Source organism: Sparus aurata, chromosome 17, assembly GCF_900880675.1.
Source record: "Sparus aurata chromosome 17, fSpaAur1.1, whole genome shotgun sequence".
Lineage (NCBI taxonomy): Eukaryota > Metazoa > Chordata > Actinopteri > Spariformes > Sparidae > Sparus > Sparus aurata.
In genome coordinates this window covers 24,980,611-25,083,146 of record NC_044203.1, presented here as the reverse complement: position 1 = coordinate 25,083,146, position 102,536 = coordinate 24,980,611, and the positions used below count along the sequence as shown (strand labels likewise).

Here is a 102,536-nt window from a genome sequence, read left to right as displayed (position 1 = left end):
TTGTGCGGATATAGGAGGACGAGAGGGATCACTGCTGTTCCGAGCATGAGAGGTGTTTAAAAAAAAAAAGTACATTTCGGTGAAAATTGCATGAAACAATAAAGAATAATAATACATAAAATGCACGACAGAGCCAAAGGTGTCACAGGGGACAGGTGATCACCACCTCCCTCTCCCTCCTTTCCCTCCTCTCCTCCTCTCCTGCTCCCCCGGATCCTGTCTCCTCCGTCCCGGCCACGCATGCCGGCCTCCCCCACCATGCCTCCCTTTCCTCTCCTCCGACATGTTACACGCTGTCAATTACAGGCCAGCATCAGTCAACGCCGACCGCTTACACACCAGATTATTGTCGATATAGATTTTTAAATAGAAAAATCTATACCCTAAACATCGCAGTCAATACGGGCAAATCAATAGGAATGAGCGAGCTCCCTGCTCTCCCGTCGGGCCCTGGGAGCCCCATCACCCCGCAGGAATGTTTATACCTGCTCACTTAAGTGCTGCGGCTGATTATGAGGCCTGTTTTCGTGGAGATTTGCTCACGAAATAAAATGATTTCTCCACCACCACCACCATTAGTCCTGTCATTTGATCAGTCATCAACAGACAGCCATGTTGTCAAGAAATGTGTGCCGCACACTAAACTGGCATATTCTTAATTATGAAAAATGTGTCATCCTCTGGAGTAGACAACCAGGTTTTATTGTCCTTCTCCCTCCGCTTCACCTATGACAGATGACATCCGCAGGTCCAATGAGGGTAGAGGAGGAGGAGGAGGAGGAGGAGAAGAGGAGTGAGGAAGAAAGGAGAGGAAGGGAGCTGATAGAAGGGAGTAAATGAGAGGGAAGGGAGGTGAGGCAGGAGGAGGAGGAGAGGAGAAAGAAGAAGGAGGGAAGGGAGAAGTGACTAGTTGTCCTTCAAAGACCCCCTTCTCTCCACAGAGGGAGCCATGCGCGCCCCCTTTCCCTCCTCCCTACACTCCTTCCAGACAAAAGCAATTATTTCTTGTAGAATGTAGTGTGGTTGTGCGCGTCTGTGGAAGAGAGGAATGGAGGGAGGGTGTGTGAGATTGAAGGAGGGGAAAATAAGATGGTGTTGGAGGGGTAGGGGAGGATGGGGAGGTGAGGAGGAGGAGGAGGAGGGATGCTAACACCTACAGCATCCACCCCTACGTCCTCCACGCACTCCTCTGACCGAACTCCTCTGTTTTTCCTGCCTCTGACACGGAGGCAGCCGGAGAGAGAACTATCAACCGGGTATTCACACGTGTAAAGAGACACCATCGACACACCTGCGCACGGGTTTCAGATGAATTCACAAACAGCACATGCTAAAACTTTTCGGGAAACAAACTCCAAGGTTTCGCCTGACTGGCTTCTTTTCTTCTTATACAGGCTGACAAGTAAAACACACGCAGCATACAGAAGCTGTGATATCTGAAGATGACATCCGTCTATCTCATCTCTGAGTCTGTCCATCTGTCTGTCAGTCCGTCCATCTAGACTCGACCACCTAAATTCAGCGGACTGCCCCCCCCACCCCAGCGTGCTTCTTGTTTGGTGCCTATAGGGCCCCTGCAGCGACTCGGCCCCTACAGTTTTGCTCCCCGGGGATCCCGGAGAGACCCATGGGCCCTGAGAAGGGAGAGGGAGAGAGAGGGGAGGACAGAGAGAGAGGAGAGAGAGAGCTCCCCTGGGGGGGCCGCTCCAGCCAATAACCCCTGCTGGACGGCTCTCATCAGGGCCCCACACGGTCTTGATTGTCCACCTCCCTCCCCATCAAGCCTCCCAATCCATACAGAGATATATAGCTGGTTCCATTGTTTTCTAGGCTGTATCTTCCCCCTGCTGTATTGAAAAATGCTCTTCCAAAATTGTCTCTCTCTCTCTCCCTCTCCTTGCCTCTTTTTTTTTTTCCCCGACAGAGAAATACTGTAATGGATGTAATATTGGATAGTGGATACTAGCAGGAAAGGCCATTGATTAGGGATGATTATTGTGTATTTGATCATCCCAGCAATTAAGAAATATCTTTATTTCTGCCATCCCTAAATTTGAAGTTCCTCTCTACACAAGAATGTCTGTACAGTTTTTACACTAATAACACAATTAATATGACTTTTACTTAGAGTATAACACGTTGAATTGCTTGCTTGCGCTTTCAACATTATGTCTATGCTGTGCTTTTGTAATTTATCGCTACTTTTACCTAATACCATAAACATTTTGAAAAGTTGCCGGAGTAAAAATGATAGATTTATGAATCTGCTCATCACATGAGGGCAAATGTACTTCTCATCTGTTGTTCTTAATGCACGAAATGAAGTGTAACTGCTAAATTAAAAAGTCAGTCCAATCCTGCAACCTTTCTTTGCTTTTCTATGTACAATTTCCAGAGTGGAAACAATTATTAACAACTTATCCATCGTCATTTATATATATTTTTTTACACTGACAATTGTTATCCAGTAATGATCAGATGCACTTACACACTTATGTGACACTTTAGGTTAAAAGAAATAAGAGAGGTTATGTTAGTCTAATTGTTAAAAATACTTTATTTTGCAGATGGAGGTTTGAGGACTAGTTTTTTTCTCTCTCTCTCAAACAAATTTATTCATAGAAAACAATTTGTTCAATTCTTCAACACAACATGTTTTCCATGTCATGTGCTGTAGGTCAAGATGTGGCATGAAATATTTATCCAATCAGAAAGAGCCAGAAGTATCCTTAGGCTATACATTAGTCATAACACAGGCCATGCATTAGTCATATAGTTTATTGCACTCTTGGTAATTGCCTGTTATTCATTTTTTGAGTGATTGATTTGACTGGTTGAGAACACAGAGTTTGAATATTGAACAAAATTATTTTTTATTGTAAATGATGCAGAAAAAGATCCGGCAGCTTCTAACTGAGAAATGACTCTGCCTCCATGAAACGGCGTTTATCTGGCAGACCGCGTGTGTGTGTGTGTGTTTGCTTGTGCGGTTGTTTCGTGTGCACCTTCCTCTGTGTGCGCGTGTGGTGTGTGTTTGTGTATGTGACCCAGCTCATCCGCGGGTGTTCGCATCCATGTCATGGTTGTAGTTAAATGGTGATGTCATGTTGACAAACGAGCTGGTTGAATTAAATTCTCACTCATCAATAACGGCGTCGGTCGGGAATCAATAACAGCCAACAGTGGCGTTACTGGCTCTGTCAGCGGCCTAACAAGGCCCTATTAGAATGGACAACGCTCTCTCACTGTCGCCCCGTCCTGTCTCAACCCAGCAGCGCGCAGGGCCAACGCACTCTTCTCATATCCTCTCTGCACACACACACACCAATAACACGCAGCAAAATGCAATATTCACATAAAGCCATGCTCTGACATGATGTATAGATTTGTCAAGATAATATGGATATGATGCATGGGCTTTTATGAGGTTTGTTTGTTGGTGTCTTTGCCAGTGTGTGTGTGTGTGCGTGTGTGTGTGTGTGTGTGTTTGTGGGGGTGGCTAAGTATTGTTTGTGAATCTTGGCTAGTGCCAATGGCAAGGTTGTGCAGGCTTTGGATCCCAACCACAGAGTTCAGATCCAACCAAGATTCAATCAATCCGAGAAGACACACATGCAGGAGAAGAAAAAAGTTTTTTTTGTGTGTGTGTGTGTGTGTGTGTGTGTGTGTGTGTGTGTGTGAGAGTGTTCCTGTGCCTGTATTTAGATATCAACGTCAATACACAGCCACACAAAATAAGTCCCAAATGCACACCGAGAGTGATAAAACTTAAATTCAGACTCACAAACTCAGACACACATGTTGAGAGACACACACAGAGACGATGACTGCTCACCACTATCTCCTTCCCTCCACTTTCCCTTCTCTCCCTTTTCCTTTAGCCTACAAGCAGCTGATCCAGCTAAAGCTCTTGTTCTTTCTGTATTCCTTGTCTTTTTTATTAGTTTTTATTAACTTTGCCTCCCTCTCTCTGTCAGCACTCTCAATAATCAATGCTGATATATTGCCAATATCCAGCTCGGTCCCTCGTGCCATCTTTCACCGAGGCTCCGTTATTGGGGGAGATTGGCCCAATAATAATGATATTTATTATAGATATTTATTATCTGGGTTTGTGGCAGTGCTGCGGACGCACCCTGCTGAAGACTTACATTCCGGTAAACTCACCTCGCAGACACATAAACGCACACGCGAGAACACACACACTTGCGCGCTATCTCTCTGGGACTCTTTAATTTACACCGGTAATATCAGGCGATTATTCCCCATACAGATAGTGTAAGGTTATCAGCAGTGTTAGCACACAGTGACCATAACCGTCTACTATGTATTCACTCAACATTATAGAGTCCACTGCACCTGTGCGTGTGTGTGTGTGTGTGTGCGTGCGTGTAAAGCCGAAGGTTCACCTATGGCAGCCTACCGGTGCTGAGCAGTGTTTAGAAGCCGAGGGAGGGTTGATGGGAGGGGTCAAGATTCAAACAGCGCTTGGTCAGGGGAGGGGATGCAGGAGAGAGGGGACTGGACAATCTGGCCTCTCGCCCTCCATCCAGCCCTCCCCGCCCCCCCCTCCTTCTCCTCCACATACACACACATACATACACACACTCTCCAACCCCCCCAGGCCTCATCTACACCCCCCCCATCTCCCTCCATCCCTCCAGTAGCCAGGGCCCCAGACGGTAATCCACCCCAGTGCTCCTCATCCTTTCATGTATTGATTTCCTCTCCTGCGCCACGGTTACATGTCGCACCCACGTCATTGGGTCCCGGCTGCTTCTGCTACCATCCCCTCCCCTCTCCACCTCACCCGTCCACCCCCCCTTACCCCCCCCCAACACACACACACACACACACACACACACACACACACACACACACACACACACACACACACACACCATCTTCAACAACAACAACAACTAAAAGAGGAGGGGTGATGATGATGGTGATGGTGATGGTGATGGTGGTGGTGGTGGTGCGGGGGGGTTCTACACCCAACCCATCGAGGGGAGAGAAAAAGAGTGGGAGGGGGGCTAAAGGGAGGAAAAAGAGGGCAGATAAAGCACTGCAGTATTTCAGCAGAGCAACCAGCATTTTACAGGGATAGAAACAAACAGGAGAAGATGGAGAGAGAAATAGCAGGAGAAAAAAAAAAATCTGCCCCCGGGGGTTGCAGAGGATATTGTGGAAATTATCAGAGTGCGACACGCGCTGGAAGTCCATGGCAAGAGATTTATTTCGAATTTGTCTCTGACAGTGAAATTCATCACTGAGTAGGCCTATATCTGCTCTAATTCTATAGACACGTTTGGACGAGGACGAGGAGCCATCGTAAGATTTTGGTAGCGAAGAAAATTCACTATCACAGCTGCTGATTGACAGAAAATTAAAAAGGGCACTATTTAGTTCTGGAGAAGAAAATAAAACTCAGAATTTTTATTTTTACAGCATTAATGAGGTGACAAAACAAAGTCAGATATATAAATTTTTTCCATAAGTGAATAAACAAGCTGTTTCTCAGAGGAAGATAAGGTCCAAAGAACACTGTTTGTCGTCACAAAGGTGGCAGAGTCCGCCACATATAAACAAAGTAAAACTGTATGAAATTGTGTTTGTTCATCCAGTTTATTTAGTCACGAAACAAAAAGAGTCTGTTAATTTTGTTTGTTTAAGCATAAAAAAAAAATCAGTCAGTAAAGATCTCTATCTTTTGATTAAAATGTATTTCCCCAAAACTTCAGAGTGCACCTTTAAGCAGGTATAATGTTGTTATTGTTAGGAGTCATTTTTCAGAAGAAATGCCAAATTTCTCTAGTTCCAGCTTCTCTGTATTATTATTATTTTTTTTATACTGTTGGTCTGACAAAAAAGAAGATGTCTGACAATTTAATGATTATCGATAAAGAAAATAATTATTTATTGCATCCTTATAGCATCCAGTCTGCCCTCAAGCTAAAAACACCTACCATTAATTAACCTACCAGGTCTTTTTTGAAATCCCACTCTTTCTGAAAAAAACTCCTGACATGAACACTGAAATGAATTTGTGTCCATTTGATCAATATGTGCTCAAAAGTGTATCGTAGTGTGTGTGTGTGTGTGTGTGTGTCATCCCTGAGTGAACGGATGAAGTATGTATGAGACTGCAGGCTGGGACTACGACAGGTCAAGGTTATGTTTTGAGTGTGTATTGGACGAGGTGTGTGTCTGTCTCTGTGAGTGTGTGAAAGGTGTCTGCGCAGCCCAAGGACAGGGTATGAGCGTGAGTGTGTCATGCTGTTGTGTGTGTGTGTGTGAATCTGTCTCTTTATCATGTGTGTATATGTGCATGAGCTGAGAGGGACATGTCCGTGTGTCAGATGTGGCTGTGTGTGTCGAGTGTGTGTGTGTCGAGTGTGTGTGTGTGTGTGTGTGTGTGTGTGTGTGTGTGTGTGTGTGTGTGTGTGTGTGTGTGCTGAGTCTGCAGGTTCCTATTTCTCATCTAAAGAAGCGGTCAGTAAGAGTGACCATCAGGCGGTTGGAGCCTTATTGTCTGCAGGAACCGGCACGTGTGTGTTTGTACATGTGCAATCTCACATGAGTAAAGAATTCCTCGTTTATCCATGCATGTGTGTGTGTCCGTGTGTGTGTGCGAGCGTGTGTTGTAAGGCCATCCCTATCAGCAGAGCAAACACAGGCCCCATCACTACAAGGCAAACAGCAGCTCGGCCCAGCGTATGCATTTAAAACACTTTATCTCTCATTGTCCAACCAACACACTCTCTGCTATGAAATAATATGTTATTTTATATTTTCTGCAGATGCAAACTTCCAGCAGAAAATGTAAACACGAGACAGTATCCTCTGCCAGTATCATCATCATCACTGTCATTGCCGGCTCCACCATCACCATAATAATGCAGCCATTAAAGAGCACTCTTTAAAACATCACATTTAACGTCACTGCAGCGCAGCACTGCATTATCTCAGACGACGACAGTGCGATATTGAAGTTTTTCCTCCCTGCGTTGCGTACAATAGTTGCTTTTCTCTTGCTTGCCATTTCAAAGCACTTATCTTAAGTGGATCTACAAAGAGTAAATTGTAATTGCAACACAGTAATGCTACATATGGTCCATATATTGTGTGTGCTGTGCGAGGCACTCAACTGCACGCTGAGACAGAAAAGCAGCAAATGACTTTAGAAAAGGTTAGTGCAATTTGGTCAAGTACAGAGGCTATAAAAAGAAAATGCTATCAACTGAATGTCTGAATTTGAGCCTCGACACTTAAACTAAGAAAAGGTCAAATGCACACACAGACACACAAATATACAAACCGATCCAAAACACATGTATGTTCTAGTCCACCCACACACACGAGAGGAGGCATCGTTTAGTTCACATGTAGTTTCGCTCACACACACACAAACGTGCGCCCCACGTGCACACACACATACACACAGTCTCGGATACAGCCAATTAGGTCCACCACCTTCAGAGAAACACCAGTGGGCATGTAAGATTCGGAGTCCAGCGGGCCTCTAAAGCCTAACACAGTCATAAGCCAGAAATAACACACACACGTCTCCAGTAGGCTCTGCAGACCATGTGAAATAGCAAGGCAAAGACAAAACACTCCATTCCATCTCTGACATTTCCAATATCTGTCTATCCCTCATAAACCTCTGTTCACCCATAAAGCGACTCATTCTTCACAGATGAACATGTTCCATCTGGGCGGTTACAAAGCCGGCAACTCGCTGCCTGTCCTTCCCGGTGCTTGTTATAATTACAAAATTATTGATTCTCTTTGCATGGCTGGAAAACATCCAGACGTTTTAAAGATAAAAAGGTTTAAATCATTACAATTATGTTATAGATTTGGTGTAATGATTTTAAAATAGTTTATCTGTCCGTGTTGTTTGCCCTTTTGTTTCTTCCCCGCATGTATCAACCTGTGCCGACCTCCCCCTCGCAGCTCATAACTCTGTTTTCCCCTCTTCACCTCCTGCTCCTCCTCTTCTCCTCTCACTCTGTTAATTCACTACGCTGTCACCGGTCAGTGTATTTACCTAACACCAATCTCTCTCCTTTTCCCCTCTTCCTCGCCTCTCAATCCTTTTTCCTCCATCTCTGCCCCTGCGAACGGCGAGACTGTGTGAGTGAGTGTGCAGGAGATTTAGAGCGGGGATCAATAAGAAATTTAAAAATCAATGCACTTAGCGCCAGGAAATCAATGGGCCTAATCGGGATGCCAATCGGCCCAGTCAAAACAATTAAGAGGGAAGAAAAATGTTTAACAACCTCCTCTCTCTTGCTTACATAGACACAGGGGAGAGAGAGGAGATGGAGCGAGGGGAGACGGAGGCCTAAAGAGGAATATCAGAGGCAGACAGAGAGGGATGAGATGGAGTGATATATGGGAAGGAAAGGCTCAGGAGAGAAAGCTCAAAGCTTAGACCCAAGGAAAGCAGGATTGGAGGGAGGGGCGGAGAAAGGCAGGTAGCGAGGGACAGCAATGGAGATAAAGAACAGTAAAAAGGAAGAATATGATGCAGTGGAGTGACAGTCATGAAGGACAACAGAGGAGAAAAAGGAGGAAGTTGACAGATGCTGGTGAGACGGATTTCTCCGCCTCACTTTTTCGCATGAATATTCTGGCGTTGGCTCCAGAAAAGACAAAGAAGAATCAAAGCTGAGGGTCACAAATAAGGTCATGGTTTGTGATCACAAACCCCCCCAAAAAATAATACCCTCCCTTTGGAAGTGGCACTATTTAGTTCATCAAAGGCATCCAAACCAGCTGCTCCCCACGGTCAGACAGAGTACAGTGTAGCACTCATCCTTGCTGGACTGCCAATCAACTGACAGCCGAATCCCAAAACAAGCGACACTTCCAAATCAACGATATCAAAAAAAGGAGACATTTCTCTCCCCCGTACGAGGCGTCCAATCACACCTGATGTTTGTCCGCCCGGGCGCCCAATGACGAGGCCGGGGCTAAGTGCGGGAACGGCAGAACGGGTTGGTTGGTGGGTGGTGGTGGTGAAGGGGGGGCTAATTTGGGGTCAATCAATAGATCTCCCCTCTCTCTATCTTCTGCCTGCTCACCACGCTAAAATCAATGGGAAAGCCAATAGTTCCCCGCCCCAGTGTGGATTAGTGAACACACAACTAATCAGCCAGTCACTGAAACTGACATCTCAGCTATTAACCTATTGATACGTGAGACACGTGTTGATCACACACAGACACACTCGCACACACGTATAGAGGCACATTCCAATACAAACATCTGCCGTCACGACGAGCGAATTCCTTCAGTTCTGGACACACGGACAGACAAAATTCATTGGAAATCTCCCAAAATATATCTCAAGTGAAATTAGAAATATTCCCAAAACAATATGGCCTCCTTTGTGATTCTTTTAAACATGTCTCGCCCCGTGGTGTGACGAAGAGAGGCAGCACTACGGGCAGCGATAAAGTGTTTAACAATTAGACTGACCAACGACTTCGACAATGTCCTCTGATTCGGTCGCAGCCAGGAGCGGCCACTTTGGATCTTTTTCAGCCTCTTTTCTCCACTCCAGCCCGACATCACATCACATCAAATCACGTGCCTCATCTTTTCTCTGGGATCCCTGGCTTTAAGGGTCAAAGGGGGGACTCAAAATGACTCTGTGCGGACGCCGGCTTCACTCTAATTCAGGTTTCAGCCACTGGGCAGCCATCAGCAGCCTCCGTCAGGGAAAGAAGGGAGTATGTGCGAGAGAGGGAGATGGTCTGTGTGTGTGTGTGTTTGCCTGTGACATGGTGGCACTCTGCCGGTTTCGGCCCGATACATAAAAGACATTTTTGAATAACTGGTTGTCAAGATATTGTGGAAATAGACTGCTGAAATTTCGGGGTTTCATGAGTTACCTTCTCATATAATTCACACCGCTGATTTGTAAAAACAGTTCACGGAGAAGCAGCTGATAAGTGATGTGAAATATGCCTGTCAAAAATCACATTAAGGACAATAAATTGCACAACTTAAAAGAAGCCATTGGTGAGTTTTTTTTGTTGCCAAAACACCTTGCTGAGTCTCCTCAGGAAGATAAAATAATATGTACCTGGCTCTTAAGAGGAGCACTACACAAGGATCATTTTTCAAAAATAACAGCCTGACTAGCTTTCATCCCTTACTTTTGAAAGCCCTCTTGTTTTCTGAGATTGCCTCTCCTTCCTCTGTTCCTCCTCCCCCTCCCTGCCTCCCCCTTCCCTTCCCCTCCCCAACCCTCCCCTCTCTGTCATGTTTTAGTTTTCATATGTTGGTTTTGTTCTTCCTCATTTTCCCCTTGTGTAAAAAATGAAAGGCTGAAAATAGGATGAGTGAGGGGGGGGGAAGAAAAGGCAGCAAGCGAAAGCAGCAACTGTACATCGGTGAAATCACTGTCTGCAGTGCTGAGACTGCTCTCTTCTCTGCACTGACAGTTGCGAACTACAATACAGCCCCCAAACCCCATCCATATACATCACACTCGTGCAAACCGAACCTCCATCCATAGACAATGCAAAATGCTCCCTCAGCCCAGCGCCGAATGACTGTATACCAATGTGATATTCTCACAGCATGACAAGAGGAACAGCATTGATCATCCACAGGCAGCTGCATACAAAACATCCTTTAAAATCGCATTCACAACGTACAAGTCATTTGAAAAGCTAAAACCCGACCCTTGCATGTTTTTTGAATTAGTTATCAACCATGCACACCGTAGTGTGACAGGCGAGGCAAAGCGAGGATAACTGTCTGTCTTTTCCCATCTCCCTGGTTTTTTTTTTTTTCCTGCTTCTTGACATCCTCTCAAGCAATCCTTTTACACGTTAAACGCACAAAGAGAATGGAAGTGAGAGGCGTATGAAGTGGAGTGGATTTTGTTTTCTTGTTTTTCTGCCCCCCCCCCCCTTTTCTCTTCTCTTCACAGGCTTTATTACCATGGTGGACCGAGTGCGAGAGGCCGGGCAGAAGACATGACTATGTTTAGGCCTAATCCACACCTCTTCCTCCACACTGTTATGATGGAGATGGTGAGCGAGAAAACTTATTGAGTGAGCGACGTAGAGGAACAGAGCGGGAGAGAGAGAAAGTGTGAAGTGGGTATTGTTGAGATGTCCAGGCAAGTCCGGATGCATTGGTTCCGTATAACATTCCTATTCCACTTCAACTGCCATTCTGGGAGAACGCAATCCTGATTTCTCGCTTGAGACCCAATATCTGCACCATACAAATAGGAGGATATGGAGGGAATGCGATACAGACTTGGAATATGGCTCTTTCTTCTTATCCTTCTCAGCCACATTGATGTTTTTTTGAGCCTTTCATTGCTCAGCCAAAATGAAGTCTTTCAGGGCCGAAGCCATTGACAGATTAGGAAAACATATCCTATTTTGTAGGACATGACAGCGGCTCTCTTGTTATCTGAATAATATGAGCGGTGCTGAGGTTGCATGGAAACACTATTTGTGAAACATTGTGTGGTTAAACTCAGGGGGTGAAATTACAGCCCACTCTCACAACAACAGGGGGAAAAAAAAAAAAAGTCGAACCATGGAAGTGGAAGTAGTTTTTTCACAGAGGTTGAAAAATCAATTTGGATTTTTTTTTCTCATTCATTACATCCTGTCATTTTGTTCTATAATTGATAATGGAAAACAAATCTGTCTATGATTATCCTCCACCATCCACCACCCAAAAAAATTCATATTCCTCAGGAAAAGGCTGAGCTATACATGGCAACACCGCTGAACCCCTCACACAACAGAGAAACTGATGGGCTGGAAATCACTGAGGCCAAATCACAGAAAATTGATCACATCCAACAAAATGGCCGCAGTGACTAAAATTGGTGTGAGCTGGAGCTTGCTCGGGACAGAAAAAAAAGAGAGAGAATCCCCGGCAAGTGGCATTGTGACAACTGCACGGTAACTGTTCCTACATCGCAAAAAAAAACAACAAAAGATTTCGGAACGATATATTCTGACATTAATTGTGACGGTGACAGGAGTGACATTTGAGCGAGCAGCATAATGAAAAGAGATGCTGGGCGGCAACAAAAAAAACAAAAAAAACAGGATGTGTGGATGATAACAAAGAAAACAACAGGGGGAACAAACTGAAAAAAAAGGTTCAAGAGATGAAGGAGAGAAAATAAGGTGTGCTGCAGTCATCTGGAGTGTGTAAAAGGGTTATGCTGAGAGGTGGCATGTTCAGACGCGATAGACAGAAAGGAGAAGAGGGAGGAGGTGGGTAACAGAGAGGTACAGGGAGAACAATTGAAAAAAAAGGGCTAGTAGAGAGGGAAGAAGAGATTTAGGATTAAGGAACGAGTGTGGGGTAAAAGGAGGAGGATTAGGGGTTTGGGTGAGAGGAGGACAAAGTGAGAGGCGGGCGGCATGGAGGGGAGAGAAAACAGGAGAGCAAGAGACACAGAAAGAGGAACTGTACAGGGCTTTTGACGGAGAGAGCAGGGATAAAAAGATGTATTTTTCCTGCTTCCTCTGTTGTCCTCCTTCTCCTCTGGGCAACTTCCCGCTGCTCTCCCCCTCTCTGCTGCCTTCCTCCTCTGTCTGACACAGTGGGAAGATAGGTAGGAAACCTAATCGAGCCAGACACACCGGCTGCTCTCTGCTGACACTCACAGGCGGAGGGAGGGCACTACAAAATCTGCTGACCAGCCCAGCCGAGACCCCCCTCACCTATCGGCCGGAGCGGCCATCAATCCGGCACAATAGCCTGGAGGAGGCTGGGGGAGATGGGATGAGAGGGAAGATGTGGTCCTGCGATGCTCAATGGGTAACGCAGGCCACTAACACTGTCAAGAATTAGGAGTCTGATTCCTGCTGGGCATGTGAGAAAAATGTGTGGGTACTGCAGGTGCCTGGCATCCATCAGCATCAATGTAGAGAACACACTGGCATCTGGAAATGGCAGTTTTACAAAAAGGCTCATAAGATTAATAATCAATCTTACAACATTTAGCAGAACAACAGCACTAAATAGCACTTTGTTTAAAGACTTCTTTAATTTATTCATTTGTTGCTCAAAAGACATTTTGTTCTTGTTATGGACAAATGTCATTATTCTTTAATTATTCATTTTATTCTTCTTTTAATTAATAGCAAGGAAAAAATGCACTTGTTGGATAAAATCTGTACAAATAAATTGATCCCATTTCTGTTTCAGATTTAGGAAAATGTGACTTTTATTTTGAGAGTCTATCAGAATGAGTAACCAACTGCAACTTTTGATTGGTATTTGCCATTATTTCTGACATTTCAAAGTCTAGATCGAATCGTAGAAAATGTCGTTGCTCAATAATTCAAATAAACATGAGCTACAAATTTGCAAAGCTGAAATAATAGAAGACTGGGGCTGCTTTATTTCAGATTTAGAAATAAAACAGTTGTTGTTGCCTTACTGATTCTGTTACACGACTTAACATGAACAGGTATATTAATAAACTCGATATCAGATAACCAGATGTTGTTTATACATCTGCTGCATTTTTTATTATAATAGCTGTGAATTTCTCTCGGTGTAGCTGTTAATTATTTTCTTTTATATATTTTAGCAGTTTAATAGCTATAAAAATGTTGAATCAGCGGAGATCAGAGTGCCGCAGCTTTATGAAGGGGAAGCCAAAACCATCGCTGCTTGTAAACCACTGGTTCCACAAGATGGTTGAGTTGACATTGATTTTATTCATTTTGTTTTTATCTTGTGAAATGACTTCCTTGGACACTTTAATTCAAAGTACCTTAAAAAAGAAAACATTATTAAATCGCTGTGTCCGCCACCCTGCATAAGCACACGTGGTTTTAATGTGAAATCACAAATGGGTAAGGTGTAAAACTATGGGTGTGGCAGGGTGCCAGGGCGCAAACATGTCTGGTGGTCCGAAGCTGTGGCAGTAGGCGCTGACGCTGTGCTCCGTCCTGCAGGTAAAATGGATGAGGGTCACTATTTTCGGGGGAGAGTCTGCCTCCCTGGTCATTGTGTGGGGGGAGGTAGTCATTACATACTGACCGTTACGGTGACAAGCAGTGACACACTGAGGCTTCTCTCAGGGGAATTAGATGGTGGACGGACGGTGGGATGTGCAAAGGTTGTGTGGACATTGTACGCACGCTGCATTGTTCGTTTTTTACTCTCTATACATTAAGTAGCTAGGTGTGTACATGTGTGATTGTGACTTTGTGTTTCCATATGTGTGTGTGTGTGAGTGTCAATGAGTGTGTGTGTGTGTGTGTGTCAAGGCTAGATAGCACATATTTGCTAATCTGGAGGGGGTAGCCAGAGGAAGGGGGTAGGGTCAGAAGCCGAGGTCAGGTGTTAATTCACTGCTTCAAACCAGAGCCGAGCACTGAAACCAGGAGAGACCGCAGCGGAATAGATTGACCAAAACCACAAGGATGCATTCAAGGTCCACTGTGGTAGCCACCTCTGTAGTCTCCCCCTGCCGATTTCCTCTCTGAATTCCCTTTCGCTCTTTCTCTCCTCCTTTCTGCCTTAAATTTCACCTCCTCTAATTCCATCTTTCCCCCCTTTCGCCATCCTCTGTGCTCTCCCCGGCCAGTCCAGCCGCCTCCTCCCCCAGCTGTTAGACCCCCAAAGGTCAGTCAGTCTGCAGGGTCATCAGTCTAGGATGAAGCTGAACTCTGACCCCCAGACCCTTGATGTATTCCAACCACAAACCGGCAGACACACTCACATAATGGACATGTGTGGCCTCACAAGAGGCCCGTTTCATTGTGGTCATTTTTGATCAATTTATCACTTCTCTTTTGTCACTTATTGAAGTCCTGTCTGTGCTGGTGAAGGCTCGGTCTGTGCGGCTGTAGCACCGGTCGAGCGGTCAGGTTAAGAAAGACAACGCCATCGACCGCAGGATCTTTTCGGATGATTAATCAAACCATCATTTATCAGCTAATCGATGCGGCGATGATCGCGGATTGCCAATTGATTATATTCAATAACCACAATTGATACATGAGCATGTGGGGGTGAAAACACGTTCTTCCACACGTGCACACAAATGGAAAAACTCCATCACATGAAGGGTTTTTTCTTCTCCTGGCAATTTCTCTTAATTCTCCCACAGCCTCAATGGCAACATATAACTGACGACGAGCAGCACCATCACAATATGTGTGATTTTTTGGTTCTTGATGTTCTCTCTGCAGCAATGTGTCTTTTTTAAATGTGCGACACGGGCGAATGTTTTGTTTTAACATTACGGTGGGACACATATGAAGCAGGAGGACATTTTTGACCATCAAACACTTAATTTCCCTGCATTCCGGTGATTTTTGTGCACCACTTTTATTGTGGAAATATTCTATTTACGTATAGGAAAAAACAATTCAAGCTGAGTGAATACAATGCAGTAAAGCTTGCAGGTAAGCAGCTCGTCACAATATCACTCCTCTGGTACTTTCATGGTTTTTTCTGGGGGGGGGGGACAAATACTGAACGGGCACTGACTCCATCACACCAGGAATTTTTACGTCTACGCTGGGTCGCATGTGAAATACATGCAATAACTTTAATTGAAATGAAAGCTGATTCAGTTCACAAAAACATATCTAAAATATCTAACAAATCTATATCAATAATATAATATCTTTTTCAAAATAAAATGTTGAGTAAGAAGACAGAGTCCTTCAGGAATTATTAACACTCTATGCAGAACACTTTTTTTTAAAAAGATCTGTCTGTCATTCTGGAGTGAAGTTTTCCCCTTCAGGCAAACCCCCTGTTTCAATATATTCCGTATATACCGGTCACTGCTGGTCCCCTCTTGTCACAAAAAAACGATGCATCGTGCAACTGCAATTTTTCCGCCTTAATTGAGGAACTGGCCAAGCGACCTTTGACCTGCGGGTCATTACCGCATTGTGCACCCGGCCGCGGAGAGCAGCCACACCATTTGGGAGGGGGGAGTCGTGCGCAGAAAATGGATTAATTTTGTATGGCCCGTGGTGCTTGATACCGACTGGAAGTGGCCGCTAACAAAAATGTATAGGGGGGGGAAAAAAAAAAAAAAAAAACCTACATCAAAGCCTACAGGAGCTGTGTGGTTTTACGCGACGCCAAGAAAGTGAGCCAATAACCCGTTTATGAAATGAGCTCTCGGACAGGCTGCGTTAACATAAACCATAAAATTGAATGTATCGGTGGCGCGGTCTGTTTCAAGTTGATAAGGTGCGGGACAGGGTGACAGGGTGCCACTCCCGCAGGAAACAGAGCCAGCTCGTATGGGCTTTTTTTTTTCTTTCTTTTTTTTCATTGTAACCTCTGTCTCAATCCTTTTTGTCTGGAATAGTCTGTAAAACACGAATCACAATTTTCCCTGAACAAGCTGCTTTTAAAATCCACGCAGAATTATGAAAAGACAATTCTAACAAAAGTCATGGCATCACTTGCAGCCTCCTGCTGTTATTCGCGAAGTGTGCGGGGGTCATCGTCGGTTAATATCCTTCCAGTGTGTTTGATTTGGCTCCCTCATTATTATAGAAACTTTATAAAACTACTATCAATCCCACTGCCGGCCTTGCGATGGATTTAGAAGCGAGGCAATTAGAATATTTTACCTTTCACATTTCCTCGAATTTTTTTTTTTTTTTTGAAGAATCGCTTTCCGTATCTAAATATTTGTGAAATGCCTCTGGCTGTATTGTAGCGTGAAGAAAGTCAGAGCAGAAAAGTCCGCACGAGTTTCTGCTGTCGAACTGTGACTCGAACATCTTGTGTTTTACATTCGTACAAAGGCGATATTCTGCAGAAAATCACAGCTTTATAATCTACAATATACAGAAATGATCAGGCCAGGCTTCAAGATGATTTATTCACACTATGACGTAGCTGACAGAAGGGGCTCGATGTTTAAATGTTTGGAAATATTCCCGAACTTTCCTGCAAGGGATTTTTAAATAACTGAAGGAATTAAAAAAAAACAAATTGGCACAACTAAATGCGCCTCAACTGTAGGCTGTATGTTATCAGTCACCTCAATACTGATAGTAATAGCGCAAAAATAAATAAAACATGGGCCTTGCGGGGTGTTATTTAAATAATATGCATACATTCATAAAAATAAATATTTTAGCCCAGCGAGATCAGCTGAATAAGCAGCGCTATTGAAAACGATCGGAAGTCTGAAAAGTGGTCGAGAAGTAAATGATATTCATATGTAAAAACATCCGCGTTGATATTTACATATTCACCGACGAAAAGTCGATGTAGCATCAACACCTGTAGCCCGGCGGAAAGCGAAACAAGTCAAATAAACCGACGTGATCAATAAGCTGGAGTCCAGCGGTGGATTCTTCTGGAAACCATGTTGAGATTTTGGACTTTACAATGCAGAGCAACAGTGTTCAAAGTTCTCATCACCGCTACAGCAGCAGCGACTCACACATACACATTCGACCCGACTTTAATTCTGGAGTGTTATTTAATTCAATTCTCAAACATTTGCAAATAACCAGATAATAGTTTTTTTTTACTATTAAATTACGCAGATAATTCGGAAGAATAAAACACACACACACTCACACACACACACACACACACACACACACACACACACACACACACATAGGCTATACACACACACACACACACTTAGAATATTAAAATTATCTTGAGTATACAAGCATGATAAAGAAAAGGGAGGCTACAGCTCAGAAAGCCAATTATTGACGAGTCTTTGTAATTATATTCATAGACACGAGACGCAAAGAAATCAAACATTTTCATCGGCCACACATTAAGAAAACCGTTTAACACACAAAACAAAACAAAAATCCACTATTATTATTACTATTCTCAGTATTAGTATTATTCTCATTATTATAACTTGAGGCTATTGTGTATTACGAAGCGGTCTGGCCTGAATCAAGTGAAATTGATGACGTATCTTGGTTCGAATATGCCACAATGGCTGTTAGTAAGACGCCCTTTGCTAAAATAAGAGTCGTGCAATGACAACAAATAAAGAATTAAAAAGTCGTCTCTTTCTCTCTCTCGTTCTTCAGAGCTGCAGTCTGAACCAGAACTGCTCTGCTGACCAAAGCGTGCGTCCGGGTCTCATGGGGGTTCGAAGTCAAGTGCGCTCTGTGGTTCACACCTCACATGTTTTCCTGCTATTTAACACGACGGCTTTTGAACTGTTCACACTTGCAGCTCCGTGTGTTTCCATACGAGGACATTACTATATTTTAATCAATTTTAATCACTTTGAAACAGGCCTCACTCCGAATTTACCTCCCAAATTCTGAGGTGCGACCCAGGGACTCTCGGGCCTTGTGACCGTGTGAAAAAACAGCGTTTTTCACACTAACACATCCTGTTCTGAACATGTGTAATGATCTGAAGGTTAAGGTAACAGGGAGGCATCAGTGAGTACAAATATGACCTTGTAGTGTAGTCATTTATGATGGAGAGCAAGGGTCAAGCACTAAATGGACAGAAATATGTTCGGAAGCCCGTGTTTGAACCAAACCAAACCAAACCTCAGCCTTGATAATTCGGGACCAGTGCCCCCCTGTGAGGTGCCCATCAGTGCCAGATTGTGCGCAAATCATCACACTGATAACATAAATGATGTCTCGAAGATGTTTAAGCGTCGTTCTGGTTGTAAAACGGCAGGATGCGATGACTTTTGTCGCGCAGGTGAGATGATGCTGTGTGTTCTATGATCGTCTGGCACTGCGCAGGCAGCAGCCAGCGGCCAGCGGGAGCGCAGCGGCCAGGCGGAGGGAGGACGGAGGAGCCCCGGCTCGGGGAGGCGTCCACCGTCCGCTCTCCTCCTCTCCTCTCCTCTGCCGGTGCGAGCTTTCTGCTCGGCCTTATAAAGCCCACGGATCCCCTCCTTTTAATTGATTTTCTCATAATTAACTCAGTCTGTCCATCGATTTCCCTTCGGCGGCGTATCAGCTCTCACCGTGCTGAGGTTTTATTGTGCTATCTGCGGGCATCGGGACACCGACGAGCAAATATCGACCAAGCTGATTAAAAAGCTCACAGCGCGGGTGAATGTGGCCGTAAACCGCTGTGTTACAGGCTGCATTATGCACAAATTAACACACAGGTTGCCTATTAACGCACCGGCCTGCACGCCCACCTGTGCGTAAAGAAGCTCTCAGATCAGACGTGGCCTTTCACAATTAATCAACAACAAAGAAGAGCACGACTGAACACGGAACAATGCAGCCTTCATAGTATAAATCGCTGTATATCCCTATTTTATCATAATTTCTCCCTTGAAAACCGAGCGCCCACCCTTCCAGATGCGCATGAATTCAAATGTGAGCGGCATTACGCGCACAATCAAAACACTGCGCTCAGCGGCGACGACGACAGCCAGATTCATTCACACACGTCGTTTATACGAGGCAAATAATGTGCAAGAGACACGCAGGCGATGAGGGGAAAAACGGTGCGGGCGCAGAGCTGCATATGCATGACACACGGAGCATATTCCGAATCAAATATTCCCGCGATAATACAACATGCAGAGCAGGCAGGAAGACACAACGCTATTCGTCCACGGAGCAAAGGAGCAAGGGAGGATAGGAGAGAGAGAGAATGAGAGAGAGGGAGGGAGAGAGGGAGCAGGAGAGAGAGAGACAGGGAGAGGGTGAGAGAGTCCGAACACGAGGGTTGCCCCCGTGAATTAATTTCTACCTAATCAATAAAAAAGAGAAAGACCATCCCCGCACAAAAAATCATTAGGACCGATATTTCTCCAGTCCCCCTCTCTCTTTCTCTCTCTCTTCCTCTCCCTCTCTTTCTCTCTCACTCCAGGACGGCTGCCATGAGGGATGCCGGGACTAAAATATTTTTCTTGAATTGACACAGAATAGAAAGACTGTGATTTGAGAGAGGGGAACAAGAGGGGGAGTGTGTGTAGTACAGCTGAGCGGTGGAGAAGGTATAAAAAGACACATGGAGGAAAAGAAGTTAAGTCTGCAGGATGCATATCTGAGACACCCACACCTACAACCAGTCTCGCTTTTTGTGAGTGTATGTGTGTGCGTGTGAGTGTGTTTTGAGGGAAATTTACCAGTGCTTCCATCGGTGAACGTCTCCATCCCCGCCATGCGAGCAGCCTGTCTGGACAAGAGAGGGATGGAGAGCAAAAAGATGGGGATGGGGGAGAGTGTGCGAGGAGGGGTGGGGGGTGGGGGGAGGCGGGAAGAGGTGCATGTGAGAGGGGCCAGTGTGTGGGGCGGTTGATCTGGGTTGGGGGCTCAGCATTAAACTGAAGGGTGGAGGGGTTAGAGGTGAGGAGGGAGTGGGGGGGCAGAATGGCAACACCCTAACCTTTCATGTCCCCCTTCTCTCTCTCTCTCGCTCTCTCTCTCCCTCCCTCCCTCTCTCCGTGTCCCTCGGTGTCCCTCTTCCTCTCTCCATCTCTCACCCCTCGACGCGTGTCTCTCAGCGGTTTCCATGGCGACCCGGTGGCTGTGGTGGTGCTGCTGCTGCTGCTGAGGAGGAGAAAGGGGCGCGTGCATGAGGGGGGGGGGGGGAGGAAGGCGAGGCGGTCGTTTGAAGTGCAAGGAGGCGATCATGACACATCTGTGGTAATTAACGAACATCTGGAGCGTTGGCTATCACCGCACAAACATCATGTAAGGCTCCCCTAAAAGATGCCGCCGTGATGTCTGTAGTGCTCACTGACTCTGTAGGCGCAACACGTTTAAAGGGCCCACTGTGAGCCTGCATAATAATAACACCATTAAGTATGTACGAACACACCATAAAGTTATGCAAGTCTGAATTTTAAACACGTCTGTGCCGCGGCAGGTTTCCCCTCTCACTTCTCCAACTTCATGACATGACAGATGTTCCTGGCATGACACAGTGGATATTCAGCAGGAGCCCTGCTGCTTTGAATATGAGGCCTCCTTCAAATTGTGTTCATTCATCTGTGTGCTGCCACCTACAGGCCACAGACAACACGGTCCTCCCTGCTCAGCATGAGCTGAGAGTCCTGCAGTTCCTCCTGCTCACACAGACGCACACTCACGACCACAGAGACTCCTTCATGAATTTGGTTTGCATGTTGTATTCGGTTTATTAATGCAACCGGTCTTACTTGAACTGGCAACAGACGAGATTTAGTTTTAACATATCATAATGAAGTAAATGCTGATTGCACAATGTAATTGATAGTGAAGAAACCATTAGTGTTTACATTGGTTCCCTAAAAACCTTGCTTTTACTATAGAATTGTTTTCTGAAACTGGGCAGGAAATCTTCAGGGAAAAGGAAGGTCATCAGATGATCCAGTCAGGTTGGCAGCCTGGTGCCAATTCTGTCTGCTTTCACGTTTCTAATACAGACTAAATGATTAAATACACTCAAGTTTTGCCCTGTGTTGTTGTTATCTGCGGCTCTGAGGAAAAGGGACACGATCCAGTTGTCTTCGCAACAGTGGCGGAAACAATAACACCACTTGAAAGTGCTCGGGGGTTGATTGGTCTGTTGCTACTGTCATTTAATTTTGTGCAAGTGGAAAATGATTGATGAGTTTCTTCAATTACTGAAAAATGGATATGCCCACTAACATTTAAATAATGAATTAAAATCTGAATTAAAATGTCATTGTGATTTAATCAAGGTATTATTGCTTATCACTGTCGCCGTAACTTCCGTGTGAGAGCCAGATATTGAGGAAGGAAGTTGGCGTAGGTGACTAACATGAATGAATCAAACATGAATAAAACTTTCAAACATACCTTGTCCATGAACATTTCTGCCTGAGACACATAAATACATTTTCATCATTACTAGTGATTGAGAAACAGTGAAGACAGCATTGCCAGTATTGTCGTACTTAATAATGATAATTCCGATAATTCAATCAACAATGACAAAAATGCCATAATGTACGTTAATATGACCATTTTGTAATGCTTACATTAGTAGTTGGTTTTAGTCTACACGGTCTCATTTTAATTAAATTCCTGACATGATAAGGATTGAAAAATGTGAATCTTAGGCCTCACATGACCTCTTTTCAGCCAATCATGTTCGGTATATGGCCATGAGGATGAACGTGATTTGCGAGCACAGCTGTTGTTTCTGCTCCCGCACTCATTCGAAGCAACTTGGAGGTGGAGCTTTACCTTCTGCTCTGAGGTATACTGCATTCAATTTGAGTTGTTTTGAATACAACAGTTAGCCCAGTTTTTAATTTAAAATACGCGTTTTCATAAAATTGCACATTTGTGCCTGAATTGTATCGCATTTGAATCGCAAATGAATCGCCATGTCATTATGATATATATAGAAATATCTATCTATATATCTCTATCTATATCTATATCTATATCTATATATATCTATATCTATCTATCTATCTATCTATATATGATATATATATATATATATATATATATATATATATATATATATATATATATATATACATATATCATTCATATATATATATATATCTATATATGATATATATAGATATATATATATATATACATATATAGAGAGATAGATATAGATATAGATATAGATAGAGATAGAGATAGATAGATAGAGATATATAGATATAGATATATCTATATAGATAGATAGATAGATAGATAGATATATAGATAGATAGATAGATAGATGGATAGATTTCCCCCAAAATATAATATTTTAAGCCTCTGGTACATTTGTTTAAGATTCTCCATGTGGTGATGATGAGTGAAGACAACGACTCCCATGATCCCATGCTACATGTGCCTTTTGTCTGGTTTTGATTGAGAGATCCCCAAATTACATACTGTGTGTTTAATAACTACAAATCATGAACTCCATCTTACAGCCTCTTATGTTGTCTGGTCTTAAATGTCTTGTCTGAATTCTGCTGCGACTGACCACCAGCTTTACAACCACACACACAGAGCAGAGGTAAACCAAGGAAGAAGGCTTTCGAGAAGATCACCTAATCTAATTTTCTTTCCTCAATAAAAGTGGTAGAATTTCCCCCATCAGAGAGATGTACCATATGCTGCAGGGTATACATATAATAATGGCAGCCCCAGTGGGCCGGCAGAAGGCTGTAGTGTCTATCAGCTTTAGATGACACGTTTCGATAGGAGACTGATTTAAGCCTGAGCTACCACAAGATGACTTGAGTCTCCATCCAATCAAGGAGGTGCGAAGAACACCTGCGGACAGTGGAATAAAGTCTACAGGAGGATGATGGCCGATGTCTTGCCACACAACCCAGCATTACATTAGCTTTTTGCAACACAATACAATTTGCACCACAGAACACAAACCCACCTCTGATATCTCTATGAAGTGTTTTAGGCAATAAACCAAACAGTCGCCTCACCAAATGTTCAGTGTGCTGTGGTGTGAAAAAAAAAAGAAATAAGGGGTGCTTTATATATTTGACCCCAAGTTATTCCCTCCTGCAGGTAATAGAAAGCGATACACATGTTGAAAATGATTGATTCATTAAAAAAACAATACACTTTTATTATTTGCCACACTGGCGGCTCCATCACTGTTTCTCTCTTACCATGGCTTCCCCCGGTTGTTTTGGTCCCCAGTTAACTGCATCACACCATCCTGCCCCAGCTCTGTCACCATAGCAACGGATCTTTGACCCCGTCTGTGGAATCCTTGACCTGGATGTAGATCAGCGAGGCATCAAGGGAGCCCATTGGCTGGAAGCCGAAGCTGCAGAGGAGGGGTGACTGTGGTGGTGGTGGTGGTGATGAGGTGTGGGCTCTGACGGTCAGCAGCAGGCCGGGAGGATGGCAGGATCCTGGGGTCCTCCACGGCTGAAAGGATTAAATCGACCCTTCAGCTCTGGCCTTTTCCACCTTCATCACTGCAGATTTGTACAATGAGGGTGTTCTTTAAAACAATACTTCGACACTTCAACGCTCAGCTGCTTTCTTGCAAAGAGTTAGCATTATCACATCTCCCTGTCTGTAAGTGTTGAGCTAGCCAGTTAGCTTAGCAAAAAGCCTGGAAACAGTGGCTAACAGCTAGCCTGGCTCTCAATAATGAAGGAAGTCATTGTTCCTGGTCAATAAATAGTCTCTTACATAACACAATTCGTCTTTTGTATGGATCAAGAAAAACAAAATATGGGTCAATTTGTTATCTTTAGAGCTAGGCTGACTGTTTCACACAGCTTGGTGGTCGTCAACCACAGACTACCTGGGTTGGTAGACCAGGCCAGCCACCAACCCATAGCATCAGTACTTGACAAATTGGGAAAAACCAAATTGGTCTTTTAATCATCCAGAAGGATTCGGGGATTGGGGGATTCTCTGATAGCCAAACCAACTAATGCAGTAGCCACAGTTTTATCTTGTAAGCTTTACAGAAAATAGAATAGGGTGGGTTGCAGAAATGTCAGTAGATGTAGAGGTGAGTACAGTTGTCACCTGACAGAGACGCCTCAGTGAAGACCTTCAGATATCTGATTCCTCTGGGAGAAAGCGGCCCGACGGAAAGAAGGCATGGTCTTGTTGACGGTGCTCTGCCTGTGTCTTGTCCTTGGATATTTGTGAGCATAATGTTCCTGAGTGCTCCACATATGCGTCCCAATTTCCAAAACAAATCTCTCATAGCGGCAGGGTCATCCAGAAGGGAGTCACTGTTCAGGGGAGGAACACGGCAGAATCCTTTGAGTTGGACCTCTATAGTTTTGCAGACTTCTTAGAGAGAGTGCCTCAGTTTCCCTGTGGGCATCACATCGCTGGTCTTGCTTTAAGGCTGGGTGTGGTGAGAACTGGGCTTTCAAAAAGCTCAGTTTTCCCCAAGGCAGGCCTGGGGCAGTTTAGCTGGCCATCAAACAAGGCATACTCTGAACAGGGTAGAAACGGCCCTATCAGATATATTCCCCTGAGGGATGGTCCCTCTGACTGTTCTCCATGATGGCAAGTTAATAATGAAACTTCATTTGTACACTCAGCAGTGTTTTTTTAAGGGGCGGGTGTGGTCAGAGTGCTTTTAAATGACCTAACATGCTGTGTTTTTAAGGCAGCAAGTGACAAGGGAGTAACAATGCACTAAATATTTAAAACAATGAGTTTAGCTTTGTTGCGAGGCACTGATAGCTGCCATTTGTGATCAAAATTGGATTAAATAAACATACTAAATCAAGGGATTCATTATTAGACCTCGGTCATAAATAATAAATACATTTGTTAAATCCCTGTTGTCCTTGGGTTTTAATATAACACCTTTTTTCTCTTTATATGTCACAGTATGACCTAATCTAAAACCTGTCTTAGAGCGAGTAAAGAGTGCTTGCTTAGATTTCCGAGTGAAATGAGGTGACTTTTAAAGTGCCCTTTAGCCGACATTTACGTTATTTATTCATGTGCTTAAAGGCCTGTGTTGGTCTACATCTGAGGACTTAATTATTTCCAAGGACGGCCAGCGTTAAAGTCACCATCATTAAGAATCAACACATATATAACAAATTCACATTTCTTAATGTAACAGCGGAAGTTACCACATATAAATGAATAACACATTCATTATATATGTTTGACCTCCATTAATAGATTCTTAGATATATTCTATAATAGATGTCATAATCTTTTTACAACAGTGGTCCATGAATAAGAACTATAATGTCATAGAGCTTTTAAAAGCTGGAATAAAAGCCCATGATCTCAAAGGACTGGACTTTTGCTGTAAGGAAGTTGGCAATGTAAGGATATGAAAGTATCTGAAAACAAAGTTAGAATAAAAATCAATATTATAGCATAGAGGCCGCCATGAAACAAACTGGAATATAGGTGTTCTGGTGGAGGTAAAGCTATGAATGCCGGCTCAATGTCAAAAACCAAAGGTCGTTTATGGTAGTTTTTAGACAACCATCTATAGGAAGTTATCTTACAGAGAGAAAATAACATTTTCATAAACATATTACGTATTTATGCAAATAATCTGTGGAGATGTTAAGTGTAAATGATTGATATCAACAAAAGCCATTTTTTTTAGTTAAAAATAAAAGTCGCTGTCATTACATCCACTTATTGCTGGGCCTTAAAGTAAGTGAATGGTACAAGGAAGAAAATGGGTGGGTAAGTTGGATAAGATGTTCGAGGCACACGCCACTCTTGGCTTTCATCATGCTGACAGCTTAGAGCAAGGAGAAATAATTAGGGATCTGATCCACGGTGACCTGCATTGGATGGACCACTTCAGACCATTTGGGGCCAGGGAGAGGGCACACTCCTACTAATACAGGTACAGAGGGTGGAGGACCGGGAAAAATGACAATTCAGAAAACTGAGAAAAACAACAAAAACAAGCAGTGTAACAAAATGTGAGACAAAGAGACTCAAGATAAGACGGTGGGATTTCAGAAGATGAAAAGTGATGCTAGGTCGAAGAGGTTTCAGTTAGATTTGCAAAACGCATATTTTCAGAACTTTCTACAGAAAAAAACTAACAATTTGCTTTAATGCCATATATAAATTCTGCTTTGACAAGTATTTAACGTATACGACAGTCTGTCTATCAGATGATTTTTTCTATTCATATGGACTACTTTGGTAGTGAATCTTTTTGGCAAATTTGAGTAACTTAACTGTAAAACAAACACGTGCATTTCAAGAATTGGCAGCAAAGCAATTTTGGTTATTAATACAACAAAGGTTGTTTAATCAAAAAACAAATAGTCATCAAGCACAAACACCTTTTCGCCCTCAAAACTTTTTTATTCACCAGAAATAATGTCTAACATATAAAGACTTTCACAAAAAGAATTGCCATTACATAAGCAAATTTTGTTTAAACAAAAAAGTTCCCCAGAATTGTTTTTTTTTTCCTCCTATGCATGATACAATCATGCATTAAATTATTCACTCACAAAGACACACAAAAGTACACAAAAACATGTCTATTGTATCTCCTTCTGCCTGGCCCTGCAGTGCCCTGCACTTCAGACAGTAGCAAGTCTGCCTGCTTAAGTCGTGCCTGTATGAAGGGACTTAGAGGAGGGCCCTTATTGATCGTCTTCTATGAGTGAAGTCCAGGCATTAGTTCCAGCAGGGTGAGTAGACAGCTGTCTGTGAGCCACTCTACTGGGCCTACATAGCAGGGCTGAGTGGAGCTGGGATGTGCACTTTTGATTTTGATCTCCCCAACATCACTTCTATTGACCGACGCACTGTCCTGTGCTTTACTTGCTGAGAGAAGCACTTGCCGCGGCCTAGCTGGAAGCCCGGACACAAGCCACCGTTGCATTATCCGGGTTGCTGTTGACAAGCTTGGGATGATGAATCTTCCATGGTCTGCTGAGGCCTGGCCCTAATCACTGCTGTCATCTACTGGCAACTGCCGTATCCACTGACCACGGCAATCACAAGTCGAGTTATCGTTGTACACCGGGCTGAGAATCCAAGTGTTTGTTATCTACGTGTGTATATGTGGACAAGGCTCTCCAAAGTTAGACACAAAGGTCAATCTGAGCTGAGAGCAGCCTACTTTTTCATCTGTGCTCAATTCTCTAATATATTTTTGAAGATCAGAAACTTTTCCATGTCCTTTAAATTAGTTGTAATTCGGATAAACCCCTTGGCACCATCAGTTATCTTCAAGTCAAACATCTGTTTGGCAGTAAAGCACAATTTGTTGTGTATAGTCTGTTTGTATTTAAGGAAATCGAAAGCCATGTTGGAATCTGAATGCCGACCGTCTTTTAATGCATACAATGGAGCAGACTAGTGCATACATACTTAGTTTGACAGTGGCTGATTTATTTAGTCTCAACACTGACCATATTTATTATTACTATTATTTATTGATAATGTTATGAGCTTACCACATGATCTTGTGGCACAAGCTTGCTTGCTCCTTTCCTCACCGAGACTAAGAAGGAAAATCTTGATACATCCTGGTGTCTTACAAAGTAGCACCTGTGCATAAATCCAAAAGGAAAGCACAATGATCCATTATTATTCATCTTTCTTTCACAAATGATGGTAATGTTTCAACTAAAAGCTGACCATTCTGAAAATGTAAGGCCTCTCATGAAAACAAACAACAGATGGTACGTGCTGCCATCTAGTGGCTACTATAAGGATTGCAACTCCAAAAGTAAGCCTTAAAATGCTTTGAACTATGCCTGTGACCACAACTTCCAACAATCTGTCCTGTTCCAAGGTTCAAGGTTAATGTAATATGGTCCAAAGAGTCTTATGAGCCTATATAGCCCAGTGAGTCCCTGTGCGCCCACCATTACTAGATGACAGCAGTCTCCCTCTACTGCCAGAATTTGCTCTAAGCACCATTCGGCCCTCCTCGTAGTCATCCTGGTCCACACTGATCAGCAAGCGGACGCCCTCCGAGCCTGCTGCCATCCTCAGGGAATCAGTGATGAAGACTCCCTTCAGGGCCTCCAGAAGAGCTCCACTCAGGTAGTCACTCCAGAAGGCGTCAAGGTTCTCCAGCTCTGTGAACTTGATGTCACAGACGATGGAACCTAGGTCTCTGGAACGAAGCAGCGTATTGGCTTGGCTGAACAACTCAAACTGTCGCTCCAGGGGCTGCTGCTTGTCCGAGGAGACACCATCACGGAGTGCCGACTCATGTTCCAGGTATTCAGCCCTGACGCGCAGGCGGACATCTGATGATGGAGAGAGGAAGGAGCAGTTGTAGAATGTAGGGGTGACAGTGTGGTGGAGGAGAGTTGAGGGGTGAAAGTGAATAAAGACACAGGGAGGAGAGTGGGGAGGAAAGAGAGAAAAAACAGACAGCAGCAAGGGGTGAGAAAGAAGAGGAAAGGTTACGGAAAGTGTTATAAGAAGTTAACAGCCAAATCCGAGAGGCCCACATGACAGACAGAAAGGGAGGGGTCAAGAAGTTGAGACAAAGGGAAGAGAAACGGGGACAAGACGAAATCATTATAAGACAGCTCATTTAGCCTAACTGCATTAGTGCATTACATTAAGTAGGGATTTTAAAAAGGGGTTCAAGGGCACAAAAGACTTAGAAAAAGAGAAAGTGACCCAGGAGACTACTAACTACACAGGAAATTGTACACTGAAATACTTAAAGAACAAATATAATGGTGCAGCGAGGCAGAGCAGGCTGTTAATTACGTGGTGCACTGGAGCTAAACCAACCGGACTGTGTGCATTTTTGTGCTTAACACTGCTGCAAACCCCTAGAGTTTGTATTGGTGAAGACAAATTTGACATTTTGGAGCATCGGGAGAAATACTCTGAAACGAGCAACTGAACGAGCGTTGTTGTTTTCTTTCCAGGCAATTCAATCATTAAGTGTTCCTGTCAACTAGATGATTCAAAAAGACAGATGACACTGATGCTGGAGAACTTTCAAAGCAACAGCATGGTCTACATAGATCATGGCTACAGAGTTCATGTAGTGACTGCATTCAAATTTTACTTGAAACCTTAAGCCCATATGGTGGTAACAGAAATGAAAGCAGCTTAGCAGTGGCAAACCCTGGAGTGGTATTTTGTTCCATCTCTGTGTTTAAAATCGCCATATTCATTTTGATCAACATGTTTAATGCGGAGTGCAGATGCTGGAGTTCCGCAGTAACAGGATTGGCGGTCATGCAACAGCACAGCGAGAAAGATCAGAGGATACATACTGTACTGAGCAACAGCGCGGCTGAGATCGTCCCCCATGTCATTATTCCAGAGCTTCGAGTTGAAACCAGCGGCTGACGACTTTTGCTGCAACAAAAATTCATCTCCCCCACTCAAAGCTCTTCAGGAGAGGTAAACAGTATTCACTACCAATGATATCCATTTCACTTGAAACATTCCCATCAATGTCTCATTGCAAAGAAACCTTTATTCTGAGTAGTTTTAAAGCCACAATTGCATCTCTATGTATGCAAAACCAAGCCCAACCAAAACCATTTTGCTGTTCTCCATCAAACATTTAAAAGAGGGATACGTAAGGTGAAATCAAGTTACTCATTTTTGGAGGAGTGAGCAGCAATTGATCATAAAATATGTCTTCACATCACTCGGATAACTCAGAGTTATATGTGTAACTCTCATGATAGGAAGACAAAGATCAGAGTTTTAAATGAGGCAAGGGATCATTACAAGAGCACCAAGGACCCGACTTGAACACATATCGAGGTCTGCTCCTGCTTAACTAAACAGAAGCTGTGAGTCACGTTTACCCTCTTTCCATTCATATTTTGTTTGGGGCTACGGGGAATAGTGCCAGACTCGAGAGGGATGTAGTTTGGAAAATGCCAACATTAGAAATGCAAATGTTGAATTAAGGCATTGATTTTGCATGTCTTAACATTTGTAGGAGAGCAATGACCAAACACTGGCTTTTTCATTCATGCTTCATAAGGATGTAATTAGATTACTATAAAAACAGAGGACTGGATCAAAAGGGACACTTAATCAATATGGTTTAAGAAATGTTTAAAATATGCAAGGTGGGAAAGATCCAGTAGAGAGCCCACTTGCAAATGGAGATCATTCAATTTACACTTAAATTTGCTCACACAAGAAAATTAAAGAAAACATTTTATCTTCGTGAAATCATTATGGTACAATAACATGAAACATTTTCAAAGAATAACAAATTTGACTGTGATTTGCAAAATATAAATATTCTTCAACTTTACAATGTTTAATATGATGGAAAGTAGTCTGTAACACCTCTTCTTCAGGTCATTCCATTGACGATACACACAACATACCGGTTAGAAAAAACCCTTGTCATACCAAAGAAAAGGAATGTAAAGTGCTTTGTTTTACAACACTGATTAATAGTGGACTGCTAATCGTTCGTGAATCTATTACATGACCAAAACTGCATCAAAAAGCCAAAGAATAGAAAGAAATGGTTTCTGAGTTGGTAATTCAAAAGTTATCCGAAAGAGAATGGGCCCAATAAAGTTCAACTCAGTATGCTAGCAGGGTGGTCAATATGACTGTTTACCTACAGTTGTAAAATTGTGTCCACCAATAGAGATTTGGCAGTACTTTTTCCAGCTCTACACATTTTTCTCTGCTCTACATTCATAACATTCTTGCGTTATGTAAGAGTAAGTTGGCGGTGGTAATGCACCTCTAATTCCTGTCATTTTTACACTGACAGGTCAAGCTGGAATTTATTTGCATTTTGAATCAAAGCTTGTATTACTGGTTTGAGTGTTTTGTTTTTAACTCACATCTTTCCTCATGAGAACCATTTGTACTAAAGTTAAAAATAAAAGGAGGAAATAATCAAATGTGATGAAGTATGGTACAGACTGATTTTAAACCATTCCTTAAAAGGAGTCATCACCCGGAAATAGCAATTTCTCTTGTTAAAACATGCATATTGGTGTTGGACCTCAGTTGAAACTTGCCTGAAAAGCTGGAGTTTGAAAGTGGCTCAGTTTTTTCGCTTTGGCTCTTTTTCCGAACAGGAATAGCGCACAAGGGTGCGCATTCCTAAAGCACGAGATTTTGACTCTGCTCCTGTGGTGACGTTACCACAGGAGGCTACTTGCATAAGTTCGCATAAGCATCGGCTCACAGCCGTCCTCAGCCAGACTTTCTGAGTGAGCACGCCGAATCTGCCTATTTCTCTGTTATTTTCACACCATACATCGTGACCACCAGCATTAAAACTCAGGTCTTACATGTAAAACACGATTGTGAAAAGTAAGAAGGAAAAAAAAAAGAATTTACCATTCAGAGACATCCTGCTGTAAACGTGTCTCTTCCACCGTCTCTGCCTCTTCACTCTCCCGTTCGGTTTCCGCCTCCTGCTCGTACATAAATGCCTGAATTCCGTGAGGTTCGTCATTTAGTGTGTGCGCCATGACAGGGGGCTGTTTATGTTTTGGAGTGTGTGTGCATGCAGGCTAGCCCCCCATTCCGGCTCTGTCCTTCCTGCGGCCAATCAACGCGCGCCTCATTACATATTAATACAATACACATCTGGACCAGTCAAAACCTTGCGCATAATCTCGCGTGAGAAATTTGCGGTATGAAAAAGTGTCAGAACAAGCTCCATGTTTGATTTTTGATTTTCATTTTGTTTTTCTAATAAGTTTTACGAATTGATCCAAAGCGATCCAAGGGGGACTGGATATGTAAAAAACCAGGTGATGACTCCTTTAATAGAATTTACAAAACAACTGCCTATCAATATATATACTGTTGCTGCGATATAATATTACATATGCCGTGATAGATTTTGGCCTTTTCACTCACCCCTACGAGAAAGTCTGGAGAAAACTCCTGCAGATTACAGACTACAGATTCCACTTTGAGGTCTTTATCTGTTAATCAGTGTTGAAAATATATCCATTGTGATGTTGAAAAACAATAATACATAAATAAAAAAAGTCCAAGGTGGGGGGCTGAAAACATTAAGTTGTACAATATCCTTGCAAGCATATTGGCAAAGCGGCAGTGACAGGACTCTTTAAATGCTTAATTTATCTGATTTATCACAAATAGGTAATGATGCATCTATAATAAAAGAGGGGGCATAATACTGCATATCACCTAGCTTTTGGTACTCCTATCCAATATTCAGTTCGGACGCAGTGAAATATTAAGTTGAAGTGCTGTTAACAGTACGACCTTTTGGATCATTTCACTGTGTGAGGGCTGTGGCTATGATAAACACCTGCCCTTCATGCAATTACTGTATTTATGGATGGCCTCCATTTCAGCTTCCCCATTTCATACTGAGCAGGATGGAGGTAGAGATAGGGTGCACTGAGGAGAAGGCCATTTAAAACCACAGGAACACAATGATAGTCATTTTGTTAGGGTTACAGAGCACTTCACGCTTCATCAGACACAGAGACATCCACTTAGACAGGACATTAGGAAGCACAGCTTTCATTTTCTCACTTTAAACACCAAGCCTGTCTGGCTTCCTCATCTCACCCCACCAAAAAAAAAAAAAAAAGAAAAGGGGAAAAAAAAAGTTTAAGTACCCATTTACGAGGAGTCACTTGGCACGGAGAGCTTCAACTCTTTATCGATCCGTTTTTCTGCTGAATGACTGACCAAGAGAGTGGAGAGTTAGGGGAGTACTGAGAGACAGGCAGACAGAACTCTCCCTCTTTTCCCCATAGACAAAAATCGCTCTCTGTACCATTTTGCGTAGTTTGAGCATTTAGTGTTCGTTCTCTCCCTCTCATTGTGTGTAAGGATACTGTTTTCCTGACACACAGGTTGGTCTGTTTAGAACTGTGAACACAGAGAAAGGAGAGAAAGAGAGAGAGAGACAAGCACAAGTGGGTTGGATATCTGTCGACTGGGTTGTTTCTTCAACATCAAGCAGGCATGGCACAGCACTCACTTCTCTTAGTTGTTTGAGTCAGGGCAAGTTTAATCAGCTCAGAACTGCCTCTACTGTAGCTCTACAATATTTCATGTGGCTCAGTGGGTTACTTGGGATCACTCTTACCTGGGCCCCTTACCCTCACCAACCCATTATTTAAGCTCAAAACATAACATTAGTCAGACAAGTCAGCTAAACCAAGTAAGGGTCATACTAAGCAGCCCATTGACATGGCATAAAACCAATACTGAGCTGAGGCAACAAGCACCTTATGGGCATTTGTAATGGCAGTTATTATCGTCAGAATATAATTGAGACACTTCACTGAAAATGATCAGAGAGACGAATCATGACAAGAAAGATTATTGGAGGTCTTTTTAAATGCTAGGGGCCAGCATTGGACTGAACTGCCCTATCTATCTCTGCTCCCTTTTGACAAATGCACACCCATGGCTCACATAGGGCACAGAGATAAGATACAGCAGGAGCCTCCTTCAGCAGAGCACTGTTTTCCTCAGAACTGCTCAAGTAAAGGTTACACTGGCATTTTTTAACAGCTGCCTGTTGGCGGCCATTTTAGATGTCCTGAAATATAATACACGGCCAGTCCTTATCAAAAAGGATGAGTATCCAAATTGGCAGATGTTCAGAACCACTTGTAATGAAGATAGTGTGAGGTGAAAGGATAGCTCCAAAATGTTTCCCACATGCATGATAACTGGCACTTCCACAAACATGTCCAACATATTTCTATTTTGTCTTTGTTTAATTTGCTGGTCTGAGCTGTTTCGGGTTAATATAATCAGCATTTATTCGGTGTCCTACACTGTGAGCCAAACTTTAACCACAGATAACCTAAAAACAGATAAAACTAATTATTGTCTTCTTGTTTGGTTTACAAAACTAAAATAACATCACATCAGAGTTTTCTGTTGTATATAATGTTCCTAAACATGTTTTGCTGTTGCAACTTTGAGAGCAGTCCAAATTTGTGTTAACTTCCTCTCCAACTTCACCACGATGGTTTGTTTGCACACTCCATCCTCTAATGTGGGCTGACCTCAGGTCACAGCAGCCCTTTTCAAACAGAAACTCCACATTATCTCAGCAGCTAAGGCTCGCCAATTCTCCACATTTGGTTGTTCACACGCACAACCAAGCAGCTACGACATTAACCCGCAACAGTGTGTCAATTCATACAGCCAGTTGGCACTGCAGATCCAAAAGAGGCGTGATGGTACGCATCATGACGCTGAAATCTGTGTTTTTTTTCAAACCTGTTTCCTGCGGTGTCTAACTGTTAATCTAAACATGTACTCACTGACCGTTTATAATCATATGGATGCCATTAATGTGTTTGAGATCCTGACCCACCATACATCCTGGAAAGTGACAAAGTTAATTTTGTTCGATCTAAATTCAATCAATATCAGTAAACAGCGGACGCTGTCTGACTCTCTCACTTGCGAGGGGGGAAGCTGTTTTGTGGGGGAAGGTTCAATGAAGACTCAGTCACGGTGATTTTTTTTTTTTTAAGACTGTCACTACAACAATACAATAGTGGAAGGAGACAGACTTGCTGGGGACAGACGCTGTTATTCGGGCAGAAATGTGACTACGGTTCAGTAGGACAGACAGGATGTAAGTTGCCAAAGACACTACCAGTTACCACAGTACTGTTGTTTGGTCCTGTAACATCGCTTTGCAGGGCATTTCTCTTTTATTTGATGAGTGAAGGATCTGTTGAGCTGTCAGACTGTGGACATCATCAGATCATCTCCGCACCTCTGGTTTTTTCATTCACGCAGATGCTGGCTCACCTCTGCTGTGGCTCTGATATTACCTCCAGAGGCATCAGAGTCGCAGCGAAACTGTGCGGCAAATGAATTGGCACAAGATTCCCACACTCGAAGGGCAGTGCGAATGGGGTTACTAGACACACTGGCATTAGCAACCATGTTGCTCAAATAAAGTGTTGTGAGCAGGGACAGAAAAATTATCGACCTGGACGACTATCAGTACAGATATTTCACCGTTTTCCGATTGTTGGAATCTTATTTTTTTGTCTGATTGACTAGATAATAAATTAAAAAACTTAAAAACTACTTTGGCTCCGATGGAACCACCTCTCACAGTCCGTAGTCACCACTCTGTTGTTTCACTCAATATCCCAGCCACAACACTATCTGATTGGTTACAAAGTCAGATACTAAATATTTAGAAGCTAACTAGAGTAACATGGTAGATATTAGTAACCAAAGTAAATAAGTTATTAAACAAGTGTAGTGGCGTAAAAAGAACAATATTTGTAAATGCAGTGGAATGCAATTATAATGTAGGAAAAAATGGAAATTATCAAGTAAAGTACAAGTAATGTAAAATTGTAGTTTAAGTATGATACTTGAGTATACTGTACATTTAATCTGTGGCTACTTTTAATTTTGGTAGTAAGAATTACATTTTTAATGCAAAGATATCATATAATGGTTCCAAATATGGTTCTATCATATCCATCTCCTCAGTTACTAATAACCATACTGGTCAAACTGTAGTTTCTTTTGTCATATGACTGCACAAGTTCAAAAGTATTTTGATTGGGTTATATCACCTTTGTAACGAAAGTCTTAAAATTATAGCTGAGCTTTCATCAAATTACTTTTGAGTCATGTAATGCCTGCTAGTATTAACAGAAAGGTGTACAAATTTCTACACTGCAGACATGTACATAAAAGGAGCTTGTTGGCCATGTTTGTGAAAATGTGTCACGTTCACCAGGACTGCAGAGAATATCAGGGAATTTAAAATACACTTCCTCTACATACATCCCCATTACGATGGTTTTAGTGAGATCAAATGAACTTTGAGTTGTCCAGAGACTTTTGTTTCTTTTGCATGTTTGCTTAAAACACCAGCTGGGAACTTTTTGAAAATATTTGAGGCGCACTGCTGAGGACTCTGTTCTGTGAAACACTGACACCAAAAACTCTGGGCAGAAATAGATAAATAAGGAATCTTAAACAGAACGTTTCCTCATTCACAATTCACAACACTAAAGAACATTACAGGATCATTTTGAGAGAGCTTCCTGAAGGGTGAAGGGTATAGGGTAGGGGGCAGCTACATTATGATACACAATCATCGAATAAGGAGCAAAGCGGCTGCACCAACCCCTGTTGTAACAAGGGGGGGGAGCCTCTTTTACCTTAGGCATCGGCCCAGACTTGTGAGAGAGTGCATGACTGAGTCGATCACGCACTGTGCAGTATGTATGGACTGAGTGGACAGACAGACTGTTTGTTTTGTTGCTCAGTCTCCCCCTCTGTCTCCATGATCCACTGTGTCTTAGGTTACAATCCTGAGTCAACCTGGTGGAATCAAATGTGGAGTCAAGACAGCAACATGTTCATAGTCACAGGCACATCACTCATCCTGAATAGCTAAGAATGGCTGTCTTCATTGCTACATGATTGTTTTTTTTTTAAATTGTGAAAGAATCATCAGCCTTTGTTGTATTACATATTTTTGACCAACAATGATGGGGTTCAAAAGAAATGTTTGAGAAGGTCTGCATTGATGACTAAGCAAACTTCACATGGAGGGCAACTAATGTTAGTGTTATCTCCATCTTATTGTGCTGAGAGAAACTAGCATAGATTGATTTAAAGGCAGGCAATAGTGGAAACATAGAGCAGGGCCCTGATAATGGATTACATAGCGCAGCTTCCCAGCAGAGTTAGGTTGCTTTAAACAACTGCAAATAATTTCTCAGGAAGAAACGTAAGGGTTTGACAGTTGTTTTGTGACAACTTTGTATCAAGCTTGACAATAAAGCAGAACAAGGGCTAGTGTAGCATCTATCTTCAACCAGAGTAGACAAAAAGGACAGGACACAACCTACCAGTTTGTGCTCTTATCAACAGCTACAGCTTCGCATAGCTCAACGGGTTAGAGAAAAGGTGAAATGAAGGGAAACTAATGTAAAAAAGTGCCAGATGGAGAAATGGCCAGAGCAACAATATCTCCTTGATGTTGCATGTTCAATTAATACGGTTAAGAAGATGCTGAAAGTGTTAACATTTACAGCATAACAACGAAGATACCAAGTGAAACACCTGATTCATAAATTAAAATTCATTAAACTCAAAGGGAAGCGCATGCATTTTTTTTCCCTGTGTGCAAAAGGTTGACTCACTAGTTTTGTTGTAGTTTTATGCAGAAAGTTGTCAATCAAACAGAGCTTTTAAATCGTTTCATGTGTTTGAGATGTATGACAGTGGAAAACTTTCTGGTGTCATGAGAATCAAGATCGAGTTGTCTGACTAAAAAAGAGTTATGCATTGCTAACAAGTAAGTACTTGGACAAAACCTGTATACTATACTTAACAATAAATAACACCATAACTGGTTCAGTTCTTTTGAAGTTCTTAGTAATACCATGATCTTGCCTTCATCAAGGTGAAAGGGAAGATAGCTGAAATCTTCGGTGAATAAAGCATAATGTACTGGAGTGGAGTTCTGCAGTCTTCAAAGTAGTAAATTAAGTGAATAAAGACAGTTTACCCAATCGTTGCTTTGGCATGCAGATTTTCACATTTAGTTGCTTAAAAAAAAAAAAAAAAAACATTTAATGAGCAAGGTTTCTGTGCTTTAAGATTTTTTGAAATGATGGTTTAAAAAACAAGAAAAAATGTTTTTAATTCAGACTTAGTGTGAAAAGTCCTCAACTCCAGCTAAGGTTCAGCTAAGACAACAACTTTAGACTTAAGGAGACAATACAGGAAATGTGGAGATGCTGGAGGTGAAAGAAAGATTTAAAATGAACTTGGAGCTTTTGCCTTTTATGAAAAAGAGGTAAAATGATCTTTAAAAGAAAGTAGCAGGATGAAAATAGGGGTCAAGAGATGAAAAGCTATAAACGAGGTAAGAACAGGGCTGAACTTACTGCAGGAAACATTACGTGGTGGTTGTGGTGGAGACAGTGGCGGGCCCTGCCTGTTTGTTTTCTTGGGCTTACGGCTCCAGCCATTTCCCCTCTTCTTCCTCCTCCTCCTAACAGATGGCCCAGGCATAGGAGGGTAAATACCTGACAAAAGATGGATGGAGCTAGTTTAGTAATTCAGTTGTTGTTTGGGACTGTCGCAGTCCTGTTTTATTTCTGTTTCTCTCTGACCTACTTCTGTTAATAAGTGCGTGTTTGGCTGTTTCTGCTGATGTCTGATCAAAACATAAATGTTTCCCTATGGAAGGTTCAAAACAAGCATATGTAACCACGCACCAGTATTTTAAATGTTTTACTGTAACTGAGTGTATTGTAATTTTGACCTGGGGAAACAACTTTAACAAAACAACATTTACATTCCTAGCATAACAGAAGGATGGAACAAATAATATGGATACCAGCGCCTCTTCACTAACAACTAGGTACTAGCATTAAGTGTAAATATTCTATGTGCCTCAAAGAATGGTAAACACTGACTGTGGACAGGTTTGTGGAGACACTGGCTGTTCTAATGAGGTAAATACGATGCAAGAGTGCACTTACCGGTTCTAACCTGCTGTGTTAAAGATGAAAAGGGCATCTCTGTCTGCCTACAGCTGTATTGCATTCCAGATGTTTGCTCTAACTCTATGTTCTCCATACCATGACACTGTCCACTTCTCTCTGGAGATACTAAAAAGCATAAGAACAGATTAGTACTATTAGGCCATGACTAGCAAGACAGGAATGTATTAATGGCTGACACATTTCAGTAGAAGATTTAAAAGAGAGACAATAGGCAAAGCACTGAACATTATCTCAAAATCTGATAATGACAAACAGGTGATTCATCCTCACCTGTCCTTCTTTTCTTGTGTGACACTAAAGGCAGCAGGTCATGACGAGTGAGGACTCTCAGTAGTTGCAGCAATGGCTCTAGGTTGCCATCACTGAGATATCCTTGCTTCTCTAGCTCCAAAAACAGCTCAGGGCCACTGGTGGGCTTACAAGGGGCAACTAAGGGAGCCTGGGAGCTCTGAGGCTTTAACCGCCTCCAGGTCTTTAACAGCTCAGGACTTGGGGAGACACCCGAGTCACCTGGATTGCCAACATGGGGCTCAACTGTCCAGCCTGTTGGATCAAGCGGGTGTGGTGCAGAACAAGTTTCATTCAGAAGGAATGACAACACCTCAACGTCGCTCTCTGTCAGCTGAGAACCAACTATTTCAAAGACCTCATGGAGGGACAACATTCCATAGTAGTCTAGGCACTCTGTTTCATCCCAGTAAAGTGAGTATCTAGATGGGTACCCTGGGTGATGCACTGCAGCCATGGCTCTGCCTATAGCCCTTCTCCACCTTCCCAACTGTCAAAAGAGTTTAAAGAAAAACAGATATACATTACATTGAACAGACACGTAAAACAGCATGTTTCTACTGTGGTATCTAAGCGCTATGAGGCACCCATCCACCGAGATTACCAAAATGATGCTGTGCTTCACTTCTTGTGTCTTCCTGTCGAGACTGCGTATTTTATCAAAACAGGTTTGACCGAAATTTCATGCCACAGTGTGGACTCGCAACTAAATTTTGGTCTGAATGTTTTATTTTTTTTCAAATATCACATCTCGACAGCTCACATACTAGCAGTCATTAAAAAAGCTACCGCCAAACGTCCGTGCGTTGAAATACACAAAAGCTAATGTAACTGTTATCGCCACCGCACATAAATGTATGAGTTTTAGCAAGCTCAGCAGCCCTACCTTTTATCGGTGTCAGCTCGACGCCTTCTTTAAACAAGCAGTGCCAAGTTTCTGCTGTGAGTGTGTTGTCTTGTCTTGTCTTTGCACCAACCAAACAAACTAGGCGTTTCTTAGATGCCTATTTGAAACCGGTGGAACAAATTATCCCTTACGCACATTACGTAATCACGTGTCTGAGGAGAAAAAAAAACAACAAAACATGACAAGCACATACAAGTCGCCTGTTTTTACGTTAGCTATAAATACCAATATTCATATAAGAAACCAGTGCTTTACGTGGAGTGACACGACATAAACCACATATATCTCGCTCACCTTGATGGGAATCATCGTGCATTAGCGATAACGGATATTTAACACATCATTTGCTAGCTGGGAACGTTGTTAGCTGGTTTTAGCTATGCACGGGGCCTTTATAAACACGAGCCCTAAGTGATAATTATATCAATGACAACGTAAAAAAAACAATTATAAACGTGTTAAATGCATTTTCGGAAGGATATTTACACATTAAACGTACCTTAATCATTCGCTTTCCTGGTTATTAACGTTGGGTGCTTCAGCAACTCCCACAGCTCGTGCACTGACAGCAACACAATAACATAGAGAAACCGACCAATCACAGCCGTCCGAATGCGTGATGACGACACCGCGCACGTTTCTACTGATCTGGAAATGACAACAGCCAGGCAGAATGAAGAGAATTGGGTCGATTGAGAATTTATCTATGTAAATGATCTCTCTATGATATTAATGGTATATTGCTAAGATATTAGCGTTTTCCTTCTTATCAAATACTTCCCCGTTACAAGTAAAGACTTTCTATAACCAATGCTTTTCCTGGTGGCCCTATGCCTTAGCTGTTCAACTGGAGGCAAGAGGGCAAGTATGGCCCTTTCACAACCTCATTCCGGCTTCTGATTTTTGAGTCTCATTTGGTCATCAAATAATGACGCTGTGACGTGTCCCAACTCATCAAAAACTGACGCTTTAGGATTAGGATTGAGACACAAATGGATCTTCAAGCAGAGGGCATACATATGAAAATCAAGCTGACAACCTTCATCTAAAATGAAAAAGGTGCATTGTTTTTTCTGTATACTTTTGTATACATAAATTGTGAAAACTAAGAAAGTGCATACTTTTAACACATTTAAATTACAAGCTTTAGAGGGCAGATAAAGGGAATGTAAAAGTCCGACTCCTTAGCAATTCACTTTTTCAGATCTGGTCCTTCTACAAAATAAGTTTAGTGGGCCTGGCCTAGCCCTCCTCATGAAATGTCAGCTTCAGTTTCAAGAAGCACTTAGAGTAAAACCCCTTTTACTGATACATAGTATTAATATTATGGACTCAAAATGCAGCAACAAACATACAGGTAATACACTTTATGAAAGGAGGAAATATTTCGAAGAGGCAGAGCCTTTTTGGACAGCATCTTTACAGGCACTGACTAACAGAAGTCCTGGTTATTGCAATACATGTATTGTATTAAGATTAAAGAAGTGCACATCAACAGTTTACACAATATATATCCAACCCATCTATATTTCTCCACATTTTTAGACATTGACAACAAATGCAGCTTTTGTAATGATGAACCAGAATCTTCAACACATTATTTTACTTTTGTATACACTTAATCACTTTCTAAGCTCAACTTGAAAATTACATATTGTGTAAAATCAAAATTAAGAAAAAAAAAGAAGAGAACAAGGTCATTCTTTTTTAACCTACTAATAATGTCTATTCTCTTAACCTCAAAGATATTGTTTATCACCATAATAATCAAGATGATAACACTCATGAGTCTGTGGTCAACATCATCAAACTATATGTAAAACTTTTTATTTACAAACAGAAATTCTCGAGATTGCTTCCCAAATTTTCACTTTTTCTTCACTTAACAATAACACAAAATGTGATACATTTGTGAGTAATTTTGAAACCTCTTACTACTACTTACTTTATTTTTCTCATTTAATTTTCATGTTATGTTCAGTACATATATTCATATGTATTCTCCTTGTTGGTTTGCTTATGTCACCTTTTTTTTGCTTACATTTTGTTTTTTATGTGCTATACTGTTTGGTTTACCTCAGTTCTTTGTAAAACGGTCCTCTTTTCAATACAAGGTTAAAATAAAAGAAACAAAACAAAACAACGGCTGAGATGGTCACAACTGTATCAAACCATAACATATTGCTTTTTATATGATGCTATTTACAGAGTTAAAAGTGTTTAATACGAAAACATGCACAACAGATGATGGGCAGTCCCCTGTTCGGCCAGTAGGGGGCGATGATTTCTGCTCAGACAGCAGGAAGTTAAAGAACATCCACATCATATCCGTCAAACATCACAGCAACAAAAGGTCTGAGGCAGTCCCACCGAAGTCCTGCTGTAAGTATATTTGACAAGACGATTATAAATTCACTATTCAAACATGTCTTGTCCCTTTGTAACATTTACCCACCGGCGTGTTCAGTACTGTGATGAGAAAATCTGCTCGAACCTGTATTGGACCTGAGCGTTAGCCGAGAAGCTAGCTGTGGTAGTCTTCTGAAGTTGTCTTCCTGATTAACTTTGTTGTATGTTTAAAAGTAGACATGTGCAGAATCGGTTAAATCTGTCAAAGTTACTGCATTAATGAGTATTTCATGTATGTATGCTGCTGACGGTTTCTTTCCTATCCGGTGTGTTCAGTAAAGTGGCAGTGACCAAGCCCTTTGTTGACAAAAATCTTCCATTACGTAAATACTGCAGTGTGAGCCACGTTAGATGCGTGAATGTGAAGTTGTAGGCTGTTAACTACGTACTCTTACTTATCGATTTATCTTACAATTACTCTCTTGTCAAACTTTGTAATTCAACATGAACTATTTCACTGTTGTTTGAAGCATTTATATCGCATTTAAGTGTTGTTAACTACTGTACACTATTACTTACTGCAGCATTCGTCAATATTATGTGCACTGTGGCACTAGGCACATATATCTTAAACCTCTATTAGTCGTAGCAGTTCAATTTACGAATTTGATTACATAAAAGTTGTCAGATTAAGTTGAATTCGATCGTTTTTACAGTTTTTTGTTATTTTATTAGAATAGTATAGAATAGTATATGCCTTTATTGTCACCATACACATGTAAAATGTGTACAGTGTGTATAGTTAAAATATACGCATATATACAGTAAAAAATACTACTTAAATATTTGATTTTTTACTTTTTACTTATATCGTACTGTTTATTTTAAATATTTTTTTTAATAGTGTCAATAAAGTACTTAGGATTCTGAAGTGCTGTGGCGCTTTTTTGCAAGGCCAAACAGTAATTTATAATAGAATTTTTTTCTTTTTTTTATCAATGCATTATTTATTATTTATTTCAGATAAGTGATTGGCTAGTGAGTCTGTGAAATATAATGATGAATATCTGAAGATAAATAGTCATCACAAGTTTAAGAATCCCAAAGTGACGTCTTCATGTTGCTTCTTTAATAGAAAAGAGTTTTTGAAACAATTACTAAAAGCATGAAATGAAGAAAGAAATTGACTTGACTTATGACGCTCCAGAAAATGTTTCGTCTTCAGTATTAAACAGATACATTAATGAATAAGTTACTTATAATTTAATGAATTATGTGTTGATAAAGAGAGGACCCAGATAGTCAGCTTTAGCGCTTTTGTTTGAAATATAAAGATGGCAGCGGAGCGATGACTAAATGATGCTTTAGAATAATTTATTTTGCTGAGTATAAAACATTTTATACTAGTCAGCTGTAGTTGTGTGGGTACTTTGTTTGTTGTCTGGTCAAATATCTGATACATGCCTACCTAACCCAGTAGACAAGAAATTAATAGCAAGAAAAGAAAAGTTATGAAACAAATTGTATTGATTTTTATGTTTGTGCTATTACTATTCCCGTGTAGCAAACAGTCTGTAGATGCAATCCGGAGCTCCAAAGGGGGAGAACTGCCTTGTAGACATGGACAGCAAGGCTGGAGATCTGTTCAGTGCAGAAGATGCTCATCCAACTGGCACAGGTGGAGGTGGAATCATGGCAAAGTAAGGACAACATTTTTAAGTGTGATGTGCACCAAAGACATCATGCAACAGTAATGATAATGCTGTTATTAAGAGGCCTTTTTATTCTTTGTTGCTCAAATTTTCTACCGTCTATTGTGCAGATGGATGATATTAAGCAGTCCGTCTCCTAACTTAGACATTGGCTCCTACTCTATGTATTCTTAATGTCTTTAATGATTTTATAGGCTCTGGCTCCCCAAAGGCTTCTCAGCCAGTATGGCTAAAGAGTGGATTGACAGGCGCAGGTTGTCCATCCGACCTTGGGCAAGCTTTGTGGACCAGCGCAAGTTTTCCAAACCCCGCAACTTTGGAGAGATGTGCCAGAGGGTTGTGAAAAATGTGGAAACTTACAACAGCAACTATACCTTCATCTTTCTGGGTCTCATCCTCTACTGCATGTAAGGCCAACAAAGACGAAATCTTTTATGTTGTTTTGTCAGTGGGAATTCTTTCTCTTCCCACTGTATTAGTTCCTACTCACACAGTCTATACCCAATTCACATGGGAACTTTCTGGGAGGGTTTGGGCCTCTTGATATTAAAAAAGAGATATGGAACAGTCTGTGTGAGAGTTGATCAAAAAGTAAAGCGTTCAATAATTTAAGCTTTAAACCTGGATGTAAACCAAATCTAAATATGCTGCTGTAATTAACACCAAACGTTGATGTTTCTTCTCCTCAGTATCAGCTCTCCAATGCTACTGATTGCCTTGGCTGTGTTTGTTGGTGCCTTCTACATAATTCACCTCAAGTCTCTGGAATCCAAACTGGTTATCCTCGGTGAGTAAAGCTGTCAGGTATGCCTTGCAGCCCATTAATTGTGTTCTAGCTAAATATAGCGAATTCTTACATCAGTAGGCACACTGAAACCATATTGTTAGTAATATGAACCCTTGTGTCTGCTCAGATAAATCAAGTCACCAGGTTTAGTCCAAATTAGGGTAGAAGGGGTTTACCTGTTTTAAAGTATACATGGAATGATAACTGAAGGTTGTGTACATTTGCTTCTCTTGGTATTGAATTCTGTTCTATTGTGTTATTAAAGACAAAGCCTGCAACTTGCTTCCAGGTAGTTAGAACTGAAGAAGCCTGAAGATGATAATAATTCAATAGTGCCATACTGCGAGACCTTGATCATTTTTGGGATCATTTTTGTTAGGTGAAAATCTTATACAGTTGTAACCCAAGGTCAGATATTTAATGACAACATCACACATTTTGTTTTGGAAAAATTAGCTTATATTTCTGAAATGTAAATCAAAACTGTAGGTTTGTTTAGCAACTTGTGAATATAAATTAAATTTGTTACATGGCACCTCTCTGACTTTTTTTATGTTGTTAAATATGTAATTTTCTTGCCAACCAGGCAAGGAGCTGACCGTCCCTCATCAGATGAGTCTGGCTGGAGCTGTCTCTCTTCCTGTGTTCTGGTTGGCCGGAGCTGGAGCTGCAGTCTTTTGGGTTCTAGGTAAGCTTGTCAAGGCACTGTAATTCTTATTATATACATACAATTTGTATATTAAAGCATATTCTACTGTTGCATTCAACCTTCATCCTCATTGTTTTTCCTTCACATTCCTCTTTTCCATTTTTTTGCGTGTCCCCTCAGGAGCGACACTGTTTGTGATTGGCTCTCACGCTGCGTTCCGTGAGCTGGAGGGATCCGACATAGAGGAGCTCCTCATGGAGCCTGTTTGAAGAGCTGGCTGATCACTCAGCAGGTGCTGTTCACCCATCAGTCATCACTTTGACCTTGTGACAACATCAGCCCAGAGAGGCTGAGAAAAACCTGCTCCAGGATCTTTCCCTTAGCTATTTGGACCTCCTGCATTCCCCGCAATATATACATCCTGTATTACCTCCTCTCAGATCTGTTCCTTAGCTCTTATGTGTACATCCTATATTCCCTGTATCTTACCTAAGCCAGTGTACCAAGAATGCACCTTGTCTTGCCTCTGTCGCTGTTAGAAACTGTATGACCTTTTTAAAACTCATGTATTCACATAATGCGCCACATGCACAAACAAATAATTTGTAAATGAATATACAGAATAAGGACATTGTCATATAGCTTATATGCCTTTTCTTGCATATTTCATACCTTGGATGCCTCTGGTTTGTGTCAAGTAGCCTCTGGTTCCCGGCAGCATCCCCTATACATTGACATGTCTTTCAATTTATTAGTCTGCTGGGAGTATCTGTGCTGTACTCTCTGCTGTAGAAATCTACAGAATTAGCTTCTGTATCTTAACCATCTGACGAGATTACTGATTTCTTATGTATACAAAGTAAATGCACTGTTCGCAATTCTAAATGGCAATAAACTGATTTATTTTCCAAAGGAATAGTGCCATTTAAAGCTTTAAAGATAATGATCATGCACAAATAATTAAAATGTATATCAAGAGAATATAAAAACTTTTGGGGTATTTCAGATATGGGGCAGCACATACATGTGTTGATAAAAGGAAATCTTAAAAGGTCAGTAAATTGTAATGGTGTTTTGTATTTGGGATAATATGGTACCTTGCTTATTGTCTGTATGCATATTTATCAGCTCTGCTTACATCATTCATATTTAAAGGTCATTCTGTAAACCACAAATATTTTTTTGTTGAAATTCATTTTTAATTTGTTTACATTTGAATGGAAGTTGGGTGTTTTTGTATTTATATTACATTTTGGAAGTGCAATAAACCCCTGATGTAAAGGTAACGCTTTTGATGTCTCGCTATTTTATCTATAACATTTTATAATGTAACTGTGTAAAGTATGAAATGCTATATGTGACAAAAATATATTGTTATTTTTGTTAATAATATTGATAAAATTCATGTCAAGTATTAATTATATAGACCACAACCATGCTCTCTCATCAGACCCTCAGTATGGGTAAGACAAAAATCTTTTTGAACAAGGAAATAAATGGACCCCACTCCCAGGACAGACATACGTGCGATAGATATCACATGTGCAACACTAACAAGTCAAAGGTCTTTAAAAGAAGAAATTCAAACTAAGAATGTTCACATTTGAGATATGAAGTAATAACACAAACTGAGAAATATTTATTTTTTCCATAACAGAAACAACAAGCTGTTCTCAGAGGAAAAGAAGCTCCCCAGAACACTGTTTGAAGTTAGAAAGGTGGCAATAAATAAGAAGTATGAAATGTTGTCCTCTAAGGTCAGTTTTTTGTATTCAATCATGAAAAGAAGCGAGTTTGTTTATTCATTTATTTAGGCATGAAAATGTCAGTCAGAGTCGCATATTAAAAGTTCTTGCCCAAAACTACATAGCGCACCTCTGACTTGTTTTCTTTTCCTAAAATAAAAACAAATCAATAAAATAAAAAATTCAGATAGTCTCTTCTATTAAGTCAGAACTACAGTTGACTCTGTGGCAGGAGTTGTTGTGAACCCAGTGGCCCTCCTCAGCACTTCATCTGTATATTTTCTCATTATTCCACTCTGAATACACAGTGGAAGAGGACAGTTGCAACTCTCATGGCTCCTCTTCTCTACCTCTACTACTCTACCACACCAAGCACCGCAGCACTCATCAACCCCCTCTTGTCCCCCTACGATCCCCCTCTTGTCCCCCTTTTTCATGTGACCCCTGTGACCTGTGCTCTGTGACAGCACAGCGAGAGGACCCCATGCTCAGGTTGCCAAGGCGATGACCTTGGAGGGCCCCAGTCAGACACACACATACACACACACACTCACACTTGTCCACAGACACACTCGCTTACACACTGCGGCAAAGGCGAGCGATCGATATTCTATTATACGGAGGGTGGCGAGGGGGTGGGGGGGGAGGGGAAGGGAGGGAGCGAGGAGAGTTGCACTGCAGTGAGCTCACTGCAGAGACACAGGGGAAATTAGAGAAAGGGTGAGAGTGTGAGTGTGTTTGTCAGGGAGAGTGACAGAGAGAGAGAGTGTGTCTGCGTGTGTGTGTGTGAGAGAGAGAGAGACAGTGCATTTGTCATTGGACAGCGGTGCCAGAAAGTTTTTTGCGTTACTCACTCCAAGGAACATGTCCTACATTTACAAAGTGACCCCTCAGAGCACCCGATTCTTACTGTAGTCCTACCACCATAAAGCTGTATGTTGTGTATAATTTATTTGATTTTTGCTTTAACGTTGGTATTAAGGGGTTCATTTAAAATAGATGACCCCTGTGGCACAGAGAGGGAGCACAGTGAGTCTGTTCCCCCTCAGATGAAATATACACTGACTTGCTTTATCTGCAGGAATGTGACCTTTTTGGAGATAACTTTTATAAACCACAAGATTTCCAGTCCTTTACGAACACATCACTCACAGACTATATCTAATGTCTTATAGTCTTGAAAGATGAGCTTTGGGAGATAGCAGGATGTTGCACCCTTTGTTAAGACTCTCCTGCTGACAGTGACAGTGATTCTCACCTTTCAGCTCACCAGTGCTGCTGTCAGACGAGGCTGACACATTCACAGAGCGGTTTGGTGCATTACCCTGGGCTGCTGCCAGCTCTTCCCCCTATGGCTACTTAACATTATGTAGTCTGCAGGTTGAGGTGCATATACATTCACGACACTAGGTGGCATTCCATCCCCATCTTTTCACTTTCTCCTCTCTGCTGTGCTGTATGAGCCACCTATGGCTGATATCAACAAAATAAGCATCACAAAAACTAGTATTTTGTGTTGATGAAATAATGTTTAATCTCATATATGCATACATGGGTTTGAATAATGTGGTACTCTATTAAACAAATAGTAACCTTTAGGTTTTCGATTGATGTGGGAAGCTACCCGATAGACTACAGCTGCAACAACTTATTAATGTATTGATCATTTTCAATTGTTAAAATTAATCATTAAGTCATGAGTCCAGAATCTTAATTTTTTTGTATCATAAATGACAGAGAAAATCAGCAAAAATATACATATTTTTGGAGATATTACTTAAATGATCTTCATCAACTAACAAAATAGTTTCCTTATACATGGAATTTGTTGCAGGTCAATTGTAATAAATGGCGTTGAATTCCTTATATTTTCTCCTGATATGCAACCTTGACAAATGAAGCATATTATGAGGCATTTTCAAGAAAGCACAGTAAAGAAAGACAGACTCCGTTATTCTCTGACATACTAAAGTGAGTAAAAACAGAGACAGTAAGACACACAGACAGGTCTAGGTTGTATTAAATGTTCTAGATGTTTTATTGGTGTTGGTTTCATTTATTTGACACACATGTTCTACTAGTTGTGTATTTTTTTTTTTTCTTGAATTTCAACTCTTGCAGCCATCTGAGACAGACCCAGCCTGAGACCGCTGGCCCTTCACTGGTCTCCAACACATACATACACACAGGCCGGGGCAGGACCGGGCTACACCAGGACCTGGACTGAACCAGAGCCGGGGCCCGATTCGGTAACAGACCCCAGGCATGTGGCCTCAGCATCACCACTCACCACATCACAGCACACTACACCACGTCATACCGGCACACCTGCAGTGACAGGAACCTGAAAGCCTTGGTTGGTGTCTTGTGTCTTTTGGTAAAAACACAACCAAAACCCTGCTCTGCTGTTACAGCTTTAGAGTAGCCTCCTGAAAAACCAGCAAAAAATAACTGAAACCAAACAGAAAACAAAAAGAGAGACACGCAGCTCTTGCTTTTTTTTTTAATCTCCTCTCCAGTATTTGTCGATGTTCTTCTTCGCGAATGTCTCTCTTGAGCTGTTTTTCCAACATGTGTGTGGTTTTTTTTTTTATTGTTTCATTTAAATTCAGTATAGAATTATATAGATTTCCTAGAGCACACAGAAAGATTGAGTTGTATTTACCAACTTGGGGGGGAGGGGGTGTACTGTAATAGTTATTAACAAGGACAATGGTTCACACAGTGCACACAAACAGAGACAAACGGGGCAGGAGGGCGGGGGAGGGGAGGGCTGTGAGAGACAGAAGGGGGGAGAGAGGGGGGACGGGACGCCATGGGGTGTGCTTTCTTAGGCCTAAATGAGGAAAAGCAGCTCTCACATACCCCCCCTCTCGTATTAGAAATAAAAAAGACAAGTAAAATCATTGAAACCCCCCCGTACCCCACATATTAAAAAACAACAACACTGTGGCCGTCGATAAAACGGAAGAGAAGGAAAATGGACGCAGCGAGAAGGACAGGGGAATGACCACTCCGCTGGTCCTCCACAGACAGGAGACGGAGGCAAGAGGTGGCAGTCGAAGTGGTGTGTCGGCGGTGGGATCTCACTGTGTGATCTTTATATCTGTGTGTGTGATTGGAGGACAAGCAAAGGGTTGGCGAGGTGGGGGGCAGGAGAGAGAGGAACGAAGGGATAGAGAAAGATGAGGGGGAGAGACTAGGGGAGTAACGAGGAAGGGGAAGGAGCTGGATGGCCCTTTTTTGCAGAGCATAGACACTCCCTTTGTATCCTTAGCTCATTCAAATCTACATACACAATATGCAGCTGCCGTTTGGTAGATATATTGGTTTATGTACACAGCAGTGAGAGAACACATGCAAAGAGTATCATAGGAGATGGGGGAAAGGGGGGCGGGTCAATGTAGAAAGTTGTAAAGGTGCTTTTGCTGTTTTTAATCTTTGGGGCAGTTGTGATGAAAATTGCTTCAAAGCGGTTTTTGTCTTTAAGGGGGCGGGGCATCTGTAGGTGTGTCTTGCCAGGGATGGAGTGACAGGGGGGAGAAATAAGTGGAAGATGTCGGGGGGTTTGAGCAAAGTCGCTCCATCGATCAATAGTATGTCTCCCTCTCCACCCAGCCTGGAATGCAAATGAGAGAAAGACAAAGAACAAAGGATAAGTTTGCAATTAGTTTAACAGTATTTTATAGGAGTTTCCATTGAATTAGCATCAATTAAAGAACTAGTTCAACATTTAGGCAATATGCTCGTCTGCTTTCGTGCAGAGAGTTAGATGAGATGAATATGAGGCTAGTGTGAGCAGTCAGTTAGCTTTTTTTAGACTGTAATCAGGGGAAAACATGTAGCTAGCTCTAGCTCTGTTCTAAGTAGGGTTGTACGATAAGGTACAAAAAAACATGTTGCCGCCTTCAGTTTGCCGGGCAAACGGTGGAAACTCCGGGAAGTTACCGCACCAGACCAAGATGTAGTATAGCACATTGCCACCCCGGAAACCTCAGCGTTTCTGTTGTCACCCTATTCCCTTAAAATCATTTCGATGTAAAAAACGTATTGAGGGTAAACAAAATACTAACCTCCAGGGTTCCGGCGGAGGAGAAGTTTTCGGACCTCATCATAAACGAAGATGAGAAAACTATATGGGAATGCACAAAACCACCAGGTAGGCCTGTGGGCAAGACAAGAAGAGAACAACAGAGATTAAATATAAGCAGCTGAACAGATAACATGACACGACTCAGTACCAGAATATGTATCCCTGTGATACACATGGTAAAGGCACTCACTTTAGAGGATACATCCTGAGTGCCACATCCATGCCTGGGCAATAGGACAGGAAGGCAGCCAGGGCTGTCTCTTCGAACAGGCCGAAGATCAAGATCTTGTTCCTGGGTTGAGAAATAGACAAATATTAAGGATGAGAAATGAATGATGCAGAAATTATGATACGTGTCAACCTAGTTTAGATTATGCGATTTTAACGAAAGATATTTAAGTGCCAAGAAAGGGTTCTGGAAATGACACATGTCAGAATGCTGGTTGTCTGACTCACCTCATGCCCTGCTGGAACACAGAGTTACGTCTAGTCTTGCAGATGATGACATCAGCCCACTGCACTACTACGATACTGACAAAGAAGGCTGTGTGGCATGTGAACTCCACAATCTTCCTCTGCTCGTATGTCTGTGGGCAGGAGAGGAGAGAAAAGTAAAGTCACAAATCCTGAAAACACACCAACAAGTTCGCCTAAAAACACAAAGGGATTACAAACGTACCCATTGCTGCCCATAGCTGTCTTCCAGATCGTTGACGGAGCGATCATCCCAGTTGAGCCTGATGCCTACTAGTATACTGGGCAGGAAACCATTTTCAGCCAAGATGACAAAGTAAGCGAAGAAGCCTCCAAGAGCCTGGATCATACCTGGGGTAAACACAGTTACAGATTTTTAAGCTCTCTAGTCTCTCTAGAAGCCTCTAGTCTTCCCAAAAACATTGCAGATAGGCCCATAAATAATCTGGCTGTTGTTGTAAGTGAGCAACAGAGGAGCTGGAGTTTGATTTGAACACAAAACGTGAAACCGAGATCAAACTTCAATCCAGACCATAGACAACTTGCGGCCTGGATCAGCGGGTAAAACTCTTTATTCCACCTACCGATTTGTCCGTAGGCGATGCTGATAAGCCTCTCATTCACCAGCTTGTCTCTGAATGGGTTCCTGGGCTGACGCTTCATGATGTCGCTCTCAGCTGCTTCATAAGCCAGGGAGATAGCTGGCACCTGAGGGAAGGAAGAGGCAGAAATGTGGTCTTTTAGCAGGAGCTGTATTCAGTGATGCCGGTGTGCATGACAAAGTGAGTGTCTGATGAGCTCTCACCATGTCAGTTCCCAGGTCAATACAGAGGATGGTGATGGTTCCCAGTGGCAGGGGGATGTTGACAATGATGAACAACAGGAAGGGAGTGATCTCTGGGATGTTGCTGGTCAGGGTATAGGCGATGGACTTCTTCAGGTTGTCAAAGATCAAGCGGCCTGAAGGGTGAAAAATAAATAGGTTGAATCTGGTACTCAAGCCTGACACTGATAAAGGAGCCTCAACTGTTTTTTTTCCTGAGATCAGATCTTGCGTGTGAAAAGAGATTTCTTTGTTGATCTCAGTTTATATGAAGTCTTATCATTCATTCTCTCACCTTCTTCCACTCCTGTGACAATGGAGGCAAAGTTGTCATCCAACAAGATCATGTCGGCGGCCTGCTTGGACACATCTGAGCCTGAGATTCCCATGGCAACACCGATGTCGGCCTTTTTCAGGGCAGGAGAGTCATTCACACCATCACCTGTCACAGCCACAATGGCGCCCTGGGAGAAAAAAAAGGAGGAATGAGGTTACATTATGAATACATACAAGAAGTGAAGCTTGCATTTATAAATCACACATGTAGGTATGTTGATTTTAAAAGAGACTAATCACCACGATTTATGCCAAAAACAGAGATGAATTCCCTTTATTTTCAATTAAACTGGCACATTTAAATGGCAATAAAATGTGACGAGTTGAAAAGAATACATTAATTCAGATTTTATCAAATTAAACTAAATCCTTTTATTTCAAACGCAATCTCACCATGGAAGTGTATCATGCGTCAGTCTTGGAATCCTCATTCAAAAGATTACTAGCGCCATCTGCTGTTGTATAATGGTACTTCTAGTCTCTTGTATGTAACAGCATTTTATTACAAATAATCTCCTAATGCACCCACCAGTCTCTGGCAGCCTTCTACAATGATGAGCTTCTGCTGTGGGGAGGTCCTGGCAAACACGATCTCTGTGTGATTCCTCAGGATGTCGTCCATCTGATCCTGAGACAGATCTTTCAGGTCTGTGCCGTGGATCACACAGGCCTTGGCATCCCTGGACACAGACATTAAACCGTTGATGTGGGTCTCATAATTTACCCTCATTTGTACAACGGCGTGCTTTCTGTTGCGTGCTTGTCTTTACCTGGGGTTCACCTGGCTGACAGGGATGTTGAGACGAGCTGCAATGTCCTCCACTGTCTCGTTGCCCTCTGAGATGATGCCCACACCCTTGGCGATGGCCTTGGCTGTGATTGGGTGATCTCCAGTGACCATGATGACCTGACAAGGAGAGCAACAAAAATGTTGTGTCGTCACGCAATCTCGGTGGTGCGAATGGTAAGGAACGAAGAGTTTATATCGGGCGTGTAGAAAAAGCTTACCTTGATGCCAGCAGATCGGCATTTGCCAACAGCATCAGGCACGGCGGCACGGGGAGGATCGATCATGGACATGAGGCCAACAAAGCAAAGGTTGTCTGTCTGGAAGTTGACATCATCTGTGTCGAAAGCAAAGCCTTTGGGGTACTGGTCCTCTGGCAGCATCACGTGGCAGAAACCTGCGGGGGAAAGAAATGTGTGAATTAGTGTTTGATTTTTGATGTCTGACAATGTATGAGCTTCAACCAAGATCCTCCTTTAACCCTGACATAACTCCTAATACTCAGTCTCAAGAAAAGGAAGTGTCAGTAGAGCTTTGTTCTAACATTTTAGGTCAATGTTGAAGCTGAAAATGTTTAAAACATTTTATTAAGAAGAGAAAAATGATTGATTTTCATGACTTATTAAGTTGAATTATTAAACAGTCCTCAAACAATTGAGGACGACACGATTTCATACTGTTTTGATGCCTTGTATATTTGCAGGACCACATTTCTATCTACAACCTGTTTTTGGAGGACATTCTTCACCTCCAAGGACGACCTGTTTAGATATTATATATTAATATTATACATATTATCATTTGTATTTATACCATATCAATGTTGGACATTTAACTTGTATGGTTTTGCTGTCCAAGCCGAACCATGTAAATCCACATCTGAATTTTTACATTCTTTCATACTAAAAGATGTTTCTCTTTGGGTTAAGGGAAATGTTCTACCCCTTATGTTACAGAGACCATTTGAAAACCCATTAAACCATAAGAAAAAGCATCGTCACTGAGCTGAAAGCGGAGCTGTCTCTTAACCAATGAAAAGCTGATGGCAAATAACGAATAACTTCCTCTTTCCATCCTTACCCAGCACTCTCTCTCCCAGTCCTCCCAGCTCCATGTAGGCATTCTGGAAAGCTTCCTTCATCTCCTCATCCATAGGCTGCTCCTTGCCCTGCAGCAGGATGGTGGAGCAACGGTCCAGGATCCTCTCAGGGGCTCCCTTCATCACCAGCAGGTAACGGTTGTCATTGGGATCCTCCGTCTCGTGCACTGAGAGCTAGAGAAGGAGAACAGAAATGAACATTACTTTGATATAGCGAATATATGTTTATTCATGTGGGTGGACCAGGGTGAGACTGACATATGTTATTGGTATCCTACAGTGAACATTTCAGACTGTTGCGATGTTTTGGGTGGACACACACCTGTAATGGAGCCTGTCACTTGCCTGGTATTTGTTGGTAGAGTTGAAGGGGATCTCAGCTACTTTCTTGTTCCTGTCCCTCATCGCCCTGACAGAGCCACAGGACAGCTCGATACACTTCAGCAGGGCAGACTCTGAGGCATCTCCGGCCACGTCACGCTTCAGGATGGGCAATGAGTCCTGTCCTGCTTTGAACTGGGCGCGGTTGCACAGACCAGCGACGCGAGCCAGACCGATCCAAGTCACTGAGCTCTTGTCAAAAGAGGCACCTTTAGAGGGAACACAAGGGTGGGTGTTATTAACCTTGATGATTCCTAGTTATCAGATTTCAATATGACTGCGGTAACATCTTTCAACAGCACTAACCAGACTGGTCCTCAGTGGTGTCGGCCTCGTGGATCTGGTTGTCGAACCACATGTGGGCCACAGTCATCCTGTTTTGGGTCAGGGTGCCGGTCTTGTCAGAGCAGATGGTGGAGGTGGAGCCCAGGGTTTCCACAGCTTCCAAGTTCTTCACCAGGCAGTTCTTCTTAGCCATACGTTTGGCAGTCAGGGTCAGACATACCTGCAGACAAATACATTTATGATGTTAAGTAATATTAATTATCGTCTGTGTGTGTTTGGATGTATCAACTATGAAGCTCCAAGACAGGATTTCTCTGTTTCTTGATGCTAAATAAAGTGATTACAATTAAATAAGAAGTAACCCAGTAAATCTTGTTTTCAACAGCATCGTTTGAAAAATAAGAAATGTACAAATAGCACCAAATCAACAAAAAACCTGAAACACAAACAGAATAATTAATGTCTAGTATAAACAGCGATGGAATGTTACTAAGTACAACTAAGTTCTGTACTTATTATTTTAAGGTGCTTTACTTTAGCAATTCTGTGTCTGCTACTTATATTTCCTACATTTTGGTTGCAAATATTGTACCGTTCACTCCACTAAATGTATTTGTTAACTTCAATTACCAGCTCCTTTACGGATGTAATGCTACATGAGAGCCAAAGTATTGCATTTTTAATGAAATGATGTAATTGGCGATCAGATAAACGAAAAACTGATCGTATAGAATGTATACATACATACATAAATACATATATTTACAAATGTACTTTTACTTATGAGTACATTCATTGCCAGAAAAGTACTTTTGATACTGAAGTACACTTAATATCAGATACTTTTACTCGAGATCGCATGCTGCATCAGATCCAAAGTTTTTTTTTTATCGTCAATCAGCAGTGATATCTATCCATCAATCTGATTCATATGGGCAGTAAAATGCAGAATATCAGACCGGAAAATCGGACTGATTGAGAACCACTCAACCCATACTTCACAGAAGATACATGTAAATACTTTGAGTTCTCTTTTGATATTAATACATTTAATGTCAGATACTTTCTCTCTAACTCAAGTAATATTCATATGGGTGACTTTCATCAAGTGAAAAGGGCCGAAGCAGTATCTAATCATTTGTCCACTTACAGTGACAGTGGCCAGCAGCCCTTCAGGCACGTTAGCCACAATGATGCCGATGAGGAAGATGACAGCCTCCAGCCAGGAGTAACCCAGGATGATGGCCAGGATGAAGAATGTGACGCCCAGGAAGACGGCCACACCTGTGATGATATGGATAAAATGCTCGATCTCTTTGGCGATGGGGGTCTTGCCGGTCTCCAGGCCGGAGGTCAGAGTAGCAATGCGACCCATGACTGTGCGGTCTCCAGTGCAGATAACGATGCCACGTGCTGTGCCTGGTTTGGGAAAAACAACATCAGTACTCGTCCTGATTAGTGCTATAAATGCATTTTCTCACTTTAAATCACCGCAGGCACACGGGTTGATAATAGCATGTAGCGCTATTGCCGTGGTGAGCGTACCTTCCACGCAGTTGGTGGAGAAGAAAGCAACGTTTCGGGTCTCCAAGGGGTTGTCATGGGTACAGTCAGGTGACCTGCTCTGAGGTTCTGACTCTCCTGTTAGTGAGGAGTTATCAACCTAATGAAAAGAAAAAAGAACAGCATGTAGCCGCATATACAACAACAGGTAGGACTTTGAATATGTGTGTGTGTGTGTGTGTGTGTGTGTGTGTGTGTGTGTGTACCTTGCAGCCATGAGCAGAAACCACCCTGATGTCAGCAGGGATCCTGTCTCCTCCCTTCACTTCAATCAGATCTCCGGCCACCACTTCCTCAGCGTTGATCTGTACCTTCTCACCCTCGCGGATCACCAACGCTTGCTGCGGGAAGAGTTCAGCATTAATTTGAGCAACATATACTCACTGAACATTCATTATAGAAACACTCTCTAAACATATAGGGAGCTGCAGCAGAAAAGCAAGGGCCGCTCCCATCCCTACATGTTTCCAGAAATGCTAAAAATATTCTCTTTCAAGGCTATATGGACTCAAAGTAAGGTTTCAGGCATAAGTTGGCTCCTTTCGAGCAAAGACGCATTCATTTACCTGAGGCACCATGTTCTTGAAAGATTCCATGATTTTGGAGCTCTTGGCCTCTTGAAAGTATGAGAAGCATCCGGTAATGACGACGACAGCTGTGAGCACAATACCTAGGTACAACTGGAGGAGAGAGACAGAGAGAAAAGAGTGAAACATATGTGAGTGAGGGCTGTGTGATACTAAAATCGCTTTCCCGAGGTGTGATTTATGCCTGTATTTCAGAGTCAGAAGCACGACTGATGTGTTAATGAGGTGTGTGTGTGTGTGTGTGTGTGTGTGTGTGTGTGTGTGTGTGTGTGTGTGTGTGTGTGTGTGTGCACATTGCTCACATTATCTCCTGCAGGATCTTCCTCAGTGGCTGCCTGGATGGCGTAGGCCAGGAAGCAGAGGATGGCACCGGTCCACAGCAGGATGGAGAATCCACCGAACAGCTGGCGACAGAACTTGACCCACTCTGGGGTTGTGGGAGGAGGGGTGAGGGCATTGGGGCCGTCCCTGATCAGAAACTCTGCTGCCTTGGCATTGGTCAGGCCCTGGAGGGAACACAGAGGAAGTGGGACGTGGAGTTAACAAAGAAAAAAGCAGGAAGTATCACATATCTAATTACATATCTTTTTCTTTAACTTTACAGGAATACAGTTACCTTTTCATGTATCCTTATTATGTAATACCATTACATATAATCGGTTACTCCCCAAGCGTGTATATACATATGTGTGGGCATGTACATTTATTTGCATTTGCATTTATTATATTGACTCAGAGTGACTTTACGTGTGTGCTCACTTCTAGTTTAATTACTTTTATCCATTCCTGTATTGCTGATTGCGACATCTGTTTGGTGCAATAAAAATGCGATCATAAACAAAGTTTGTTAACAGGCCCGTACGTCTTAAGTACAGCTTTGGAGTCCACAGGACTGTTGGGTTGTTTTGCCAAAACTGCAATGAACCAATAGATTTACTCTCCTGCCATCTAGTGGCCAACTGGGAGAACCATCTCAAATCATCATACTGAGAGAAATGACCGTCATCAGCTCACCTGGACAATGTCAGTCTGGAATTTCCTGCATACTTCCTCTACGGACATCTTATGTTCCGTCTGAAAAACAAGAAGATACAGAGACAATCAGCACTCTTTCGGTACATTTACTAGTTGCCGTTTTTTGCATGCAAGGAAATTTGTATAAAATAGTCCAAATCAATGTTTAAATTTAGTCCATGCATGCAGTTCACCTGAGCGGTAAGAGTATCAGGGCAGCCAGATATGGCGACCCAGTTGTCTGTTTCTTGTGCTGGGAAGTGGGATCAAAGTGACGACCTCCTGACAACAAGTCAACCCTCTTACCAGCAAAAATAAAATTTGTTTTGGAAAGCATGAGAAATATCTTCTTTCTCTCCAAAGTGGTTGGCATCAATCCACTTGTATTTACTATAAGCTCCAAAATAATTTACTTAGGTCTACATCCTAATTCCCTTTCTTTTTTCTTTTTTTGGTTTAATACTGTGTGTATTGTAAGTGAAATCGATTGATCTTTTGACTGACTGAGCCTCACACAACATTCAGCTCGACAAGTATTCAGACATAAGAGAATGTTTTACTTACAATGGGCACTTCCTTCTTCAGGTCATCCATGTCCTTGGTTGCCGCCCCCTTCTTCTTCTTGGGGGATCGGTCATCTTTGTCCTGTGTGGTGGCAACGCGGTAACTGTCTGACCGCCCATACTACAGACACACACACATGTTTTATACATGCCTTCGGACTAAGTTGAAGAGATAGTTAGCTGTGTGCCTTTGCGCCTGGTCTTAACTGTTCTCTGGGTTTGAACATGTACGTTATATAAACTAAAAACTATACATTGTCTCTGAAAGTGCATTAAGTGCTTTAGTTGTTCAGAGAGTTGTCTTGCCTGACATTCTAACAGTATTTTCCATTCTCTGACTGCAACAGAAATAAAGCCACCGGGCTTTATTGACTTGCCCTTGAAGTTCCTTTTGTTAATTATACAGTAAATAATGTTGTATCCTCGTGAAGTGGCCTTGTGAAGGAGCCTGTATTTCTCAGAAAGTAATGACATCAATTATTATCAGTTTATGAGGAATATATTAGATGAAGAGCATCAATAAAGACAAGACTGTTAAAGACTTAAAATGTGGAAGTGGTAGCCTGGTATCTCAAAAAACATCTGCAAACATCTGTCACCTCCTGCTGTCTGTTCTGCCTCACCCATTTGATCTCCACTCATCAAATAATTTTCACTCTGGTGTCCATGACAGCCTGATGGACACGTATCAACGTCATCAAGTGCAAATGGGTTAACTTGTTGTTTATAACTAATCACATCCTGGTCTTTTTCATTTAGCCAGCAGCAAGAGAGAGAGAGAGAGGCCAGAGAACCAGAGTTTATACTCATCAAAGGCGTTCGGTTTAGACTCTGTGTTCCACACTATTAGACACCAGAGACGCTTTGATGTCAAGATTACAAAAAAATTCAATCATGCATGCGCGCACGACAGACACACCAAATGTCCTCGTCCTCTTCTGCCTGTTGTTCCAGGCCTTACTATAATTGCCCCCTCAGATATTGGCTTATGTTGTTACACTGGACGTGAGTGAACTATTAATAACCCAGATTTTCTCTGGCGCTGTACACTCCTAGTCCTTCTAGGTCTATAACTGTAACTGAAGCTTGTTGTCCGGATGGAGCGCAGCCTGGCTGCCGGGCCACATCAATACAAATGTCCCTCATCAAAGGTCAGAGGTGACATGGAGATGCAAGAATCCCTCCCAGGAGGCGCGAGCGCGGTCCCAGTGGACCGGCCCTTCATTAACACAACCTAGTCATCAAGGGGACTGTCCTTGGTGCCGGATCAATGCAGTCAGATACACACACATGGTTGGAAGCAGGGGTCTGCAAGCATGGCAGTGTATCAGAGTAGCAGAGTCCAGCTGATATGGAAGCCACATCATTTGCCCTGAATCGGACAGGAACGTCAATACCCATCAACTTATAATCAATGACAACAATCCTCTAATGTATGTGTGTCAAAAGTTCAGAGGATGAGGTTAAAGGTTAAGATGACATTTTTGCCTGTGTGTTTCTTTACAGGATATTAAAAACCAACTGTGTGCTGAGATTCTCTGCATAAAGACACACCCTCTAGTGGTACAACCGTGTAGTAACACTTACAGGAGAGCAAAATGTACAAATAACTTCTTATTGGCTACTTTGTTTGAATTTGATATGAACTACAAAGAAGAAGTCTGATCTGTTGTTTGACATAATGCGTAACGTTGTGTTTACTTAAAATCAAATCTGCTAAAATTCACCGGCCTAACTCGCATATTTACTAAAGTACCAGTGCAGAAGTATGAATGGAGATCCCAGGTCCTCCACATGTCTCGACTGAACAAACCAACACGCCCAGGCCGCACCAAAACACACACTCACACACCTGCAGTGCGACAAAATGCGGCTAGAGCTCGACTTGCCCCTGCATTTCCCCACTTGTGCTACCGTTGTGTGAATCTCTTGTGAAATCATGTCCCTACTCATCTAAAATGTGCGCGGGAAGAAAGACCTGTTTCTCTGGTTTGTGGTCATTAAGAAACAACGTGAAAAGACATGTTGATGGCGACTCTCACTGACGTCGTTTATTGGGGAGCTGCTCAACGAATGCTTCTGGTTTCAAAGCAAACAATTAAAACCACTTATTCAAGCATGCCAGGCACAGAGGAGCATGTCAGTGGGTGGGAAACTGTTTGACCTGACTGCAAATGTACACACGCACACGGATGCAAACACACATACATGCACGGAGTTCTGCAACAAAAGGGCAGGTGAGCAAATCTCTTGCCGCAGCAAGACCAGGCAGGCCTGGTGAGGCAGAGGCTGCATAAAGCAGAAACTGATGCAGTGGAAAAGTACTGCCGCTCATCCCCTCTGAGACAGACCCACGATGTGTGAGTGTGTGTGTGTGTGCGATTGAGAAAGAGGGTGTGTTGGCATATACATGTGTGCATCATATGAACCTTTGATTCATCTCAGATTAACTGAACGAACGGAGGCTCCATGTCAAAGTGTTGAATAAGATTGAAAGCAAAACATCTACCTTCTACTCAGGTGTAAAAATGGGCGCCATCATCACAAAGACGACAGACGGGCAGGTGTGCTTGTGCTCATTTGTTGGTATAATATTGTTGTTGTGTCTAGTTTCTCCACGGACAATTAGTAAGGCTGCTCCGCCGAGCATATGCCCACTGAAATTGATGATATAAATATGGACACGCACAGGTCCTTCTCTCCCTATCACACACACAAACAAAACACACACATATGCCCAGACAATAGAAGTGGTTGGCAGGGAGGCGGCGAGCAGTGCCAAACAAAGCGACATGTGGTGAAAAGTAGACGCCCGCAGAGACGGACGCTAAGGGGGTGGATGACAGACAGGATTGGGCACATGGAACGGGAGACATCAGTGGGAGGTGAGAAGCAGGGACAGATAAAGAGCGAGAGAGGCAGGTGGAGAAAGGCGCCGAGAGTGAGCGGGCGAGCGAGTGAGTGAGAGAGAGACGAGCTGTTGTCACCCTTCTCTCATGCTTCTAATTAGATATTGACCAGCAGTCTTTGTCTGTTGGCTCTGTGTCAGTGTTTGACCCACAGTGACCCCACTCTAATAGACTGCACAACCTCACTCTTGGTGTGTGTGCGTATCACTTCGAGTATGTGTTCTCATATGCTAACAGATTATATTCTCACTCCGGGTGTCTGTGTGGGGTTTCAAGTGTGCGTACGTTTGCGGATATGAGTGAGCGGAGAGAGTGGAGAGAGGGTGTTGATTTATCTTTGCTCTGTGTTTACAATATGTTGAGTATGTTAAGTGCATACCTGCTTTGGGCGCCTTTTCCCGTTCATACACACCCTGCTACCTGATAAGATCCGTCTCCATTGCACCCACAGTATGATGCCGACATTTCCGCAAAGTAAAAGCCTAAATCTGCTGCTATTTCATCCGCCTATACACCTGCCTCTGTTATCTCAGCGGGGAAAGACGAAGTCTATATTCTATCTTTTCTTTTCATTTGCTGAAAAACATCAAGGGGCCCCTGTGTGTCTGTCTGTGTGGGTGTCCAGCTGTCTCACACAGCTCTTGGTAATGTAATGAGCCCCCTCTGATCTGAGGAAGGAAACAGAGACTCGTGGCTGGAATTACAGACGCTCGCTCTCCTGCAAGCGCACACGACGAACAGACTGATGGGCCTGGCACATCTCTGACATCATCAGGAAATGGAAACATTGGATGCTCCGTTATGGATTACATAGTGCAATCACTCAGCGACAGCTACACGCCGGCTTATAAGAATCTACTTAAAATGTCAATAACTCAATAAAGCCAGACTTGATTTGATCATTAATTATTCTGTAGGCCTGCTCTGTTTAACCAAACTAAACCCCTTTGCAATTTTTTTCCTCATCTGACAACTCTGATGAGTTGCGCATGTGTGTTTAGAGGGCGGGGAACCATGGCGACCGACACGGCCATTGGCATGGTGATGAAGCTCAGCAGTGGCCTAGTGCTCCTAGCATCCCCTGATGTGATCCAGAACGAGTAATAATTGATGCATCTGTAACCGGACACTGTATTCACTGCTGTATAACACAGACAGGCGGCTGATTCAAGGAGTTAGTTGTGTGTTTTGTGTGCACTCGTGCCTGCGTGTGTCTGTATGAGCAGAGGTGAGTCACTGTGTTGGCTAGAGTCCGTATGAGCAGCGTCTACACGCATTGCGGCAGAGAGAGCGAGGGAGTGAATGAGAGATAGAGAGAGAGCTGGTGTTTGTGAAATAATATGATGAGGCACAAAGACAAGGAACAACTTAAAATGTACAGCCGCAGAGTCCAGACATGTGAAAAAACTGCCACTCCACGTTCTCTTCCTGAAACGTTTCTTCCTGAAATGCAGAGTGGCAGTTAACAGTGCGTTGCTTAACTTGAACAAGCAGTAAGTACAAAGCACATTTGTACTTTTTATGTGCCAAAAAACTATGGAGGTGTGATTTATTTTGGCAGACACTAAGTGATACTACTCTGATATGCTGTAAAAAACATGTTCTATTTAGGAGTGGCACCTTAGAGACCTTCCATGTCAAGCATGCCAAGGACAACAGGTCGAGGCATGCCCACTGATGGTGGGTTCGACCAGGACTGGAAAATATAATTTTTTATCTTCCTCTTCAATCGCGCACAGAGCCACTCCTCCAACCAGATGAAATGATCGTCGTGTATACGTAGGCTGCTGTGTGATTTGGTTTCTTTGTTTGCGGAACTCATATGAGGAAGTGGTTCGCAGGAAGGAGAAACACCAGCATGCTCCACATAAAACCGACCTGGTATTTGTCATACCTACGTAGAAGTGTGCACTTCCTCTTTGTGCAGGGTGGCTGCATGCAAGAGTCACATCGGCTCCTCTGCACTGACCACACCAGAGCTACATCGCGGCCTTGTTGCTCGTTTTTCATGCCGGGACAGCAAAGACTTACTTGTGCACCAGCTCAATCTATTTAAAATGGATTTCCTTTAACGATATGTAAATAAACTACAAAAGGTAATTCTTCAAAACAGCATTTAAGAAAATATGAAATGTGTAAAACGGTGTAAACAATTCTGATAAACATATATTTGAGTTCTGCATGTGTGCTCGTTTGTGATGTAATTCCTGCATCTGTAGACATGCTACTGTGCGTGTGGTATGAGTTTTTATGTGCTGCATGCATGCGTGTATGTGTGTGTGACCTTGCAAGGTCATTGGACCATCTGCTGTTTCTTGCAGCAGGATGGCAGGGCTCTGGGCCTCAGTGGGGGGCTCAGGCTAGGGACCAACTGACATAGCTGTTGGGATTAGCTGGTCTGTGGATCTTCATCTCCTCGTCTCCTTCTCATCCCTTCTCTACTCTTCTCTCTCAGGAAAATCATATGCGTATGTGCAGTCCCCTTCATTTATCTTTCGGTTCCCGTGCCAAATAATCTGTATGCCGTATCGAGTCTGACAGCGAGTGACCGGATTAAATGATTAGAATTTCGACGCCTTGTAAAAATAAAGACTCTAGATAAAGATATTAATTTCACTTGTCTGTATCAGTGTCAGTGATACGAAGGCTTCTTATCTTTATATTTAACGAAGTGCAAATACATCAAAAGGGAAAAGATATGAGACAAGGATAAAGATGGTGTACGAGTTTTCTAGAAGAAACAAGACATCCTCTTCCTACTGTGTGGAAAAACTCAACACTATATGTACACGTAATGGGTTGATCCTGTGGAATACGTCACCTAAATACAACAATGTACACTACAAAGATTGTGGCTGCTTTTTAGAGAAACTCTTAATCTCTAAACCGCATAAATACAAAGAGACAGAGAGGGATTAACTCTCCTTAACTCTCAATAATCTGTATTGCACTCGCTCCGTTAAACTATAAAATAAATACATGAGAGAAACCAAACACAACCCAGACTGAAAATCCCAATTTACGTTGTAACCCTTCTTGTGGCGGCCCCCACCCCCACCCCCACACACACTGTTCCCTCCAGTCCATCTGTCCGTCCGGTCATCATCTTCATCTGTTCATCCCTCGGAGACAATAGTTTAGCTGTAGCTTTAGCTCTTTACAATGAGTTCTGAGAGAGATACTTGCACTCAAGTTGGCGTGCGAGTGTGAATGTGTCCTGGGCTCGATTAGCATTGTAAATCTTGGTTCTTTGGCCCTTGTAGCGAACATGGCACCTCGCCACGGTGTGAGAGAGGGCACCTTAGGACTCCCTGGCAGACAGCTGGTCACACGGAGATGTGCAGATGTGCATGCACGCACATCCGTGCACACAGCTGCCGAGGGCACGACTAAACCAAATTTACATTTCAGATTTTTAAACGCGTGTGTTGCTTTATGATTCCAGGATTGGTTATTCACTATTCAGGAATAAAATCTCTATAAATCTTAATTAGTCAATTAAACAATTAGTTGATTGAAGGAAACATAAAAGCTGAATAAAAACAATTTTGATCATCGGCTGTCATTTTTCAAGCGAAACTGTCAGTCATTTATTGGTTCCTGCTCATGTATGACAGTAAATGAAGAGTCTTTGGGTTTTGGACTGTTGGTTGGACAAAAATAAACAATTCGAAGGTGTCAATTTGGGCTCTTGACATTTTATAGATTAAGTGATAATTTGCAGAGTAATCGATAATGAAAGTACCTGAAAAACGCTGTGACTGCATTACAAATGAAATGCAGCAAAGTGTTGTAAAATGATCTGTTTTTCATTTTAACGGTCCATTGTGGCTGCCCAGCAGAGTTACACTTTGTGCTTTGGTGTATTCACACAGGGACGCACATGCGCACACATTCACTGTAGCACACACTTCACAGACATACACACATCTCCAGGACAACACTCTAAATTAGTCATGTCATTGTAGTCAGGCAACCTAACCCCTCTGAATCGCTCTCATTATGGGAGACCGTCGACACGTTGAATGTTGAAAAAAAACTGTCAGTATCAATCACGGTCTCCACTGTACTCTTGTTTTAAAGTATTGTTTGAAGGAGAAAGCCCTGACCTTTACATTTTATTAGCTACTAGCCCTCAGCTCAGGCGTTGTCCTGTTAGCAAGGAAGCTAACAGTTTTTTTTGCTGAGGCACCAGAGCGATCTGGACTCTGTCCTTCAGCAGTGCTCTCACTGAGGACATTACAGTGTCCTCATTACAGAGGATATCTATTGATCAGAGACCCTCAACGGAGAACAATAGAGTCATTGAAAGGGTCACCATATTGACCTTAATTGACCCCTAGGCCACAGGGCCTAAAGATCCCAGCTGGCTGTGCGGTCAGAGAAACCAATGCTTTGATTGGATCCTGCGTGGTCGTTCTTTTCTATTGGTTCCTGCTACGTGTGGGACAGATGAGTTGTGGCACGCTGCAGCCTATCAGCATCAGGCAGCAGGTGCAGTGGGGAGGGATGTGCAGCACTCTGCACCAAACTGAGGGCTGGGCCTCTGCAGAGGCCACTCACATCCAACACCTGAACTCCCTTCCATTAACTTCTCCTCTGTCACTGCACAGGCCTCACTCCGATCCACATAAAAGTACACGCTGTTCCGGAAAGCCTCAGATCAATGACGGAGGTAATTAGTAAGTCTAATCAAAGTCTTACATACAGGAGCTTCTCTTTAGTCATACTGCATTCGAAGCCGTTCAACCACACCCTCATCACCAGCCTGAATGACCTTCTGACAAGGCCTCGGCTACGCTACTACACCTTCAGCTCTCCTCAATCCCCCGTCTCTCCCGGGACCACTCCACTACCACACTCACTCTTCATTCAGTGTCCTATGACGGTCATCCCCCCGACCACATCCCTCCTCTGCCCATCCCATCTGTCTCCTGTGCCTCTGATAACCAATCCCACAAGGAGCAGAGGAAACAGAAGCCATGGTAATGTGAGCCTCAGGTCATTATCCTGTAACAGGATATACAGCCAGGCAGCCCTCCCCCTCCATACGCCTCATCCGTCACTTTAAATCCCTCTCTCTTTCTCTTGCAGACCAGTCACTACTTATCTGCTCTTCCTTTCTCTCTCTCTCCCCCTGTCTCTCTTGCTCTCTCACCAGTGGCACCCCCACCCCCCTCCATCAGTGTCACGTGTCTGAAGGTGAAAACCAGCAGTGGATCCATGTGTGCAGCCCTTCATTAACATCTCTCTTTATGTTCCTCCTATGCTCTCCTCATCACGAGCCACTGTAATGTGCGGCCCCAATACTGCAGAGAGCAGAACAATGAGTGACACCAGAGTGTGTGTGAGTGAACAGACGTTTCTTTAGAGATGCTCTGCCAAATCTATCTCTGTGCAAGACAAAATGTGCCTGTTTCCTCTCTAGTATGCCTGACACACGCCCGAGCTTTGCTCTACAGCATCACTGCTGCCTCTTAACCCAGCACTTTCTGCGTGGCTCCTCATCCCAGCCTATCACAGCTCTTTACAGGGAATTTCCACACCAGAGGCCCCGCCCCCGGTTTGACGCAGGAGGCACGTCGCAAGCGATGCCCCCTGCGGCCTTGGGAAAGGACAGCTGGCAGTGCCATCGCACAGTGCGCCAGTGCGAAAATTGCCGATAACAGACAGAAAGAGAGAAAAAGGGGGATGGAAACGTGGTCGATGGCGAGGGTTTATGTCGAGGAACGCGTCACTCTCATCCATCCATCCCCCCATCCCTCCACCCAGCTATCCATCCATTTTCCCTTTCAGGGTGACCTCAGTGCGCACCGGATGAAACGCAAGGAAACACCCCTCACATGTCGACATATGTGCGCACAATCTCTTCAAAAATATCAATCTGGAGATCTGTGACACATTTAAATGACAAACCGCTTCAGCTCGCATCGCTTTCCCAAACTTCGACATAGCAGCAGTACATGCGTGAGCACTTTTTGCATTCCCATCCCTTTTGACGCAGTGCCCGCTAATGCCGTCGGGTTGGCCCACGGACCGGAGGGCTGTTTCTACATCCTCGACATCTCCCTGACGCCGGCTCTCACCGCCTCTACAGAGGTGGATATCTCTCGGCACTCGGCTCCCTCGTTTGCGGCGTCACACCACCGCATAAATCAACAAGACTATAGGCCGACTAAAAATTACAACTCCTTCCGCAGGATGGTGATGCGAGCAGAAATTGCGCAATAGCTCACGCCAGCCGTCGCATCTGCATCGTGGCGTTTTCCGGCAGCGCTGTGTTTTTCCACCAGCCTCCCCCCTCCGCTTCATTTGCATGGCTAATGAGATTTAATTAGATAACCGGAAACGCATCGGATGCTCCCAGAGAGTCATATTGACAAAATTCAACTCTTCGACGTGCGCGTCGTCGTGCTCTTTGATGCGCAAATTTCGTTTAATCTGTGGTGTAAATGTGTTTCACTGTCGGCGATTATCGAGCCCCTGTTATGTCACAAATTAAAGGGGAAATAAGCTGGTGAGGCGCTTATTCCCGGTAACCGCATTATGACGCATGGGTCATCGAGGGTGCCGAGGATGAGACTCCTCCGCTGCAAGAGGACCGAGGAGAGCTCAGCACCGCAGGATGCCTCTCCTGTGTGTGATCGGACCGGAGAGAGGACATCGGGGGAGAGATGAGATTGGGGGTGGGGGTGGCAGCGAGGGCATGGAGGAGGTCACAGCACATTCATCAGTGGAGCAAACATATATGCGCCCTGGTGCCTTCAAATGTAAAGGAAATAAAAAACATCTTTAAACCACCGGATGGATGATCAGGATGGGTTTTTAACACATGCGCCCCCCCTCTCCTCTCTCCCCCTCCCCTCCCATCCCATCCCCCCCTCCCTCCCACACCAGAGCGCTCGGTAAGAATAAACCGATTAGGCCTACCATGGTTGGCAAGGTTATAGTCAAAGTAAGGCCTGTCAAAGAGCTGCAAATACACATGACACACTGACAAGCTCCTAACCATACAGACATGCTCCACTTATTAGACTTTGGCGTCAGTTTTCATTCACATTAATTCTCTGCAGCTATTTTAAATCAGCCGAGTGGATCGGCGCAGAGGACACGGGCCCACGGTGTTCTGATCGAGTAGAATAATAAAAAAAAAAAAGGCACGCTCAAAGTCGAACCAGAGCGAGAAGTTTGACACCGCCGCTGTCCGCAGCTGCATTACACAGGAGCTACTGGCTACATCAATTTGTCGCAGTCTAGGAGAGCGGGGTAAAAAAAAAAAAAAAAAAAAAACACGGTTCCGCATTAGAGTCAATGTCACTCAGACAAACGGGTTTTCCATAAAGGATTTTTTTTTTTTTTTAATGACATCATAGCTCAATTTGAGAAAGATACCAGGCTACCTCTCACTCCTCAGGCCACTTCAGGTGGGATACAACGCAGTTAAAAAGTTGGAAATCGTCAGTCTTACCCCCATGTTGGCGCAGTCACTCTTCTCCTCTCAGGTGATGCACGGCTTGAGAGGTGTCAGCCCCTCGCGTTGAATTATATCAAAATGCCTTGCCTTGAAAAATAGAAGAGAATAAGCTCAGTTGATTTTTTTTTTTTTCTCTCTCTCTCAGGATTGCTGAAATGAAAAATGAGCAGGGGGGAAGGGGGAAAAAAAGACGTCAGGGATGTTATCAATTGGTTCTGACGAAATGAGTTTTTCTTGGGCTTAAATAAAACTGTGTCGCAAACCTTCAAAAAAGATCGGGCTGCAATCTTTCCCCCCAGTGAGACGTCTTTCAAATGAAATGCTGCGGTCTCAAGCGGAGCATCACGCGGGGATGCGCTTCCTTCTCTTGCTCTCTGATACTTGCGGTGAAAGACCGGCGATACTAACGAGCCGCACTGCTACCTATTCAGCACTCGATGTCCCTCCGCCGCGCTGACGGCTGCCGCAGTACTCCGCTTCTGTAGCTGCACCACTCCGCCAGTGAAAGAAGCGCCGCCTCAAGCAAATGAAGGAGCCGAGGGGCCGCGTGAGCCCGCCCACCGCTCACGCACAGGGCCAATCAGGACCCGGAGCGTCTCATCGCTGATGAGATCGCTGACCAATTGGCTTCCTCCTTGTCTTCGAGCGGGCCAATAGAAGGCCAATTCTGCCCCTCCTGCTTTACTGCAGATTTCCGAGGCTTGCAGCCAGCAGCGTCGCGAGTCTCTAGGCTGAATTTTTGTATAAATGGACGCACAAGGTTAGATTCTAGTTGTCGTGGTTGTGTTTGTTCATCATGTTATGTATCTATGTAACATCAGAATATCGTGGATTTGTGTGGGTTCGTGCATGTGCTAAGCACCCATGGATGTCTCATCGGTCGTGTTGGTCCCGTCATGAGCATGTTGTGCACCTCCATATGTCACTTCAGCAGTGGGCCTGGGTGCAGCAGACAGAGGAGACAGCCACACGGTCACAGTGTGTGTGTGTGTGTGTGAGAGAGAGAGAGAGAGAAAGAGAAATGCAGCTACAAAAAGAAATGGGGGTAATTAAGGTAACACTGCACATCAGGGGCAGCAACCTGCAACCTGACTGCAAGTGCATCAGCAGGTGAGCAGTTCTGAACATGCAAAGTCAGCAGATTGAGCTGATGGGCTCGATAAGTGTGAACTAGATGCAAAGTAGCCCAAAGAATGAAACCTGACTAGTTCCAGCCCTATAATTTGGGGTCTCAGGAGCTGAATGTATGTGTTGGACATTTATGAGGGCACTTGTGAGACATTTTACACTGCTGACATGTTTTATTGACAAGTGCAGCAAGTACCAACACACACTGGAAGAAAAACGAACTAGTCCAACAAACCAGACTGCATTCTTTAAATGCCAGACAGACAGAAAGTGAGAGGGACGGAAATTACAGACAGGAGATGGCGAGGGACGCATATCAAGGGCAGTGTGGATAAAGAGGAGGAAAATGGATAGATGGACAGATTGTTTATTTTTCTGTTATAGTAAGAGAACAAGGGATTCACAGACAGAGAGCGTGAAAGAGAAAAAGACGGAGGACATGCGAGAGGAAGCTGGCTCAAATGCAGCAGCGAGTTGCCATTGCAGGCCTTTGGTCAGGTTTTCTTTTCTTTTTTTTTACCTCTGTGCTTTTTCACTGAAGGGACGATGCAGCAGTGAGAGCACGAACACAGAGTCACTGAGTTGCATACGCACACACACATACATACACACGCCATGCATGCGTGCAAAGCCATGCCTGATTTACAAGGCAAAGCTGAGAGTCATTCCTGCCGTCCCTGCAGCAGATTGTTTCCATGCCTCACTGCCTTCCTTGCTGCAGGCCCAGACGATGACCACGCAAGCACCATGAAACCCCAGAGCATCAGGACAGGGTTAGCTCAGGGTTGGAGGACAGTCAGCTACAACTGTCTTCAAACATGCTGCTTCGCTGCAGTAGGTTTTATTATTCAAGCTGTGGCTGAAATACTGCTGATGACTAAAAAAAAAAAAGACGTGGCACACATTGAAATTTAGCAGTGACTAATCATGTTTGTGGTTATTTGGTGTTGTTGTAACCTTCCTGAACTACCAGATGGGTGGAGTGGAGTTTCAAGCACACATTCTGTTCCCAGTGTGGCACATCCCACCCGTTCAGCACTCACAGGATGGGAAGGATGTCACTTACATTAACGCTTTTGCCAAATCTGGTTTCTGAAGAACTCTTTGCTCGACTTCCAGGAAGGGCCGTCAAATGCGTGTAAACTAAGATGAATGTTGGCTGTTTACAATCCTCTCTTCTGCTTGCGGGCGGCCAGCACTATTTGGAAGTTTCCCTGCTCACACTATGAAAAGCAATGAGATTTATTCATATGTAATACACAGCATGTGTTCATATCAGACTGTATATGGACAATCGGTTTTCAAAAGCGTGATACAGCTGAAATATACACACCAGCACAGCAACATGAATAAATATTGGGGACATTAGACGTTTCTAACAATACAAAATAGTCAGTTTGTTTTAAATTACGTGGAACAGTGCCGACAAATGTAGAGATGGGTGTTAGGGTTGAATTAAAGCGTATGTGATATATTTGTATTGAAACAAGTGTTAAATAGCTCTGTATTGCAACATTAATCACCGTCATTTTGGTCAGTAACCCATGTCTCTCCTTCTTTGCTCATGCAGTAGAACAGAAAAGAAAACTTTCTAGTATCCCTGCCCACTTTATCCAATCAGGACTGAGAACTCTATTAAGAGGCGGTCCTGGCTGCTTGTGAATGCACAGAGAGCAGGAACCTCCTGTCCGGTGATTCGCTAACTGCAAAACGGACAGGAAGGTAGCTAATAAAAAAACAAGATGACAATTCTTAAATTAGCTTTAAGCACTTGTAGTTTCTGTGCTGTCTTCATCAAAGGTGTCGGTGTATAGTTTGAAGATGAAAGAATTCTGCGGAAGCAAGCCTGGGTGGGATGATAGAGCAGTCTTTATTGAAACAGATCTCAAGCCTGCGTCCGAACCAGTATGGCCACACTGGGTGTTCTCAAATTCTGGCCATAGTAATGCCCAATGCTTTGCCCTTTGCTCTACCATAAATCCTATCGAGCTGTCGATCTCAGGAAATCTACAAAGTACCACCACCTAACTTTCATTGCTTGTGCAGGCCTTTTTAGAGTCCATTCACCCACGCCTACCTTCTTCCTCCATTTGGTCACTTTAGTGGATCTATCCAATAAGCGAAAGGGGAGTTGACCTATCTCCACTCCATCTGGAATAGCTCATCTTCTTTAAATCACCTGACCCTACTGGTGTCACTTCTTACCCCCTAAAGTTGACCGGATCATCTCTCTGACCCTCCATGGAAATGCATATGCTTGAACATCTCCAAACATCTGGCACGAGGGCCAAATTCAGTTAACCTTTAACGCACACACAGAGCTGATAAAGGGCTCCGAGGGCTCTTGGACATGTAAACCCAAAGATCGCCACGTTCCCACACTCACCATCAAGAAAAACAACTTGTCACCGTTAAATCATAGCTCAGAATGTGGAGCTGAACAGACACCTCACAATACAAGAGATTTACCAAATGACAGAAACACCAAAGATATTCAAAAGCCTTTCAGTAAAAAAACATTTTTTAGGGCTGCTCAATATGGGAAAGAAAATCAGATTGTTATTCTTTTGACACATATTCTGATTGAGATATGATTCACGATTAGTTGGAGTGATAATTCTTGCATCAGAACAGTCCTTTACACTGAAAACAACCCCTATTAAAATCATGATGTTGTGACACAGTAACAAACATGTTGTCTCTCACCTGGAGAAGAAGCTTTGTAGACCAGGACATCGCTGCAGCGCCACAGTACCACATATAATAAAACAAAATGTACTGTCTGTGATTCTGATATCCCTTCACTGCAATTTTGATAATATTTTGATTAACTGTGCGGCCCTACAGTTTGCTGAAGCCCATAATGTTTGATGTTTTTATGACTGTAAGAGATCAGGGTTTAATCCGATCTGTTAGTCTGTTAGTCTGCTTTAAGGCTGCAACATAAACAAAAATGTCTGTTTTCCTCTCACTGTCAGCTAATTTCTTTCATGCATTCTGATTTATATATTAAATCTGTGCATCACAGAAGTACAAAGACGTGGGTGCTGCAAAAGGAAATGTGCAGTAAGGATTAACGGAGAGAATCTGATCCTGAAGCCCTCACTGCTGCCCACGGGGGTGACTTTGTCACCGTGGTGGTGCTGCTGATAAAGTTTTTTTCAATCTCATCCCAACCAAAATGGCCGCCAGTGGTATCCTTTCTTAACCTCTGTCATACCTTCATGTTTCTCACTCCTTCCTGCCCCACACCACCCCATGCCTCCCCGTCTTGCAGTACAAGAAAGGAGGGGAGGGAAAAATCCCCCAATTCTCGGTCTCCACAGCAACAGCAGTCAGATGACCTTGTCTCCGACTTGTTCTGCTGAGTCAGAAATGGAGGGATGGGTGAGGGGGATGCGGTGAGGAGAACAGAAGAACAGCAGGGAGGAAGACAGAGCATGAGAGAGAGAGAGAGAGAGAGAGAGAGATATGACACAGACAGAAAAAGGGGGTACACATTGTTACTATAACCGACTCCGGCTTGTTTGGACAGTGCTGTGTCATACTAATTAACATGCAGCTGATTGTGTGTCTTGAAGAGTAGCCATTCACACAGGACTCAGCCAAGATGGGGACAAAGGGCCCTGTGGATGTGTGACACTGTGCGTAGTCAGTGATCCGGAAAAGTATGATGTTATGGTATGAGTCAGAGCTGCAGATGAATATTGTATATCATGAGGTTTTAGTGTCATAGGCCATGTGCGTATGGTGGAGGAAAACTTAAATAAAGTGAGCAGCATGTGATTGTGCATCTATAAATACATACACTCAATGGCCAACGGGGTGTTGTTATATATGTTGTTGTATTGTTACAGTTGCTCTTCTAGGAAGGCTTTTCACAAGATTTTGCCTCCTGGTGCCAGGGATTTGATCCCATCCAGCCAATTAAGCACTACGTGAGGTCAGGTCCTGGTGTGCAGTCAGAATTTCAGTTCATCCCAACATTGTCCCATGGGGATAAAGGTCACAGTTCTACGCATGCCAAATTTAAAATAAACCATTTCCTTAGGGACCCTGTTTTATTTGTGGCGAAATGCCCTGTTGAAAACAGAAAGGACCTTACTGAAGCTGTAGATAGACACTGTTGGGACTGCTTTATGCTATAGCACAAAATGGCAGGGCCAGTCATTTTAAACCAGGGCCCTATTTTTACATAACTTGGTGTCTAAATGACTCATAGGTGGAAACAGTTTTTTGCCACTGACAGGCTCAGATTGTTCAAAAGGGGACTGTCGTGGAGATACACCCTCTACTGAGTGCCATTTTAGGTTGTTTGTGTTATTTGTTGGTTAAATTGGTTAGTTTGGATCTGAATTGACGTGTTCGAAAATCTTAAAGAGAATGATTTAATTGCTGTTTCTGGTTTAACAAAAAGGTCTATCTCTATAGTGGTCCTCTCCATCAATGTTTTCAGACCTTTAAAACAACAATCTGAGCCTGTCAGCTTTTTGCCCATAATCATTACAATGCAGCCCTTTCAGCCCATTTTGCAACTGCTGGCTGAGGTGATCCACTGGACCAGTTACAAATCTTGCACTGGTTAGTCATTAGGATTCCAAAATAGATCCCAAAACGTGTACCCAGGTTTAAGAATACAAGAATTAGCCTCTAATATTTCTCCGCATTTGAACACCAACACCCCCACAGTATGAAAACGGTGCTGTCCACATACATTTGACAACATTATTCATAGACAGACAAAATTAAGGGTTGATTGGGGGTGTACAGTGTCGGTTGTATTTGCGTGCCTGCGTGCCGGTGAATGAGTGGGTGTGTGAAGGTGATCCTGGCTAATCCGGTTTTATAAATGTCTGACATCATCTGCGTTCCACTCACAGTGTCCAGAACAGGGAGAACAGAGGAAAAGAAGCAGAGACAAAGAGAAGAGTGAGAGAAGACAGGAATAAAAAAAAAAGAAAGGGGGGGGGAGGGCTGAGATCGAAGGAGATGGATGATGGACAGGCAGATGGAGTTATGGAGGATGACAGAAGTGAGGCATGAGAAGGGAGGGGTGGGATGACAAGGGGATGAAGAGGACAAGAAATAAGATGGAGATGAAAGAGGAATGAGCCAGGTGGGTGGTGGAAAATTCCTCCAGGACTGAGTGTGGAGGGAGTGACGCGAGACTGTCAATGAAGGTTTACTTATCATGGAATGGCAGATGTGTGATAAAGGGCAAGAGAGGAGAGACGGAGGGAAGGGCAGAGTCAAAACAAGACAACACATGAAACAGTTGAGCTCCTTCAAAATCAGTCTACTCTTTTTATTTTTATTTACCCTTCACACTCAGGGGTGAAACTATATTAAATGTTGACAAATACAGTACCCTTCTTGTTTTTTTCATTATAGTATACCATATTGCAATGTTCCTAACACTTGATTGTCTTTTTTCCTTCACATTTTTTTATTTGACAATAAAGCAGAAATCAAACAGGGCTCCTCAGAACACTGAGACCATGTCCTGTATGTCTTTTTCTATAAATGTGGGGTTTTATAAACCTGGGTCTAGTTAACCTTCTACAGTTCTAAATATAGTAATAGTATTTCATATGTTTTTAACATTCAACGATTTGGGGCCGAATATGTCCAAATTTGACTAGTTTTAGGCCAATAAAAAATACGTGAATCCCTACATCCAACTTGATTCTTTGCCTCAGTAAACAGTCTCCTAATGAATGTATGGTCTCAACCACTAGTTAAAGTTTTCTTCAACACAGCACGATGTTTATTTAGTATATTTTGTTTGCATTTAGCATACAATAGAGAATAAAGCAGCGAATGCTTTAGGGCCATTATTCTCAAACTGTGCCACACTCCCTCGACTGGTATGCAGAGGAATCCCCAAAATATTTTTTGAGTACGACAAAATTTCAAATAAAGATACTGAAGCTGAAATGTCATTCCCATTTTTTTCTGTTGTATTTGTGTTTCACCCTGCTAGCCTACATAGTCATGTTCATGCATACTTCATCCATGAGTCATCACGAGCTAATCTCAAACTGTGAGGTCGAAAGACACAACAAACGTGGGGAAAAGAAACTATCAGGAAGAAAAGTTTGAGCAGCCCTGTTGAAACTGAAGTTGACAACAGTTCAATCAATTTTATTTATGTAAAGCTCAAAATCACAATCACTTTGCGTCAGTGGGCTTTAAGAACAAAAGCTAAAACAAAAAAACAGTGGTGGTGGCAATTTAAAGGTGCACAATGTAGTTTTGGGTAAAGACATTTTAGACAGAAGAGAAAAGATCTTCTTTGAGGGATATAAAATGTTATGCCTAAACAAACTAAATAAACAAACGTTCATTGTTTTCATGACTGAATAAACAGAATAAACAAACTGACCTTAAAGGACAACACAATTTCATACAGTTTGACTTTGTTTATATGTGGCGGACCCTGCCACCTTTCTAGCTAATGTATGTATTCATTTATAGCTAAAACAAATATTTCTGAGTTTGTGTTATTACTTCAATCGTATTTTAGATGTTAAAATTCCAAAATGACATAGTGCCCCTTTAAGCACCACCACTGAAGCATTCAACACATCCTGCTAACGTTAGAAAGCAGTAGAACGGTGCACAACAGTAAGGACGTATATATTTCAGCCTACACACTGTGTAAAATGTTTCAGTGTCGGGTGGCATGTTGGGAATTATAATGTAAGAGGTGCAACAAAGCTAACGGAGAGGTATCAATAAGGACGGTATGTACACACCCACACACCGCTGAGGGAACATCTCATCAACCAAAATAACTGGGATCACCTGTCATGATTCCAGATGAATTTTATTCCTGTCTGTGTAGATATAGATTGGAAACAGCATTTACATATTAATGCTGGGAAATTAAATGCACATAAAATGTAATTTAACAGTTCAATGAATACGTGCAGTGAAAATGAATTATGAAAATACAATTTAGGGGGTACATTGAGAAACTTCATGCCCCTTAGCATTTTAACGTCCTGGCCCTGAATTCCGATAGCCATTTTGTGTCATAGCAGCAAAAGCACACGACATACTAATACATTAACTAAGGCTCCATGTCATCTGACTGTCCCACTAATCCACGCTACACAGATTAGGACTGGGGACGCCTAATGCAACCTTTAATCATGTTATTAACAACACCTGTGCTTTTACTGCTATGACCTGACAAAATGTCTGCCATGAATATTTGAAGAGTAAAATTGCGGACACATATGAAGGAGGAGGGGTGAAGGGTAAGCTCCGTTCTAGAGGAGCACGATCAACATCAGTCCCAGAAAATGATTTGTCCATGTGCAGCCTATAAGAGATATTCTACAATTGATTTGACAGTGAACCCAAATGCACACGTGACTTCAGCTCGGTGTCAGTAAATTCTCTCCCTCTCATTTCCATCCGTACACCTGATTCTAAAGCGTTTCCCCTCCTCCATCCGTCCTCCCTGACCCCTCCTCCTCCTCCTCCTCCCCCTCCTTCTCCTCCTCCTCTCCTAGCTGTCCTTTCAGCACCACCACCACTGCAGCAAAACCCTGCTCCACTCTACCTTTAACACCGTGTTTTCTTTCCCTTTTTTTTTTTTTTACTACTCCACCTACATCTGCGCTACATAACACCACTTACATGCCTTACATGAGCAATCTCCGCGAACAAGAGTACAAAGAATCGTGAAAACCACGCTTGCAATGTGGAGTCACACTGAAATTCTTTTCTGACTTGCCGGATTGTTGAAATGTTCCTTTCTTTTTGTACGAATAGGTTTCGCAGAAAAGCTCACCAGCTGCTAAGTCAGAGGTTTCAATATAACCTCTTTTTAAAAAACAGAGTGATGATTGAAAGATGTCTGAGTGAAACTAAAGAGCATTTAATAAAGTCGCTCAGTCAGCAAGGCCATTAAGAGGCAAACATCCATCCACTTGTTTTTCCATTTTCTGTAACTGCCTTTAAGTAGGTATTTATTGTCACTGTGCACTTAAAGCAAACTCAGACGTCCATTAAGACTTCATAAATGCTAATCTGCTGATATTCTGCTGTTAAAACTTTAAAGGGTACCTGTATCGCTGTGTCTGAATCAAACAAATACTTCAGGAATATTCATTAGACAGCAGACTGTCACTGCCATCAGTTTTTTTTAACCATGGAACAATGTTTTGGCCAATTCTATTGTCTACACAGGGAATTATTGTGCTGTGACGCTGCCCTGTCATTGCTTCAGCGGCTACTGTAAAGAGTGTTTATGACAGGGCATTAAGTTTTATCATTAATGACACATTATCCTACTGATCACTGCTCTTTGTATCACAAAATTAGATGGGATGGGCTTCCTTACTGACAAGAATAAATGATAATCTGATATTTGTCCAGTCTCTTTTGTCAGTTTTATCTGCACGCGGCTGTGTGGTTCTCTGAATGTTTCTGGTTCTCAGGTCTCTGTTGAGAAACGGATCTCAATCAAAACCAGAACACCTGATTAAATAACATGTTATAGCATCTGTGAGCGGATCATTTCATTTGATGTAATTTGTTATTCTTAGAATAGTTATAAAAAAAAAAATGTTAAAAGCCTCGAGGAATGAGCATGAGAAAATCCTCAAGGTTGTTTAACATAAAACATGTTTCCAGTTGCCACGGCTGATGAGACCTCTGCTCAAGTTGATATTAGATGCCAAGCAGCGTATTACACAATGTGACCAAACTCCACCGTGCACGAATACAAATGATAAAAGTTTAACTGTCATGCACTAAAGACTGCAATATAACTGACAGACCAGTGATGAAGATACAGTCAAATACAGTTTGTGCGCTGCAGCAGAGTCCCGAGGAGAGTTCGGTTTCTCAGCTTTAAGTGAGCTTGGGCCCAGAGATAAGAAAATCAACCTATACTAGCCCATTATATTTCATTTCTGTATTTGTGGTCTTATGGAGCTTCTTTACTGGAGAACTGCTGGTCAGTTGGATTCAATTCTAGGATGTGGAAACTGAAGAGTCCAGGAAGTTGTTCACTAATGTGTTGGTAGGCAGACTATTATATCTTTAGACAGAACCAGGCTAGCTGTTTCCCCTGTTTCCAGTCCACAGCTAAGTTAAACCTGAAGCTTCATATTGCCAGTAGAGTTCAATGTTCTCAACTAACTCTCCACAAGAAACTAAAGAATCATGTTTCCCAAAATGTCCCAGAATGGCATAAATCAAAGACTTAAATTCTACAACTTCAAATGAATAGCGCAGGGTTGACCAGTCTCGTATGAAAATATCGAGACAAAATTCTCGAAGTACTTGCCCCGCCATTTGTATCTAATGCCCTCATGTCAAACAGCTTTATAAATGAGGTCACTAGGATGATGGAAAATGGCTTTTGACTACTATGATTACTCAGCAGATTAGCAAATGAGTGTTTCACCTCTGATGGAGACTGATGGACTCTGTAGAACCTATTAAGTTGCGCTCTGAATTTTTTCAGAAAATTTTACTCATTGTTGCGATTTATCGAGCCCCCTCAAATCCTCTTTCCACTCCAGACAGCACATTTTGCCAGATTTGTTCGCTGTGGTGGCCATTTTGCTGACTGTCTATCTGCTCCAGCTGCTCTGAAGCAGTTTGCTTTGTGTGTGTTTTTTTTTTTTTTTCAGGTCTGCTGAGCTTGTAGCGTGTCACGCTCACTTATCGTAAAGGAGTGGGTTTGCTTGGTTCAGACTGTAAGCATGGGTCAGGTGTTTTTTTTTGTGTGTTTTTTTTTCATTGCCTTTGCGCGGTGGCGTATTTGCAGGCAAGGATCCTTTGTCACTCTGATAAGTGACCTGTCGTGTAGAGTGCAGCAAGCAGCACCAACCCTGATTTAGGAGACGGGGGTAGTCTATGAATGTGAGTACGGCAGATATTTTTTCAGCATCTTGTGTCAGCTGAGTGTGTCTTTGGATTCACTGCTGCATGCACATGTGAGCTGCTGCTGCTGATGTGTGTGCGAGTGTGTGTGTGTGTGCGTGCGAGGGAGTACAGTGAGCACCCTCAGGATTGGTGGGAATGATGACAGCGGTGAAGCATAGAGTGAGCCGAGCCATGTGCTTGATGGGGCTGCTGGCCCTTTAATACCTATCAACCAATCAGGCGGGGGATGCTGGGAGCAGGCCGTCCTTGGGAACGACCTTGCAGGGGGGCTGAGGGATGGCGAGAGGGTAAAGAGGGAAGAGCACGCAGAAGGGGATGATGAAGGAGAGTAAAAGAGGGGCTGGTTTAGAGAGTGCAGGGAGGATGGATGAAGATGGAAAAATGAGGAAAATTTATGGCAAGAAGAGATGTAACATGTTTTCATCTCTACCGCAAAAGTAAATTTAGCACCACATGAAACAGAGAGACGGATGCAATAAATAGAAAGGTAGTTTGATGCAGACCGATAGCAGACAGATGAGTGAGAGATAGATAGTTGAGGACACTAAGAGGATTAAAAGTTCAGCTTCGTAGTTCTGCCTCACTCCACCTCTCCGTCTCTTCCCCTCGCTCCCTGTGGAACAGACACGCGGACGTCATCCCGCCCAGATTAAATTGACAGCGTGCCACGCTCGTACTCTTGCATAAGAATTTCTCTGAAAGGAATGAAAGAGGAGGAGGGAGAATAGGGCTCTGAATAGAGAAAAGAGACTAGGATTTCTTAAGACTCTTTGGCCAGCGAAATGAAAAGACTCCTTTATATGAAATGTTGAAACTTAAGAATGATTGCTGACTGTTTGCTGAGAGTGAGAGAAGACGATTGATAGAGCTCTCATGTGGGGGGGGGAGTTAGCTTAGCTTAGCATATAGACTGGAATCAGGGGAAAGAAATGGCCTTTCTCTGTGCAAAGGGTAAAATAAATACATAAATCCACCTATCAGCCCCTTTAATTTATCAATTTAGTTAAAGATAATGTTTTGTTTGTGTAATCTAGACTCATGCACCTTCACTGATACTGAGTCTCATCCCACCCCATAGACACTTTGCTTGTTTGTAATAATTTTACGATGCTCTTATTCAAATGTATTTAAATTTAAATGTATTATTTTAAAAAGTGAACATCTGCTCACTTCTTGGTCAATATACTGCACACTCCATCCTCTTACAACAGTGAACAGCTCTTTTGTTTCACAAAGAGATATATTTAAAGCACCATTATGTAACTTGGTTTTTACCTTAAAATAACAGCTCCCCAATCATTTTGACAGCACAGTGTCTTGTAATAGGGTGAATTGTCTCTGTCTCAGCCACTCCGCCCTCCCATCACTTGTTTCTGCACTATGTAACTTCAGTGAGAGCGTAGGATAGGATTCCAATTTATCTATGATTCTTGACTTTTGTTCCTCGTCATATTTCTTGTATGTGAAAATACACTTCAAGTTGAGTGAGTGACGAGGCCTCTAAAGACATTCTTTCATCCAATATTCAGTATAAGTTGATTATAAACTAGTTAATCTCGACAACAGCGTCACGATGTGTTCATTTGCAGAGAGCCAAGTACGGTCTCCAGGCCTGCTCCGTATGTTGTGTCAGCAGCAGGCACAGTAATGCCGTGGCCCCACCAGATGTGTTGCCGTGTGTGTGGCCCCATTCTGTTACCGATGACAGAGTGAGGATATGTTTGTGTGTGTCTGCCTTTGTGTACATAAGCGATGAATAGTTGCAAAGAAACTAAGGCCCCAGTGTGTCTCTAATATGTTGGTGCATGTGTGCGTCAGCGTATCTACGCATGCACCGTGTGCGTGAGGATGTGTTCCCTAGCCGTGGGACAAGTCGCGCGTGTGTGTGTCTTTGCGTGCTCGTGTGAATGGGGGCCTGCTGCTGCTGCTGTGCCCAATGAGTCACTGTGATGGAGTGCTAGCCCGACGCTACGCTAGCTAGGCAACCTCAGCAATGTTTTCATTAATGCTGCACCCAGTCACCTCAGACATCGGACCCCACCGGTGCCTCCCTTTTTGACCACTCACGTGACAAGTACACTCTCTCACACTCTCTCTCTCTTACACACACACACACACACACACACACACACACGCACACACACTACCACACGTAGAACTAAAAGGTAAAGACTGCAGTGAAATCAATTTGCCTCTATTCTGCTTGCTAACTTTAGTAATTCATTTGTCTTCTCTGAGAGTCTGTCAGCTGTGTGTGCATAAATATCCCTTTGTGTGTGTGTGTGTGTGTCCATGTGTGTGTTTCTGCGTCTCCTGTCCCCTAGGCTTGTCCACGGCATGTGTATTCATGCCCTTATCCTGAGCTCTGTTCTGACAGAAAGAGGCTGCTGTGTGCTCGTTACTGTAAGACTCTCGCAGACACTGTTCCCTCAGTGGGAGTGTGGAGTGTGTATTTGAGTGTGTGTAAGTGACTGGGTAATTGGCTCTCCACTGGCCACTGCCTTGTCCCCTCTGTGCGCACTCACACGTGCGAGTACAAGCTGTAGCCCAAATGTAAGCTGATGGTCTGCCAGAGCCATGTTATCTGTATGGCTTGTACTGTACTGCACTGTACGTATGACATCAACCGTGACTGACGCGCTCGTCATTCAACAGTGACAGGAAGGTGTAGTATTGAATAGTGCAGGGAAACGCTGGCTGTCAGGGTCACCCCCGCCGAGTGACCCTGGAGACTGGAGGAGGTTGCCCTGGCAACTACCAGCCCTCCTCCTTCCCATCCTCTCTTCATTTCGCTCCTCATCACATTACTCATCTGTCACACGCTGCACACAAACATCCACACAAGATGTTCAGAGTACAGGGGCGTTTGTAAAATGCAAGTAGGTAATGCTCCAAACGTTCAGTTGAACAGGCGTACCAGAACCTAAATTAAGGAAGAAGTAGAGGTGATAATGTATGCAATATGCATCACATATGTCTCTACAACACCCTTTCATCTTCTCGAGAACATTGCCTAGCTACACTCCATTTTATCTCTACCTGACGCAGAGAAGCTGGTCTATTCATCACCTCAGGGCTGGACTACTGCAGTGCAGCGCACAGTACTATACCTTGAATTCCTGCCAGGAGCCTCTGGTCTACTGCTGGATATTAATGAGCGAGTGGCTTTACCGCCAATTTGCGGAGCTGTTTATTGACAATAGGAGAGCTCAGAGATTACTTTTTAACGTGTGGGATTAAAATGTGGATTTATCTTCACTCCTGTTATTCAGCCTGACTACAGCAGTGACGTGCAAATGTGACCTCCATTGTGCAGCAATGTTGACTGCTGACTGGACTTACAGGAGAAATGTTCTTTACCTCACAGACCTAATCTTACAGAGAAAAGAATAGAGAGAAGCAGAGTGTCCAAAATTGTTGTAATGTACAATAAAGAAATCTGTTGGGGGTGGATGACAATGTGTGAGTAACCCGAATAACCCCAAATGATGGCACGGCTTATAGTGAATAAACAAGCAAACAACCACCATTGCTCAGGAAAACATATATATACATAAAGGGCCAGCTGTTTTTACACATTTCAATGCTGAATTCCTCCATATTATATCTTTAAAGCTGCAATAAGGAACTACTTTCCATCGTTATTGATTTTGTCAGCCCCTGTGGACAAAAGCAGTGCTTCCACCGCCTTGAGTCTAGTCTAATTTTTGAATGCTAGAACATGCATTTGTTTTAAAAGCATGTGACAGAACGGTGCAACACATTTTTGATACTATTTGTGGCCCAGGATGTAGAGTGGTGTGGTCCACCAATCGGTGGGTCGGTGGTTCAATCTTCATGTCCTTGAGCAAGACACTAAATCCAAATGTACTCCTGGCTCTTCCATCAGTGTGTAATTGTGTATAAATAACCCTCCTGATGAGCAGGTGGAGGTTGTGCAGCACTTTGGGTGGTTACTAAGACTAAAAAAGTCTATTTATCATTTATCTACCAACATACACCTACCCACCCGTCTTCTAGAACTTATGTTCGTTTTGCCATTTGTAGGAATGAGGGTTGATTTTCCAACCTCTTGTCAGACAGCCTCGTGACACATTTGTACCTTTGATTTAGCTCTGTATTGAGAGAAAAATGAGCCTCACTGCTAGCCTCTCCTTCAGGCTGAAAATCCATTTGTTTTATTTATTGTACATAGGCTCTGAATAATTTACGACTCATCTTGCGTGCCCTTGCTTCCAAGATCTTTATGTTGTTGGGTTTTTTTTTTTAGCATTTTTACTACTTTCCTATTAAGCTGTAGCATACTATTAACATTATTATTATTATTGCATTATTTATTGTGTCATTTGCAATGGGAGGAGATCAAATGTCAGCTGGGCAGAAATGCTACATAAGTGCTAATCGCTAAAAAAATGCTAAGTGCTAAAAATAGCTTGAGTTGCAATTTGCACTTTCCTCTCGTGCATGTCACCCCATCTTGTGTCCTCTACAGACTATTCGTTCCCTGCGTCCTCCCCCTCGCTGGGCTCCCTCTCGTCTTCTCTCTCCTCCTTTCGCTCTTCTCCCTCGCGAGCGGACTCAACGGTGAGTCTAATTTTAGCTGTAACGCGTCAGTTACTCTCCACTTTTATTGCCCCAGATATTTTTTCTTCTTACATATGCATTTCTTCACATATGACATCTTGAGTGCGCTGCATGTGTGAACAGATGAGTAATGTGAGGAGGAGGAGGGAGATGAAAGGAAAGGGGGGGATGGGAGGCAGCGAGTCTCCAGGGTTATTTGACTGGGGTGACCCTAACGGCTGATTGGCTAATTCCCTGTCCTCTGAGCCATCCCATGATGCTTAGAGGAAGGTTAGCTCCCAAGGTTATGCATGCCAACACATGGGAGGACATCACACACACACACACACAAACTCACAACATACACAGCCTTATCCTTGGCAAAGCCTAGGGGATCGTCACATTTCCATTTAAACTGCTACAGACATGTTATTACAGCACATCACAGGTCCTTCACATCCTCAAAGGAACAAGGTGAGAAAGGACAGTGTGACTCCACCATAAACAGATGCTCTTAGAGGCAAACATGGGAAAAAATTCAGTATTTTTTTTTGTGCTTCGCTGTCTTTTTGTGTTTTGTATCAGTGAGATTGACGTAAACATGGAACATCTTTGGGTTTTGGACTGGTAACCCTGTGCTTCTTTACGTCAACACCTTTTTCTGACATTTTAGAGCATAAACGAAACAAAAACAAAAACATTCCAAAAATGCAATCATTTGCAAAAAGACACCTGTTTTTAACGACAACAACTGTAGTAATATCCTTCACGTGTTTCAGAATGTACTGAACCTCACCCTGTCCCTGCTTGTCAACGAATAAGCCTATTGAGGATACTTCTTTCACACCCGCTCATGTTACTATCACCTGTTACCAGTGGACCTGTTAACCTCTTAACAGGTGTTTCATGATTCATCATTTCAACAACTTTCCCAGTTTTGTCTTGCTCCTGTCCCAACTAGTTTGAAACGTATCGCTGGCATCAAATTTAGAATAAGCAGATATTTAGATTACAGTACATTTATAAGGTTAAAGATAAAACACGTTGTCTTTTTTTTTTCCTATTTTCACTTTTCTATTCAGGTTTTAAGTGGCGTCCCGATCGTTTTTGGAAGTGGCTTGTGAATTGATCTCAATAGACATTCTATATTTTCAGCTCTAAATAAAAGTGCATTAACATATCCTTCGTTGTTATTATCATTTATATGCTGCAATACATTTAACTGAAATAAAAGTGAGAGTTTCCTCAATAGTTTTTTTCTTGAACATTCAAACCCATTTCATGGTATTTGATGTATGATTAGTCCATCCCCTGATATAAACCATAAAATACAATTGAAAGGACTGGGAGAGTAATGTAGTAACTTGGGCTTTATTTAGGATTTTGTTTTGTTTTGTTTTGTTTTTTGGTTAAACAGAAACAGCTTTGCATTGGATGGCAAAAAATGAATAGTATTTATGTACAAGCCCATATTGAGCACCTGGCAACTCTTATGTTGCACCACTTGTTATGTGCGTCCAGCTGTTTGACTCGTCCTGTTGTATTTGCCACATTATCCAGCCTGCAGACAGTGGCGGTGGCAGAGGTCAATCAGGATTAAGTTCTGCTGTATTACATACTGTTGACCTGCGGTGTGCAACTAATATGAAGATGAATATAAACTCAATCTCTGCCTGACAACAGAACTGAGGAACAGACATGAATATAATCAGGACAGACGTCTCCATGCCCTTGTGACATCTGCTGACTAGGCCTGTAGATTTCATTGATAAATTCCAGCTGTGGTGAGCTGATATCCCTGAGAATTATGGAGGACTGTGGGCGTGGCCGCAGGCTTGATCAAATTGAAACGAACATCTGGACACACCCTGGCAGGCTAACAGGCAGCGCACACACACCCTCACACAACACACACATACACTAACACCTCATTAACTTGAGTAGCTCTTACCCGCAAATAAGTCATCATTCATTAGCGCGTGAGCTAGCACATGCTAACACATCGTGCCACTAAATCAAGGCCTGTTTACTCTGACCGAATGATCAGTCGAGTCATTCATCACTCTGTGAAAACACGCCGTTATTCAAGTGTTTCCCCTGACAGCTATCTGAATGCGTTGGTGAGTGTGTGTCAGAGTGCATGTTAGTGTGTGTGTGTGTGTGTGTGTGTGTGTTCGAGACAGAGAGGTTGCACGTGTGCCCAGAAATGTGATTTGGGATTGAATGGACTAAGGGATGATGGGGAGGGAGGGGTAGTTTGGTCGAGTACCCAAGAGGCACTCAGTCGTTCAAATGTTGTGTCATCGCTGGGGAATGAAACATCTGGCACTGTGGTGGTGTGTTGGCCTTGACTGGCTGGTTTTACTCATTTACTCACTCAGTCACAAACACACATAATCAAGCATAAAGTAACCCCGGCTGATTGGGTCTGTCTGTGTCTCCTAGCAGAGGGCTCGCTCTATTGTAAGTAGTCCAGATTAAACTAATTCTCTGTGTTGTGTCAATTTATTTTAATGAATGGTTCTGGTCTGATTCGAGTGACTTCTTTGGTTGATTTGTTTAAGTTTGGCGGGTGCAGACACTGAAGGATGAATACATGATTGCAGAAACATCATGACTGCAAATGCTTCCTAAAAAGATTGAGAGGTCAGGGAAGGTTTCATCGGTATGACAGTGATGTTAATCATATTTCAGTGGGTTTGACAATCACTAGATCCAACTGAGCAGGTGGATAATGGAAGACAGTGTTAGTTAGACAGCACTCATCAACGAAAGACCAAATGAGGGAATACGCTTTGGAAGAATGGTGTCCCTCAACTACCACAGATCCACAGACTTTACAGAATCGGTGCCAAGCAGAATTAAAGCTATCCTGGCAGCACACAGTAGCCAAACATCTTTAATTTATTACCCATCTGTACCCCAATAACCCACTAGTGTTGTTTGTATGGAAAATGTCCAGCAAGCAAAAGGAGGAGAGTAAAATGTTTGCAGGATGTACTTCGGCAGAACGCATTTGAAATAACTTACAAACATCTGTAAACCAAAAGTTGTCACGGATTAAAATCTCTAGGTATTATTTTCTAATAGCACATCCTTTATAGAACCTTATACGTTGTAACCAGTGGCTTTATTCACGGTTAATACATAATTTATTTACGTTTTTATGGTCCATAATTAGTATGAATAAGAACATTAGAGTTGCCAGATGTAAAACATTGGTCGGTTTGTGCTGTAAACATTCTACTAAAATTTTTTTTTAGCTTTTGCAAATGGAGGCTTAATTTTTAATTAATGAGCATTTGTGGCTGCAAATGTGACTGCTCACTGGGAAGTGGGAACCCCATGAGCGTTTATTAATTTTAGATTATCTTTTGTGGCATTCTTGTCTTGAAATGTCAAAAGCTCCCCCAGCCAAAAACAAACCACAGATATTACAGTTAGCATCTTATTCCTTTAACCATCAGGGCTACCAGGGCTCGCCTGGATTACATTATTAACTGGATTATTACCTAATAGAAAAGTTAAACACCAGCCAAAGGGACTTTACACAACCTGGCAACCCAAATGACATTGGCTCTCTATGCTCATGTCAAATGGAGAGTTAGGTGAAATTTCACAGTTCATTTCTGGAGCGTCACAAAAAAACAGCATTGCAGCATTCTCCCCAACAACTGAAGTAGATGGGGTCTTGTTTGAAAATGTAAAAGAAACAACTAAAAAACAAACATAGAATAGCTCCATGAAGCTCCTCCAGCATAATCCAAGTCCTTGGAAGACCCGAAATCACAAATTGATTTGAAAAGATGACATTTAAACCATTTACAGATGAAAATCTGAAACTGTAGCTGCTAAACTAAAAGTGTCAAGAGCGTCAATCATGTCTAAAACAATCTGGGACTTGGATAAAGCAGGACGACCCTTTTTTTTGGGGGGGGGGGGGGGGTGTCTTTTTAGGTTTAGAAAAAATCTACTTCAGTTGTTTAGGACAATGCTACAGCACTGTTTTGCAGTGAAGCTCCCAAAAAGTCTCATTGATCTAGAAACCTCTCCTGACTACCCATTGGCAATGGCAGTGAGTGGAAAATAACTGAACCTTCATTCCTTGGTGAACTCATCCTTTAAGAAGGCTGTGAGAAATTATCGAAAGCGCTATGTTATTAAATGCACATGTGTTCCCAAGCTCAACAGTGAACCTTCAAGGTCATATATTAGCAAATATTAGTAAATAGCAAAAAGCTAATATTTGTTTTAAATTAAAAAATCAGTCACGACCGTACGCTCTGGTTCAGTGTGGTTTATGACGTCATTGTTCATGTGTGTCAGTTTTTACTGCATGTGATTGATCATCATCATCATACGAGGATGAATTACCACCAAGGATTAATCTAAAGGGTAGTTTCATGACCCCATTATTTGCCACCTCGTCCTGCTGACTGAAGCATATTTCTCCTCTGCTGTAACATGTCCACATGTTGAAAATGACGACAAAAGCTCATAAAACCCTCTCCCCCTCATCCTGGCCAGGTGGAGAACCTCCTTAACAACAGCGTGACAAGAACGTCCACATCTGTGTGCACCATCCCTCTGCCTGCATCTGCAGTGCAGGCCTGGTGGCTGTGATTGGAGGAGAGAGAAGACACACCCCTGTTTGAATGGACAAGAGCTGAGACTCAGCACAACGTGACTGGATTAAGAGGACGCTCATGTTGCTGGGCACGGTGAAAATTACCATTGTTCCTGTTAACTCAAGCACAATAAACGGAAATAAAGAGAACATTAACAGATAAAGGAATGTGGGGAGAAAGGTGTTACTAGGAGGCACTGCAGGTACAGAAGGACATTACAGATAAGCAGAGGAGTGAGGAGAGAAATGTGTAATGTAACAGCCGGTCGGCTACAGAGGGGCTGTTAAGCTGAATGTGTTAGTGTAGTTCTGCCTGACTCATTGATCCTTTTTCTGACTGAGGTCTGTGCACGTTAGAATCTATGATCCCGACCATGACTCTGAAGTACAGCAGCTGAACTGTGCTGTGTATCGATAAATCCATGGTACCGTCTGTGGTGCCAAAGTCACACACAGATTTGTAATCTTTTAATGACTATATCGTAGCCAGTGCACTCAATATTGTAATTTCACCTTCATGATTAAAGTGACAAGGAGCATTATGTCATCACAGAAGAGCATGAGGATCATAGAGACGCACTGCTTGTTGTATTCCCATAATGTTTCTATGATCATTCAGTGGCATCTGCCTGGAAAACAAAATATTTCAAAGTTTCTACAGATATATTTTGAACCCTGGAGTTAGGGTTAGGCTTAGGGCAACCCCCTTGTTAAAAATTAACAAATCACCTACTGGTAAGAGCCACCTGTCTGTCACATTATCCTCTCACACACAGGAAGGATCCTGCACAAGTCAGCATCCCTCTGCCGATAATAACCCGGCTAAGATTGTGGAGAAAAAGCTGTCAGCTGCGACTTCACAGAGATTCGAGCTCACCAAGAAAGATATTTTAAGGGCATGTTGGACATCTCATCGCTTTAAATCAGAAAATGTGGAGACAGTTAAAGCGAGTCATCCAGCAACTACAGAAGAATGATGCAACCTGAGCTGAGAGCATTAAATATTAAGCATCATTTTAAACCAGCTGGCATCACGACCGCCTCGGAGAGACACGCTGCAAATGTCACAAACACACACACACGGTTGCACCCATGCGAATACACTCACTATTCACCTACTAAAGGCAGCACTGAGACCTAATTTGTCTTTTGCCTAATATTTGTATCGTATGTCTCCCAATACTACCAACAAGCATAAACAGTCTTTGATATTATACATTTTATCAGCAATCCATATTGATTTTTTGTAATAAAAAAGATTTTAGGGGGTGACTATGCAGTTTTTTCAGAGGCAACAAATTAGAGGTGAATTCCCCAAAAATAAAACACACAGTTGCTAAATTTAAGATACTTCAGGGTTTTTTGTTTTTGGTTTAGTCTGGTATGAACAGTAGCTTATGGCTAATGCAAGCTAATGTTAGCAAAAGTTGGGTAAATTTCATCTTTGAAACTGCCACCAGTTCACTGAATATACATTTTTTAATAACAAATTTGATAATTTTATATTCATACAGTATATAAATGTGTGAGTTACATCACCACTGCATGTGGGGAAATAAAACTGCTTAGCACACAGACACCTTTGGGTTTATGATGGCTAATGTTAGCAAACTTGAGAAAGAGAGTGACGTTACTTTGTTGCTGACATTACTGAGTAACTTCAGTGCCTTAATGACTAGTCTGTACTTTTGGATAATTTGCTTATTCTTCTGTGCTCGATATTCCAAAAAAACATAGATGTTTATAAAACATAAAATCAAGTACGCAAAAGTCATACTTGAGTAAAAGTAAAGATATCTGGATAAACTATTGGATATGAAAAGGGAGTAGTATAAAGTCTTTTATGTGTAATCTGATGAACTGCTTCCAGTGATGTCACTCAGTTGCTAAGTTGCATTGTGGGTACGGTGGTAAGGCGGCAGTTTTGAAAAGCAGTGCACTCCTGAACTTAACATCGCACTCCTATAACACTGTTGGACTCATCAGAGATACCACCTTTTGTATTCCACGCATTCTTACACCTTACAAAAACCTGGTGCCTACATTACCCACAATGCAACAAAGCCACTGGGTGACATCACTGGAGGCAATTTACAAGATTACAGGCAGCTTCCTCTGGAGCCGCAAAAGGCTTTATACTAATTTTTTTCACATATCTAATAGTAGTCGCTGATACCTTTAAGCACACTTTAATGTGTAAAATCACTATACTCTTAAGTACAGTACTATCAAGTATTTAATGTACTTAGTTACATTTCATCACCGCATACATTTCTTGTGGACATGGTCACTAAATCATTTATGCTACTATGGAAAAAACCTGCCCTTCAAACACAAAGGAGATCATTTTATAACCGGACAGTACGTAGAATTGTGAGTTACGTCACTGGAGGATGCTGAGAAATACTAAACATAATGTAGCTGCTGTCACTATCTGCCAGAGCGGCTCCTGCCTTGGGCATGTGGAGGGCAAAGTGCTGTCATATTGAATACCACTGTAGTACCATTATCAAATCTGTCTGTCCCCGGATGACACTGTTTGTTCTGGGTGAGTTTTCGGTCATGGGGTTGAGTGTGTTTAAATATTACATTTTACCATTGCATCCAAAACCACACTATGCTCCATATTTATTTTGCTTTGATACAAAACACGAGTCTCTCTACATTGCAACACTTCAAGTCTTTGACAGATATTTGTAGCCTTACTCGACTCATTTAAATCGGTCTAAATGCATTTTGCTGCATTTGCCTACATTGCTGTTTTAATACTATAGCATGTAACTTTTTTTGTAAATCATTTTGATGACCAGATGTGTACGTTCTCAAAGTGAGGACCTTGAGAAACATTTAACATACAAATCTGAACCGATGTGAGCCGAGCTGGGCCTCTCCCAGCTGTCCGTTGGCCTTGTCTGCCCTCCACCTTCATCTCCTCTTTAATCCCCAAAGCCTCTCTCTCTCTCTCTCCCTCTCCCTCCTCCGCCTCCTAGCCTGTGCCCGTTATCTACTCCACCCGCTCTATCAGTTCCCCTCTCTTTCCACTCCTCTGCAGACTCGCATGCCTTTCCCATTGCGAGGGCGTCTCGACAGTGACACTCACCATGGTGCCAGCGTTCGTGCCTCCCTCGTCCTCTTGCTCTCCTCTCACACAGTGTGTCCTTCTGGCCTGGTGTTTACAGAATTAGACCCCGTTGAGAGATGATGACGGGATGGAGAAAAATGTAAAAAAAAAAAAAGAGGGGGATAGAGAGAAATGAGGCTGAGAACAGGTGACGAACTTGTGAGTGTTTATCTGACAAGCCAAGGATGTTTAAGTTATAATCTACTCTAACACTACTTTTTTTGCTATCAGCACATGAAAGACTATAGACTCCGTAGGGGTCCAGTCATCCTCTTAAATCCACATGAAGCAGCAGTGCAGCAGCACTGAGCCAAATTCTATTTATTCTCTTTGAAGGGGATATGATCCAACTTTGTCAGATTGCTGCGTAATCTTAACAGTTTGCTTTAATCTGTATTTCTTCGCAGCTCTCAGAATAAACATTCAAGGTCATCAAAGGTGTCCTAAGCCTTGTCAGGCCTGTATCTATAAATGTGTGTGTGTCTGGGTGTACTCACCAACCAAGCCAACAGCATACAGCCAAACATGCTCATCATTGTTATACACATAATGGGCCTGGTTTGTCCGTCAGGTCAGGCTCAAGGAGCACCCAGGATGAAGGTGGATGAATGATGCATGTTTCTTTGAGTGCCTTTAACGTGCCACACTTGTTCTACTGACAGCCAAGGTCACCTGGTTAATCCCTCCTCACCTGCTTTGCTGCGACTCAAATCAGCTGTTTCCTCCATCCCCCCCATCTTTTCTGTCCACCCCGGTTCTCTCAATCCTTCTCCTTTGCCTCTATTTTTAGCCAGCTTAGCAGCATTGAAGGCATGAGAGGTTTATTCTCTGCCTTCTCCCTCACTCATTACCTGGCTGCCGATTCACATAGTCTCTTAATCCCATAATGCTGGAACTGAACAAATCACTGCTAGTTTAAGGGGAAAACATTTTTAAAAAGCGACACAGAGAAGCGTGAGAACAGATTCCCGGTAAAGAATTTGTTCGGATCCTCAAAAATACTTTGGACCCAACCAATTGAGCGTCGTTGTCTCCTGTTTGTCTATCTTTACCTTTGAGTGCTCCATTGACAGCGTGTGCATTCCCACCATACTTCTTCAATCAATACACACAGAGCCATTAGGGAGAGTTACAACTCCTGCTCGATTCCCAGATCATATTTATCGATCCCGACGTTTATCTTGTAGGCACCTTAATGTACATTGCAAAGTCAGCACAGGGTAGTGCAGCTCAGGTAAAATTAGAAAGAATACATGAATAAATAATCAAGTTCACAGACGCCATCTTTAACTGTAGGTGAAACACACAAAGAAAGTCAGAGGTACCATATTGGCTGGGAGTTTTCAGCGTGTCTGCAGTGAGCTGACCTTGGTGTTAAGTCTTCAATGGCCTTCACGCTGCAAATTGTATCATGTCAGCAATAAACCCATTACACTTTCCACTCCTTCTCAGAGTGCCCATGTACCTGTGTGATCAGAATACAGGCAGAGAACAGACTGCAGAGTCATGGTGAGCTGCTGGTCAGGCCTCACCTTCAACTGCAGCACCAGAAGCTAATCTGCACTGGGCCCGGCTCGTTCAGGACACTGCTGCACTCCCTACAAATTAATATGGATAAGCTGAGAGACACAAGTGGTTTAAACGTGTGAGTCAGTGGTGCAGGAAGGTGATGTATGTAATCCTCGCATTCTGCATTTAAAAAGACATAGCACATCCTTTTTGGCTTCTTTGGTGCAGTCTCCGTGCTAGAGAAATGAATCATGCCGATCTAAAAATGGACCACTTCTTGTGCCAGTAGGGTTTTTCATGGGACTGTGCGTACGGGATTGGAGGAAATGCAGCTCAAGATAGAAAGAGATGAGTCAGACAGGAGGAGAGGAAGCAGAGAACCAGCGCCTGCCACTGTATCAGGTGTGTTAAAGCATCTTGCAGCTCCAGCCCTTAAAATCTAGAGCCCTCGCATGGACAAATGGAGGTACTGCAGCTGCAGTCTGATGATGCAATTGTATGCTTCTAACATCTCTGAGTACTTACAGATGAATATTATTAACTCAGAACTGTATAAGGCACCAAATATTCTGCGTTTCCTTTTTTTAAATGTTAGCATGTGCTTGTGACAGCTGTAAATCTACTGGGCTAAACCTGTCCATACTTTCAGTCCACACTGCCGCCACATGGTGAAACGGTGGAATTACAACCAGAGTGAAAAATGTCTGCAGCTGCAAAGAATAAAGAAACGAATCACTCAAGTCGGCTGATTTGATCAGGACCATAATTTAACTCTTTATTGAATCAACAAATGCCAACATGATTTTAAAAATACAATTCTTGATGAGTAAAATAGATTAAAACTTACATCATTCAATTAAAGGGAAAAACAAAATCATTTCTCTTGAAAAGGCTATTTGATAAAACAAACTGGTTGGCACTAAACACACATAGAGACACATTTGGGTTTGGTTTGTTTAACCCTTGTCCCTGATAATGGACGGACGCATCAGGCTCCATTTCACCCCCTGTTTGAAATTCATAAAAAAAAAAACTACTTAATCCTCCACTAGAGAGATGAGTTGCAACAGATTCCATGGACATAATCCAGATTTATCCTAATCCATCTGAACATGCTGGTAGACAAAGTGAATGATATAAAAAATAAAAACAGGCACAAAAGTTTTCAGTGTCGTAAAGTAACAGACATCCCCCTGAAAATGCAGCACTTGTTTTAAAGGAACTGAGAATCTTCTAAGTATGGCTTTAAAGATGGATGCAGGTAAGTAAGTAAACAATAGAATACATTATTACAGCTAGAAATATACAGGCCAATTATGTTTGATTATTTAGCAGATCTTCAATTGTGTTCCCTTCCACCTGAGTTGAGCTAATTGTCACTAAATTTTCACAAGGTCGGCAAAGGCCGAAGACATAAGAAAAACAATTCAGATATGAAACACACATATCCACGCGTCTGTAATATTGCTCCAGCAGTTAAGCCCCATGGCTGTGGTTTACCCCCTGATGTCTTCATGGTCTGTGAGTTTCGTCTCGGCGCTGCACGATGAACTGCAACTAATAGCTTCTCCACAGGGCGCCTGTTTTACACCGACTTTGCGCCAGCTGGCTTTTGGAAACCGACAACAGCAGACAGATACGACTAGACAGAGGCAACATGTAATACCCCCAGATTGTGCTTTTGTTAACCAAGCCACCAAGACATGTCTGTAACTATAATGTGCGTGTGACAGCCCCACATTTGATAATGCAAGGCAGTTCAGTGTTAAGACAAAACATCAGCTCCATGCTCCTGAAATGCAACAGTGATCCTGACTATGATGTCACATTCATCAGTGTATTCAGGAACAATCCGGTCTTTGATTTCCTCTATAATTTAAGGATTGTAATGTCATTATATTCCTGTAACTGTGTACTGCAGCTGTGCATACAGTATACTAGCAACATATTGTATCTTGCTGGCTCAAGTTAATCAGGGTTTAAAAATAGCCACATTCTAAAAACAAAAAGAGCAACACACACACCCGAACCTGATGATTTCATAGCACATGCTACTTGTAACTTGATCACAGATAGATTTCTCAGACAAGACGGCGCAACAGAGCTCTGTTTCTGCGGCACAGAACTGAAAACTCATAGCTAAGCACAAAATGTTCACATTCACAAGTCTTCACACTTTTCCGTCACAGAGCCTCCAAATTGTTTCTCTGCCGAAATATTCACTCACTCGGTCATGCACACATATTTACACACGAACGCACACACACGTCTTCTCGGCATCTGCTCACACGAACATGGCGGGCGACACGAAGCTATCCCCGCGGTTGACATTGGGGCCCGGATGATAGTCCTGGGGGTCGCTGTCTGTGCGCATGTAGGGAGGCGGGACCTCGTTGTTGCCTGGATCATCCCAGCCAGAGGGGGCAGCAGAGTAATAGTGGTCCCTGTCGTCATCAACATTAGCCTCATCATCATGGTAGGCATCCAGGTCCTGGCAGCAACAAGACAACAGTAAACATCATCCTTTATGTTTGATGAAATATCTATCCCCAGGTTCACTAGATCCTGTCTCAACAGCCTCTGGTGCACAACAAATTCTTGCAGACAAAATGTCATTCATCAGTTTCTGAAAGGCTAGAGCATGATACAGCAGTTTTCTCTCCATATTTGAAGGTGGAGTTTAATCCAGTGGTGGAGAATTAAGATCCGTTACTTAGTATATAATAATAAATAATGAGTAAGTACAGTGAAAATACTACACCACAAGTAGAAGTCCTGCTTTTTAAAGTATTATCAGAAAAAAATACTTCCTGCTAATGATCCCTGCCACTACCATTATATAATATATGATGTTTTTGGATTAATGTTACTGGTGCATTAACGTTCATGCTGCATTTAACTGCTTTATGCTCGGCTGGGTGGTTTAATCTACAGCAACGCATCATTTTCTGTAATCACATGTTTGTGGCGGGGCTGTAAACGATGCATCTCTAGTCAATGCATTTTAGAACTATTCCGAGTTTTAAATTGATTATTTACCTTAAAATGCTCAATCTCAAATTCAGAGGTAGATATATATATTTTATCTTGTAAGTAACAACTTACTAAAGCAGTCAGACAAATGCAGCAAGAGTCCAAAGCACAATATTTGCCTTTAAGGTGTAGTGGAGGAGAAGCAACAGTTGAATACAAGGGAAAGACTCAGAAACTTATAATCTAATCTACCCAATATAAACTTCTGTGTCCTACTGAGGGGATCACTGAATTTCACGAGGGGGGAAATTCCTGGGTTACAGCATAAAAAATTCCCCTGGATTCTGGTGGAAAAGTCCAGAGAAACTGAGAAATTCAAAGCTGCACTGTGCCACGTTTTTGGGGCCCATGAACAGAGACAGAGATCTTGTTTAAAAACTTAAAAACTATGAATGCACATGATTACATTTGAGTTTGTAAATGACGGAGCAAAACAGGCTTGCATTTTGATTTAGGGCAGGGTGAGAGTTACGAGAACTGTGGCTAAAGAAGCTTCATAGTGCATCTTCCAAAATATTACATAATTAAATGTGTATTAAAATAATTAAATAATTAAAATAGAGACTATACACGAGCAATTAAACTTGAAATGCTTAAATACAGGAATAAGCATTACACATGGCCTACAGCACTGACAACTAGTGTGTGATACGTTCCAGAACTGATTAGATCTACTGTGCTTCAGATGTTTTGGCTTGAACAAAATCAAGTATTTATACGAAACAAATCTCCCCATAGCTTGATGAGTTTAATAATGAAAAAAAGAAGAAAAAAAGAAGCAAAGACCTAATCACAATCAATGCCCCTGGATGGATTCTGACTAAACCTAAGATATAAACCACTGTTATTGTGTCCTCAAGCTTCAAGTTAATTGGTAGATTTCTTACTGCAGTTGTGCAGTGACACACACCATTAACCAGAGTTTTACTCTCCAGACTCTGACTCACTGCCCACAGACACTGCGCTAACTAAATGACCATTCACACTTCTGAGAAACAATGAGACCGCGGCTCATCCACAGCCTTCCTCATTTCATTCTAGGAGGATGGAAACTGTAATGGGAAACTGAATAAATAAAACACAAACGTCTTAACCTATCCATGAATTCACAAATTGATGACAGTTAAAATATTAATCAGCACCCCTTTCAGCACTTAACCAAAAGGTTCCCTTAAAAAAAGGCTTAAAACAGAACTGCAAGTTTTGGATTACATTTTAATGTGAGGCCTTCTCTCTCACTGCAGAACAAAAAGTCCTCCATGTGGTTGCACAACATGTAATAACGGACTGAGGTCATGCTCTCTCATAAAGAAAACAGGAAACAGACACCACCCTAGTGAAAGAAAGATAGCAAAACTGTTTTTCTAGATTAAAAAATCGTGTACTGAAGAAGAGTTGGACTCGTTTTAATTTTGATAGAAGCTCACACTGATTCACAACATGAAACAAACATGAGTAATGTACGTTTGAGTTACAACAATCTGACTGTATCTCCCCTCTGTTTTTTTAACTAACATATTCCCTTACCGTGACCGGCTCGGCACTCTGGGTATTGTAGTATTGGTCCTGTAGCGGTCTGGTCTCGACCACAGGGGCATGACTTATGTTCATCTCCTGAGGACACGGACACACACACACACACACACACACACACACACACACACACACACACACACACACACACACACACACACACACACACACACACACACACACACACACACGTCAGCACATTTCAGCAGATATAATCTGTTAGCGTTGCTATGTGTAGAACAACATGACACAACTGTCTGGTTAATAATACTGCTGTCCTGACTGTCCTGACAAGCATTTGTGTCGATGGTGACTCACCCTGTTAGCAGAGCTGTTGGTCTTCTTGGGAGGAGGGGGCTTGTACTTGGGTGGGCCGCTACAACGCAAACACACACACACACAGAGCTGTCCAGTGAGTCACAGAAACATGAGCCATGCAGACTGGCATTTCATCTAATGGATCAATTTAGAAAAATAACACACAGAACAAACACCCAGACATAAAAATACTCACTCTCCGTTCAGTTTGTTGTTGCGGTGTTTGCGGTACATCGCTATGGCTGTTCCGATGATGGCCAACAGTATGATGACTCCGATGATGGCTCCTATGATGCTGCCTGTGGTAGCACCCTTCTCTGGAAGACGAGTACCTGCATAAATAAGACGAAGAGAAGAGAGAAAATACCGTGAGACAGAATCAGAGGAGGACCTGTCTGGAGGGCACTACGAAAGTCCAATTCATAACAGAGCATTACTTTTTAAATATGATTAAAGAGAATGGCTCACAACCGTCTGCCTTATAAAACCTCACAATAAATTCATGCCTACTCAGAGATTGTCATCACTTGAGATTCAAACCGGTACACTTAACTGAGGAGATAAAACCATCCATTACTATTCATTAGATGATAGATTACCATTAGATGAAAAGCAGCAATTAAAAGGAATAGTTTCATTTCATTTGCTTTCTGGTAAGCGATGGAAGAGAAGACTGACACCACTCTTATGTCTGTCTGGTAAATATGAAGCTACAGCCAGCAGCATGCTAGCTTAGCTTAGCATTAAATGGCTTATAAAGACCACAAACAGCCAGGGAAAGATTTTTTTCGCTTGATCTGATAATATGAAGCCTTATTGCTTTCAAAAGAAAAGCATCTGTGCACATTGATATAGCAGGTGGCAATATGCTCTTTTAAAAATGGTTTGCATTTTGTCAATAAGCCCAGAAGAAGAAGAAAACGTGCGGCACACTGTTGTCGCATTCATGGCGTCAGACTGCTGCACCTGGGGAGAGCCACCGCGTGCAGACTAGAGAGCTAAACAACATTAAAATCATCCAAGTATTGATATTTTTGATAACTTGCAAAGTCCACACATCCATCTGCTGGCACCTCTAAAGCTCACTAATTATCATTTATTCGGACAAGAACAAAGTGAGATAGGAACAATCTGTATTTAAAGATGGTTGTGTGCCAGACTTCTTCTTGGCTTGGATCAGCAACCTCCTGGAGTCTCAGCTAGTTGCCTGGCAAAGGCTCAGAACCAATAAACTGATATGACGCTGGTATCAATCTTCTTGAATTACCTGTTTAAAGAAGAACAAGGAGACGAGGCTGCGGGACGCGGCCAAAAGCAATATGTGCTCCCGAGATTAAGAATTAACCCCGACACTCGAATTGAAGAAAAGTCTGAGAAAGTTTTTTTTTCTTGAAGCAGAACTATTTTCAATTTTTTATTTTGTTAATCGTCTTACACTCCTTAATTTATATCGTGACTCCCGCTCAGAGCCCTGCCACCCATGCTGAGAACCACTGATTTAACAATATTAGAAGTCATACAGTGTAAGAGCGGAGGTAATATGATAAAGTTGTAGTTAGTTAGTACACTGTCAGACCCGCGACTAAAGGTGGTCTTGGTAAAAAGTAATGAGGATGTGTATATAAGCGTGTGTGTGTGTGTGTGTGTGTGCGCAAGTGCAACACTGTGCTGGTGAAGTACAGAAAGGGTCTTGATTAGAGCGTTGAGTCACATGGATGATTAAGGCGAACCAGAGGAATCACGCAAAGGTTCCACTAATGAACCATGACCACACCGAACATCCACTGGCACACGCACACACACAGCGCACGCATGCACGCACACACACACACACTGTGTGTTTACTGAAGGTGCAACCTGGCTCATTATCCCCTCGTATTCCGTGGGGATTATGCTAATGAGGGGGCGGTAAAGGGCAGAGAGGATCTGAAGCTCATTTGATGAGAACAAACTCTGGTCCTAGTAATTGGAAGGGTCATGATTGAATGTTGTTAGCCCTCTAATTACAATTCTCCTCCAACAATAGACTACTTTGAATATCTCCTAAAAAAAAAAATAAAAAAATCATTCTTTTCGCACTTACAAAGTGTCCTAATGATCATCTCTTTCCCCATTATTACAGCCCAGCACAACGTCCTCTGCCGCTGACCCTACAAGTTCTTCTGTGAACACCAGCTTTGGTTTTCCTTTTTCTTTTATGCTTTTTTTTTTTTTATTGTGCTCAGTAATGGCTTTCTGCGCTCCACCTACACAATGGGCTTTATAAACATTACTTCTGAGTCATGTTATTATAATTTGGGATTTTTTGTTGTACTTGATTGAAGACATTTGAAGGTAAAAACACGGGAATGACAAAATGAAAGACGTGAAATTAATAAAAATATCAAAATGGTTCTGAACCTTCAATTTGAAAAGCACCTTAATCCGCTCAGTCACAACAACAATCACCAAGCTGTTCAACTATTCAACAATGAAGCAACGGGGTTCCCTGAATAGAATAAATAGAGAAATCAACTTTTGATGGGCTGAACTGAGTTAATTATGTTGTTTGGACTCGATCTGTAGGGGGCAAAACAGTTTTCCATTGTTAAAACTTGAAATGCTCATACCTGGGGGCCAAAACCAAAAAAGTGCAGCCGTCAGTGCATCTAAAGTAGTTTTCTGATTCTAAAACGAAACAAACATGCCATGGCACTCACACATGGAGAGAAATATGTGTTTTATTCTAAAGATTGAAATCAAGCACAAATTTTACACTTCTAAATGTGATAACAGGTCTTGGGGAGTATACTCCTCAATATATTACTTATATATAAGTAAGTATAATGCTTTTTGTGGCTCCAGAGGAAACGGAAGGGCCTCCAGTGATATCCCTCAGTTGCATTGTGGGTAATGTAGGCACCAGGTTTTGAAAAGCAGTTCACTAGTCTGGCATCGCACTCCTCATTATGGAAAGTTTTGAAACAAATTATCAAAATCAATACAGCATTGCCAGAAATATCCCTTTTTTGTTCCCCTTCCTTTTCAAAACCTGCAGCCGACATTACCCACGATGCAACTTAGCCATTGGGTGACAT

General features: G+C 42.6%; 4 protein-coding genes and 1 long non-coding RNA gene across 10 annotated transcripts in view; 2 read left to right on the top strand and 3 right to left on the bottom strand.

The window, feature by feature from the left end:
- Positions 1-26,723: 26,723 nt before the first annotated feature.
- On the bottom strand, positions 26,724-40,689 carry dedd1 (death effector domain-containing 1). Of its 3 annotated transcripts, none has more exons than XM_030393492.1 (6): positions 40,585-40,689; positions 39,161-39,668; positions 38,867-38,995; positions 38,267-38,407; positions 28,265-28,654; positions 26,724-27,944 (listed from the first exon to the last, which is right to left on the bottom strand). In XM_030393492.1, exons 1-6 carry the CDS (start codon positions 40,591-40,593, stop codon positions 27,931-27,933), a joined length of 1,191 nt encoding a protein of 396 aa, XP_030249352.1. In that variant the 5' UTR covers positions 40,594-40,689; the 3' UTR covers positions 26,724-27,930. The 3 variants fall into 3 exon arrangements, with proteins under 3 accessions (XP_030249352.1, XP_030249353.1, XP_030249351.1); XM_030393493.1 differs by adding an exon at positions 40,065-40,237 and having other exon boundaries at positions 26,724-28,654; positions 40,585-40,688; XM_030393491.1 differs by having other exon boundaries at positions 26,724-28,654.
- Positions 40,690-42,308: 1,619 nt separating this feature from the next.
- rabac1 (Rab acceptor 1 (prenylated)) lies at positions 42,309-46,868 on the top strand. Of its 2 annotated transcripts, XM_030392888.1 has the most exons (7): positions 42,309-42,467; positions 43,999-44,134; positions 44,341-44,553; positions 44,836-44,933; positions 45,520-45,621; positions 45,763-45,862; positions 45,895-46,868. In XM_030392888.1, exons 2-6 carry the CDS (start codon positions 44,013-44,015, stop codon positions 45,849-45,851), a joined length of 624 nt encoding a protein of 207 aa, XP_030248748.1. In that variant the 5' UTR covers positions 42,309-42,467; positions 43,999-44,012; the 3' UTR covers positions 45,852-45,862; positions 45,895-46,868. The 2 variants fall into 2 exon arrangements, with proteins under 2 accessions (XP_030248748.1, XP_030248746.1); XM_030392886.1 differs by having other exon boundaries at positions 45,763-46,868.
- Positions 46,869-49,337: 2,469 nt separating this feature from the next.
- On the bottom strand, positions 49,338-70,226 carry atp1a3b (ATPase Na+/K+ transporting subunit alpha 3b). 3 transcript variants are annotated; one of them, XM_030392883.1, is made up of 23 exons: positions 69,979-70,226; positions 69,710-69,802; positions 59,334-59,414; positions 58,770-58,829; positions 58,058-58,261; positions 57,735-57,848; positions 57,375-57,509; positions 57,151-57,268; positions 56,756-57,024; positions 55,627-55,825; positions 55,285-55,529; positions 54,921-55,113; positions 54,062-54,237; positions 53,824-53,960; positions 53,583-53,733; positions 53,013-53,181; positions 52,700-52,854; positions 52,479-52,602; positions 52,100-52,245; positions 51,877-52,007; positions 51,611-51,712; positions 51,401-51,492; positions 49,338-50,946 (listed from the first exon to the last, which is right to left on the bottom strand). In XM_030392883.1, exons 2-23 carry the CDS (start codon positions 69,713-69,715, stop codon positions 50,918-50,920), a joined length of 3,036 nt encoding a protein of 1,011 aa, XP_030248743.1. In that variant the 5' UTR covers positions 69,716-69,802; positions 69,979-70,226; the 3' UTR covers positions 49,338-50,917. The 3 variants fall into 3 exon arrangements, with proteins under 3 accessions (XP_030248743.1, XP_030248742.1, XP_030248741.1); XM_030392882.1 differs by having other exon boundaries at positions 59,334-59,453; positions 69,710-69,865; positions 69,979-70,220; XM_030392881.1 differs by having other exon boundaries at positions 59,334-59,453; positions 69,979-70,220.
- Positions 70,227-70,405: 179 nt separating this feature from the next.
- LOC115566857 (uncharacterized) lies at positions 70,406-93,498 on the top strand. The gene is made up of 2 exons (XR_003981086.1): positions 70,406-70,475; positions 89,846-93,498. It is a non-coding gene; the product is annotated as an uncharacterized LOC115566857 (long non-coding RNA).
- A 1,823-nt stretch (positions 93,499-95,321) lies between these two features.
- LOC115566855 (nectin-2) overlaps positions 95,322-102,536 on the bottom strand; it is an 85,081-nt gene continuing 77,866 nt past the window's right edge. The window contains exons 7-10 of the mRNA XM_030392885.1: positions 99,656-99,791; positions 99,460-99,517; positions 99,136-99,222; positions 95,322-97,066 (exon numbers count right to left, since the gene is read on the bottom strand). Coding sequence (XP_030248745.1) covers positions 96,860-97,066; positions 99,136-99,222; positions 99,460-99,517; positions 99,656-99,791 — 488 coding nt within the window. The 3' untranslated portion in view covers positions 95,322-96,859. The remainder of the gene's footprint in view (positions 97,067-99,135; positions 99,223-99,459; positions 99,518-99,655; positions 99,792-102,536) is intronic.

What these genes read in the sequence shown, in the direction of transcription:
- dedd1 (XM_030393491.1), bottom strand. An exon ending in AACACAGCAGGTTAGAACCG is followed by an intron (nt 38,408 to 38,866) that starts GTAAGTGCACTC and finishes ATCTTTTGTCAG; the next exon opens with GTATTTACCCTCCTATGCCT. An exon ending in ACCACGTAATGTTTCCTGCA is followed by an intron (nt 28,655 to 38,266) that starts GTAAGTTCAGCC and finishes CTCCATCATCAG; the next exon opens with ATGTCCGCCTGCGCGTCAGG.
- rabac1 (XM_030392888.1), top strand. Translation starts at nt 44,013, where the DNA reads ATGCAATCCGGAGCTCCAAAGGGGGAGAACTGCCTTGTAGACATGGAC. An exon ending in GGAGGTGGAATCATGGCAAA is followed by an intron (nt 44,135 to 44,340) that starts GTAAGGACAACA and finishes ATGATTTTATAG; the next exon opens with GCTCTGGCTCCCCAAAGGCT. An exon ending in ATCCAAACTGGTTATCCTCG is followed by an intron (nt 44,934 to 45,519) that starts GTGAGTAAAGCT and finishes CTTGCCAACCAG; the next exon opens with GCAAGGAGCTGACCGTCCCT.
- atp1a3b (XM_030392882.1), bottom strand. An exon ending in TCCAGACTGACATTGTCCAG is followed by an intron (nt 58,262 to 58,769) that starts GTGAGCTGATGA and finishes TGTTCCCTCCAG; the next exon opens with GGCCTGACCAATGCCAAGGC. An exon ending in GTGTTCCAGCAGGGCATGAG is followed by an intron (nt 51,713 to 51,876) that starts GTGAGTCAGACA and finishes TTCTCAACCCAG; the next exon opens with GAACAAGATCTTGATCTTCG.